This window comes from Dipodomys spectabilis, unplaced genomic scaffold (assembly GCF_019054845.1).
Source record: "Dipodomys spectabilis isolate Male_0828 unplaced genomic scaffold, ASM1905484v1 ptg000006l, whole genome shotgun sequence".
In the NCBI taxonomy this organism is placed as follows: domain Eukaryota; kingdom Metazoa; phylum Chordata; class Mammalia; order Rodentia; family Heteromyidae; genus Dipodomys; species Dipodomys spectabilis.
Window position 1 is genome coordinate 21,269,750 of NW_024870683.1, and position 129,593 is coordinate 21,399,342.

At 43.2% G+C, this 129,593-nt stretch overlaps 5 protein-coding genes, 1 non-coding gene and 1 pseudogene across 8 annotated transcripts in view; 3 read left to right on the forward strand and 4 right to left on the reverse strand.

The window, feature by feature from the left end:
• Snx30 (sorting nexin family member 30) overlaps positions 1–5,605 on the forward strand; it is a 108,985-nt gene extending 103,380 nt beyond the window's left edge. Inside the window, exon 9 of one of the 2 annotated variants that reach the window (XM_042696121.1) lies at positions 75–5,605. In XM_042696121.1, the coding sequence (XP_042552055.1) occupies positions 75–134 (60 nt within the window). In that variant the 3' untranslated portion in view covers positions 135–5,605. The remainder of the gene's footprint in view (positions 1–74) is intronic. The other variant, XM_042696130.1, reaches the window with a different exon arrangement.
• A 2,006-nt stretch (positions 5,606–7,611) lies between these two features.
• Slc46a2 (solute carrier family 46 member 2) lies at positions 7,612–15,964 on the reverse strand. The gene is made up of 4 exons (XM_042696563.1): positions 14,778–15,964; positions 13,134–13,217; positions 12,629–12,785; positions 7,612–8,205 (listed from the first exon to the last, which is right to left on the reverse strand). Exons 1-4 carry the CDS (start codon positions 15,907–15,909, stop codon positions 8,148–8,150), a joined length of 1,431 nt encoding a protein of 476 aa, XP_042552497.1. The 5' UTR covers positions 15,910–15,964; the 3' UTR covers positions 7,612–8,147.
• Positions 15,965–45,324: 29,360 nt separating this feature from the next.
• LOC122121415 (major urinary protein 20-like) lies at positions 45,325–68,139 on the reverse strand. The gene is given in 8 exon segments (XM_042695640.1): positions 45,325–45,528; positions 46,422–46,470; positions 46,610–46,761; positions 65,866–65,956; positions 66,591–66,663; positions 67,469–67,532; positions 67,534–67,604; positions 67,964–68,139. Coding segments are annotated over 7 exon segments (567 nt in total). The 5' UTR covers positions 68,057–68,139; the 3' UTR covers positions 45,325–45,528; positions 46,422–46,447.
• LOC122121427 (allergen Fel d 4-like) lies at positions 56,584–61,704 on the reverse strand. Its single transcript, XM_042695648.1, has 7 exons — positions 61,540–61,704; positions 61,045–61,181; positions 60,125–60,198; positions 58,336–58,437; positions 57,927–58,028; positions 57,716–57,760; positions 56,584–56,844 (listed from the first exon to the last, which is right to left on the reverse strand). Exons 1-6 carry the CDS (start codon positions 61,630–61,632, stop codon positions 57,738–57,740), a joined length of 531 nt encoding a protein of 176 aa, XP_042551582.1. The 5' UTR covers positions 61,633–61,704; the 3' UTR covers positions 56,584–56,844; positions 57,716–57,737.
• Positions 68,140–94,215: 26,076 nt separating the features above from the next.
• On the forward strand, positions 94,216–94,279 carry Trnaa-ugc. The gene has a single exon. It is a non-coding gene; the product is annotated as a tRNA-Ala (tRNA).
• A 4,276-nt stretch (positions 94,280–98,555) lies between these two features.
• Zfp37 (ZFP37 zinc finger protein) lies at positions 98,556–117,280 on the reverse strand. Of its 2 annotated transcripts, XM_042696163.1 has the most exons (5): positions 117,063–117,280; positions 112,053–112,158; positions 111,617–111,751; positions 104,839–106,419; positions 98,556–98,568 (listed from the first exon to the last, which is right to left on the reverse strand). In XM_042696163.1, the coding sequence occupies exons 1-4, from the start codon at positions 117,099–117,101 to the stop codon at positions 104,858–104,860; spliced, it is 1,842 nt and encodes a 613-aa protein (XP_042552097.1). In that variant the 5' UTR covers positions 117,102–117,280; the 3' UTR covers positions 98,556–98,568; positions 104,839–104,857. The 2 variants fall into 2 exon arrangements, with proteins under 2 accessions (XP_042552097.1, XP_042552095.1); XM_042696161.1 differs by lacking the exon at positions 98,556–98,568 and having other exon boundaries at positions 104,152–106,419; positions 117,063–117,279.
• Positions 108,827–110,996, forward strand: LOC122121992 (annotated as a pseudogene).
• Positions 117,281–129,593: the final 12,313 nt, after the last annotated feature.

A 129,593-nucleotide genomic window follows, 5' to 3' on the forward strand; every position in this document is an offset into this window, starting at 1 on the left:
CCTGGAGCAGGACACAGGCAGCTGGCCGTGAGATCTGGGGCTTGGTGCTGATCCTGTGACTGTTGTCGTTTCAGTGCCTCATGGCGTGGGAGTCAATTATTCCACTGCTACAGGAGAAACAAGAGGCCAAGTAGGCACCTCCTTGGGACAGAGACTCTGCTACCTACACAGGGCATGGCACCCGAATGTCCCTGCAGTGCTTGAGAGGTGGCGTTGGGAAAATGACACAGAAGCACCTCCAGTTTGTGTATTTTCTCCCTCCCCCTGCACCTGCAGTTGTTTTCCATTAGTATTTATTCCTTGGTGGAGCCTGCAAGGCCATAATCATCTCTCAGCAGAAGCATACCTCCGTGTTGTGAAGGAACCTTCTCAGTGAACACTAGGAAGACTTGAAACCGAGGGGCAGCAACAGCCCACAGCTGTGACATCTCATGCGCTTCCTCTTAGGGGACAGCAGAATTACCTGTTGTGGGAGAGAACTCAGGTCCCACTTTTCAAAAACACGAGGAGGCATGAAGTAAAGGGAGCTGTGGCTTACTGTAGAGACCTAATGGCTCTGACTTGACCCCTGTGGGCATTGACTTGTCTCAGCCTAGACAGAGGCGGGAGCACCTCCATGGGAAGTCCTTAATTTACAGTGGCCTGTAGCCTGAGTATGGCCTGCTTCCTCTTTGTGATGACTGACATGTATTTTCTTGTTTCTGGTTCACATGGGGCCACTTAAGCAGATGTCTGTGTGCATCCATGCTTGAGCGAGCAAGCCAGCGTCCTTGTCCTTAGATGATGCCTCAAGAAGCTGAGGGGAAAGCTCCCCAAATACAGTAGATCAGAAAGTTTTTGTGGAAAATGAAAAAAAAAAGGTGCATTTTCCTCTGTGAAGGTCTTGAGTGTATGTCTTCTGTTTGTTCATTGCCATCGGGCTTAGACCTAGTAGGAATAGCTGTTGTTTTGCAGTCAGGGTCACTCCTCTGTTGTTGAGAGTAGTGGGCCTAAGCCAAGTCCACCCTCAATGTCTGCTTTTGCAATTTGCCTTTACCTCACCAAGAACACCTAGTTTAATATTTCCTGCCACATCTACCAAATATTTGGGCAGCCTTTTGGTGAGAGGGCTGATATCGTATTGTTATGACACAGTTGAAATTTAAAGTGTGAATGTTCTACATAAAGTGCTTTAATTAACCCTTAACATTTCCTGGTCAGAAAGAAAAGTACCTACAGGGGCTGCAAAGATGATGTGTAGTCTTGCTTTGCTTGTAGTTGAAGTCTTAATTTATAGCCAAATTCCTGGGGACTGCCAGCTGTGTTTAAAGTCTTCATTTCAAACTGTTACCAGATTTTCTTTAACAATTCACCACAAAACCAAATCATAAAGGATCTACCTTTCTGCTCATTGTCTTTCTCCTGAAAAGAAACTCCATACATCACATGTTCATTCACCCCTTTAGAACTCCAAAAGCCTCAAATAACTGGTAGAGGTTTATTTTTATTTTGTTTAAATGAAGCAGTTGCTGCCTGTGTAAATGCCAATCAGTGTGCAGTATGTTGAAGTCACTCATCCCATTGTCACAGCAGAGTTGACCGTGTGTCAGCCAGAGCTGGGAAGAGTTCTGTTCTTTTTCTGTCATGTTTGACATTCACAGTTGAAATGGTCGTTTTTCTGATAGTCGGTACTTGCCTGTACTGCTTTCATCTGTGCCATTCTAAAATCCTATGATGTGAATTTTCAGTTTGGTACAAATAGAAATGAGTCACTGGAGCAGAGGGTAAGAACAACTCATGTGCCTACCCCATCTCCAGTGTCTCACCATTTCATTCTACCTCTAAGCCATTGTGTTGGTGTGGTATGGATGTGTGGGTCCAGCCTTGGCAGGCATCAGGATCTGAGCTGGTTGTTGACAGGCCTGGATTGACAGAGGTCACAGGAAACCAGGCTTGATCCAGCAGCAGCATATTTGGAATATCTTTGGATGTTTTGCCTTATGGAATGCACACTTGCAAAATGATGCTTGGAAAGAACTGTGGGAAGAGTTAGGAGGTGACTAGAACATAGCTGAAGGCCCGTCATTCCTGAGTACTGGCTAGTTAAGGAAGATGGCAGCCCTTCAAAGCAGCAGTGGGATGTTCACTGCAAGGGAAGGGTCGTGGGGTCCACAGTCATTTCCTCTCATCATGGGAGACATCACTGGCTCTGGAGAGACTGCCTATCTTTGAAGGCACATTGAGATTTTGTCTTGCTCTGTTTGTTTGCTTCCTATGAAATTCCTATGCTTCAAGACACAGGAATAGCTGGAGCAATAAAAACTTTCTGTCCTTCAGGCTTGTTGTCAATGGCAGAGCCAGGAAACTACATACATTACAGATTTCCATGGAGAAACAATCCTTCCCAAGAAGAGACATGTCCTCATCTTCAGGCTGGCAGCTGAGGAGATAAGGAGGCAGGCCCAGAAGGAAGGAGACTATAGGCAAAGAAGGAGGAGCTCCCTATCCCCCTTCCCATGGCTCTCTGTGCTCCTGAGGCCCTCACAGTCCCAAGCAAGGATTTGCTTGTTCGTTCTGGTCAAACGCAAAAGAGATTTCTTATGAGAAGCCTAACTTGAGATTTAGGTGCCAAAGACCTCCTGGGTGAGGCTCTTCTTACTCCTTCCTTCCCGAGCCATAGTCTCTGTCCTAGGTTATAGACTTCTCATATTTCTTTTTCATGAAACTTTAGGTTGAGGGCAGGTAGTCAAAGATAGATTGACTGTAGTAGTGAATGAAGATAAGTCTGTTTCCATGTCAAATCTCAACCCCATGGAGTATATTCTAGATGTTCATTTGCCAGTCCCGGGAAGGGATGAGCCATACTTGCTGCTCACTGCTTGTGTGGCTGCCTTTGGTGAGGGCTTGTCAGGAAGTCATCCTGCTTTAGAGATAGGCCTGATGACCATGTGGCAGAGGCAAATGAGGTTTCTCTGTTAGGACAGTAGCCCGAGGAACAGTTTGGTGTGACTTGATCCTGCCTGATGGTATTGAGAGTGCAGGCAGCTGACTGTTTTGATGAGGTTATTGGACTACCTCAGAGTCATTCTCTAAACTCCTTCCTAAGATGGAGAGGAGAGGACGAGCAAGGTCAGGAAGGTCAAAAGCTGTGTTGGCCTCATCTGTGTGGGTTTTGGGATGGACTGGAAGTGGGCTTTGCCCTGGCTAGATGGGGCTGCTAATCCCCCCTCCCCACCCCAGGGGGCAGTTCCTCCCAGAAGGTCATCAGGCTTCAGGGCAGAGCACATACTTTGAAACTCTACCTTCTCAAATGCCTACTTCCAGGGCCTGTGGAAACCAAGCTAATTATATGACTGGGTAACACTGCTTTGGCCATCCTCACTTACAATATTATGTTGGGAATTTGGGGTTGCCTTCTCACTTTCAAAAGGCCTCAAGATGGCAGTAGATTACACGTGCCCTCTCCTTGCTTGCGTTTTTCCTTTTAAGATGACATGTGTCACCTATGTATATATTTGAGGAAAATGTCCTCTTCTGGGCCAGGCTTCACCTGGAGCTGGGGGTGTTACAACAGTTCTCCTCTTTCTTGATTTTAACTTGGTAAAAAAAAAAATCCAGGAATTCAGTTTTTTACCAACCCAATCTGCAAGGTGGTCAGGTTTGATTTTAAAGATATCTATCTTTCCACCATTGCACATACCAGGGGCATCCAAACAGAGTAGGGTAGAGACTGTGTTACAAGTGGGCAGACTATTTTCTCTTGATCATATGTGTTTGAAGTATGTCCTGGGTATGACTGCCCAACCCTTTTTATGTGGTATTAGCCAGGTAGCTTTTACTTCTCTAGGTAGTCTATAAATGTTATGAAAAAAAACCTAACTTTTAACAAATACAATGTTTGTCTCATATACACATTCTATGTATTTAGCACTTGAAGATCAACAAATCCAAAATTTTAAAGAAACACCACCGACTGTTAAAAGCCTAACTCCTTTTTGAGAATTTGTCAATGCCTACTGATATGCCTTATTCTTCTACTAGTGTTTAAAATGCTCTGAGTAGAAAGAGTTTTAGAAATGTAAGCAGTCATTCAGCTTCAGTATTATAGATCTAGCATAGTCTTCAGCCCTTAAGGAAACAAGGGGTGCGGGGGTCATAATTAGGATAACCTTTTTGGAAGGTGAGAACTATTGCTATTGCCAAATGATATTTTTAATAGTGTAAGGAAACACAGAGACCACAGCACCTTTTATTGTTTTAAATGTAGAAAAATTCATTTAGTTCCTTTTGGCATCCTCCTGATTGTAGAGAATATGGTATCAGCGTTGATGAGTCATTTCCATTCAAAGAATTTATGGATAAAGACAGATCCGCTTTAAGAGACCCTGGTTCCTCAGAGTCGTATGTTGAAATGCCAGATTGAAATGCCAAAAACATAAAACCTATTTATTGACTTGCATAATTGAGTCCATTTTAGTGGAGCCTCTTTGTTGACGCTGTGCTGCAGTGTTGCCTATGTGCCTCTCCCACAAGTCCTGCCCTGGCACTCGGTGACTCTCTGCTCTCTCTAGGTCAGGTCAGAGCAGCTAATACCTGTCCCAACTCCTGTGGGACAGGCTTGTTCACAGCCTTTAGCCAGCCAACCTTTTATTGGATATGATTCTGAAAAGAGGAAGAGGGAAATGCTTTTTCCTTAGTGAGGCAATGAGGAGAGGAGAAGGTAGATCGCAAATCAGAATGTTTGGTTTACTAAAGCATATCCCTGTGGCAGCTGGGCCATCATTGGATAACAAACCAGCATTTCTTAACAGTCAGCACTGTCCACCTGGATGCCCCCTGAGGCTCAGTCAGGTCTGTCCCATAGTCCCCCATCCTCTGAATTTCTGTGTGCCTGCTCCCTACATCCCTGAGTCAGGAATGTGTGGAGAGATGACCTACAGCCCATGTACTCCCAGGAAACAAACTGCCAGCAAACTTTCTAACTTGTATTTTAACTGTACCAGAAGAGATATAAATGTTTGCTTAGGGTATGTCCACATTATGGACTGTGTTTCTTACTTTTACAAATCAATCCTTACATTTAAGATTTAAAAGAGAAAGGAAAGGCCTGAGGTATTGGTCAAGTCCTCTGTGTAACTGTTTCTCTCTATTTCTCTCTCTCCTTCCCTCCACCTCTTCCCCCTCCCTCTCTCCCTCCCCACCTCTCCACCCTGTCTTCCCTATCCTTCCATGCTGCCATTAACCAAAATAAAAGCTGTGAAAATAAAAGTTAAGAGAATGTGTGTTGATAAGAAACTGATTTCTTTACAGAGCGAAGTCTTTGTCTTATGAAGCTACCAGATGTTAAAAAGAATGTCACCTGTTTTCATTGTTTTGGAACCCCAGAGATTATAAGTGAGGAAAGAAATGTTGAATTTTTGATGCCGGCATGAGGTTTTTGTCCACTTCTGTTTTTCATCTATATGTATAAAAGTTCTGTTCATTGTTTACTATGGGATTAGTATTACATTTTGAGGTAAACAAAGAATTTGTATTGCTTGATAAACTATTAGCTTGTAAATTAAAAAATTTCTTTACCTCAATTAACTTTAATGGACCAATAAAAGTATAAAATATGCTTTCTTTATTTTGTGTCTTGTTGTATTTTCTCTAAACAAGTGATTTGCCTAAAAAAATCAGGATTTACAGAGAAATGGGAAGTTTGTGTATGTGTGTGTGTGTGTGTGTGTGTGTGTGTGTGTGTGTGTGTGTGTATTTGTGCATTTGCTAAGCAGGTATTCTACCACTTGAGTCATGCCTCTAGCCCTTTTTGCTTGGTTGTTTTATTGGAAGGATAGTTTTATTATCTTTGTGTACAGAGAACTCCACGTTGTACATTTAACCTGGTTTAGTAGTGTTAACTTTGCTTTTTCCAGCTTATCAAAGTGAGTTACAGATTTGTGGCCCAGGGCCACTGGCACCCATCTTCCTTTTTCACTTCCTTATAGACCCAACCTCAGTTTACCCTCTCCTACATATTACAAGTTGGCAGCAACTTGGAGAGATGGAGAAACTATCTTGTATAATAACCGTTGGATAGGCAGGCAGTCTAGGGCCTGCCCAGGTGTTTCATGAGAGATTTCCTTCCTATATCATCTTATAGCAAAGTATATATATACTGGATCAAGGCAAGCCATTTTCTGATTTTTTTTTTAACCTACTATGATGTTTTTAAAGAATTTGTAAGAAGGAATGTCCTTGGTTTTTTGAATGTTTGGATGTGTTTGGAAATGAGCTCTACAGTGGTGCTGGACTTGGCCTACTGATAGCAGACTTCATTAATCTAAAATTACAGTCATAGAAAACAAGGCAGGAAAGCAGGGTCAGAGAGGGTTGAGGATGAGGTCTTAGCATTTCCATTTATTAGGTCTGACCTTTCAGTATTTCCATTTTGGAAATGAATACAAGCCTTTCCCATGGGGCTATGGGTAGACAAGTGATCATTTATAGGCAGCTCCGAAGTATCCAATGGACACTCACTAGATGATAAAACTTATGGATTTGAAAAGGCTCTCTTATGCTGTCCATCTTTACCTCTCCAGTCTTAGTCTCCATCCCTTCCTCCTTGATGCCCATCTCTCCTCCTACCTCCTTTCTCTCCTCATGTGTCTTGGGGAAATTTTCTTCAAGCCTTGCAGCATGCAGTTCCTTCTGCCTGGGATGTTCTGGGCTTCAACTGCTAACATTTGTCACATCTGGGAAGCCCTCTCTGCCCTCTCATGACGGAGCTATATGCCCCTTTACTTCACATTTGCAAAGAAGACAGTAATTCCAAGCCAGGACACCTGTAATCCTAGCTATTCAGGAGGCAGATCTGAGGATCACAGTTCAAAACTGTTCAAACAGGAAAATTTGTGAGATTCTTTCCAATAAACTACCAAAAAGCTAGAATGGAGCTGGAATGGTAGAGTGCTGGTTCTTGGGCAAAAGAAGCTCAGGGAGCTGGGCGCTGGTGGCTCACGCCTGTAATCCTAGCTACTCAGGAGGCTGAGATCTGAGGATCATGGTTCAAAGCCAGCCCGGGCAGGAGAGACCGTGAGACTCCTATCTCCAATAAACCACCAGAAAACCGGAAGTGGCGCTGTAGCTCAAGTGGTAGAGCGCTCGCCTTGAGCTGAAGAGCTGACAGCGCCCAGGCCCAGAGTTCAAGCCCCACGACCGACAAAAAAAAAAAAAAAGAAGCTCAGGGACAGTACCCAAACCCTAAGTTTAAGCCCTAATACCAGCACAAAAAAAGCTAATGAGGATATAGGTGTAGCTCAAGTGGTAAAGCACTTGCCTAGCATGCTTAAGGTTCTATCTCCAGTATCAAGAAAAAGAAAACAAGGATGCTTGGTGCCTGTGGCTCATGCCTATAACCCTAGCTATTCAGAAGGCTGAGAGCTGAATCAAAGCCAATCCAGGCAGAAATGCCCCTAAGACACTTCAGTTAACCAGCAAAAGGCCAGAAGTAAAAGCATGGTAAAGTACCAGATTGAGTGGAAAAGCCCTGATGCCAAGGATGCTCCATTGCTCTTCTGAGTGCTTCGTTCATGAGGACTCAATGCTTATTTTTCAAGATTTTATTTTTTAACTTAACAGGTGTCATTTCTCTTGAGTGTTTACAGTTAAAGATTCAAGGAAAATCTAACTTATTTTTCAAAGTTTTATTTTTAATTTGAAAGTTGTAACTTACAGTTCATACAAAATGTCCCTTTCACATGGCCTTGGGCAGCTGAAAATGCAGGCCTTCTTTGAGTTCTGGAACTTCCAGTAAACACCATATGACTAAATCTGTGTTGAAGCCCTGGAGACAATTGCTGGAAGAAAGGGGCCTGACCACCTGCTACTGGAGCCTGAACCCCTCTTGGGTCTGGGATGCCCGTGTGTGTCGTCCACACCCACAGAACCTAACCTCTGCCTAGCTGGGCCATCTGAAAGCTGAGAAGGTTCTTCCATCACCCGGGAAATGCATTCCCCCATCTACCAGGGTCCCCTAGAGCCCCAGCCAGTCATGCAGAGGACAATTCTAGCTGGAGCAATGGTTTCTTGGGCAGTGAGTTATTTTGGTCCAATTCCCTAGTTCCTTTCTCAGTCATCAAAGGGCCCTAGCCATTGCTGGTGTTGTTAGCTCTTGCAGATCAGCACCTTCATTTCTCTGTCCTGTCTCCACATTGTGACCCTGAGACTTGTTTATAGGCCACGATGCTGTTAAAAAAAAAATTGTAATAGAGAATTACAAGAGAACCACTCAAATCAGGCAAAGAACATCCCTACCTATGTTGAGTTGTCACTGTAACATGTGGAGTTAGACATAATGCTATCTGCATTATGGTATCAGAAGGCTGTGCTGAGTGAGGCTGGCTCCAGGCAAAGTCTCTTACTTCAAGTTCTTTCCAGTCCTGTGATGATGAAATTCTCCCCATTTCCCACAACATTGTAGCCCTGTGCCTCAACATTTTCTTGGAAACTCTTTGCATCTCAATCACTTGATATTCAAGTGATAAACTCCCATGAATATCTTATGATCAAGATTAATCTTCACTAATCCCAAACTGAATTAACCATCCTATCTCATCTTCTGCCTTTCCAGAGCTCCTTTATCTCTCTCACAAACTTTGTTTAAAAATACTGGTAGAAGCTGGTGCTCATGGTTCACGCCTATAATCCTAGCTACTCAGGAGGCTGAGATATGAGGCTCGTGGTTCAAAGCCAGCCTGGGCAAGAAACTCCGGGAGACTCTTATATCCAATAAACCACTAGAAAATCAGAAGTGGCACTGTGGCTCAAGTGGTAGAGCACTCACCTTGAGCTGAAGAGCTGAGGGACAGCGCCCAAGTCCAGAGTTCAAGCCCCATGACCAACAACAACAACAAAAATACTGGTGGAGCTGGGTGCTGGTGGCTCACACCTGTAATCCTCGCTACTCAAGAGGCTGAGATCTGAGGATCACAGTTCAAAGCCAGCCCAGGCAGGAAAGCCCATGAGACACTCCAATAAACTGTTCATAAAAAGCAGGAAGTGGTGTTGTGGCTCAAGTGATAGAGCACTAGCCTTGAGCACCAAAGCTCAGGGACAGCCCCCAGGTCCCAAGTTCAAGTCCCAGGACTGGCAAAACAAAAAACTGGTTAGTAGCTCACGTCTATAATCTTACCTACTCAGGAGTCTGAGATCTGAGGATCAGGTTTGAAGCCAGCCCAGACAGAAAAGTTCACTGGAGACTCTTATCTCCAATTAACCAGCAAAAAGATGGAAATGAAGAATGGTTCAAGTAATAGAGTTCCATCCTTGAGCAAAAAGTCAAGTGAGAGTTCAGGACCCTGAGTTCAAGCTCCCCCACCCCGCCCCTGAGTACTGGTACATGTGTGAGTGTGTGTGTGTGTGTGTGTGCGCGCGTGTGCGCGCGCACACACACACACACACACACACACACACATACTGGTAGACAAAATGGAGGCATAGCAGTTAAGAACACTGGATTAAGGTCTTGGACTTGTGTAAGTTTTATGCCAAAAGTCTTCAGGTTGTGAATTAGAACATAGTTCTTGTTGATGGATGGAGAGTGTTTTAAGCTGCTTATGGATATAAGCTTAAATCCTAGTCTTCTAGGGAAAATATGTAGAAACTTCCAATACCAACTTCCCACCTGAGTCTGAGAATCCTACTGGGAGGGGCAGTTATTGTACTTCACAAAACAAAACTCATTGAATTACAAGGCTGGCAAGTAGAGAGACAAAACTTAGAGCTGGGCACTAGTGGTTCATGCCTGTAATCCTAGCTTCAGGAGACTGAGATCTGAGGATTGTGGTTCAAAGCCAGCCTGGGCAGGAAATTCTGTGAGATTCTTATCCCCAATAAACCACTCAGAAAACTGGAAGTGGTGTTATGGCTCAAGTGGTACAGCGCTATCCTTGAGCTGAAAAGCTGAAGGACAGCACCCAGGCCCAGAGTTTAAGCCCCACAATTGACAAATAAAAAAATTTTTAAAAAAGAGAAGAAAAGACTAGAGGCAACCAGCACAGGGATCATGAACTTGGCTTAGAGCCCTGGCTTTGTAGCTAATTCCTTTGGGACACTATTGATAGCTGTGTGTTGCTGGCTAGCTCCTAACTTCATTATCAGCCAGCAACAGGCAGTTGTGGTGTGTGAGTGTTCAGTAATGCTCACTAGTGGGTGTTATGTCCTTCTGACAGCATTCATTCATTAAGCAAATTTGTTCAGAGAACCTCCTGAGCACCAGACTCATTGCTGGACATAGGAGACACACAATAAGCCATAAGCCATGCTCATTGTTCTCAAGGAACCTACAGTCTAGAGGGCAAGTGTATTAAATAGATGGTTACTAAGTGATCAACTATCATTCCACATAGGCTTTGGGAAAAGTATACTAGAAAGATCTAACTTAGACTAATAGAGGTGTAGGAAAATTCTTTTTGAGAAAATGGCAAGTTTTGACTCTCTTCTTCCATCTTCAGTGTGTGTATGTGGGGGAGGGGTGGTAATAGTAATCTCAAATTTAGGGAGTTAAAATATATGAAGTTAAGTGCTTTCTGTTAATTGTTTTTGTGGTACTGTGGTTTGAATTTGGGCCCTTGCTCTTTTTCAACTTGCTTGCTTGGCTGGCACTCTACCATTTGAACCATGTCTCCAGTCCTGCTTTTTTCTGGGTCCTAGGGATTGAACTCAGGGCCTGGGTGGTATCACTGAGCCTGTCTGTGTTCAAGGCTAACACTCTTAACACTTGAGCCACATAGCCACTTCCAGTTTTTGAATAGTTAATTGGACGTAAGAGTCTCACAGTAACTTTTCTGCCCAGGCTGGCTTCAAACCCGATCCACAGATCTCAGCCTCCTGAGTAGCTAGGATTACAGGTCTGAGCCACCAATGCCCAGCTCAGCCCTGCTTTTTGATGGTTATTTTGGAGATGGAGTCTCATAAGCTTTCCTGCCTGGGCTGGCTTTGAACCTTGATTTTCTTAATCTCAGCTCCCGGAATAGCTACAGTCATGAGACAGCAGTAATTAGATGAGTATAAATTAACTAAATTTGTAGACCAGAGAGATTAGTTCATTCTCTTCTAGTGGCTCATTTACTGAGTGCAAGTGTACCTGAGGGGTAGAAACCACACTGTGGGGTCCTCAGCACCTCCCTATCTCATCTAAAGAGCAGGCAGAAGAAGGCAGGTTTTTACAGTAATGGGAAATCTGCTCACTTTGCTAGCAAGAAAGGCCAGATCCATGGCCCTTTCAGGTCACAGACTGGTTGGCAGCTCTAGCTCCAGGAGGACCTCTCCTGACATCAAGGAGTGGGATACAGGCTGTGACTAGTCCAGCCTCTTGCCTTCTGAGTCCTCCTCTACTCTGCTGTGCTTTCTTGGTTTTTCTGTCATGGAATGTAACCTTGCCTACTCTGGTTAGAAAGCTCTTCTGGTCTTTCCTGCTACTATCAATGATTGATGGTACAATTTGGCCTTTTCTCACTGGAAGAATATGTCAGGATATCATTTATTTTAGTGGCTTGTGGAGAGCAAAGGTAATAGCAATATTCCTCTTATGGCATAAGTTTTCAATCTTACATCTCTGAGAGGTGGGATCCTGTAATAATATTTTTTTCATCTTTCCTAGTCATTTCCTGAAAACTTTGTACATGAGTTTCTCTAGTGCTAAATGTCTATGACGGATAAACAGACTTATTTCAACTGTCTTATCCATCTGAGCATCCAATTAATTGCTTATTTAGTGTTTCCTCACTGGTTCTGTGGCATACGATCAGGAAGACCCAGCACAGATAGTTAAGACCCAGTGTATGTTAAGACCCAGAACTGCTTCTTGGGCCTTTAGGTCTTAATGAAGTGAAGCCATTCTCCTTAGCATACCTAAAGCAGGTGAAACTGTAGAAAAGAACCAATTATTGGACTTTCATGTTGCTTTCATAGGTCTGTTTTTGTCTTTATGACACATGTTAACTAGTAAGGTGTGTGTGTGTGTGTGCGCGTGCGCACACACACATGCATGTGCATGCCTGGTATTAGGGCTTGAAATCAGAGCCTGGGCATTGCCCCTGAGCTCTTTTGCTCAAGGCTAGTGCTACCACTTGAGCCACAGCTCCACTTCCAGCTAATTGGTGATAAGAGTCTTAAAGACTTTTCTGCCTGGGCTGGTTTTGAACTATGATCCTCCAATCTCAGCCTTTTGTGTCACTAGGATCACATTTGTGAGCCACCAGTGCCTAGTTCTGGTATTTGTTTTTAAGTTGAAGAGATAACTTCAACCAACTGCCAATGAACTAGAACTAGTCATTTTTTCAAATGGGGAAAACGAATCTATCACTGGCTTAGCCAAAGAGTTAAGACTTCTGAAAATTTGCATTGCATGCCAGTTGCAATTTTGCCCAACTCATTCAGCCAGGACTCATCTGAAAAGGCCTAAGGGCTGGATAGCCTGAAGACAGACCTGGCTGAGCCCTTACCTTAGAATATCAAACCTCATATGACCCCTAGCTTTTCCAAGTTCAGCCACTTGCTCTTTACATCTTATTTTTCTCAACAAAGAAATAAAGCAAAGAACCTCAGTGATTGATAGTTCCTCGCCCACTTTACCCTCCCTGACCCCACCTTCACAGTAGACACTTACCCAATCGGGATAATGGCCACAAAGGAGAGGAAGGAGGACAGAGCAAAGCAGGTGCCTACAAACTTGTCCATGGTGAGCTGATAGATCTTGTTATACACCGTGGATGTCACCACCCCGGTCAGAGCCAGGGACAGCTGCAGTATGACAAACACCTTTCCTGCAAGGGATAAGTAGTTACTAAGAAATGTGGTAGTGTCCTTTCTTTGTTCCCCACTGGGGAGCTCTCAGAGAACCTCCTCCCTTCTAGGGACTCCCTTTCAGGCCCCATGTCTGAATTCAACAGGAGTCCTGTCTCTATCTGCACATTCCTGAAGTCTTTTTCTTTGATTGTGGCTTTTCCAGTGATTGACTTCATAAGTTTTTCTCACCCACCCTCAGTCTGCATTCTTTCTGTCCTGGATGGATATGTTCCTCACGTATTTGAGGATGCTTTTGGAATTTTCTCAGATATCTTCTGCAAGTGGGTATCTCAAGCTGAGCTCAGGCAGAAGATCCAGTCACTCACCATAAGAGGAGCCTTTGATGAGTTTGGACATAGCTGATCGAATGGTCGTGATGGGAATGAGGGCGAACAGCATGGTAGCTCGAGCTGGAAAACATCACACAAGAATGCTCCTTACTGTAGCACAGCCTGAGCCAAGGACAAAATCACAATAAAGTAAATGCCTTGTCCCCAGCCCCTCTCCAGTTCCTATGGGACTTTCCCTGCTGGCAGATAAGCATTCTCCCCAGCTCAGCTCTGACTGCAAGCTCTGATAGAGTCGTAGTTGCTGAATGCTAATCTCAAGGTCACAAGGCCCTGCTTACACAGAGAAAGTGAAGGGAATCTTCATGGGCAGAGTTATGTGGTGTCTAGGGAAATGGAGCTAGCGCCAACAACATGACACAGGTGAGAAGCCCTAGGAGAGAATGCCTGCCCATACTGTCCATGAACTGCTCTTGGAGACAGTCTCAGGAGCTTGGGCAAGCTGCTTCCAGAAACATTCCCCTAGTATGGCTGCCACATACTCCTGAAACCTTATTGATGAATGTTCTTTGCACATGGTCTTAACCGGGAACTGACCAGAGATTGCCTTGCCTTGCCCTGCCTGCCTGCCTGCCTGCCTGCCTGCCCTCTCTCCTTCCCTCATTCCTTCTTTACTTCCTTCCTTCTTAGGCCAGCCTTAGAGATTCTCCTCTTTATGTCCCCCTATGTAACAGGATGACATTCTGTTTATTAATGGAAATGTGGTCTTGCAAACTTTTTGCCTCAATCCTCTCAATCTCTGCCTCAGTAATTGAGGTGATAGGCATGAGCGCCTGCACCGAGCCCTACCTCGCTGATCTCGCCGTTTTGTTACATGCTTTTCTGAGGTAGGTCCCCTAGACGAAGGTTCAGCCTTCTGGTAATCATCTAGCATTGTTCTTCCAAATATGTTAGCGATGTTGGCCACATGTGGCAAGTTAAATTAATTGAAATTAACTGAAATGTAATAAACTGTAAAATTCTGTTCTTTAGTTGCATTAACATTTCAAGTGCCCAACAGCCACACATGGCTAGTGGCTACTGTACAGGACAGACCAAGAGAGTAGTCATTCCCACAGTGGTAGTAAGTTGTGTGGTAGCACTAGTCTAGAACTCTCTTTCTTGTGATTTATCTGGCCTCTGGCCTCAGATGGAAACTTTATTTTCATTCCTAGTAGTGATTTATTCCCTTGGGTGGTGAAGAAGCCAGTTATTGAGAATTTTTATGTGTTGTTTAAAAGCCATGGCTTGTCTCTAAATGATTTTAATTAAGGGCCCTTCTAAACTGGATTACTTGGTTTCATAAAGTTAAAATTAGAAGAAACTCAGCTCTGTCTTCATACAAGGGCATCTTGAAGTCTCCCCTCCTGACTCTAGATATTGATCACACCTGCCTGATCACACACAGGTAGTGATCACACACTATTGATCACATCTGCTTGACCTTCTAGAGTTTCGGCATCATTCTGGTACCATTTCAATCTGCAATACAGAGCACCCACAGTACAATACAGATTAACTCAAGTGCACACAAGCCTGTCTCTAGTGCCTCCTAGAGAGCAAGTTGAAGCCCTGGTTCCAAGCTGGGACTCCTAAAGCCCCCTGACCCAGCATTCCCTGCCGCCCGAGGGGTGCCAGACTCACCAATGTAGTACATGTATGTCTCTTTCACAAAGGCCAAGAGGAGGGCTCCTGTCCCAAAGGAGACCATCCCAATTATGATCATTGTGGTGTCCCGGAAGTAGCGGGAGAAGACCAGAACGCCTAGGAAGCTGGTGATGAAGATGGTGTACCCAGAAGCCATCCCATAGCCCACCTGCTCTTGGTTCCAGCTAAGAGGTTCCCTCAGCACGAAAAGGGGCATCACGTCCACCGTGCCCACCACAGCCAAGTCATAGAGGATGGCACCCACAAAGAGCAGGGAAAGGATGTTTTTGGGGGGACGTGTTTTGCCAGGAGATGGGGGATGCCCCCCTGCATTCTTCTTGTCCAGCTGATCGGGATCTAGGGTGCGGTAGGTGCCTACCGTGCCAGACACGGTGTCCAAGGACGGGAGCTTCTTGCTGGGTTTGGCCATAGATTCAGGGACTTTCAGCACGAAGAGGCTGTAGAGAAGGGCGAAGGTGGCGCAGCCCACGCTGCAGGCCGTCAGCACCAGGCCCTGCCCGGAGTGCCCAGCCGTCTGATTGAAGAGATGCCCAGAGGCCATGCTCCCGCAGAACCCTGCCAAACCCAGGATCAGGTCGATGAGGATGAGGCGCACCGAGCGGCGGCCTTCGGAGGAGCCCAGGGAACCCAGCGCCATGACCCCGGACCAATAGGCCGAGAGGCCTCCGCACAGCCCGTTGAGCGCGGCCGCCCCGTACAGCACCTCTACCGGCCAGTCGAGCAGCACCTTGAGCAGCAGCCCGATGCGGGACAGCAGGAAGCCCAGCAGCGACGTGCAGATGGAGATCTTGCGGTGGTAGCGGTCGCTGAGCCAGCCCAGCCCGTAGGCGGACAGCAGGGGCGTCAGGCCCACCACCAGGTTGTAGATGATGTAGAAATTGGAGATGGCCCTCTGCTGCTGGTCCTCCAGAGCGCCCCGGGGCGACGGACTGGTGGAGCTGTGGTTGAAGGAGCCCCGCGCCCCGAAGGACGACTTCACCACCAGGAGAAGCCCCGCATCGTAGAGCGAGCCGGCCACCTGGGCGGAGGCCACCACGGGCTCGATCCAGGTCCTCACTTGGAAGCGAGGCAGCTGGCACCGCCACGGGCAGGTGATCTCGAGGCCCATGGGACCTGTCTGGTGAGGGACAGAAAGGCTGGATGACTGCAGGGACCGGGAGATGCGCCCAAACTTGACAGCTACAAAGAGCAAGGACTGAGCGGAGCTCCAGCCGCCCAGGACCTCCTGGCCCCGACCACGCCTCCCCCCAGCCGGCCGCGCCCCCTCCCCGACCGTCTCCACCCCGAGAGGGCGGGGCGGGGCTCGCGACCTCCCACCGGAGCCTGGAGACCCGCAGCGCCGCCGATCTCTGCTCCCTCCCTCGGGGAGCCCACCGGTTCCCCACTGCTGGGCCTGCCCGGGGGACTCCTGTCCGTCCATCCCTGCCACCTTCCCCTAAGGATTGTCACGGCAGAGGCTAACGTTCGCAGAGAAGGAGCCCTGAGATCTGCCCTTGGAGCCGTTCGAAGCAAGACAGATTTGGACAAGGGATGGAATGCTTGGGTAGATCTGGGGTGTGAAGCTCTGTTGAATTTAAAAGCCACAGAGATCCACGTGCTGTAAGGAACTAATACCTAAATTTAAACGAAAGAGGGGGGGGGGGCAATGGGGAGAAAGGAAGGGAGGAAAGGAGGGGGAAGGGCAAGAACGAAACTCAGCCATTGCTGCACCCAGTCCCTTCTCTTAGCCAAAGATCTCTCTCGAATAGCCCCAACTTCTTGCACTCGAGCCAAGGCCTATAGTGCTCCTACTCAAACTTCCAGTGCTTCATAGCCCTGGACTTTCTGGCAGGGCACTGAATCTCCTGGAGAGAGCAGAGTCAAGTCTCCCCCACCCCCCACCCCCAGTAAAGCCCCCAGGGACCCTTCCTGCCCCTTGGTGCTGCTGCTCAGTCTCACAGTCTCACATTCCTGAGCTGGGCTGTGGCCTCTGCTCCCTGTCCCCCACTTGCTTCCTCCTTTAAGTGCTCACTTCAACGGTAAGGAGCACAGTGGTATAGAGGCCAAGGAATAAAATTCAAAAGCACCCAGCCTCTAGCCTTCAACCCTAGCACAGCCATGGCAGCATAGACCAGCAGGAACCCAAAGTCACAACAGCGAGACTCAAGACTTTAAAAGCCAGATGGACAATGTAGGAGAGTCTGGGTTCCATGAGAGATTTACGTGTTCTTCTGGCAGTTTTCATCCCCCCCTCGACCTTTCTTCCTCATCCCCAGACCCAGACAACTCTGTCTTCTGCAACTAGAAAGGCATACCCAGACTCTCCCTGGAAGATAGATCTTGTGGGTTTCCTCCTGGTTTCACCAACCCATTCCTGGCTCTCCCACTCTATTCCTAACCTGTTTTTCTGGAGACTGCAGCAAGTAGCCCAACCAGCCTGTTCCCTGTGGGTGGCAGAGGCTCCCGTGGATGGGTGGGTGATAAGGGGAAGGTGGTATTCTTCAATTAGACATGGCTGGATAAGCCAGCAGAACTACACTGCTTTTGACCACTTGTTCAAGGAGTCGTCTATTCTCGGGACTGCATACAGTAGAGGGCAACCTTGTTCCTCTTTTTCGGAGCATTTATGGGGCCTTAGTTCTTCTCGTCCTCTGGTGAAATTTGAAGGGCTTCAAATGAGAGATTCATATGAGATCTAGGACAAGTCTGGTAGAAGCTGGGTGATCAGAATGCTGCCAGCCCTGGAACCCTCTAGCGTGGAAATAAACTTTACCTTAGAGTAGTTGATATCCCTCCCTGTTCTGGCTACCCTTGGTTGGATTACAGTCTCATCAGGCCCCTTCCCCCGCTGAGTTAGTGACTAGCCATCTTCTGTGGCCCAGACTATCAGCAAGTTGAGCCTTGACCCTATTATATCAAAATATATGTGGATTCTAGTCTCTGGCTCAAGGATAGCTTCCTTAAAGAGCAAAGGCTAAACTCTTCATGTCTTTATATTAATAAAAGCACAGTATTCTACTTTTTTTTTTTTTTTTTTGTCGGTTATGGGGCTTGAACTCTGGGCCTGGGCGCTGTCCCTCAGCTCTTCAGCTCAAGGCTAGCACTCTACCACTTGAGCTACAGTGCCACTTCCGGTTTTCTGGTGGTTTATTGGAGATAAGAGTTTCACAGACTTTCCTGCCTGGGCTGGCTTTGAACCATGATCCTTAGATCTCAGCCTCCTGAGTAGCTAGGATTATAGGCGTGAGCTACCAGTGCCCGGCCTATTCTATTTTTAAAAAGAAAAGTACCAGCTAACAGTTTCTGAACCTAAGCTGAACAGTTACTATGTACTATACACTTTATATGAATGCGTTAATTTTCCCTTGAAGTCTATGATCTAAATTATCATTGACTTTACCCCTCACGCATCATCCACCCATCCATCCATTATTCATCCATCATCCATCTATACTGTGACTGACAGGTTAAGTAATTTTCACAAGATCATACTGGTAGTAGATTGAGGGTTCCATGTTTAACTCCAGATAGTCTTTGAAAGCCTACAATTTGGGGGAAAATACAGGTAACAAAGAATTTTATTTAAAGATGTCTTCTGAACCAACAGAGGAATGTGAAGAGGTGCAGAAACAACATAGTGAGCATAGCAATGTAATTATACTGATCAACAGTACGTTGCGTAAAGAACAAGAGTAGTTGCAAGTTTATTTATTGAGCTTATATAGCCCATGTACTATACAATCAAGTCAGAAATGTTTTGTTGTCTTAAGAGCCTCCAAAGGAATGGTCATTTGGAAAATATTTGGTGCTGGGATTGAACCCAAGGCCTCGACCATGCTAAGCAGGCACTTTACCACTGAGCTCTATTCCTAGAGCTAAACAGGTTTGACCAATATTAGAAGGTGAAATCCTCAGGACAAAGTTTCAGCTGTGGAGGAGGCTCCAGCGAGAAGATGGAGCCTCTTTCCATGAGACAGGATAGTGCTTTGTCTCACACTCTGGAGAAGGAAGGAAGAGAGAGACAGAGAGACCAGAGGAAGAAAAGTGTGAGGAGGAATGGAGACACTGAGCAATCATTGGGAAGGGCCTGGAAAACAAATCCCCCTGGAGTCAAGATGGTCAGAAGGGACTTCAGAAGAATAGGAATGTCCAGTGAAGATTTTAACCAGCCTGCTGTCTCCCAGGCCTGGGACTCCTTCCTGTGACCTCCCTCCCCCACCTCAGTTCTTTAAAAAATAAAACTAAATAAAAAGAACACAAAGTCCCTGATATCATGCCATGCCTCCTTTCGCAAAAACTGACTTTGTCTACTCAGGCTCTGCTGTACCCAGAAAGACCTCATGAACAACCTGCTCAACACCGTGAAGGAAGAAGGTACGAATTGTTGCTGCTGGCAACTGTGCCCCATGTCTCCTCTGATGAACCTCTCTATTTCTACCTTCCAAATGGCTCCAACTTTCTTCCCCAAAGTCTCCCAAGTGGATCTAAGACTGTCCACTCACCGTATTGTGTATCAGTGATTCCTGTGTTGATGGAGAGACAGAAATGTGACTGAAATCTGGACCAATAACAATGAGGCCTAGGGCTTTCATAGTTGAGGGAAGAGACACGTTTCCTTTTCTGGTAGTCTTGGACTAGGTAGGATGAAACTCTGGAGCTTTGTCCCATTGGAGAAGAGCTTGTGGGAGATTGGAGCCAGGGTAGAAGGGAGAGCACAGTACTGGAGAATCTCAACCTGATACTATCTTAGGAGTCAGGGATTGAGCTTGACTGGCTATTTTATTTTATTTTATTTTTAATTTTTTTTTTGGGTCCGGTCGTGGGGCCTGAACTCTGGGCCTGGGCACTGTCCCTCAGCTCTTCAGCTCAAGGCTAGTGCTCTACCACTTGAGCCATAGCGCCACTTCCGGCTTTTTTCTTTTTGCTTATGTGGTGCTGGGGAATCGAACCCAGGGCCTCAGGCATGCAAGGCAAGCGCTCTACCACTGAGCCACCTTCCCAGCCCTTGACTGGCTATTTTAATAGCCACAGCTACAGCATTGCCTTTTCATAATGCCAGCTTGGTTTGGTAGAGATTTGATAGAGTTAAAGCCATGGTCTCTCATCTCTAGGGACCATGGCTTATTTTCAGCTACCAACTTCCTTAGATCTCTGAGTGGATCGATCATCCACTGCAACTACACCACCCCCAAAGTCATTAATTCAGATCTCCCACTCTTTAACTACAGTCTCTTCTTTGTGGCTTGTTCAACTCCTTCCACGTCAATGATTCTTTGATCTTATCAGGAACCATTGACCCCTAGATTAATACACGATTTTCTAAGCCAATCATAAGTCTTTATCTTACTGTCATTCATAGTATCTCATATTACCCTTTACATAAATGGCTCTCTCTCTCCCTCTCTTTTTCTCTCCCTCTCTCTCTTTCTTTCTCTCTCTCTCTCGTGAGTAAGTAAGCAAGCAGGCAAAGAGACAAAGAGACAAAAAGCAGACAAACAAGGAGAAAGCACACTCTAATAAAGTGGGGTAATTTTAAAGAGAGAGAAGCATAGAGATACTGTTTCTGTCTTTTCAATGAGTGTTATCCTTATAGGAACTCAATTTTCTGCCGGCATTCAAGCTGAAGACTGTGGGCAGAAGTCTTACAATAGGACAAATAGATACAAGCCCTTAAAACTTCCCAGCAATCCTATCATGTTTCTTTAGGCAGCATTTGTGTCTTCTTTCTTGAAAATTAATAGTTCACCTGGGGTGCCCAATGGATCTAATTCTAGCTACTCAGGAGGCTGAGATCTGAGGATCATGGGTGGTTCAAAGCCAGCCCAAGCAGGAATAGTCTGTGAAACTCTCATCTCCAATTAAGCACCAAGAAAGCTGAAAGTGAGTTGTGGCTCAGTTGGAAGAGTACTAGCCTTGAGCACAAAAGCTCAGAGACAGCATATAAGCCTGAGTTTAAGCCTCAGGATTGGCACACACACACACACAAAAAAAGGACGAAATTACTAGTTTAGAACCTGGCAATTCTTTTCAATCTTTCAAACTTTCCTATTCTTTTTTTCCCCTTTAGCATCCTTCAGGTATAAGGTAGCACTTACCTAAACATTCATTTATTCTATACCTTATAGCTTGTGCTTCATAGATATTATAATCCAAATGAAATTATTAATGCTTTTTTGAATAAGTAGAAGTAGAATCTGTTAATTTTGTCTAATATACAAGCCTATCCTTCTTTGGTGTTTTTCTTTTTTACCTACAGTAGGAATAATTCTAAATAATAGAAATGGAATAGGAGAAATTTTAGTTTACTTTTCAATCTATTTTATTGCAACAATGATACTCACAAGACACTATGTTGTAAATGAACTTTACAACTTCTGGAGGGGGGGAGGGGACAGATAGTAGGAGATAAACAAAGGAGAGGGTAATAATGTTCAACAAGAAATATACTCATGACCTTACTCATGTAACTCTAACCCCTCTGTGCAGCATCTTTACAATTAAATAAATAAATAAAAACTAATTAGGCTTAGCTATCTTATCAAAAATTCTACTAGATACTAGTGGCTCCTGCTTGTAATCCTAGTTATTCAGGAGGCTTAGATCTGAAGCCAGCCTATACTGAAAAGTCTGTAAGACTCTTCATTAAACTACCCAAAAGACAGCAGGCTCAAATAGTAAAACATCTTTTACTACTTGGCTCAAGTAGTAAAACATCAGCCTTGAATGAAAAAGCTTAGAGGCAGTGCCCCAGCCCTGAGTTCAAGCCCTAGTACCAACACACACACACACACACACACACACACACACACACACACACACACACACACACACACACAAAACTACTCTATAAAATCTTAATGAAGTTTGGTGTGTGGTATATGGTCATTTTTACTTTTTTTTCCTGTGGCGTGTTTGTCCAAATTTCATGGTTTATAAATAGTTCTTAGATTAACTGTTAAAATTATTTTTATGGCATCATCTAAAACTTACATTTTTATCCCTTCAGAAGTTTTTTTTTTATTTTGTTTTGTGTGTATGTGTGTGTGTGTGTGTGTGTGTGTGTGTGTGTGTGTGTGTGTGTGTGTGTGTGTGTGTTGGTTGTGGGGCCTGAACTCTGGGCCTGGCCGCTGTCCCTCAGCTCTTCAGCTTAAGGCTAGTGCTCTACCACTAGAGCCACAGTGCCACTTCCAGCCTTTTTTTGCTTATGTGGGGCTGAGGAAATAAACCCAGGGCCTCATGCATGCAAGGCATGCCTTCTACCACTGAGCCACCTTCCTAGATGCTTCAGAAATTTTGATCCCAGCTTCCCTCTTTAAAGACAGCACTATCTCATGATGTCAGATTTCCTTTTCTTTCTTAAAAGTAATTAGCCAATTAATTAAAAAAATGTTAATGTGTATGTATGTGTATAGGTCTTGGGGCTTGAACTCAGGGCCTGAGCACTGTCACTGAGCTTCTTTTGCTCAAAGCTAGGGCTGTACAACTTGAGCCACAGCTCTACTCCCCACTTTTTTTGTTTTGTCTTTTTTTTTTTTTTTTTTTTGCTGGTTAATTAGAGGTAAGAGTCTCACAGATTTTCCTGCCTAGGCTGGCTTTGAACCACGATCCTCAGATCTCTTGTGTAGTTAGGATTACAGATATGAGTCACTGATGACCAGTTAAACACACACACACACACACACACACACACACACACCACCACCACCACCACCACCACCACCACCACCACCACCACCACCACCACCACCACCAACAACAACAACAACAACAAAAGAAAAGAGATAAAAATTCTCATGGAGGGGCTGGGAAGGTGGCTCAGTGGTAGAGAGCTTGCTTTGCATACATGAGGCCCTGGGTTCCATTCTTCAGCACCACATAAGCAAAAAGAAAAAAGCCGCAAGTGGTGCTGTGGCTCAAGTGGTAGAGTGCTAGCCCTGAGCTGAAGAGATGAGGGACAGTGCCCAGGCCCAGAGTTCAGGTCCTACAACCGGACCCAAAAAACAAAACAAAACAAAAAAATTCTCATGGAGCCAGGTGCCAATGGTTACACCTATAATCCCAACTACTCAAGAGGCTGAGATCTGAGGATCACAGTTTGCAGCCAGCCTAGACAGGAAAATTTGTGAGACTGTTATCTCCAGTTAACCACCAGAAAATCAGAAGTGGTGCTGTGGCTCAAAATGGTAGAGTGCCAGCCTTGAGCAAAAGAGCTCAGGGACAGCACCCAGTCTGTGAGTTCAAGTCCTATAGCGCGCGCATGCACGCATACACACACACACACACACACACACACACACACACACACACAAAACCTTTCATGGACTCAGTCATTGATATTGTCCCGTTAGTACAATTACCAACACTGATTTAAGGATTTTTTTTTGTTTTTGCTACCTCAAAGGACTGTCCTAAAAAAGGAAGCTGTGCCATGCGCCAGTGGCTCACGCCTGTAATCCTAGCTACTCAAGAGGCTGAGATCTTTGGCTCAGGGTTCAAAGCCAGCCCAGGCAGGAAACTGTGAGACTGTTCTCTCCAATAAACCACTAGAAAACTGAAAGTGGTGCTGTGGCTCAAGCAGTAGAGCGCTCGCCTTGAGCTGAAGAGCATAGGGAAAGCACCCAGGCCCAGAGTTCAAGCCCCACAACCAACAACAACAAAAAAAAACAAAAAGGAAGTTGTACTTTGTATCTCATCAGCGTATTTGGAAACAAAAGATCTATTTTAGGGAGCTGCACATTTTCTTGATTCCTGAGTTACCCAGTGCATTTTGCGCATAAGAATTTTCAAAAAGGCCTGACACTAGTGGCTCATGACTATAATCCTAGCTACTAAGTCTGAGGCTAGCGATTCAAAGCCAGCCCACCAGTCTCTTATCTCCAGTTAACCACCCAAAAAAGTGTAAAGCAGAGGTGTGTGACTCAAATGGTAGAGTTAATTTAAGAAAAGCTAAGGGATAGAGCCCAGGTCCTGAGTTCAAGCAGTACTGGTACCAAGAAAAAAAAAGAAAATAATGTTCAAAGATTGTTTTTAGAGTATTGTGGATTCACAGAAACAGTGAAAGGAAGTACAGAGATTTCCCATACAGGCTTTTCCAATACAGAGCCTCCTTTATCATCAACACCCCGCCTAAGGTGCTATAGTTGTTAACAACTGATGAACTATTCACCCAGAGTTCATTGTTCATCGAGAGTTCACTCCCCTTGTACATTATACAGGTTTGGGGAAATTTATAACAACACGTATATCCTATTACAGTATTATAGTTTCACTGTTCTAAAAATCCTATGTTCTATTGTCAAAACCAGCACAGTTTTTGAGACAAAGCTTCAAGTACCCAGAAAGTTTATTTTTCTTCTTCTTTTTTAAACCAGGGTGGACATTTTCACTTTGAGACAGATGGTCATGTGAGGGTTTTTTTTTTTCTGTCCTAAACAAGGAAGATTTAGTTAGTATCTCATCAGCATATTTGGAAACAAAAGGTATGTCTTAGGGAACAGTGTTGAAAATCATATTATTATTATTATTGATGCTGGGGATAGAACCAGAACCTTATGCACGGTAGGCAAATGTTCTACCAACGAGGCTGCATGCCCCAATTCCTCATCATTGATTAATCCTAGAAATCCTAGAACATGAAATGTATTGCTGAGATCTCTTGACTTATCAACTCATATAGAAGGGCTATTGTTTTTAATGAATTACACAAAACATCTTCAGCATTCTGTGATATATATCTTTAACACATAAATCTCTCACACTGTTTTGGGCAGTGAAAATTTCCCATTTTCTCTTCTTGTATCTTGGATAATGTAGCTCACTGTAAAATTTTCCTGCTAATTTTAGTAGGTCCTGTGGATTTTCATTTCCTTTGCATCTTTCATTTTCTCTTTTAACTAATTAAACACTCAAAAGAGTATTCACAATATCTTCTAAATATTTACTTTGGGATGTGCCCACAGGGCGGGAGACTTGCCCTACATGGTAGAGAAGGCCTCAGGACCAAAGGGCTGCTAACGTGAACAAGAGTCAGAAGCCTTGGTGTTTCCTGGCATTCTCTATCTGCCAAAGACTCCAGTTTTCAGAGACTAATAAGAAACCTGAAGTTCCCTTAATTAGGGAGGAAGGCTCTGAGCTACACTCTTTACCCATGCCCGTCTGTCATAAAGTGTTAATGTCCATCTTGTTGGAAGATGGGGGAGGGGAGGAAAGAGTGAGAGAGAGAGGAAGGGAACAGAAGAAAAGAAGGAAGAAGAGATGGAGGGAGGGAATGAAAGGAAAGGAAGAAGAGGAGAGGAGAGGAGAAAAACCTGGCTCACAGGAGAGAAGAAAAACCTTGTGGCTCACACCTGCAATCCTAACTACTCAAGAGTCTGAGATCTAAGGATTGAGTTTCAATGCCAGTTTGGTCTGACAAATCTGTAAGATTCTTACAGTTGGGAGGTCACCCCAACTCAGCCTGTACTTTCATCATTCACATTTTACCTTGTGAAAGTAAAAGAAAAAAAGGTCTGGGATTGATGATTGGCATAGAACTGAAGAAGATAAATAAACTCAGGATTTTAACACTCTGATTTTGTGGAATGAAAAGGTTAGGGAAACTTATATCCTCAGAAAAAGACTGGCATTAGTCCAGAGGGGAAAGAGAAGCTAAAGGCATCACCCATATGTAGTTACTACCCAACTTGTAGAAGTGCAGTCTAGGAGAGAGTAAAAAAATCTGCTTCCCCTTTTGGAAATCAAGTCAATATTCTGGTTTATGGTGAGTCATCATCTGTGTGGCCTGGTGGTTATTCCACTTCCCTTTGGCCAAGAAGAGAGAGGCCCATCTTCTCTTCTGCTAGGCTGTTTTGGAACTGTTTTGTTCAGTGGATTTTACCTTTGATCTAATTCTATTCCCTTAGCATCTTCTAGAAGTGCGTGATGGCATCTCTTATTTGCAGTTACTTTACTGGAGTTCTTCCTGTTTATACCTCCTGATGGTCCTTCTGCATGCAGCCACAATTTGAGGGGAAGAGATAGTGTTATGTTAGGCAAAGAGGAAGACATGAGAGGGTGGGGAAGGGGGCCACCTTCTAGACTTCATTCTGACCCCAGATGACTCACAGCATTGGCTTGTAAGAAAGCGCCTTTTGGAGCCTACCACTATGTCAAGATTAAGCCAAGAAGAGCAAAGTGGATCAAATACACCAGCTCATGCCTTCCCCAGGCTGGGCAGCCTCTCCACAGTAGCCATACCATTTGGGAAGGACCCTTGGTTTTGTGTGCCATTCAGTAACCCCACCCTATCAGGCAAAACCTCAAACCTGACAGCTGCTATACACATTGGCCTTATCCACCCACCTGGCTTACCCTTGAAGTGCATGGCCCCTGTTTTAGCAGTTGGCTCTCATTCAACAGCCCACCTCGTGCCTGAGCATATACTTTTGTTTTCCTAATAAACTACTTGTTCCTGTCTTCCTACACTTCCTGTTTGTTTTTGTTTTTGCTGTACCTGAAGCAGCATCCTAATCTTAGGAATTTTACACAAGAACCAAGGAACATCTGGACCACTCCATCCACTGCTAACAGTAGTGCACATATCTGCACTGAGATACAAGCCATGTTTTCTCTTGAGTACATGCAGGATTATATATAATGACAATTTTTGGTTTACTTAACTTATGTCAACTATGAGTATAATAAGATGGTATCATATAATTATGGGCATAATATAATTTCAACTCCTGAGCTCAGACATTAAATGAAAAACATGAAAATAATACAGTTTATTGCACTGATAATGCATGTAAAATTGTATCTTTTGATTCACCACTTAAAAATTTGTGATTAGAAAACATATTCTGTTGGCAGTGGGGTGAGAATACTTACCATGGTTATGAGTTAATAGATGGCAAGATAAATGTATATAAAAAAGGAAGATATCTTCCATACTAATTTTTTTCTACTAATTTTTCTAATAATAACCACATGTAAGCTCCATTTCCATAGAAATAAATGAATATTATTTTAAAAATGAAGCTGAGCACTGGTGGCTTACTCCTATAATCCTGCCTACGCTGGCTGAGATCTGGAAGACTGAGGTTCAAAACCAGCCCAGGTAGAAATGTCTGTGATTTCCAATTAACCAGAAAAACACCAAACTGGAGGTGTGGCTCAACTAGTAGAGCACCAGTCATGAGCAAGAAGGCCAAGTATCAAGCGTGAGGAACTGAGTTCGGAACTCTAAATATGTTTGTCTGTTAAAATGCAAACCTACTCTAAAGAAAAAAAGAAAATAATCCAATAAGAAAATAGTACTACTGTAAATATTATGAGTAATTTCATTATCATGACTATAGTATTTGAAATTCTCATTGAATACAGAAAAACTATAAAGTATTTCCTAGCTTATAGAGTTGCTGGTTTTATTTGACAATGTTCTGACAACCGATGCAGTTTTTTTTTTGTTTTTTTTTTGGTCCGGTCGTGGGGCCTGAACTCTGGGCCTGGGCGCTGTCCCTCAGCTCTTCAGCTCAAGGCTAGCACTCTACCACTTGAGCCACAGCACCACTTCCGGCTTTTTTTTTCTTATATGGTGCTGAGGAATCGAACCCAGGGCCTCAGGCATGCAAGGCAAACACTCTACCACTGAGCCACCTTCCCAGTCCCGATGCAGTTTTTTTTTTAAAAAAACTTTATTTTAATCAGCCATGATTATCTTATTTATCTTATTTATTTATTTACCTGAAACCAAGAAAGCAAAAAAAAAAAAGAAAAAAGCCTGGGATGTGGGTGATACCTGTGATCATCCCAGCATTCCGGAGACTAAATAGGAGGAATTTGCTAAGGCAGTTGAATTCTGAGGTCAGTTACTTGTTGATAACTTGTCTCAAAGCAACAAAACAAAGGCCAAAACAAGGCAGGTGAGCGTTTGTGGTGCTGTGAGCCTGCATTTCCCGCTTCGTGGGCGGCACGGGTAAGAGGAGCATAGTTCAACACCAGTCTTGGGCAAAAAAAAGAAAAGTAACAAAAAGGCTGGAGCATGGCTCAAGTGGTCTAGTGCTCTAATTTCTGAATTCAACACCAGAACTGCCAAAACAGAACAACCCACAGCAAATATTGGCATATTATGGTTATGATTGTTATTATTAATTTCTTGGTGGGTACTGAGGCTTGAACTCAGGGCCTGGGTACTGTCCCTTAGGCTTTTTTTTTGCTCAAGGCAAGTGTTCTACCACTTGAGCCTGTACTCTACTTCTGGCTTTTTGCTAGTTAAGTGGAGATGAGAGTTTCAAGGACTTTCCTGCCTGGGCTAACTTTGAACCCAAATCTTCAGATCTAAGTAGCTATGATTACAGGTGTGAGTGACCAGCACCCTGACAGTTAAGTACTTTTTTGAGCTGGTCAGCAAGTATGTTTGGTTAAGTCCTCTAGCAACTTCTAATCCTTGGCAGTGATTTGGGGTGGGTAAGATGGGTGAGGCCCACCTGACAGATACATCTTGCATTCTTTCTGTCTTTATCTATTCAGAAAGGGTTTCCAGATTTTTACCCTTTCTAAGAAAGATGTATCTAGCCCCTCTGTATCTCATAATCTTATTAACTTAACTTTGGAAAGGTGGTTAGATGGGAGAGGACCTTATCACTTTACTTCCTGGTTTTAACTTCTGAATCCAGTCCTTTGCGTATTGTTGAAAAGAATACTGTACTATGTGATTTTTTTGTTTCTTTTGTATGTTCTTCCCCCTATAGTATGTCCCCTGTTGTCACTGTACTTGATTTTGGTACCGTGGTATTGCATATACATTTATTTGAATTAGGGGAGAGAAGGGGAACAGCAGAATGGTGAGAGAAAGGACAAGGGGGAACCAATGCAAAAGTGACATACACAAGACAATATGTTGGAAATGATCTGTACAACTTGGAAGGGGGGGTTTGAAGAGGAGGGAATTATGTAACTGTAACCCCTCTGTACATCACCTTGACAATAAAAAAAGAATACTATTTCCATGTCTCCTCATCTATGTTGCGTGAGGATGGCCATACTAAAAAATGTAAGAGACAGAAACCTAAATAAACCCTCTAGTTCTGGCTTTCAGTTGATTTTGCAGTGAGTGACACACCAATCCATTATTGGTTTCCTACTAGCCTTGCTCTAGATGATGCCCCTGACTGAAGCCACATAACAGATTAAATTTGTTCTTCTGTGGAAAATTGCATTTTACCACCTGTCCCTGACAATTACAATTCATTCTCTTCCCTGGCTCTCGGTGAAAGATGCTCTTTGTATGCTTTTTGTAGCTTAATGATTAACTGTAGGAGTAACTAAAAAGATTGGGGTCATCAGACTTCCTAATCAGCTTATACAGCGTCCACATCCTGTGACCTACTGCTAGCAGCAGCCCCGTGGGGCAAATAAAGTGGACCTTTCAACATTTGTAACTACTCTCCAATTTGTAACTGCCCTGGTGCCCACCTGTCTAATAGCCCACCCCCTCCCCCCCATCTAATAAGCCTTCCCCGGCTCCCTTTAAAGCTTTGTGCCTGCAGCCCCAGGCAAGATGGTTTTTGTTAGTCACCTCCATCTTCTGCTTGCTAAGCTTTCTAAATAGAACTGGTTCTTTGCTCCAATAACTTGTCCTCAAGATGAGCCTTTTCAAATTGTGAGCAATAATCTTAAGGTTTTACTTCCAGAAAGATAATAAAAATATATTCCCTTGTATCCTGCTGGTGTTGATCAGAAACTTAGGGCAGATAAATCTTGTATCTGGCAAGAGAAGAATTTAGGCAAGATATGAACCTAGTGAAGGTGATAGGAAAGTTTATTAGAAATGAACTATGACAGCAAAAGAGGACACATGTAAAGACAATATTTAGGCTGTCTTGTTCTGTCTTGCTGGCTACAGGGCTTGACTTTAGGTTACACAGGAAGAACTGGCGTCTTCAAAGATGCTTTCTGCTTGGTGGTTCTCCTAACACTTTAAAAAAATGGATTGGTCCGTTATGGGGTCAGGATTATTTGGAGCTTTTCATCAAGTGGGTTTCTTGTGGCATGACATATATTGAAGAAATAAGTGGGCTAACGTTGTGCCCCTATTGTTCTGTGCTTCTGACCCATATCCTGATGGCATCGATTTTGCAAGAGTGTGCAAAACAGGAAAAGATTGTGCAAAACAAGAGAAGAGGCGTTTGTTTACATTTAGCCCACCAAGTCCACACCCCACTTATCTTAGCCCCTGGTCTGTTTCTCAATATTGTCATGCATCTGGGTTCTTCCACCCAGTTCTCAATGCCTGGATTATTTAATATTAATCAAAGTGTCCTTTTTTATTTTTCTGTTTATTTATTTTTATTATAAAGGTGATGTACAGAGGGTTACAGTTACCTAAGCCAGGTCATGAGTACATTTCTTTTTGGACAATGTCACCCCTTCCCTCTCTCTCTCTCTATCTCCTAGTTTTTTCCTCCCATCCCCACCCACAAGTTGAATAGTTCATTTGCAACATAGTGTCTAGTGAGTACACTGCTGCATTTGTTCATCTACTGTCCCTCCATTTCTATGTTCAAAGTGTCCTTAACAAGGAATTGGCTGCCTAAGATGGAGTCTTCTTTCCCTTTTGGGTCCCTACTTCCTCTCTCACTGAGACGATGCAAAATGGCATAATCACTTTAGGAAGAATTCTGATAATTCCCACAAAGTATATTAAACGTAGTTCCCAGCAGTTCCCATTCTAGGCATATTATAACCCCCAACTGAAAATATGTTTGTACCCAAACTTGCATGTAAATGTTCCTAGCACCTTTATTCATAAAGATGAGAACAACCAAATATCTGCTAGTTGACCTGCAGACAAATGAAATGTGGTTATATCTACATAATTAAGTATTATTCCACCATGGAAAATGAAATATTAATGAAATATTAATACATATCACAACGTGGTTGAGCCTTAACAATGTCATCACTGAAGGAAGTCAGATGTAAAAGTGTCTATATTCTATTATTTTATTTCTATATACATATAGAATATCCCAAATAGGCAAATTCATGTAGATGGAAAGTGGATTTGTGGTTGTCAGTGAGTATGGAGAGGGGCAGTGGGAAGTGAGTATTAATGGGAGCGGGATTTCTTTTCTTTCTTTTTTTCTTCTTTGTTGGTCATTGGGCTTGAACTGGCGTCTGGGCATTATCCCTGAGCTCCTTTTGCTAGCCCTCTATCACTTTGAGCCACAGTGCCACTTCTGGGACCAGGATTTCTTTTCCTCTGTGTGTGTGTGTGTGTGTGTGTGTGTGTGTGTGTGTTCACAGGGTTTGAACTCAGAGCTTTGATTGTGTTAGGCAAGTGCCCTACTACTTGAGTCACGCTTTCTGCACTGAAGTTTCTTTTGGTGGTGATGTGATAGTTACACAACTTGGTGACTTCTATTGAAATCCACTGAAATTGTATACTGCCATGAGACCCTGAGTTCAAACCCCAGTACTACACAAAACAGAAATGACTTACAGACTATTCAATTTCATTGAGGTTTTCTTAAAAGTTTTGAATTGGTATAATGGTATATGTACCACATGATGTTTTGATAAATGCAAACATTGTAGGACACTAAACAAGCTAACAGACTCGTGTATTACTTCACCTACACATTTACCCCCTCACTTCTTTTTTTTTTTTAATGATACCAGGGTTTGAACTCAAAGTTTCATACTTGCTTGGCTCACACCCTACCACTTGAGCCATGCCTCCAGCCCATCATTTTGCTGGTTTTTTGGAGCTGGGGTCTAGCAGACTTTTATGCTAAGACTGGCCTTGAAATATGTCCTTGAAATCTCAGCCTCTTGAGTAATAGCTAGAATTATAGGCACACATTTCTCTTTTTTTCTTTGTGATTAACAATATTCTATTTTGCAATATATTACACATCACAAATAGATCTTTTACTAAGATTTTCAGTAATGTTTTTATTTATATATAATTATATAATTTTAGGATTCTATTTTTATTATTTAAGTGATAGAGTTGTAATCAAATATTTAAAACACTGAAAGGTCTTAAGTATTTTTATATACAATGATGTTATGGACATCTCATTAAAAATCTGTGATAGAGCCAGGTGTCCGTGGCTCATGCCTCTAATCAGAGCTACTCAAGAGGCTGAGAGCTGAGGATCATGGCAAAGCCTGCCCAGGCAGGAAAGCCCATGAGAGTCTCATCTTAAAGTAAGTATTAAAAAACTGGAAATGGAGCTGTAATCCAAGCGGTAGAGCACCAGTGCCTTGAGCATAAAAGCTCAGAGACAGTGCCCAGGCCCTGAGTTCAAGCTCTAGGAGCAGCACACATACAAAATCTATGACAGAAGAATCATTTAAATTTTTGCCTGCCATTAAAAAATTGGACACTGCTCTAAAAGTAGTCTGTGAATAACTACTTGGTTGGGTTTACCCATTTTTTTGTGATTGTTACACCAATAACAATCTTTCTCATGCAGAATTTCCCAACTCTGTCTACTGGCCTCCATTGACTCCCTGGCACTGAGGGATCTGACCTGGCTTGATGTAATAATCCAATAAAAATTTATGAGGAAGTAAATAAATGACGGAATTTCAAAGCCTGTCCACAGCAATATGGCACTTCCTAGTCAATTGTGATACTAATTGAGAAGTGAGCCAGATAATCTAAATTAATGGACACTAATAAGAAATTAATCTCAAGCTGGCCCTGATGGCTCATGCCTGTAATCCTAGCTACTCAGGAGGCTGAGATCTGAGGATCATAGTTTGATGTCAGCCCAGGCAGGTAAGTCTGTGAGACTCTTACCTCCAGTTAATCACCAGAAAACCAGCAGTGGCACTGTGGCTCAAAGTGGAAGAACACTAGCCTTGAGGAAAAGAGCTCAGGGATAATGTGCAGGCCCTGAGTTCAAGCTCCAGGATTAACCCAAATCAATCAGTCTATCAATCTCACCTCTTAAAATGGAAACAAAAACAACACAGTGGTTGTCAGGGGCTAGAGAAGGAAAATAAGTTACTAGTTGATGGGCAGAAGTTTTAGTTAAGCTTAAGACCTCTAGAGATCTGCCCGGCAACATGGTATCTGAAGTTGGCAGTAATGTTGTGTGGGTTATAGCTCATGTTAAGCCTTCTTACCTCAAGCAAAACAGCAGGAAGAGGGAGGAGGTGCCAATGAAGGAGAGAGTTAACATGAAGAGAAAGAAAAAGTACATCAATATTCTGAAATTGATCCTTTGTCTGTTTTGAAATTTTGCCTTTTTAATTTGTTGGGCCTTTCTAGTCATCTTCCAGTATTTCTTTTTCTTTTTTCTTTTTTTTTTGGGGGGGGGTCTGGTCGTGGGGCCTGAACTCTGGGCCTGGGCGCTGTCCCTCAGCTCTTCAGCTCAAGGCTAGCGCTCTACCACTTGAGCCACAGCACCACTTCTGGTTTTTTTCTTTTTGCTTATGTGGTGCTGAGGAATGGAACCCAGGGCCTCAGGCATGCAAGGCAAGCGCTCTACCACTGAGCCACCTTCCCAACCCCTTTTCCAGTATTTCTTTTTTTTTTTTTTTTGGGTCCGGTCGTGGGGCCTGAACTCTGGGCCTGGGCACTGTCCCTCAGCTCTTCAGCTCCAGGCTAGCACTCTACCACTTGAGCCACAGCACCACTTCTGGCTTTTTTCTTTTTGCTTATGTGGTACTGAGGAATCGAACCCAGGGCCTCAGGCATGCAAGGCAAGCGCTCTACCGCTGAGCCACCTTCCCAACCCCTTTTCCAGTATTTCTTAAAGATGCTGTTTGGGGTTTATATCTGACTTCTTTCAGTGTCAGTGGGGTTAGATTAGAATTAAATCAAATAGTTATAAATTTTCTAGTCTCCTACTCAGTTTCCTCCTCTTTTTCTTTTTAGGTAGTGCTGGGAATTGAACCCCCTGGCCTTGCACATGCTACATAAACAGTCCATCACTGAACAGTACCTCCAGATTCTTTTTTTGGTATGTGTGAATGTCCTGAGGCTTGAAATCAAGGCCTGTCCCTGAGATTTTTTGTTCTTCCCTACAAGGCTAGTGTTCTTGAGCCAACTCTCACTTCACTTCTGGCTTTTTTGGTAGATAAAGAGTCTCACAGACTTTCCTTCCATAGCTGGCTTTGAACTGTGATCCTCAGATCTCAGCCTCCTGAGTAGCTAGGATTATAGGCATGAGTTACTAGAGCCTAACAGAATTGATTTTTTTTTTTTTTTGGTCGGTCGTGAGGCTTGAACTCTGGGCCTGGGCGCTGTCCCTCAGCTCTTCAGCTCAAGACAAGCGCTCTACCACTTGAGCTACAGCGCCACTTCTGGTTTTCTGGTGGTTTATTGGAGATAGGAGTCTCACGGTCTCTCCTGCCCAGGCTGGCTTTGAACTGCGATCCTCAGATCTCAGCCTCCTGAGTAGCTAGGATTACAGGTGTGAGCCACCAGCGCCCGGCTCAGAATTGATTTTTTTAAGACAGGACCTCTCAATATGGCTTAGTCAGGTCTTGAATTCTCTATGTAGTCTAGCCTCAAACTCTCAATCCTCCAGTCTCTCAATTACTAGCATTGTAGGCACACACCACCAAGCATTTTATTTCTTTTGTTAACTTCCCTTTGAAAGTTTGTATGTACTGAAGTCTGAGTCCAGGTTTCAATGTGAGACAAGCACTCAAATCTAAGTTCTGATGACCGTGTGGCCTCAAGTTCTGTCATGCATATTTTTCTTGTCTGTAAAGTAAAAATAATACTAACATTTATATCAAGAGCTGTTGAGACCAAATGAGTATTGCATATCACATATTTAAAATAGCTTCTGTGAAAATTGGTTTCTATTAGTATAAGCCTGTTGATGTCCAATATTAGTTTATCATGTTTTACCTGTCAGGATGTACATAGAACTCTTTCTCATTGGGTTTTATATTGTAATTGTGGCCTTAAAATATCAGCACCATCTTTTGTATTCATCCTAATCTAAATGCTTTGACTCACTGAAGAATTTAATCCTTATTGGCCAGTTGTGATTGTTTTGGGAAGGGCAGTGAAGGGAATTAATATTCAGGCCACTTGAGACCTGCTAATTAAAGACTATGCTTTTCTTTAACAGGAAGAAGGGGAAGCGAGGGGTGTGGTGGGGTGGGGTGGAAAAGCTGGTGACTCCAAGTGCTTGCCTCAGCAGCTTAGAGGACTCTCTTGTTGACATGGAGCTGACTTGTTCTTTGTGGTCCCAGAAAGCAGAGCTGGGCCACTGAATGTTCATTTTGCTTTTTATAAGGAAGGACTATCTAATAGCCAGAGCTTTCCTAACCTGCCATCATCTTCCCTCTCCTGCTCCATGATAATAATATGCTGATTCCCTGTAAGCCCCCCTCCAATACATTAGCCACATTGCAGCCCAATTAACTCTCTGAAGGCATAGTTACTTCCCTGCTTATGTGCCTCCAATGACTTCCAATTGTCCTTAGAATAAAGATTGAAATCTGCATTATGGCCTATAAGACTTTTTTTTTAATTTTTATTTTTTTGTGAAAAGACTTTTCTTTAAAAAAAACTTTATTGAAACTGTATCCTGACAATTACAACTAACTTAAATAGTAAACTACTTTTCTCTATCAGGGAGGACCACTGACACCCAATCACAAAACTTCTGCCTTGTCACTGGCTCTGGTCTTAGCATCTATGTTACTGCATCAAGAAAGTTAACCACAGTCCTCTAGTCCAGCTCCTCTTCCATGACTGTGTGCCCTATAGAACTTTCTGCAATGATACTAATGTTTTATATTCACACAACCTGATTAGCATACCCACTAGCCACAGGTGGCTCTTGAATGTTTGAAACATTTCCAGTGCAACAGCTAAATTTTTAATGGCATTTGCCTGTGTCTATGTGCTTGAACTTAGGACCCAGGTGCTGTCCCTGAGCTTCTTTTTGCTCAAGGCTAGTGCTGTACCACTTTGAGCCACAGCTCTACTTCTGGTTCTTTGGTGATTAATTGGCAATAAGAGTCTCACGGGGATTTTTCTGCTCAGGCTGGTTTTGAATTACAATCCTCATATCTCAGACTCCTGAGTAGCTAGTATTATAACTATGAGCCACCAGCATGCGGCACAAAATAAATTTTTTCAATTAGAAGTGAAAGCTGCAGCCCCCTTGACTTCCCTAGATACCTGCCTGTTTGCATCTTTAAATTTACCATAGGAGATCCAGTAGCTTACTAAGTGACTACCTTGGTTATGACTCATATTTTGGGAATAGTAAAATATTCTAACATTCTTTTTCTTTTTTGGGGGGGGTCTGGTGGTGGGGCTTGAACTCTGGGCATGGGTGCTGTCCCTCAGCTCTTCAGCTCCAGGCTAGTGCTCTACCACTTGAGCCACAATGCCACTTCTGGCTTTTTCTTTTTGCTTATGTGGTGCTGAGGAATCAAACCCAGGGCCTCAGGCATGCAAGGCAAGCGCTCTACCACTGAGCCACCTTCCCAGCCCTCTTTTTCTTTTTACACTATAGAGGTTTCCCCTCACTCCCTGGCTTGCCAGGCAGGTGCTCTACCACTTGAACTTTGTTGCCAGTCCCTTGATAATTCCTTAGGAGTTGGTTTTCTTTTCATAATGTGTCTGTTGTTGGAAGGGGAGTTACTAAATCATTGACTGCTACTACTGTATAACATTCACCAACTTTTTGCAACATTCTTATGTAATTTAGGCAGTATGTTTGAGTTATATATAATTTTATAATTGTGTGTTACAGAAATAACATGGTTATTTTCCTTGAAAAACAACTTTCATTGATTTATGCAACAAAAATGTCTTTTACATCTACTGTTACCCTGTCTGTTTCAGGTGAGACTTTTTCTTATTTATTTATTTGGTTGTAGGGCTTGAACTCACGGCATGGACACTGTCCCTGAGCCTCTTTGTGCTCAAGGCTAGCAATCTACCACTTGAGCCATAGTGCCACTTTCAGTTTTTGAGTGGTTAATTGGAGATAAGAGTTTCATGGGGACTTTTCTGCCCAGGCTGGATTTGAACTGCAAGTCTCTAGATCTCAGCCTCCTGAGTAGCTAGGGTTGCAGGTATGAGACACCATCACCAGGCCTCAGGTAAGACTTTTTACCAGGTCTTACCAGGTCTTATCTCTCTGGCCTTATCTCACATGACACTTCTACTGGCAAAGGTGAAGTAATGATTCTCCAGAATTCATGTCCTTAAACTCTCCACAGGGCCTTAGAACATATGTTTATCTCTGCTTATGCCATCTGTTTCCACTGTACCTAGTAAGTGCCTTCTCTCTCTCTCTCTCTCTCTCTCTCTCTCTGATGTTAACTCAACCATTGGGTTTTTGAGAAGGTTTTCCTTGACCTTCCTGTCTCTATTGATTAGATGTTCTCCAAACAGCACATGCTGTAATTTCCACTGCTGTAATTTAATGGCATTTGTATGAATTGTTTTGCATAATGCCTGAAAGATTCATGAGCATGTCTCTCCTCTCTCTCTCTCTCTTTTTTTTTTTTTTTTTGCTAGTCCTGGGGCTTGAACTCAGGGCCTGGACCCTCCCCCCCCCCCCCAGCTTCTTTTGCTCAAGGCTAGCACTTTACCTCTTGAGCCACAGTGCCAATTCTGCCTTTTTCTGTTTATGTGCTACTGAGGAATTGAACCGAGGGCTTCATGGATGCTAGGCAAGCACTCTACCACTAAGCTACCTTCCCAGCCCTGCGTCTTTTTCTTCTGTTTCACCTGAGTCATGCTTCTGGAAGGAATGCATGAACAAATGACCAGCTTTTGTTGCATGGGAATCACCATCATTGTTTAGGCTGAGGCTATGCAATCTCCAGATCTGAATCTAGAATCCCAAGACCTTGAGAATAAAGGTTTACTTGGCTGAGAAGATGGCAGTGAAACTGATTCTGCCCTTGAACCGGCACCATTTGATGGAGTTGAAAAATACCCGAGCGCCATCTAGTGTGGGAAGGAAATGTTCCTTTTCACATTCATCCTTGTGCACTCATTCTCCATGACCCACTCTACACCACTCACTGGTGTCAGTGTGTCCTGAACAGTTGTGGAACATGGCAGCTCTGGTCCCCAGGGAGCTTGCAAGTTTTGGGTGAACACAGATGAACACAAGCTCACAGGGTAGCAAGTGTACTGAGGTGTCTTTTCAAGAACAGCATGGCTTAGTGTGGCTATTGGAGAGGATTTTAGGTTCAGAGAAAAAAGCCAGTGGAAAAGAACTGACTGGAGAACTAGAATGGAGAACAGATTACGATCCTGCTTATGAAGCATCTCGATCTGTTCGCCTGGGGATGGTCTCCATTTGAACTGGAAAAGGCTGCGGGGCAAGGTATGAGGTACTAGTCCCACCTATGGGAGGTGGACACTGTGGGAAAAAGTTCTGTCTTGTTTTCTGAATCATTTTGAGCTTTTCAACCTTTCCAAGAGACAAGGCAAGTTTTCGCAACTTTGTCATTTTCTAGCACAAAAGTAAAATCTTTTCTAATCACTATTTGAAATCAGAGATTCTCTTACCTAATTAATTCTTTTAGTTTACAAGTGCTGGAGATTGAACCCAAGGCCTCACACATGGTAGGCAAATGCTGTACCACTGGGCTTCACCTTCATCCCTGAAATCAGAGATTCTTGATTCTGTTTCTCTGTCATGTAGGAGACTAATAACACCCAGGCCTCAAATATTTGGGAGGCATTTAGTCTGCAAAGGAAATAATAACTGCTTATTATATCCCATTGTGGATAGTTCAATCGCCTACTTGTACACAATGCTCCTTTTCCAGTAACTCATCTCATTCCACCCTGTTTTGCTATTTTGGGTCTCAACCCTTCTTAGCTCAATTTTTCTTTAGAGATAGGGCCATAGGGCTCAGTCTCTCATTGTCACCCTGCTTCTGAGGACAGAGGCAATGGAGTACCTGTGACGAGAGAAGGGTCAGACTCTGGAGCTGTGGTTTAGGAGTTTGTTACTGACACTAATTTGGGCCAACAGTCTGGATATCAAACATGAAGGCTTGTCTCAGAAAAGGTAAGAGTAATCTTTCTGGAGAGAAAACTGGCCACTGTGATATGATAGCTATGGAAAAACTAGTGGTGTGTGTGTGCGCGCGTGTGTGTGTGTGTGTGTGTGAGAGAGAGAGAGAGAAATGTTGAGTCTAAGATTGGAAAGAGAGGCCAGGTAGTTTAAGATTCTTCCAGGCTAAGAAAGAGGACTCTAGAGTCCTATAGATTGGTAACTGAGATGAAGCTGGGGCTGCAAGTATGCCCATGGTCTATATCCACAGACCAGAATCTTCCTGATCACATTGTAGGGTGATCATTTCTGCCACCGCCTCTAGAAGATGAGTCAGAACTCAGACAGCACATGCTCTATGAACCAAATAAAGCTTTTCATCTACATTGTGTCCACAGCTTATTGAAGTACATTGTGGGGCACTTGCCATTAGCACCTTCTCCATAGGCCACTTACCCAGTGGTAAGTCTTAAAATCATCTAATTAGTGTTGATTACATTTATTAAAGACACTTACATTGGTTTAGCTTTTGGAATACTTGTACTTGAAGCCTTAGGAATAGATGTGATCACTTAGAAAAAGTACATGTAAAGAAGTGTACAATTGGTCAACTCAGAGGAAAATTAAGATTAAAGACATAGGACAAATATTTAAAGAAGAGGAAAGGTAGCTAGATGTTAGTGGCCCATGCCTGTAATCCTAGCTACTCTGGCAGATAAGATCTGATGATTATGGTTCAAATCCATCCTGGGTAGGAAAGTCTGTGAAACTCTTATCTCCAATGAAGTACCCAAAAGCCCAAAGAGGAGCTGTGGCTCAAGTGGGAGAATACTAGCCTTGGGCACAAAAGCTCAGGCAGGAACAGTGCTCAGGCCCTGAGGTCAAGCCCCAGGACAGACAGGAAGGAAGGAAGATGGATGGAGATGGATGGAAGGAAGGAAGGAAGGAAAGAAGGAAGGAAGGAAAGAAGGAAGGAAGGAAGGAAGGAAGGAAGGAGAGAGGGAAAAAGGAAGGAAGGAGGGAGGGAGGGAAGGAAAAAAAAGGAAAGAAGAGGCAAGATGGCAGGCTCATGTGATGATAATCCATGTATTGAGAAACAGATTTAATGTTAAATTTTGATGCACCACCACAGCAGCAACAGCACTAAAATGGAAAACAACTACCTTGAAGCATTTACTTCTGATTCAGAACAGAGCTTTATCTTGTGTTTGTCATAAATCTGCGTATTCATCTCTTCCAGATGAGCGTAATTGCAAAGTAGAGCTGCTTTGACATCTGATGACAGAATGACAGTATTCTCTCATCCTCCGTAGGCATGCCGAAGAGACACATAAAACGTATCCCTCTGCCAGATCTCATGCAAAATAATGAAGAAACACATGACCAAATGCTGGAAAGCAGATTTAAAAAAGTGACCACCTCAAGCAAGGCCCCTTGCTAGAACAATTTAGCAAAGCATTCTTTGTTTTAGTAAGCACCATTGATAGCCCCCCAGAGAGGATCCTAGGTATTGTAAGAAACCGAATCCTCCAAGATGGATATTATCCAGGTAGACATTTTTGCTTCCCTTCCCTGTAGCTCATTAACTCTGCAAATCTAGAAGGATCGCTTCCATCAAAGGATGTAGTCAGAATCTCATGGATCCTGGTGCTGGTGGCTCAGGTCTGTCATTTCAACTACTTAGGAGACTGAGATTCAGAGAATCACAGTTCTAAGCCAGTCTGTGCAGAAATGTCCACAAGACTCCATTTCTTGTCCATACCCCTCACCCTCATCCAGAGTTTCCTCTGGCAAGCTATCCTCTTGGATAGGACCCTGTTGATCGATTTTGGCTGACAGGCGTGAACCACCACTCTGGGCTTCTTTGGCGACTTCTGAGGCCAGAATTATCTCACAGAAGAAAGCTCTGTAACAGATCATGAATAAACTAAAATGCAACAGGAACATAAAGTTCTTTTTGAGTGCTTTTGGGCTTCTTTGTCATGTTAACACCCTGTCCTCTGCTGATTCTGCAGCAGCTGCCTCCTGCAAGTCCTCTGAAAACACAGGGGGAGCAAAGAAGTTGTTAATGAGGACAGGAGGTCCCTGAGCTCAAAGGTACAAAAGGAGACAGAAGACAAAACTTTCTTGGTATCTGCAAACCTGCCAAGGCAGCTTTGATGTCAAATCCATAGGCTTTACTCTGCTTTGGGGTCATAAATAAATGATCACATATGTAAGGAAGGCCTTATTTTATCCCTAGGTGGAAGTGTGGAGACTATGTGGGCTCCTGAAATTTCTTAAAGTGGTAAAACACTTTTTCTTTTTCATTTTTGACTATGTGAAGCTTTGCTCACTATGAATGGAAAGTTTTGTTGTTGCGGTTGTTTGTTTTTGGAGTTCTTTTGTGATCAGCTGCTCTCTTGGTGTCCACATTGGAGTAGCTCTAGCGGAATCTCGAGACAGTGACACCTGCCTTCCAGGCCAGCCTCAACCCCTTACTCTGTAAGGAGCTTCCAGCGATGATCATTATTCTCTCCCTTCAGATAGATATCTTGGTGTTGAAGTAGTTTGCTAGTTGAAATATAGACAGATATGACCAAACAAGTTGAAGTGGTTTGGGGTACACATTTGGATACACTCCCTCAAATGCAGAACATAGCTCATGAGTTCTCCAAAATGACAGCAGGAATCTCAGCTGAGATCAACAGGATCCTGAGCAAGAGGACAGCTTGCCACTGGAGGTTCTGCGCTATCCCACAGGAAGATGCTGATTTGGCGTGAGACTTATAGATAGGAAGAAACGGAAAAGTGATGGTTAGGAGAGGCTTAGTGGAAACCATATGAGAAAGGGTCAGCTTTAAATCCTCACGGACTCCAGGGAGCACAAAGCTATTCTGGGATAAATTCAACCAAATATCTTAGTTTATTCTCTTGCCTGGCACCCAACCCCAGAAAGCTCCTCCCAGAAATTAGAGAGAGAAACAATAGGAACAAGAGAAAAAGATACTTACTCAAAGCGTGCCGGTGGTCTTAGACGAAGGAGAAGGAAGATTTTTGCAACAAACATGGAAATATTTTAGTGGGCCTTCTAATTTTAAAATCAAGGCTATGTATGTGACTTAAAGTAACCCCTTGGCATATAAAGATGTGTTTTATTCAATGAGCACTATTAATGAGGACATGATGTACAGACAAGAGGAGGAGAGCTTTCTTTCTCCATCCCTTCCTCCTTGATTTTGATCTTATCTTCCTTGGCTGCAGCCATACCTGTCATGATATACTTTGAGGTCTTGGACCAACAGGCTCAGTGTGATCAGCCAGGAACAGCCCATATACCTCATCTTTCTTCTAGCTTGTAGATGTTTCCTGAGAGGTCACTTTACCTTGGGGGAATGTATACTTCAAGTGAGAGGCACATGTTTACTAATATTCATACTCCCATCATACAAGGCCATGCAAAATTTCCTCAGCATTTGATTGGACTTGACATCATCTATGTAATTCAAATGGTATATAATTTAGCTTCTCCAAGTCTGTCATTCCATGAATTCTGTTATCTATAGGAACTCCTTTTCCAATCAAATATTCAGAAAGAACAATTTCTTCATTTGTACTTTAGCAGGATAATTAGTGTGCAGTGACTGAGCAGTTCCATTGTCTGGGGGAAAGGGAAGATAACCTGACTATGTGTTTTGAGAAGAAAAATGGAATGGATCTCAGGGAGGGAAGGGAGCCTTTTTTTTTTTATTGTGAAAATACCGTCCAGAGGGGTTACATTTACATGGGCAAGATAATGAAGGGAGAGTTTTTTTTTTACTTGGGAAGTGAGGGACACTTGAACCAGATTGGACTCTGTGCTTTTGGGGGCATGCTAGCACATATATACACACACATGTATGTATATATATACTATATATAGTATGTATACTATATACTCTATACTATATATATATAGTAGTGAAATTTTCTCAATCTTTGCCAAATTATAGGGATAATGTAGTTATCTTACAAATAAAATATTAAGAGGAAGTAGACTCTTTAACTTTGGAAAGGTTGTTTGTTTGCAAGAAGCAATGAAAGAAACCACACAATTAATTCTCTACCTCTTCTGCCAAAAAATAAAGGGTCCTGCTGGTCATAGCAAACATTCACTGTAACCTTTGGTAGCAGGTCAGAAGTCAGCAGTAGCCTGAGAATAGTCTTCTCTCAAAGTTTCTTATACCCTTCATGATATTGGGGTGTGTGTGTGTGTGTGTGTGTGTGTGTGTGTGTGTGTGTGTATGTGTGTGTATGTGCGCACACGCACATGTGTAGCAGAGCTTGGGCTCAGGGCCTCACACTCACTTGGCTTGCTTGTCTACTGAAGCCATGTCTCCTATCTGGTTTTCCCTAGTTATTTTAGAGATAGAGTCTCAGACTTTTCTGCAAGACTGGCTTTTTCCTGAACCACAATCATAGAGGTCTCAGCCATGTGATTAGCTAGGATTATAGGCATAGCCACCTATACCCTGCTTGATTTTTTGTTGTTGTTGTTGGTCATGGCACTTGAACTTGCAGTCTGGGCTCTGTGTCTGAGCTGTTTTGCTCAAGGCTAGCTCTCTATCACATTCAGCCATAGCACCACTTCCGGTTTTCTGGTAGTTAATTGAACCCCAATCCTCAGATCTCCTGAATAGCTAGGATTACAAACATGAGCCACTGGTGCCCAGCTTGACTTTTTTTGTTGTTGTTGGTCATGGGGCTTGAACTCTGGGCTTGGACGCTGTCCCTCAGCTCTTCAGCTCAAGGTTAGTGCTCTACCACTTCAGCCACAACACCACTTCCAGTTTTCTGGTGGTTTATTGGAGAAAAGAGTCCCATGGACTTTCTGCCCAGGCTGGCTTTGAATCATGATCCTTAGATCTCACCCTCCTGCGTGGCTAGGATTACAGGTGTTAGCCACCAGCCCCTGGCCTGGCTTGATTTTTTTTAAACGATAGTCATTTTTTCCAAATGTCTTATAATATGCTTCATTTCAGTCACCTGGTTAATGTAGTAACCACCAGATGTCACTATTGTACAATATGTCTTTCCTTCAGGAACTTGTCCTACTATACTACTTCTGGAAATGTCCTACCAAAAGCTTCATTTCAGTCACTTGGTTAAGGTGGTAACCACCAGATGTCACCATTGTGTAGCATTTCTTTCCTTCTGCTCTTACCAAATGACCTATGAAATTGCTGACAAAAATATTCTTATCAAGAAGCATTCTTGTTTGGAGTTTAAAGCATTCCCTCCCACATTTCTATAACGTTAGGACTGTTTGTGTCATCCCGGTGTAGTGCTGGGCAGTAGATTTTTCAGTGGCTCCACATGTGAAGACCAGAAGATAGGCCCATCACAGACCCCTACCCTCCAGAGCGCTCTTCTATTATGATGAAGGAGGGCCACCTCAGTACTGGAGCATCGCCATAATGTAGGAAGGAAATGGAGTCCTTAGAGACGCTTGTGACTTGAGGAGGAGCACAGAAATAAGAGCAAATATAGTGAGGGCTGAGGGGCAGAGGATTTTCTTTTCCTCTGTAAATTTATAGTAAATAGACTCTTATTCTTAGAGATTAGTTCTTTCTGAGCACTCTAAAGTTGTTATTGGCTAGTCATCTGGTGGCTTCGGCTTGTAATCCATCAGGAGGCTAAGATCTGAAGATCTAAGTTCAAGGCAGAAAATTCCTTGAGACTCTTATCTCCACTTAGCCAGCAAAAAGCTGGGAGTGGAAGTGTGGTTCAGGTGGTAGAGCACCAGCCTTAAGTGAAACACTAAGCAAAAGCTTGAGGCCCTGAGTTCAATCCCAGTACCTTCTCTCTCCCTTCCTCCTTCCCTCCCTCCCTCTCTCTCTCTCCCTCCCTCCCTTCCTCCCTCCCTCCCTCCTCTCCTCTCACATACACTATGAAGTTGCCATGTGATCTCACTGGAATGAATCCCAGACAACATGGAACTTTGCATTATTTGGGGAAATCATCCATAGCAATGCTTTCCAACTTCACTTCCCAGGCTGCTTGTCAAGCAAAGTGAGTGAAACACAGACTCAAGACAACACTCTGATTAAAATATCAGTGATTCCTTTTAATACCATAATACTTCCATTATGCTAGCCAAAATTCAAGGCCTATGTCAAATTTTCCCACAGACCCTTCAGACTAGATTTTGAAGAGACTAAGAGACTAAGACTGAAGAAATCTGCAGTGAAATCTTCATGTTGGAGAGACTAAAGAGTTACATGAGGACATAGTGGGACACTGAGCTTTTGCCATCAGAGAACATCTCTCAGGACAGGAGAAAGAATATCCTAGTTTTATTTATACAAACTCACTGCCCCAGGCTCCATACTGGGCATAGAACAAGTCAGGAAAAAAACCGAGTCAAATCAAAGAACAAGTGGGATTTATGGATTTAGGATAGCACAGGATTACTGCAGGAGATTCTTGACACTGGAGGAGGATTATGGGTACAGAGACCTGGTGTTCCCCCTCATTCATTCACTCTCAGCTCCACATTCTTCCAGACACAAAGACAAGTCCTTGACTGCAGGCTGATCATTTATTGAACAGGTAGACGCAGAACTTATTCAGTAGAGTTGCCATGGACATGGCCAAGAGAAATGCAGAGAAAACCTTGATTCTGGATGGATTATGTCACTCTAGGTGATTAGGGAAGAAGATCTTGAAGATGCATGGATGAAATCTGTTTATTTCTTGGAACTCAGGTCACAGAGCTTTTCAGAAGATCCCTGGACATGAGAAAGGGATGAAGTTGGAACCTAAGTAATGAAGTGTTCACTCAGCTCTAAACAAGCAGAACATAGCAACTTACTAAGCAATCCTTGAACTGAATTGAGGACAAACAGAAATTCCATTACAGGAGGAGATGGTGAAGAAATAGAAATCCTTGGCATTGTAATTTTTGTTATTTACTGGGATAGGGGAACCCAGGGTACTGAGTAAATGACTTAATGCTATTGCTCATGTGGTCTTAAGCTTCCCCCAACTGATTCTATAAAAAATGGGAAGTAATGACTATTATTAATGACTAATGGCAAAATCCATTGTTAATTTTATTAAATGCTTACTTCATAGAAGTTGCTGAAACTTTCACATACATTATCTGAATAAAGTCTCACAGTAAGTCTGCAGTAGAGCTGGATGAAGTAACTCAGAATCTGTTCTCCATATTGGAGGACAGTCGGGTGGGGGCAGACATCCCCTGATGGGAAGTCGAGGGCATGCAGAGCTCCAAGGAAGACAGGGTAATCATAGTGGGGTTGGAAGAGGGCCGCCGCAGCGTGGAAGGTGGGTCACACATACAGATGTGAATGCACTCGAGGTTTAGATTCACTCCTACTATTCCTTTCCATTCCAGATTTTAAGTCTTAGTGATTCTTAGGACATTCTCAATCACTGACCTCTTTTAATCTGTGTGATATCCACACAGCAAAACTATAAGGTAAAGAGCACATTTTTCTTCATTTTTTTAAGTTACAGAAGTCATTGCTCTGAATCCAAAGTAAAGCTCTTCACAGAAGCCTCCTTATCAAATGATTTTTGTTGGAATCTTTGGCGACAACCCCATAATGCTTATGGAAGGCCCTGGTCCCGACCTACTCTAACTACAGTAATCACCAACCTGGAACCTTAGGCCTCTTCGTCATTTCAGACCTGAAGACAAGGATCTTCTGTGGCAGAAAAGGAACACGTTTAGATACCACCTCCTTTATATTTCTTTGAGAGAAACTAATGTCTCTCCAAAGGAGACAGATCATCTTCCCTAGAATTTTCCCTTCAAGGAGAGAAAAGTGAGGTAGCCAAACTTACCATCTTTTGTCAGGTCCACTATATTTTCCTCAGCAACTCCGTGTTTTTCACAAACTTCCGCAAATTTTTCCTTAATTTCTGCTCTCACATCTGGTTGTCGGCCTGGAAATAGAGTGACAGTAACCAGAATGTTGTTGGCATAGAGATGAATGAAGAAGCAGGGATCTGGGAACTCAGGCAGATTTTGACATCAGTAGGACATTTTTCTGACTTTAAGAGGGATTTTATAATCTTTTCATTACTGATCCTGGGGGAAGACCAAAGGTAAACAAATGTCATCAGTAGGGGAGAGATGGCCCAGAGATAATTGGGAAGACCATTTTATATCTAAGATTCCCTTTTCTTTCCCCTCCCTTCCCACTCCCAGATAAGTATCATGACAAGAAATACTGTACTGGGGGGCTGGGAAAGTGGCTCAGTGGTAGAGCGCTTGCCTTGCATGCCTGAGGCCCTGGGTTCGATTCCTCAGCACCACATAAGCAAAAAGAAAAAAGCCAGAAGTGGCACCGTGGCTCAAGTGGTAGAGCACTAGCCTTGAACTGAAGAGCTGAGGGACAGCATCCAGGCCCAGAGTTCAGGCCCACAACCAGACCCCCCCGCCAAAAAAAAAAAAAAGAAGGTGAGAGATCTGCTCTTCAGAAGCCCCTGGTCAGAATGAGTGATTCTTGAAAACAATCTATAAAGAGGAGAAACTCTTAAAAGTTATAGGAAAATATGAGACAATGGTTATGAAGAAAAGATGGAAAAGAAGGAATGGGAAAATAAGATTTCTTGCAATTAATCACTGACCATCTAATCTGTGATCCAGAACAGATGAGCAGAGCTTTATCTAAGGAGCACAAGGAGTGGATGGAAAATAAGCAAGATTTGGTAAACTCTGACTCTCTCCTCCTCTGGTTGACAGGGAAATAGAAGAGTTGTTTCTGGGAAGTAAAAGACTTTTGTGCATCTGGCAATGAAAAAGAGGAGACTTTTTGTTTTTCTGCTAGCCTATGAGCCAGGAAAGTGAACTCCTTCCTTTTGACTGGAAGGGTTGGCACTCTGACAAGTCTCAGTTGGTATAATAGTAGCAGATGAATTACATGAACACCTTGTCACCTTCCACTACTCTGCAGAGCAAGTCTTCTAATCTTTGCCATGGACCCAATTGAGTATGGGCCTGATTCTTGTCAATATTTATTCCAAGGCTAGATTATATATAATCATATGGTATACCATAAATGTGTAGATTTTGAAATTTACCACTTAAAAAGGTTTGAAGATTATAGAAAAAGTCATTCCAGATTTCCGAAAAAGGGATATAGAATTGACACCAGAATCCAAACTACTATATTGAAAGTCAAATTGCATCAGCTAATTTACATCTGAGGCCTTTAAACTTTGACAAAAAACAATCTGGTAATCTAACAAAATCTTGTTCAAAGTCAGGTTTGTAGAGGAAGCTCTAGACCTAGGATCTGGCCAGGTCTATGAAAATATATACAATGGAACATGCTTTATCTTAGCACAAATCTCGTCTACCCTGGGTCAGACATAAAAAGTAATATTTAAATGCTCAGAATACAGAATGTAAGAAATGGATGTGCTTGACAGATTTATTTCATTCAATCTTCATAATAGCTCTACATGGTATGTAATATTATCCTGTTTTTACAGTGGTATGGAGGAAGACTCAAAAAGGTTAAGTAATCATACCAAGGTCACACTGCCAATAAGTGAGAGAACTCAAACTTGGACCTAGACTATCAAATCCCAGAGCCCCTCCTCTTATTAGTCTACTCCAGAGGTCATGGCCGATGGAGGATGGTGCCATAGAAGGGCGAGCAGTGCTGTAGACTTTGGGAAGTGTCTACCTGGGAATTGCTACTAAAGACACTGTCTGAAGATTTCTTTAAAAAAAATGGGGCAATGCTGAACTAAGGACACAGGATAACCCATTGCAACAATAAGACTTACAAGACACTATGTTGGAAATGAACTTTACAATTTTGGGGTGGGGGGAGTGGGGAAGGAAGGTGGAGGAGGGAAGGGATGGTAGGAGAAAAACAAAGGAGGGGGTAACAATGCTTGACAGGAAACATACTCATTACCTTATTCATGCAACTATAATTCCTCTGCACAGCATCTTACAAAAAATAAAAATTTAAAAAATGGTGCACTATGGGTGTAGCTGTAAGAGTCTGATAATTAAAGAGTGACAAATCATCTCTTCTGACACATTGATATTTGATGGTTGATTTAGGAATCACTGCTTTTCTAATAAGGAATAAGAAAATCCTTCAAAATGCACAACATTTCTTTTCCATTCATGGCCTCAAAGCAAGTGTCTGTAAACCAACTCTACTAAGATTTGTGCACCCAGCTACACATATGCAGCATCTTATAAGTGATTAGAAGGGAGGGTGAGTAATAGTCCATACCAAGATGTTGAGAATCGACTGGCCAATATGTAAAGAGACTTATGGAGTACTTAACAACCCAGCTAAAAGTCCACTTTTAATCAGATAGCCTGACAAAAACTAACTGGCTTATTGGAAATAGACTAATTCACCTTGTCCCTAATCACACTCTTGAAATCAAATCATTCATTGAGAATGCAAGTGGAAATTTTCAAGTCTCATTACATTATGCCAATATTCAGTGTTCAGAAGAAAACAAGAAACAAGCTTGTTCGGTTCTCCTGCCAGGATGGAAATATTCCTGGTCCCTTATCTCCAAGAACCAGCTCAAAACCAGTTCTAAAACATCTGCTTCCATCAGTGGCAGAAGGAGGCTTGGAGCTACCAAACTCCACCTGGATCAGATGGGTCCTCTGAAAGCAGGGACTGAGGAGCACAAAGAGTTCAATGGGGAATAACTTGGGAAAGGTGTATGGAGGAAGCAGAGTTAGGAGGGGAAGCTAATAAGCTAATAAGATAAAAGTCTTAGCAGAAGACTGCTTAGGAAAAAGTCTTCCTCAGTCACAGAGTAAGTGGGGTGGCCTCCTGAAAGGAGTAGTAGCTCAGCTCACAAGTTGAAGCAAACGTGAACGAGTTAACAGTTGTGCCTTCCAGCCAGCTACTCCCACCAGGTACCGAGTCTCTTCTGGAAGGGTGAATCCAAGCAGTACATCTGTTTGTTTGGCATCCCATCCTACTCTCCAGAAAGTGTTTTAGTACTCTTCCCATATAGAGAGGGAGAGAAGTGGCAGAAGAACCTCTTTGCCGTCCTCATTAGTCTGAAATGTCTTCCACCATATGAGACACAATGGCCCTAGATGACTAATTGAGCCTGAGAACAGAAAGTGCTTGGGTTTTGAAAATCTATGGCCAGGAGGGATACTGAAAACAAAACAAAACTTGTGTCCCAAGGCACTTCGATTGTGAGACCATCTCAGACCCATTGTCTCCATGGTAATGGTACAGTAACAAAACAGGTTAATGGAAAGTCTACTTGCCTGAAGATCTGGCCTGCTCTCCCTCTTCCCTTTCTCTGTGCTTTGTCTTCCTATGCAATGTACATCTCTGCTGGCCTGCTCCCCTGTGGGCCCCCTTCCTTTGTGGATTACTTCAAAATTTGTCATTAGTCCAAGTTCGTGGGGCTTTGAAAAACTGAGTAGTTTTATGGGACATCTTTTTTTCTAGTGACAGCCATAAGGGCAATAATTTCACAATATTTGTGTTCATTCTGTTTTGTTCTTGAGTTATGAAGTTTTTCTTTCCTTTTTTTCCTTTTAAAACATAATTTGATTGTAATTACTAATATGTTCTACAGAGGAGTTACTATTTCGTAAGTCAAGTAATGCGTATATTTCTTCTGTATATTTCTTCTTTGGACAATGTCTTCGCTCTCCTCTAATCTCCTCCTCTCATCCCTGCCCACAAATTATATAGTTCATTTCCCACATAATGCATGCTGAATAGTTCCATTGCATTTGTTCAACCTTTCTTCTTCCCTTTCTTTCACTCTCCTGTTCCCCCTGAAAAGAAAAAAAATCCAAACAAAAAACAAACACCACCACCAATAATAATAATAACAAGGAGAAATCCATGTTTCTGTTTCCTGGAATTTGTTTTGACAAATAGTACTTTAAATGTGATGTTAAAGGTGTAACTCCAGTTCGACCTTTGGGTTCCTGTCTTAAGGTTTCCTCCATTAGTCTGTTTGTGTGTGAGCGCTTAGAGTCCCCTGTAGATTGTGTTCTCTTGATTTCGTAGTGCCCAAGTCGCAGGACCCCCACCAAGAAGAACACTGAGTGTCAGACATCCCGAAATGCAAAAGCACGGTTTTATTTAGACGGGCTGCAGCTTGGGCCTCTTCCTGCACTCCGACACAGTGGAGCCTAGGAGGAGAGCCCCCAGCTAAAGATTTGCAGGGCTTATAAAGGCAAACAACCAGGTGTTTGGATTACCACCACGTGTTGCTCTGCTAGCTGAGATAATTGGTGATCTAGGTTTGCTCACAGGATTTGCTTATCTTAGGTTTTAACCTTTCAATAGTTTAAACAAGCAACAAATAGTCACTGCCTCAAAAATGGCGTTAACCCTTCAATTGGACAGAAATCACATATCTACTGGGCAAAAATAATTTTCACATTCTCAAGTTTTAAAAAATTGATCTCTAATTTCACATCTCATGAATTTTGCAGTGAATAATAAGTTAAACATAGCCACACTTGCTAGGAAAGTGAGCTGAACCCCCTGACAGCTTATTAGATAGAATTCTAATCTTACATCAAAGGACACCAAGTCATCTCCTTTCTATTTCCGTAGTTTGCTACCAATTTTAAAAACACTAGATTCTTTAGAGACCCATACATTGGAAAAGTATTAGTGAAGAGATCATTGGCTTTGAATTAAAAAAACCTGGATACAACTGCTCACACCCTATAACAACATCTGAGAACCTAAGTTTCCACAAACACTTGTTGCAAAGATAATTTGGAAAGGTGGGCACTGGTGGCTCACACACATAATCCCAGCTATTCAGGAGTCTGAGATCTGAGGATCACCATTCATAGCCAGCCCAGGCAGAAAAGTCTGTGAGAATCTTTTATCTTTCATTGACCATCAAATAGCCATAAGAAGAGGTATGGCTCAAATGTTAGAGAGCTGTCCTTGTGCAAAAAAACACTAAGTGAGAATACTAGGCTCTGAGTTCAAATCCAGTACCTGCACAAGGAAGGAAGGAAGGAAGGGAGGGAGGGAGGGAGGGAGGGAGGGAAAGGAGGAAGGAAGGAACGAAGGGAGGGAGGGAGGGAGGGAGGGAAAGGAGGGAGGGAGGGAGGAGTTTGACATTACTGAAATGTAATATGTTCCCAGTAAATATTATTTACCCTCTCCTTGTCTTGTCTGTGACTTAGCAAATTCCTTCCTTTCTCTGGGCCTCAGTACAGTATGATAAAAATGAGAAGACTGGTTCTGAAATGGGACAGAGGGAACACCTTTTGGAGAACACTACTGACATCTGGCCTCCAGGATACTGAGACAATAAAGCACCTCTGAAGCGGAGGTGGTCCCCAAAGATGGAAGGATCTTGTTAGACTCGATCTCGAGACCCCGGTGCGACCCCCAGAGACCACGACCAGTGCAAACAGCAAAAGAGTCGTTTATTTGCAAGCTTGGAGTCACAATCGTCACTGACGCAGTGGGTCAGAGTTGTGAGCCCCGACCCCTTGTCCAGCAGGGTTTTTATTGAGTGTGTAGCAGGGGGAAGGATGTCTCAAGCTCATTAGTTAGGAGTATGATCATTTCCAGTAAGGGCAGGCACTTTCTAGTTTAGCGGTTACGGGATAGGTTAAATCATACATCATTGATTGGATAAGTGGGCCTAACCACAGGAATGCTGAATATGTCTTGTCCGACAGAGTTGGGGGGGAGAGACTGCCCAAATTCCTGGACTGGTCAGGGCAGCCTGATCCCTTTTCTTACTGTTATCTTGCCTTGGTGCAAGATCTAACACTTACTTTCTAGTAACATATGACAAATGTTTTAGTTTTGCCTGGAATTACTACTAAACTTATTTTTGGTCTCTCAACATGTCTACAACACCCACATTGAGAAAAGCTGCATGAAACCATGTGGGCATTGAACTATTTCCCCTTTCAACAACAAATGGATGCTTCTGGTGTTTTCTTCAAAGGATGGCAGATAGGCAGCAGTGCTACCAAGACCTGTTTTGGTTAATGAAAGTACATTTTGTTTCTAACCCTTTAATCATTCCCTAAACAATTCATTATATAACTGAAATGTTACTGTCATTTGTTGGCCTGTTCTTGCCTGAAGGCTAGCTCTTGCGTTTTGCTGCTGCTGGTCACATTGAGCAGATTTTTTTAATGAGATTGCTCCAAAACACCTTTATTAGGAATCAGCTGGTGATTCCAGAGTGCCCAGGCCCGGTATAAAGAACCACAAGGGTATTAAAGACCCCAAGTCATTTAGCAGGAAAAAGACAAACATTTTACTACCCACAGCAGCAATGGCAGTGGCCACAGCATTCCAAGAGAAAGCTTGAGTTCAACCAGCCTCATTCTGCCTCTGTTCACAACCACCAGTCATCTTTTCACTTGCTCTTGAAGCAATACATTTGCCCCAACAGCCAAGAGAAGTCTAACAGGAACCTTACAACAAGTCAAATAAATGCATTGCCACCAAGCAAATGTTATAGGATAGAATGCAAATAGAAGATCCCAACTAGGAAAATCTGTCAGCCCTCTGAGGACAGGAACAATGCCTGTTCACTGATGCATGCTCAGGATTTGGGGTGTTTATTTTTATTTTTGACTAGGCAAACAGCCAGGACTAAATAAATTTTAGTAGAATAAATAAAAGTGGGAGAGACTGAAAGGAGAAGGAAGATTATGAAACAATCAGGTGATAAGCAAAGGGCCTTCCAAGAAGAAGGAAGAGGAGATAATGCAGAAGCTAGCAGCAAGCATGTCTATAGAAAGTTCAAGGACCAAAAGGAAACCTGTGTTGCTGGAGCGTGGACAGCAGAGGGACTGGAAAGGGGCTTTGTTCATTAGCTAGGGTTGCCCTCACAAAAGCTCTGCTGTCAGCGGTTTAAATTTCACAGCACTGGAAGTCTGAGATCTTCTGAGATCTCTCTCCTTGGATTGTAGATGGACACCTTCTCCTGTGTGTTCACATGGCCTTCACACTGGGAGAACCTGATTCAGAAAACTCTCCAGCATCCCTACAACTGTGGATGTGTGGATCTGTTCAGCTTATGTGTGGGTGAGAGAGGGAGAATCCATCATTACATTTCCCATCAGTAGTTCAGAACACCAGTGGAGTTCATAGAAGGAGGCAAAGAGGAAGACTCATGTAGAATAGGCAGATGCAGGAATGGGCAGCGTTGCCACCTACTGGCCACCCGGAGTTGAACTGTATCAGGGTGAGTCTCCTATAACCTAGGCAAATGCTTTACTACTTGAGTCATGCCTCCAGCCCCTTTTCTGGTATTTATGTGTTTTGCTGGCCCATGAACTCAGGGTCTACATGCTGATTTGAAGCTTCTTTTGCTCAAGGATAGCACTCTACCACTTGAGCCACAGAGTCACTTCCTGCTTCTTCTGACTAGTTTATTGAAAATAAGTGTTTTGCGAAGTTTTCTGTCCCAGCTGGCTTCAAACTGTGATTCTCAGAAATCAGTCTCCTGAGTGGCTAGGATTATAGAACTGAGCCACCAGCACCCAGCTTTGTTATTTTTATTTTTTACTTCTTTTTAATTTTTATTATAAAGGTGATGGACAAAGAGTTTGCAGTTATATAAATCAGGTATTGAGTACATTTCTGTTTAAACTGTTCACCCCCTGTCTCTCAGTTTGTTCCTTTCTGACCCTTGTCACCCCAAGTTGTATAGCTCATTTTCACTATAGTATCGAGGGAGTATAACCGCTGAATTAGTTCCCTTTTGTCGGATCATTTCTGTTTCCTTTTTCCCTCTCCAAATTAGATAAACTTACCTATAAGATAAAGGTACAGAAATAATAAACAATGACAAGGAGGAAAAAGTGAAACAAAAAAGGACCTCAAACAGTACAATAAACAAAAACCTTTGTTTCCATTTCTTGGAGTTCATTTCAATAAGCATCATTTTATGTGATCATAAATTGAGCCTTTGTGATCCTCCTAAGAAAGTCCTCCTCTGGTCTCACTGTGTGAGTGTTCAGAGTCCTGTTTAATTTATCATGTCCATGTATAATTTTTGTCTCTTATTATAGATTGGGTTTATTTGTAGATTTATAATCACATTCTAGTAATCACAAAGAAGGGAAACCATGCAGCCTATGTTTCTTTGGCTTACTTCACTCAGTATAATTTTTCCCATGGCTTTCCATTTCCTTATGAATGGTATAATACCTTTCTTTCTGATTCATGAGTAGAATTCTTTTATGTATATATACTACATTTTCTTGATCCATTTGTGCACTGAGGGGCAGTTAGGTTGACTACATATCTTGGCTATGGTAAACAATGATGGTAAACAATGATCATGATTGTGGTGGTGGCTTTACTGTGGCCTGGTTTGTGGTCAAGTGGATATATGCCCAGGAGGGTGATTGCTGAGTCATAGGGAAGTGCTATGTTTACACTTTTGAGGAAACTCCATACACATTTTCAGAGTTGAAAGAGTTTACAGACCCACCAACAGTGAAATGGAGTTCCCTTTGGGCCACATCCCCGCTAGCATTTGTTATTGTTAGTTTTCCTGATGATGGCCATTCTCCCTGAAGTGAGGTGGAATCTCAATGCTGTTTTAATTTGCATTTCTTTCATGGCCAAGATCTTAAACACTTCTTCATGTGTCAATGGGCCATTCTTTTTTTCTTCCTCTGAGAAGTCTCTTTTTAAGTCTTTAGCCCATGTATTGATTGGGTTGTTGAGTTCTTGACAATTAACCTTTTGGGGGTTTAATTTTGTGAGCTCTAAGTCTATTTTGGATATGAGGTCCTTGTCTGATGCATCTCTAGTGAAGATTTTCTCCCATTCTGTAGGATTTCTATATATCTTGCTACATATCTTGTCCTTTGCTTTTCAGAAACTCTTCAGTTTGCTGGACTCTCCTGTATCCAGGCTTTCCTTCATTTGTTGTGATTCTGGATCTTTAGTGAGGAAGTTTGGTCCCATGCCTACAAGGTCTAGGGTTTCCTTTATCCCTTTCTGTAATATTTTCACAGAATTGTCCTTATGTTGAGGACCAGATCATATTCTTGACTCAGGAGTAATAAGCTGCCTGAACCTGATTTAGGCTGTTGAAATGGAGGAACACAAACTATACAGAGCTTCAAACTCCGAGATAATCTTCTTAATTAACCTTCATGCCTATACTGGTTAAGCCTTTCCTTCCTTCCTTCCTTCTTCCTTCCTTCCTTCCTTCCTTTCTGTCTTTCTTTCTCTTTTTTTTTTGTGTGAGATACGTCTTACACTTTGACAGCCTGGTGACAATCTCAATATATCTGTCTTTCAATGCCCCATTGAGAAAAAGATTCAAGGAGCATGGGTACTGGTGGCTTACACCTGTAATACTAGCTACTCAGGAGGTTGAGAGGACAGGTTCATGGTTCAAAACCAGCCCATGCAGGAAAATACATGAGACTTTTACCTTCAGTTAGCCAACAGAAAACCAGAAGTAGAGTTTTTGCTCAAAGTGATAGAGCTATTCTTGAACATAAAAGCTCAGGGAGAGTGCTCAGGCTCTGAGTTCAAGCCTCACAGCTAACTATCACACAGAAAAAATGATTCAAGGGTAGAGAGGGTATGGAGCAAGTCTAACATGCTTTATGTCCTATTGTGTCAGAAAAAATAGGCACATCAATGAGCAAGTGGGATTAACGGATACAGGATAATTGAGGATTACTGGATGAGAGTCTTGAAACTTGATGCAGATTCTAAGACACTGGAGGAGGATTATGGGTACAGAGACCTGGTGTCCGCCCTCATTCATTCACTCTCAGCTCCACATTCTTCCAGACACAAAGACAAGTCCTGTACTGCAGGCTGATCATTTATTGAACAGGTAGAGTCAGAACTTATTCTGGAAGACTTGTCGTGGACATGGCCAAGAGAAATGCAGGGAAAACCTTGATTTGTGATGGGTTAAGTTGTCCTAGGTGATCAGGGAGGAAGATCTTGAAGATCCAAAGATGATGTCTGTGTGTGTGATGGAACTCAGATCACAGAGCTTTTCAGAAGATGCCTTGAGATGACAAATGGATGAAGCTGGAACCCAAGCAATGCTGTGTTCACTCAGCACTAAAGAAGCAGAGGAGAACATGGAAACTGCCTAAGCATTCCTTGAAGTGAATGGTGGACAAACGGAAATTCTATTACAGCGGCCAATGGTGCAGTAATAGAACTCCCTGGAATTGTAACTTGTGTATTTACTGGGATAGGGGAACACAGGGCACTGAGTAAATGACTTATTTCTATTGCTTATGTGGTCTTAAGCTTCCCCCAACTGTTTCTATGAAAAATGCAAAGTAATGACTATTATTACTGACCAATGGCAAAATCCATTGTTAGTTATTAAATGCTTATTTCATAGAAGTTGCTGAAATTTTCACATAAGTTATGTGAATAAAGTCTGACACTAAGTCTGCAGTACAGCTGGATAAACTAACTCAGGATCTGTTCTCCATACTGCAGGACAATCAGTTAGGGGCAGACATCCTCTGATGAGAAGTCAAGGGAGGGCACGCAGAGCTCAAAGGAAGACATGGTAATCATAGTGGATCAGGAGATGCCTCCTCATCTTTTAGATGGGCCACAAACACTGATGTGAATGGATGAGAGTTTGATATCACTCCTAAAATTCCTTTTCCCATTCCAGATTTTAAATCTCAGTATTTCCTATCCATTTTCAATCACTGACCTCTTTTCATCTGTGTTATCCACACAGCAAAATTGTAAGGTAAAGAGCATTTTTTCTTCATTTTTTAGTTGCTGAAGTCATTTTCTCTCAAGCTCCTCGCAAAACTGGGTCCTGAATCCATGGTTCCCAAGTCCAGAGTAAATTCTCCATGCATACTCCCTTATTAAGTTATTTCATTGGGATCTTTGGCAACAACGCCATATTCTTATGGAAGGCCTGGTTGTAATCCACCCTCACCCACTAATTACCAACCTGGAGCTTACTCTTCATCACTTCAAGCCTGAAGGCAAGGATCTTCTGTGGCAGAAAAAGAACACATTTAGATGCCAGAGCCTTGATATTTCTTTGAGAGAAACTAGAAGACTCTCCAGCTTGCAACAAAGGAGATAGATCAGCTTCCCTTCAGTGTTCCCCTTTTGTGACGTAAAATTCAGAGAGAGAAAAGCTAGATAGCCACACTTACCAACTTTTGTCATGTCAATTATGTTTCCCTTAACAATTCCATGTCTGTCAGAAAACTCCATAAACTTTTTCTTAATTTGTTTTCTCACATCTGGTTGTCGGCCTGGAAAAAGAGTGTCAGTAACCTGAGTGTCTTGGGAATTGGTCCTGAAGATGAATTTAGAAGCAGGGATCTAGGAGGATGGCAACCACTGGGCACTCAGGCAGAATTTGACATTAGTAGGGTATCTTGCTGACAGGATGGGAGATTTTATAATTTTTTCATCACTGAGTCTGCGGAAGGACCAAATGTAAACATCTTTCCTTACGAGGGGGGGAACGATGGCCCAGAGATCATTGGGAAAACCATTTTATATAAAGGATTCTTTTCTTCCCATCCCGAGAAAAGTATCATCATACAAATCCATTACCATAGAGTAGAATGACTTGGAAATTGTTCTTATTCTTCATAAGAATGATAAGGTATTCATCATATTTTACGTCAGCTATACTAACCAGATTTTCTCCATCATCTGTGGAGAAAGCAGAACAAAGCCAGAAATTCCAAATTACATGTGAGTAATGGAAACTATTTACCTGTCCTCTTCCCATGCAAACCCAAAAGTCAATGCATATTCTGAAAGAAATGGGGTGAGAATATCTCATGCCTTCTATTTGCATATCCTTGGGCTTCATAGGAATTTCTAACTGCAGTGATCACTAGTGAGCAGAGTACTTGTCCCCAACAGCAACTTCTCCTCCATCACCCTCTTTGAGATCTGTCCATGTCCTTCAGCATTTCTGTGGGTGACATGCCTCTGTGTTCTCATCACAAACATGAGGCTCCATACTGCAGAACATGCTATGGCATTGGCCATTCAGAGTTATCAAACATTTCAATAAATGAGAAACTACCCTACCCGATTTGCTTTGCCTTTTTTTCATTCTGCCAGCTAATTTTTGTTGCAGGGAATACATTGAGCCAAGTCGCCCTCTTTTACTTGATGTGAGTATGTGCCAGGCATATTCCCTAACTTCAGAATGGATTAGAATAGGCTCCATGTATTAGGAAAATGAGTGATATTAATTGATTACGGGCCTAAACATAATGGAAATTTTTTGTTTTTTTTATAATTTAATTTTATTGTCAAGGTGATGTAAAATGGGGTTATAGTTACATACACAAGGTAATGAGCACATTTCTTGGTGAACATTGTTACCCCTTCCCTCATTTTTCTCCCACCCAACTTTAATTTGAACACCAAATAAATGGATATAATATCTTCATTATAATCTCATATACATCCTTACTTAATAGCTGTTTTTCTCCCCAAGTATTTGTCCTGATACAAAAAATCCATTTATAGCTGAGTATGGTGATATTTGACATAATCTTAGCAATAGGGAAATAATTGTAGGTATAGGAATAAGACTTAGAGGCCAATCTGAGTTACACAGCAAGACATTGTCTCAAACACCAAAACAAAATGTGTAATTATTCAACACTGAAAATATGTGCTCAACTACATACTTGTACTTAGCACTAGTTATGATTTGAGTAAATCATTTTCTCAAAAAAGTAGAATTATTTTTTGTTTTTTGTTTTTTTTTTGTCGGTTGTGGGGCTTGAACTCTGGGCCTGGGCGCTGTCCCTCAGCTCTTCAGCTCAAGGCGAGCGCTCTACCACTTGAGCTACAGCACCACTTCCGGTTTTCTGGTGGTTTATTGGAGATAGGAGTCTCACGGTCTCTCCTGCCCGGGCTGGCTTTGAACCGCAATCCTCAGATCTCAGCCTCCTGAGTAGCTAGGATTACAGGCGTGAGCCACCAGCGCCCAGCAAAAGTAGAATTATTTTTATAAATGATTTTGTAAAATGATTTTTGATTTTTATAACATGATTTTATAATTTCTTTATTTGTGAGCTAGTGTCCAAATTACTCTGATCAAAAAAGATAAATGGCAAGTGAAAATAGTTTTGTTTAATGGATATTTTCTGCCAAATTTGTAACTTTTTTTGTTCTTAATATATTTTTTTATTCTAAAGATCCTGTACAGAGGAGTTACAGTTATATGAGCAAGATACTGAGTCCTATTTCCTATTGAGCATTGTTACACCCTCCTTTATTTTTCCCCTACCATCCCTTTCCTCCCCAAGATAATGGAATTTAATAAATCCCTTGCAGCTAGAAATATAATTTAGAAAGATTTTTGTATACTTACAAGAAGCAGTATATATGCCATCCTGGTCTGTTTTATTACAAGCTGTACTCACTTCGAGACACTGTCCATTGTCACTGTAAAACAGAATGAGTTCATGCCTCACTTCAATCATAACTTGAGTTTCTGACTCCACTTTCATTATGAACACATTTCACAATCACCAAATGGGTTTATTGATACTACTTGTTTCTGTCTGTATCTCTGTTTCTGTCTCACTGTTGGTCTGTTTCTCTCCACCAGCCCTGCTCATGTTAGTCCTTTGTCTTGAATTCGTGGCCTGGGACTGTCCTTGAGCATTTGTACTCAAGGCTAAAGATTACTTGAACCTCAGCTTCAATTTCATACTTCACAGATGACTAAAACAACCTTTTCCTGCCGTTATTTCCAACTCTTACTATACCACGGCCACTCGTCTAGCTCATTAGCTGACTTTTCACCATTTGCTGGCTTTATAGATGTCACATGCCTTGCTCAAAAACTCATGGAGTAGAATCATTACTTTACCTTTTTCCTCCAGAAAATCAATGTGGAAAGGGATGCATCTTCTTGGTTAACTACTGATAAGAGATTCCCATTGCACATTCCTTGCTCTTAACTTATGCTATACTGTCACAGTAATGAGATTCAACTGTGTCTACCCTTTGCTTCTCCCACTCCTACTGAATCTATTCCTGTAACCAACTCTTGATTCCTGCAGAGCCCATCAGGTCCTGAGTCAATGTCAGATGAGGGACTCTGGTTGAGATACAGGCAAAGCATGGACAGCTACACCACTGCCTGTGGTGTGTCCACGCGTGTCCATGTGTTTGTATGTACATGGGTGTGCCTCTACTTGTGTGTGTGCTTTTGTGTATGTAGAAGTCCAAGACAAAAGCCAGGTCTTGTTCTCCCTTTCTCAAACAAAAAGAGGCCGCACTTACAGTCTATGGAATTTAAACAACAAGGAAGCGTTCTTTAAGACGTCAATATACTCCAGAAAAATTCTCAAGGTACCATTTTCTTCTATCCTCTCCTTTTGGCCGGTGGCTATGAGGATGGTAAACCACTCCCCTATAATCTGCAATAGGTAAGGAGGACGATTGAGGCAAGAGAAGCAATATCACGTGGGCATTTTTCTCTGTGGCTTTAGCCTGTGGGCCTGGCCTTACAATGTGATTTGCAGTTGGAATTAAGTCTCAGGTCCATTGACACAGCAAAGTAGGCCCTTTTCTGCTGCCCGTCCAGCAAGAGAGGCTGCCCCAAGCATGGTCACATTTCACTATGGTCCAACTGCTCTTAGTTGAAGGTCTGAAACCACTCCTTTTGTCAAATGTTAAAGCATTTCTGAGCCCTCAAAGGATTTACCTGGCTTCAGATTTCCCCAAGGCTTCTCCTTCCCCCAGTATAGTCAGATTTGAGGTTCTCCATGACTCTACCTTTGATGGTTCAAAGTTCTTCACAACTTCCATTTCTCCTTCACTGTAGGTACAGACCAGGGTCAGCCCCAGACATAGGAGCAACAGCTTCATCTTTGTAGTGGATTAAACTGTGTCTCCCACAAGCACCAGAGTCTTTCCCTGACCGTGGTTCTACTTCAAAGCTCCTTGGTCTTTATATACTTGAGTCCAGTTTTAAACTACAAGTTTCTACTTTCCCTCCTCCTCCCCCAAGAAATAATTACGCATTCACAGTCATTAAACCAAGTCATTAAACTTGCTGCCCTTTGAAACTTGGGCATTTGTCTCTTTTGCAGTGACCTTATAATTATCAAAACACATACTGAGTTTGGCAAATGGTGACAAGGCTGTGTACTACCTTATTCCCACCAACTGATTTTCTCCAAGAATGCTGGCATGCTATAATCTGGCCTATTTTCAAACTGAATCTGACTCTTCTTGGAATGTGAGGCTGATAGGAGGGTTGACTACTCTTGCTGTGTAGATTCTCTTGATCTCATTCCACCACCATTCCTAACTCTGCAGTTTCTCCTCCTGATTGATTCCCTGTGAGAAGATTAACCATCTTCTAAAGGTGTAGATCTATCCTGTTCACATGGATACCCACTATATGCCTGCTCAATAACTTCACCTTTGGAATTTTGTCTACTAATGCTATTTTTAAGTACTATGGAGTTTTCTAACAATAGGAATGAGATTTATTTAAAAAAATCTCTTTGTAGGTATGTCTATTATAATGAGGTAGTGACTCATTTTTATATACTTGGACACAGGTGTAGAGGGTAGAACACAAAACTAAAGTCTAGACTTGAAGCCTCTATTTTGTATGATCTCATCTATTAAGGCCTGATCTAACTGTACTCCACACTGGCTGTCTGACTTCATTTCAGATCTACAATCTTTTATGGTGATTGGCTTAAGCATTTCCAGAATAGCCTGTGAACATTAAGTGAACAACTCGAAGCATTAAAAACACCTGAGCACTGTGATATAATCTAACTAGGTAGCTAGACAGAGCCAATCCTGAACTAATAATCAGTCAACACAGAGAAGTCCTTTGCCTTATAATAGAATTTCCTTAACTAATATTTTGCTATTGCTAAGGGTCCCAGGAGTTTGTCCCTGCGTCCTAGATTGGGACAGGCACGGGCCTCAGAGGGATATGCTCCCACAGAGCGGTGCAAGAGATTGTCCTCACTTGTATCCTAGGCTGGCACCTTCTAAGTCCTGCGCTGGCACTTACTTTTCATAGACTGGGGGGCTGCAACTCCAGATTGGTGGGCTCTTTGCCCAGGATTGGCTGGCTCATGCATGTTGGGTGACAAGCACTTGTCCCAGGCTAACTCACACTGGGCAAACTATCCCAAGTTTGGCCATTGGGCTGTCAAGTTCTCCACAGACTGGTGAGCACTGATCCTGCTTGGGGTGAGGGAGGGGGGTTATGCCTATTGGGTGGGTGTGAGCTTCTGAAGGGTCAGGCTTGCTTGGAGAAATTTAGATCACATTCTTGATTCAGTTATATTTAACTGCCTGTACTTGATTTAGACTTTTGAATTGGAGGAGCAGCAAAATATACAAACTTCAAATCCCTAGCTAATCTTCTGAATTATCTCTTTTTTGTGTGTGGTCATGGGGCTTGAACTCTAGGCCTGGGCACTGTCCCTGAGCTCTTCAGCTCAAGACAAGTGCTCTACCACTTGAGCCACAGCACTACTTCTGGTTTTCTGTTGGTTTATTGGAGATAAGAGTCTCACAGACTTTCCTGCCTAGGCTGGCTTTGAACCATGATCCTCTGATCTTAGACTCTTAGTAGCTAGGATTACAGGCATGAGCTACCGGTGCCCAGCTGAATTATCTTTTATACCTATAATTACTGAGCCTTTCTTTCTTTCATTCTTGCTTTCTTAGCATGAACACGTCATATACTTTGTCATGCTGGCATCAACTTCCATTGTATCTGTCTGTCAGTGTCCAATTGAGAAAAAGATTCAAGAAAGCTGGGCACTTATGGCTCACGTGTGTAATCCTAACTACTCAGGAGACTAAGAGCAGAGGATCATAGTTCGAAGACAGCCCAGGCAGGAAAACCCATGAGACCCTTACCGCCAATTAGCCAAAGGAATACCAGATATGGAGCTGTGGCTCAATGTGGCAGAGCACTACTCTTGAGCATAAAAGCAAAGGGACAGTGCCCAGGCTCTGAGTTCAAGTCCCACAACTGACTCACATATGCCAAAAAAAAGTTTCAAGGGTAGAGATGTTAGGAACAAGTCTTACATACTTTCTGTCTTATTGGGTCACAAAAAGCGGACAAATATGAGGGCAAGTGGAATATATGGAAACAGGAGAGCAGAGGATTACTGGAGGAGATTCTTGAAACTTGATGTAGATTCTAAGACACTGGAGGAGGATTATGGATAACGAGGCCTGGTGTTTCCCCTCATTCATTCACTCTCAGCTCCACATTGTCCCAGACACAAAGACAAGTCACGTGACTGCTAATATTTATTGAACATGAAGAGGGAGAACTTATTCAAGTAGAGTTGTCCTGGATATGGCAAAGAGAAATTTAGAGAAAACCTTGATTCTTGATGGATTAAGTCATTCTAGGTGATTAGGGAAGATCTTGAAGATGCAGATGCAGAGATGAAATCTTTGTGTGTGTTGGAACTCAGGTCATATAACTTTTCAGAAGATCCCTGGAGATGAGAAGGGGTGAACCTGGAACCCAAGTAATGAAGTGTTCACTCAGCACTAAACAAGCAGAATATGGAAACTTACTAAGCATTCCATTAATTGAATTGAAGAAAACAGAAATTCTATTACAGTGGCAAATGGTGAAGAAATAGAATTCCCTGGCCCTCTAACTTGTATTATTTACCAGAATAGGGGATCACAGGGTACCAAGTAAATGAATTATTTCTATTGCTCATGTGGTCTTAAGCTTCCCCCAACTGATTCTATAAAAAATTGAAAGTAATGAAGGATCAGAGGCTTGTTTCTGCCATCTTTAGCATGAGAAGTTTTGAAGAACTTTCATATATTAATAACTAATGGCAAAATCCACTTAATTTTATTAAATGCTTATTTCATAAAAGCTGCTGAAACTTTTACAAACGTTACCTGAATAAAGTCTCACAGAAAGTCTGAAATAGAGCTGGATAAAGTAACTCAGAATCTGTTCTCCATATTGGAGGACAATTGGGTGGGGGCAGACCTTCCCTGATGAGAAGTCGAAGGCATGCAGAGTTCCAAGGAAGACAGGGTAATCATAGTGGGATCAGGAGATGGCCTCTATGTCTTGTAGATTGACCACAAACACTGATGTGAATGCACTAGAGTTTCATATTCACTCCTATTCCTTTTCCTTATAGATTTTAAATCTTAGTTATTCTTAGCAAATTATCAATCACTGGCCTCTTTTCATCTATGTTATATCCACACAGCAAAACTGTAAGGGAAATAGCACTTTTCTTCTCATTTTGTAGGTTCTGAAGTCATTTGGTCTCAAACTCCTGGCAAGACTGGGTCCTGAATCCAGGATACCCAAATCCAAATTAAACTCTCCACATAAGCCTCCTTAGCAAATTATTTTCATTGGAATCTTTGGCAACAACCCTATATGCTTGTGGAAGGCCCTGGTCCCAATCTACCCTCAGCCTAGGAATCACCAACCTGGAGGCTTAGGCTACTTTGTCACTTCGGACTTGCAGACAACGATCTGTTGAGGTAGAAAAGAACACATTTAGATACCCACTCTTTTGTATTTCTTTGAGAGAAACCAGATGACCCTCCAGCTTGCAACAAAGGAGACAGATCACCTTCCCTAGAATTTTCCCTTTTTGTGACATAAAATTCAGGGAAAAAAAAGCAAGGTAGATAGGCTTACCAACTTTCGTCAGGTCCAGTATGTTTCCTTCAACAATTCCATGTTTTTCACAAAAATTCATAAACTTTTCCTTAATTTCTGTTCCCACATCTGGTTGTCGGCCTGGAAACAGAAGTACAGTAACCAGCATGTCTTACATATTGGTCATGGAGATGGGTAAAGAAGCAAGGATCTAAGAGAGTGGCAACAGCTGGGTATTCAGGCAGAATTTTACATCATTAGAGTATCTTTCTAACATGCTAAGAGAGTTTATAATCTTCCCATCACAGAGGACCAAAGGTAAGCATCTGCCTTCAGTGGGGGAGAAATTACTGGAGATCATTGGGAAGACAATTTAATATCTAGGATTCCTTTATTTCCCCACTTTTCCATCCCCAGATAAGTATCATCATGCAAATACTTTACCATAGAGTTCAGCTAATTGGAAATTTTTCTCATTCTTGAGAAGAATTATAACATATTCATCATATTCCACATCAGCTATACTATACACATTGTGCCCATCATCTGTGGAGAAATCAGAATAGAGCTCAGAATTTCTTAATTACATGAGAATAATGGAAACTATTTCTCTGCCCAGCACACACCAAAGCAAATTCATATTCTGAAAGAAATATGATGAAAACATCTAATGCCTTCTGTTTGTATTTCCTTGGGCTTCATAAAACATTTCTACCTAAAGTGATCACTGGTGAGCAGAGTACTTGTCCCCAGCAGCAACTTCCCCTCCGTCACCCTCTTTGAGATCTATCCATGTCCCTCAGTATTTTGTAGGTGGCATGGTCTCTCTGGGGACAATGGCATTACATACACGAGGCTACAGCCATCAGGAGTGATCGAACAGATTTCAACAAATGAGAAATTATCCTACCCAACTTACCTCAACTTTTTTTTTCCTGCCAACTAATTTTTGTCGCAGGCAGTACTTTTGACCACATTGCCCTCTTTATCTGACGGGGTTACGTGTTAGGTATTGACTTTTGCTCACATGTTCCCTGAATTCAGAATGTGGCAAATAGAATGGGCTCCTCATATTAGGAAAATAAGTAATAATAATTGGTCAAGGTCCTAAAAAATAACGCACTTTAATAAATCCCATACTCTTAGATATACAATTTAGAAAGACTTTTTGTATACTTACACTGAACAGTATATACACCATCCTTCTCTTTCTTATCACAAGTTACAAAGAATTCAGTACACTGTTCATTTACACTGTAAAACAGAATGAGTTAATACATGATTGAAGCTGCCTTCCCAGCCTCTACTCTAACCATAATTTGAGTTTCTGATTCCACTTCTATTTTACATATACCAAATAGGTTTTATTTATACTACTTCTTCTGTCTGTCTGTCTGTCTGTCTGTCTGTCTCTCTTTCCCTGCCTCACTTATGCCAGTCCTTGATCTTGAACTTAAGGCCTAGGCACTGTCCTTAAGCATTTGTACTCAAAGCTAACTACTGCTTGAACCTCAGTTTCAATTTGATATTTTAAGAATGACTAAAACAAACTTTTCCTATTGCTTTGTCTCACTGCTACTATACCACAGCCACTTGTTTAGCGCATTAGCTGAGTGTTCACCATATGCTGGCCTCTTAAATTATACTTTATAAATGTCACCTTACTTGGTACTCCCACAAACTCATAAGGCAGAAAATCAATATGGAAAGGGATGCATCTCCTTGATCAACAACTAGTAAGACATGCTATATTGTCACACTAATATTGTTCAACTGTTTATATCTCTTCCTTCTCCCATTCCTAATAAATTTGTTCTTATAACCAACTCTTAATTCTTGCAAAGTCCCAGACCCATCAAGTCCTGGTTCAGTATCACATGACTTGGATACAGGTTCAGCATGTACCAGCACACCACCACCTCTGTCCATGTGTATCCAAGTATTTGTATGTACATGTGTGTGCCTCTACTTATTTCCATGTATAGTTGTGTATGTAGAGGTCAAAGACAAAATCCAGGTTTCTGTTTTCCCTTTCCCAAACAAAAAAGGCCATACTTACATGGTATGGAATTTAAAGAACAGGGAAGAGTTCTTCAAGAGATCAATATATTCCACAAAAACTCATGCTACCATTTTCTTCTATGTTTTCCTTTTGGTCAGAGCCTAGGAGAATGGTAAACCACTGCCCTGTAATCTGCAATTAAATAAGTAAGCTGATTGAGAAAAGAGAAGCATTAGCATATGGACACTTTTCTCCTTGGCTCTCATCAGTGGACCAGAACTTACAAGGTGATTTGCAGTTGGAATTAGCTTTTGGGTCCATTGGCACAGCACTTACACTCCTTTCTGCTGTCCCTCCATCAAGAGTGGCTGCCCCAAGCATTGTCACATTTCAGTATGGTCCAACTGCTCTTAGTTGAAGGTCTGAAACTACTCCTTTTGTCAAATGTTAAAGAATTTCTAAGCCCTCAAAGGATTTACCTGGCTTCAGATTTCCCCAAGACTTTCCCTTCCCCCAGCAAAATCAGAAGTTGAGGTACTCCATGACTCTACTTTTGATGGATCAAAGTTCTTTGCAACTTTCATTTCTCCTTCATTGTTGGCACAGACTAAGGTCAGTCCCAGATATAGGAGCAGCAGCTTCATCTTTGTAGTGGATTAAACTGTGTCCTCCACAAGCACCAGAGTCTTTCCCTGACAGTGGTTCTACTTCAAAGCTCCTTGGTCTTTATATATATATATCTTGAGTCCAGTTTTAAAGTACAATTTTCCACTTTCCCTCCTCCCCTTCCATGAAATAATTATTCCATTCACTAGCATGAAGCCAAGGATTGCTGCTGCCATTTGAAGCTTGGCAATTCATCTCTTTTAGATTTATTTAGTTAGTTACCTCACAGCTATCAAAACACATTCTCAGGTTGGGAAATGGGACTCAAGTAGTGGAATGCACAAAGCCCTGAGTTCAAACTCCACTAACGCCAATAACCACAAACAATACAAAAACAAAACTAAGAAAACACATTCCTAAGAAAAATAGTGAGTACACTAAAGAGTGACCACTTGGAAGCATTTAGCATTGGTCCTGGCTTGGAATTAGAAAGCCAAGGTAATAGGACTAAAGATTAACTGGGAAATGAAATGTGTAATAATTAAATGACTCAATTTTTAGAAATCTCGGGAACAAAGAATCTATTTCTATCAAAGAAGTGACTTGGCAACTAACACAAAGCATTAAAATAGGGCTGGAATATAATGTCTCTAAAATAGGTGTCTTCTATTTCATACTTCGTGTGTGAGTGTGTATGGAGTGTTTGTGGGAGGGGGTGCTTGTACATATGTTTGTGCCAGTCCTGGGGTTTAGGTCTGGACCTAGGAGCTATGCCTAAGTTTTATTTTGCTTAAAGCTGGCATTCTATTACTTAAGCTACAGCTTCACTTCTGGCTTTTTGGTGTTTATTTGGAGATAAGAGTCTCACAGCTTTTATTGCCCAGGATGGCTTTTACTCATGGTTCTCAGATCTCAGCCTCCTGAACTGGTAGGATTACAGGTATGAACCACCAATTCTTAACTCAGTATATTTTACTTTCCCTTTTCCACTAATCCTAACTACTGCAGTCTTTCTTCTCCCTACAAGAAAAGTACAAGTATTTAGTCTCTATGTGTAACTCTGCATTATGGGCCCATAACAAAAGAGAAGAACAAAATGTCAATCCCTCCTTAAAATACCTTCAATGAAGTTGGAGAAGTGGATGATCTATTCAGATACTTTCTATTCCAACTCTGCTGAATGGTACCAAACTATAGAACAGTCACTGAAGCAACAGCAGCGAAGTGCATCAGAGCATCACTAAGCAGCTGTGCTGACGTGGGTTTCATTTGCATCTCTCCTGCTTTGAAATCGAACAGATGTGAGCTTTTTCTGAGCCTTCATCTCTCCTCTCTGACCAACCCCACTTCTGCCTGGTAATTGATTGCTGCAGGGATTCAGTGAGAGGATGAGCACCAGACCTTCAGTGAGAGGTCTAGCATGCACAGAGCCAATGAGATCAGAGATGGTTCCCCAACAAGGTGAGACTTAGGGAAGGCCCTGAACATTAGGGAGGGTGTGCAAAGGGGAAACACCACTCTAGGTAGAGGAATGTTGTGAAGAGCATTCTGTGTTGTGTTATTAAAAGCTACAGGTTCACTCCTCCTGTTTTGTGCAATGGACTTGCCCAAACTAGAAAGAAGAGGCTGGGGGAAGGGGGCACAAAGTAGGAACTGTGACTTTCTGTCTGTGAAACTGTTTGTTTTGGCTTCTTTACATGATTACGTTTCTTTTAGGTAAGAAATATACTAAGCTATTTACCAAGTAGTATTCCATGTCAAAGACTACTGTGTATAACCAAACAAATTGCAGTAATAAGAAGCTGTTCTCCCCAATTTCAATTTCTTTCTGACAGCTAAATTTTGTGGCAGGAGGCACATATGACCAAGTTGCTCTCTTCATCTGGTACCATAGATACTAATCCATGTGTGCACCAGTGGCTCTTGCCAATAGTCCATGCTACTCAGTAGGCTGAGTGAGATGCCAGCCTGGCAAGCAAGCCAATTAACCAGCAAAAGGCCAGAAGTAAATGTGTGTGTGTGTGTGCATGCTCATGCACACACACACACACACACAATTCAGCCTAGTCACTTAGAGTAAATTACTGTTTCAGCCCAAAGATAGTTTGACTCAACTATTTCTACATTTTCTGTACAAAATAATCCATGATACTTTTATAGTATTGAGTCAAGTACCCCGTCATACAGGTAGTTTTCTTTGTTTCAAGCAAATAGGCAAAATTGTGCTTAGCTTCATTTTTAAAATTATATTTTTGAAATTTAAAAGTCACTCTACTCTTGTGTGATCATTCCCACTTGTGGTCAACCAATTTTAAGCAGTTCTATTTTGAAACATATGGAACTTCAGATATCCCAAGTGGCTGTGGGTTTCCCGAGTTGGAAATACTGGGTTTGACAAATGGTGAAATACTGTGTACTTTAATCCCACAAAATGATTTTCTCCAAGAATGCTGGCTGCCTGTAATCCACCATATTATCAAACTGAATCTGGCTCTTTTTGGAATGTGAGGCTGATAGGAGGGTTGGCTACTCTTGCTGTGCAGATTCTCTTGATGCCATTCACCCTCCATTCTTGACTCTGTTTGTAAAGGCCAGATTGTAAGTTTCTACTCCTGTTCTTATTCCCTGTGAGAAAGCTAACTTCCTTCTATAGGCACACATATATTCCTACTGCATACTTGATCAGTAGCTTCATCTTTGAAATTCTTGTACACTAATGCTATTTTTATTGTTAAGAAACTGTACAGACGGTTACATTTATATGAGTAAGGTAATGAGAACATTTCCTATCAAGAACTAATGCTATTTTTAAAGCATGAGTCTTGTAACAAAAAGAAGGAAATTTATAGAAAGTCCCTTTGTAAGTATGTCTATTATAACCAGGTAGTAACTCATTTTTATATTACTTGGCCACAGGAGAAGAGGGTAGAATACAAAACTAGACGTGAAGCCTGTATTTTGGATGATCTTATCTGTTAAGGCCTGGTCTAACTGTATTCCACTCTGGCTGTCTCACTCATTCCATTTCAAGTCTACCATCTTATATGGTGGTTGGCTTAAGCATTCCCAGAATAGCCTGTGAACAATAAGTGAACAAAATCAAACATCAGAAACACCTGAGCACTGTGATATAATCCAGCTAGCTAGCTAGCCAGAACCAAAGATGGACTAACAGTCAACACAGAGAGGTCCTTTGCTTTATAATAGAATTTCCTTAACTAACACTTTGCTTTTGCATTTAAATATATATATGTACATATGTATTTCTAATAGAAATTGTGGAATAATGATTTGAAAACTTGCGTAAGTTACAGAAAATAAAGAATATTATACTAATGAATTTTTATATTGGGGAAGGAGATGAGGTAGGATGATTCTCTCATCCTAAAATAAATAAATAAATAACATAAAAGGTGTTGGTATCTACCAGATGACATAAGCACATGGAAGTAAGATTCACTTTATAAAATTTCACTTGGGACTTGGGGGTTTAGTTCAGTGGAACAACACTTGCGTGGGGGCTGGTAATGTGGCTTTGTGGTAGTGTTCTTGGCTAGCATGCATGAGGCTCTGGGTTAAAGTTTTTCCCCCATCTATTGGAAATTCATTTATTTTATAATTGAAGATATACAGAACATAGCACTGGCACCTAGAATGCTTTTTATTATGTATATGTATAGATAGGTTTGTTTTATTTTCTTTTGTTTGAGACAAGACCTTACTTTGCAACCCAGGCTCACCTGAACACAGCATGGAGTCCAAGCTGGCCTCAAACTCACGATCTTTCTGCCTCCACTTTCTAAATTCTGAGATTGTAGGTGAACTCCCCTCTGTCTGACGAAAAGATATTTAAAAACTAATGACTCAACTTAATTCAATTACCATTATCAAATTCCTCCTTTCTTCAAGGCCTATAGCAGGCGCTCTGAAGACAAAAAGGTGAGAACTCCGCCCTTCAGAAGGCCCTGGCCAGAATAAGGGTTCCTAGAAAACAATCTATAAAGTGGAGAAACTCTTAGAAGTTATAGGAGACAATGGTTATGAAGAAGAAATGGGAGAAAAGGAAAGGGAAAATACGATTTTATGCAACCAATCACTGACCATCTAATTTGTGGTCCAGAACCAGAGGAGAAGAGCATTACCTCAGGAGCACAATGAAGGAATAGAAAATAAGCAAGAATTAGTGGGGATGAGATTTTTTTTTTGTTTGGGGGAAGTAAAAGATTTTTATGCATCTGGCGATTAAAAAGGGGTGACAGTGTCTTTTCCTGACAGCCTGTAAGATAGGAAAGTGAACTCCTTGTTTTCAGCTGGAAGGTTCACACTCTAATGAACAAGTCTCAGTTGGTAGAACAGTGTCAGATGGATTGAATGAACACCCTATCATCTGCCACCAGCCTGCAGAGCAAATCTTCTGATCTTGGTCTTGGATCCAACCGAGTATGAGCCTGATTCTTGTCAAGAGTCATTCTAACACCAGATTGCATATGCCTCATATTGTATACCATAAATGTTTGCATTAAAGTTTACCTTAAAAGATTTTGAAGATAATAGAAAAAGGTTTTTTAGGGGATAAATTCCAAGACATCCCAAAAAGGGATACAGAATTGACAGTAAAATCCAAACTGTTATATGGAAAGTCAAATTGCATCAGCTAGTCTGCATCTGAGACTAATAGATTTCAACTTCAAACAATCTGGTAATCAAACAAAGTCTTGTTCAAGGTTATGCTTGTAGAGGAAGTTCCAAGCATAGAAATTTGCAAGAGTTTACTTACAAAGAAAATGGATACAATGGGAACATTCTTTATCTTCGCACAAATCTCATCTGCCCTGAGCCAGACATATAAAAATAATATTTGGATGCTTGGAATGAAGACTGTAAGAAATGGATGAGCTTGTCAGATAATATTTCATTTAATCCACATAATAGGTCTACGTGGAATGTAGGGTTATCCTATTTTTACAGTGGTGTGGACAAAGTGTGGACAAAGACTCAAAAAGGTTAAGTAATCATACCAAAGACACACTGGAAGAACTCATATTTGGATCTAGACTATCAAATCCCACAACCCCACCTCCCAGAGGTCATGGCCGATGGAGGATCATGCCATAGAAGTAGCAAAGTGAGCAGTGCTGTAGACTTTGGGAGGTGTCGACCTGGGAACTGCTACTTGAAGATTTATTGAAAAATAAGGCACTATGGGTGTAGCCGTAAGAGTCTGATTAATTAAAGGGAGCACAAATCCTAATAGAGTTGGTGGCCAGACACTTGCTTTGAAGCCATGAATGGAAAAGAATTGCTGAGCATTTTGAAGCATTTCCTTATTCCTTATTAGAAAAGTAGTGATTCCTAAATCATCCATCAAATGTCTGTGTATCAGAAGAGATGATTTGTCACTCTTTGTGCAACATCTAATAAGAGATTCAAAGGAAGGGTGGGTAATAGTCCATACCACGTTGTTGAGAAATGACTGGTCCATCTGTAAAGAGATTTATGGAGTACTTACAACCCACTTTTTTAAAAATCCACTTTTAATCAGATAGCCTGACAAAAACTAACTGGCTTATTGGAAATAGACTTCATGACATTATCCCCAGTTACACTCTTGAATAATTAAACAAATCATTCATTGATTTGTTGTTGTTTTTTGCCAGTGGGAATTTTCAAGTCTCATTACATTATGCCAATATTCAGTGTTCAGAAGAAAACAAGAAACAAGCTTGTTCGGTTCTCCTGCCAGGATGGAAATATTCCTGGTCCCTTATCTCCAAGAACCAGCTCAAAACCAGTTCTAAAACATCTGCTCCCATCAGTGGCAGAAGGAGGCTTGGAGCTACCAAACTCCACCTGGATCAGATGGGTCCTCTGAAAAGCAGGTACTTAGGAGCACAGATTTCAATGGGGAATAACTTGGGAAAGGTGTATGGAGGAAGCAGAGTTAGGAAGGGAAGCTGCTAATTAGATAAAAGTCTTAGCAGACGACTGCTTAGGAAAAAGTCTTCCTCAGTCACAGAGTAAGTGGGGTGGCCTCCTGAAAGAAGTAGTAGCTCAGCTCACAAGTTGAAGCAAACGTGAACGAGTTAACAGTTGTGCCTTCCAGCCAGCTACTCTCATCACAACCAGGCACGGAGTCTCTTCTGGAAGGGTGAATCTAAGCAGTACATCTGTTTGTTTGGCATCCCATCCTACTCTCCAGAAAGTGTTTTAGTACTCTTCCCATATAGAGAGGGAGAGAAGTGGCAGAAGAACCTCTTTGCCGTCCTCATTAGTCTGAAATGTCTTCCACCATATGAGACACAATGGCCCTAGATGATTAATAGAGCCTGAGAACAGAAAGTGCTTGGGTTTTGAAAATCTATGGCCAGGAGGGATACTGAAAACAAAACAAAACTTGTGTCCCAAGGTACTTTGATTGTGAGACCATCTCAGACCCATTGTCTCCATGGTAATGGTACAGTAACAAAACAGGTTAATGGAAAGTCTACTTGCCTGAAGATCTGGCCTGCTCTTCCTCTTCCCTTTCTCTGTGCTTTGTCTTCCTATGCAATGTAAGTCTCTGCTGGCCTGCTCCCCTGCGGGCCCCCTTCCTTTGTGGATTACTTCAAAATTTGTCATTAGTCCAAGTTCATGGGGCTTTGAAAAATTGAGTACTTTTATGGGACATCTTTTTTTTTCTAGTGACAGCCATAAGGGCAATAATTTCACAATATTTGTGTTCATTCTGTTTTGTTTTTCAGTTATGAAGTTTTTCTTTTTTGAAATACAATTTTATTATTGCTATTAGGATAATGTACAGAGGGACTAGCATTTCATAAGGCAGGTAATGGGTATATTTCTTCTTTGGACAATGTCTGCACTTTCCCTTAGTTTCCCCCTCTCCTCTCTGCCCACAAATTGTACAGTTTGTTTTCCACATAATGCAGGCTGAATAGTTCCATTGCATTTGTTCACCTTCCCTCCCTCCCCTTTTGCTCTCTACTTTGCCTCCCCCAAAGAACAAACCCAAAGCAAAACCCAACACCAACACCAAAAACAACAACAGCAAAAACATGTTTCTATTTCCTGGAATTCGTTTTAATAAACAGTACTTTAAGTGTGAAGGTAAAGGTGTAACTCTAAGTACACCTTTGGGTTCCTCCCTTAAAGTTTCCTCCATTAGTCGGTTTGTGCTTGAGTGCCTAGAGTCCCCTATAGATGGTGTTCATCCCTTTGATTGGACAGATCACATATCCACTAGGCAAAAACAGTTTTTTTACTTTCTCAAGTTTTTTTTAAACTGATCTCTAATTTCACAGTTCCATGAATTTTGTAGTGAATAGTAAGTTAAACATAGCCACACTTGCTAGGAGAGTGAGATGAACCCCCTGACATCTTATTAGATAGAATTCTAATATTACGTCAAAAGGACACAAAGTTGTCTTACCATTTCTCAAATTTGCTGTAATTTTTAAGAACACCAGATTGGAAAAGTAATAGTGAAAAATCATTGGCTTTGAATTCAAGAAAACCTGGGTGTAACTTGTAAGCCCGATAACAACCTTTGTGAGCCTAACATTCCTGAAGCAGCTGTTGCAAAGATAATATGGAAAGGTTTAGCTGGGAACTGGTGACTCTCACATGTAATCCTAGATACTCAAGAGTCTGAGACATGAGGATCAAAGCCAGCCCAGGCAGAAAAGTCTGTGAGATTCTTATCTCCCATTGATCACCAAAAAGCCAGAAGAGGAGATGTGGCTGGAGTGGTAGACCGTTAGCCTTGTGCAAAAAAGCCAAGTGAGAATGTGAGGCTCTGAGTTGAAGCCCCAGGACCAGCACAAGAAAGGAACACAGAAACAAGGAAAGTTTTATACAATACTAACATGTAGTAAGTTCCCAGTAAATATTAGTTCCTTTACATTCTCTCTTATTTTGAGATTCAATCCTGTCTTGTCTGTGTCTTAGACGAGTTCCTTCCTTTCTCTGGGCCTCACTGCAATCATGATAAAAATGAGAAGACTGGTTCTGAAATGGGGCAGAGGGAACATCTTTTGTTTCTTTCAGTACCTGGAGAACACTACTGACATCTGGCCTCCAGGATCCTGAGACACTGAAGCTTGTGCAAAGCCCAGGCTTGTCCCTAAACGTGGACAGGTCTGTCCTCTAACATGTTTACAACACCCTCATCGAAAAACACTGCACAATCCCATGTGGACCTGGAACTATATCCCCTTTTAACTACAAATGAATGCTTCTGGTATTTTCTTCAAAGGATGGAAAATAGCTAACAGTGCTACTGAGACCTATTTTGGTTAATGAAAAATACATTTTGTTTCTAACACTTTAATAGTCCCCCCCAAAATTAATGACAACTGAAATGAAGTCCCGTTAGGTTGACTTATTCTTGCCTGAAGGCTAGCTCTTGTTTTGCTGCTGTCAGCTACCCTAAACAGGTCTTTTTAATCACAGATTGCTCCAGAGCACATTTATTGTAAATCAGCTAGTCATTCCTGAGTGCCAAGGCCTGGTACAAAGAACCACAGGGATGTTAAAGAACACAGTATCTTCAGCAGGACTAAGACAAACATTTTATCACCCAGAGCAACAATGGCAGTAGCCTCAACCTTCCAGGAGAAAGCGTGAGGTCAACTTGTCTCGTTCTGACTTGTGTTCTTTTCACTTGTTTTTGAAGTGATAAACTTGCCACCACAGCCATGAGAAGTCGAATAGGAAGCTTATAACAGTTCCTGAGTGGCTAGCATTACACACAGGAGCCACTGGCATCCAGCTTGATTTTTTTAAGAGTCAGTTATTCTTTTCAAATGACCTATGCCTCATTTCAGTTACTTGGTTAAGGTGGTAATCACCAGATGTCACCATTGTGCAACATGTCTTTCCTTCTGCTCTTACCAAATGACCTATGTAATTGCTGACAATTGTACTGCCAATAGGCAAGTATCATAGCACATAGTAATACAAGGAGGTTTAACTAAAGACCCCAATTAAGCAAAACTGTCAGCCTTTTGAGGGCAGAAACAATGCCTGTTCACTGCTGCATGCTCACAATTTGGGGTGTTTATTTTTGTTTTCGACTAGGCATATGATGGTCAAATTTATTTAGTAGAATAAATATAAGTGGATAGACTGAAAGGAGAAGGAAGATTATGAAACAATCAGGTGATAAGCAAAGGGCCTTCCAAGAAGAGGGAAGAGGAGATATGCAGAAGGTAGCAGCAAGCAGGCCTGTAGAAAGTTCAAGGACCAAAAGGAAACCTGTGTTGCTGGAGCGTGGACAGCAGAGGGACTGGAAAGGGGGCTTCGTTCATTAGCTAGGGTTGCCCTCACAAAAGCTCTGGTTGGTTGTGACAGCAGAGGTTTAAATTTCATAGCACTGGAAATCTGAGATCTCCTTGGATTGTAGATGGACACCTTCTCCTGTATGTTCACATGGTCTTCACACGGGGTGAACTTGATCCAGAAAAGTCTTCAAGATCCCTACAACTGTCGATGTGTGCATCTGTTCAGCTCATCTGTGGGTGAGAGAGGGAGAATCAATCACTACATTTCCCATCAGTAGTTCAGAACACCAGTGGAGTTCAGAGAAGCTGGCAAAGAGGAAGACTCGGCAGGGAGCATGGTTGCTACCTACTGGCTCCCAAAATTGAACTGTATCAGGGTATGGGGTAGGGAAATGGAAGTTTGAACCCAGAATCCCCTCTAAGATAAGCAAGTGCTCTACTATTTGAATCATGCCTCCAGCTCTTTTGTTTGTATTTTTTCCTGGTCTTGAACTCAGGACTTAGTTGTAGTCCCTGAGCTTCTTTTATTCAAGGCTCCCCTTCTACCACTTGAGCCACAGCAACACTCCCAGCTTTTTATCAGTAGTTTATTGGAGATAAGAGTCTCATAGTCTTTCTGATCATGTTGGCTTCAAACTATGATCCTCAGATCTCAGGCTCCTGAGTGGCTAGCATTACACACAGGAGCCACTGGCATCCAGCTTGATTTTTTTAAAAGACAGTTATTCTTTTCAAATGACCTATGCCTCCTTTCAGTTACTTGGTTAAGGTGGTAATCACCAGATGTCACCATTGTGCAACATGTCTTTCCTTCTGCTCTTACCAAATGACCTATGAAATTGCTGACAAAAATATTCTTGCCAAGAAGCATTCTTGTTTGGAGTTTAAAGCATTTCCTCCCACACTCCTATAACATTAGGACTGTTTGTATCATCCCAGTGTAGTGCTGGGCAGTAGATCTTTCAGTGGCTCCACATGTGAAGACCAGAAGATAGGCCCATGCAGACCCCTACCCTCCAGAGTGCTCTTCTATTATGATGAAGGAGGGCCATCTCAGTACTGGGAGCATCGCCATAATGTAGGAAGGAAATGGAGTCCTTAGAGACGCCTGTGACTTGAGGAAGAGCACAGAAATAAGAGAAAACATAGTGAGGAACAGGGGGCAGAAAATTTTTGTTTCCTTTGTAAATTAATAGTAAATAGACTGTATTTCATTCGTAGAGTTTAGTTCTTTCTGGGCACTCCAAAGTTGCTATGTGCTGGGTATCTGGTAGCTCATGCCTGAAATCCATCAGGAGGCCAAGATCTGAAGATCTAAGTTCAAGGCAGAAAATGCCTTGAGACTCTTATCTCCACTTAGCCAGCAAAAAGCTTGAAGTGGAAGTATGGTTCAAGTGGTAGAGCACCAGCCTTAAGTGAAACGCTAAGCCTGAGCTTGAGGCCCTGAGTTCAATCCCCAGTACCATTACACACACACACACACACACACACACACACACACACACACACACACACACACGAAGTTGTCATGTGATCTCACTGGAATGAATCCCAGACAACATGGAACTTTGCATTATTTGGGAAATTCATCCATAGCAATGCTTCCCAACTTCACTTCCCAGGCTGCTCGTCAAGCAAAGCGAGTGAAACACAGGCTCAAGTTGAGACTCTGATTAAAATATCAGTGATTCCTTTTAACACCCACTCCATTTTGCTAGCCAAAATTCAAAGCCTATGGCAAATTTTCCCACGGACCCTTCAGACCAGATTTTGAGGAGACTAGAAGATTAAGACTGAAGAAATTTGTAATGAAATCTTCATGTTGGAGAGACTGGAAAAGTCAGGTGAGAACATGGCGAGATACCAAGCTTTTGCCATTAGAGACATCCCTCAAGACAAGAGAAAGAATATCCTGCTTCTACTTCTACAAACTCACTGCCCCAAGCTCCACATTTGGCATTGAACGACTCAGAGCTAAGCATTAGGGAGGAAATGAAATTTCCTCCAGAAGAATGCATTCCCATCACAACTGCCCCTGCTAGAGAGCAAGCAGGTTCTGGGTTTTGGCTGAGCAGCCTGGAAACACTGAAACGTGGGAATGGAGCAGAGGGAGCTGGAGGGCAATGGACCCTTTATCTCATAATGAAATACTCATAGGACCAGACCTCAATTTTATGTCACTGAAAGCAAGTTCTCTCTGAGTATTCTTGAGGAAACCTGTTTTGATAGGTAGCACAAGGCAGGCATTTGCTAGTAACTGCTTTAAATGATTGAGGTTTCCTAACATTGAAGATCTTCAGGTGAGTCAGGATGACCCAACAGCACCTTAGTAAGGCTGCTGACAGTGTTTCCTGGGCCTTAGAGTTGAGGAAGGGACCCCACACAAACAGGAAACCTAGGCTGCTGCCAGGCAGGAAGTAAGCATCTTTTGTCTCTGAACCAGGGGCCTCATGTCTTCTGCCCAGCATCTATGAAACTACAGCAGGCTCACTAGTTAACTTTCAAGTAGGGTCAAATCTCAGCTTCTCTACAGTTCTTGAATGATGAGGTTTTTTCTTTCTTTCTTTCTTTCTTTCTTTCTTTCTTTCTTTCTTTCTTTCTTTCTTTCTTTCTTTCTTTCTTTCTTCTTTCCTTCCTTCCTTTCTCTCTCTCTTTCTTTCTTTCTTTTTTCTTCCTTCCTTCCTTTTTCTCTTTCTTTTTTCTTTCCTTCTTTCTTTCTTTCTTCTTTCCTTCCTTCCTTTCTCTCTCTCTTTCTTTCTTTTTTCTTCCTTCCTTCCTTCCTTCCTTTTTCTCTTTCTTTTTTCTTTCTTCTTTCTTTCCTTCCCTCCTTCCTCCCTCTTTCTCTCCCCCCCCTCTTTCTTTCTTGAGCTAGTGCTTAAACTCTGGGCCTGTGGGCTTTCCTTGAGCTCCTTGTGCTCAAAACTAGCACTCTACCACTTGAGCCACAATGCCACTGAGACCATCCATGGTACTCCTCTCATAGCTGGCATAGCCCATGTGTGCAGTCACACCTAGCCATTGCTTGAGATGGAGTCTCACAAACTCTCAACCCAGTCTGGCCTTGAGTTTGATTCCCTGACCTCTGACTCCCAAATACCTAGGGCTATAGACTTGGGCTAGCTTGCCTGGCTGTGCACCAGATTATTTAAAAAATTAAACACCAGACAATATGATTAGATCCTTTATATTTCTATAAGTATTATTTTTTTGGTAAGTTGTGGGGCTTGAACTCTGGGCATGAGTCCCTGAGCTCTTCAGCTCAAGATTAGTGTACTACCACTTTGAGCCACAGTGCCACTTCTGGTTTTATGGGGTTCATTGGAGATAGTCTCATGGATTTTCCTGCCTGGGGTGGCTATGAACCATGATCCTCAGATCTCAGCCTCCTAAGTAGCTTGGATTACAAGTGTTAGCAATCAGGGCTCTGCTTCATAAATATTCTTAAACTTTGTTTTGAGGCATTAATTAAATTACTTGGAAACAATTATTGTTTTTTATCTTAATTTAAATATTCACTAGATGGATAATAAGGAGTATTGAATGTGTGATCAATTATTTGTTTATTTGTTTAGTGCTGGTCCTGGGGCTTGAATTCAGGGCCTGGGTATTTATTTTCCTGAGCTTTTTTGCTCAAGGCTAGCACTCTATCACTTGAGCCATAGCTCCACTTGTGGATTTTGGGGGGTTCTTAATTGGAGATAAGAATCTCACAGCCTGGGCTGCTTGGGCTGTCTTGAACCACAATCCTCATATCTCAGTTTCCCGAGTAGCTAAGATCATAGGCATGAGCCATAGTCCTGGTCAATTTATTTTTTTTTTGTATTTTTTTAGGTTTTTATTTTAAGTTTATGTTTGGTCTGTGTTTTATGTATAATGGTCAATTTCTTATTATTGAAGCTACTTATTCTTCACAATGATTTGAGAAATTTGAAATCTTCCATATGCTTTCTTCAAATGGATATTTTAAAAATTCTCATTACACAGCCTTGATAGCTCTGTAATGTTGTAATTGTGTTTTAATTGCTCCTTTTTCTGACAAGAAGGAAAAGAGAAAAATGCTACTTGATGGGAATCTGCTTTGTTCTTAGAACTCCATGTTGTTCCCCTGGTCCACTGACCACCCGCCCCTGGGTACCCCTCCTGGTTCTCAGGAAAACTTTATCCCTGGCCTAATCTAAAAGCACAGGCAGGATGGGCCTTATCTGAAGCAGGACCACCAGCGTCAGGATGATATCCCTACCATAAACCCCTGAATGGGACAGGTTATACCATAAATCTCAAACAGGACAGTTTGGACAATAAATCCCCAATGGGACCAGGCAAAGAAATTCCAAAGAAGAGTTAGACCTCTTTCCTGATCTCCTCTTCCGGCCCAGTCTTTTTATTTATCCAAAGACCATATTTGAAAGACTTACCGCTCCCCTCTTGGCTCAATCTTTTTATGTATCTAAACATAGAATATGGAGGATTGACACCCCCTCCCCCCCCATTATCCCAGGTGCATACAGATTTCAGGCAAAACTCACAGATATGCTGGATGCAGGCAGGGCAATCTGACCTAAGCCTGGCTGGAAACATTCCATTGTGGGCCATGAGCCATGAGACCAGGAAAAGTTTAAGAGATTGAACAGAAGGCTGAGAACTGGACCCTGAGAAGGGCAAACCATCAAGGCCAGACAGATAGAGAGCTGTTAGAACAATAAAAAGCTTGAGACCTTGGATAACGGAGTCAGTTATCACTAAGGATACTTACCCTATTCTCTGCCCACACCTGCAGTCACTTCTGTACTGAACTCAACCTCTGTTTCCTTGTTCAAACCCCACAAAAGCGTAATTCCAACCCCACCTCCTTGCACAGTCCAATCGCTTGGGAAGGTTGCTGCTCCTCACTGTCTAATAAACAGTCCTTGCCAGTGGCAGATTGAGTCCAGCCTGTTTCCTTCCTTTCTCCTCCATTTTCATAGCACTACTTTCTATAAAATACTAGGAAAATGCCCAAATTAAGATACTAACAACGCCGACATGATGGTATACACCCTATAATCTAGCACTTGGGAGATAGGCGTGAAAATCAAGACTTTGAGGACAGTATAGGTTAAATGTGAGTTCCAGGCCTGCTTTGGCTAAGATCAGAATGTGAAATAGTAAGGGAGAGGAAGGACATTGAGGAAAAGAAAGGAGCAAGGGAGGGAGAGAGGGAGAGAAAGAGAGAGGGAGAATGTAAAATACAAGTACACAGAGGTTGTATTGGAGAGTGGCAAAAGTCTGTAGAGAAAAATGAATGGAGACTCCTAAAGAGACCTGTGACAAACAGCATAATGGAACCAAATGATTCTGGACTGAAAGCTCTAATCTATGAGCTAACAGAAACAGTTTCTCTTAATGACTCAATTTACCTCAACTTATAAAGTATTATAGATGGGGAGCTAACAGTCACCCTCATGTCCACTAGCAGAAACATCTCAAATTCTGTCTTCTTTTCCTAGTCCTTCTATCTGTACATTTCCTCTCTTAAAAACTAACAGAGTATCATGGTACCAGTGGTTGACTCCTACAATCCTAGATGCTTAGGAGGCTGAGATCTGAGGATTGCAGTTTGAAGCCAGTCTGGACAAGACAGTTCACGACACTCTTACTACCCACTAACCACTAAAAAGAGGGAAAAGAAACTGTGATTCAAGTGGTAGGATACTAGTCCTAAGCACAAAAAGCTCATGGACAGTGGCCTAGCTATGAGTTCAAGTTCCAGGACAAGAACACACATAAGAAATTAACAGTAATAAAGATGACTATTACATTGAATTCTCCATCTCATTTGCTTTACCCAATACTCAGGGGTTAACCTTGGAGAGCTAGTAGATACCCATTTAATCCACTTTAACAATTTAATGCCTTGCTATGGCAAGTGAGGACCACAGATCAGCAGTGCCGGTATCACCTTGGAGCTTGTTAGAAAGCAGACCTATTGAATCTGAGCCTGAGGGTTACAATGATCCCTGGAGATTCACATTCACATTGTGAGCAGCACTTCATACTTCACATATGGCTCCCCCAAATAATGTATTGCACTAATCTTTATGTCACATCCAATGTTTATATGTGGTATCATACTATGCATGTGACAGTAAGTTGTTCTGAATGCTAACAAGGCTAAGAGAGATCTAGTATATTCTGTGTGTGTGTGTGTGTGTGTGTGTGTGTGTGTGTGTGTGTACGTGTGTGTACGTGTGTTATGGGATACTGACCTGGGGCCTTGCACATGCTAAGCAAATGCTCTACTACTTTAAGGCATACCTGAAACCCTCTAGTAAACTCCCTTTTTTTTCTTTTCATTAAATTTTTTATTGTTATTATACAGGCCAATCTAGGAATTTAAGCCTGAGTTCCCAGGTTTAAATCTGTGTGGATAAGATTTGAGAAAGTGTTTATCTGTACATGGAGAAGTCATGAGGCAAATACACCAGAAATCTACTAAGTAAAGAATTGATATTGCCAAGAGAAATTCATCCCTGGCACATAGCAAAATCTATGACTCTAATTCTCCAAGTAATCTGTCTAAACCTCTGCATACAAGAAGTGTGGAGTAGTCAAGTTAATAATGAAGAAAGTAGAATCTTCTAAAAACAGGGGCCAAACGACAGTGGACAGACAACCCTGCTTCTGCCACAGTCTTTTTTCTTTAATTTTTATTGTTATCATAAAGGTGATGTGCAGAGGGGTTACAGTTACATAAATCAGATAAAGACTGCATTTCCTTTTGACAATGCTACCCTTTCCCTTGTTCTTTCCCAGTTCCCCATGGTTTTTTTAACTTGCCTTTTACAAGTCAGTTATGACTATGCAGATTATACCCTTGCCCCAGCAGATAGTGCATAGAAAGAACTGGATTTCTGAAGACTACAAGAAGAGAAATTAAGTCATCTGCTTTAAGTCATACTGACTTACAGTTGGGTATCTCTCTCTCTCCATCTCTCTCTCTCTCTTTAATGTATATTAATTATACAAGGGGGTTACATAGTAATTTGCGCACATAAATATAATATTCAAATTTACCCTCTCTCTTAGCCTCTACCCTCTCCTATTTTCTTTTCTTTTAGTAGGTTTCATATAGTACATACAATGAACTTCAAGTATTTCACAACCCTCTCCCTCTCACAGTCTCCTCTAACTGTTGCTGTTTAGAAATGTGTCAAATTATTACTATTTCTGTAGCTCTAGATTGTACATATTAGAGAAAGCATAATATTTATCTTTCTGATCTTGGCTTTGTAAGGTGACCATCTTTAGTTCTATCCATTTTTGTGCAAATGACAGATTTTCATTCTGTCTGGTTGAATAGTACTCCACTGTGGGTCCCTTTTTATAAAGTATAACTACACCAATTTAAAATTGATATATTTATTCTTCCCCTCTAAATCTGCTCTTTTAACAGACTGGATTAAATGGCAGGTCCAGCCTTCCACTTGCTCATGTTGAAAATCTTTAAAGGCATTCATTGTTCTGGCACTATTGGAACACAGCATCAAAACCAAATCTGTCCTTTGTAACTTAGGCTTGAACTTCCCATCCATGGAACAAGCTTGTGCTTCACCTTAAGTGACATTGATACTCTACCATTAACATCCACCAAAGGCCACCAAGAACATAAGCTGTAAGTCAAGGAAGTGAGTCTAATATTGCAGCTGGAAAGAATACTTATGAGGCCTGTCATGGAATCTCAGAAACAATGATAGCAAAGAACCTGCTATAAAATTTCAGGAAGTCCCCAGGAAATTCTAGGTGTCAGGGAGTGTCTTCAGAGAATAGAGGAAAGTGAATACTATAGAGACAGAAAGGTAAGTTGGTAATTGGTAAAATGGCTGTCATTCATTTTTGTAGAGAAGAGATACGTCTATAAAATGAGAATGATCTTGTTTTTATGATCTGAGAGTGACATTATGTACATTGATTCTTTTATGAGATAATGTCCAGGAAGACAATATAGCTGAAGGCAGCTTACAGAAATAATGTGAGAGTCAGGTTATCTCAAGATATCAGGTGCTGTTTGTCTTCCAACGAGGGGACAATGGTCCTTGTGCAGCCATAGACAGTCAGCTTCTCTCCGTGACCCTCACATAAGGAAGAGGAGCTGTCCTCAAGGGCATCCTCACCAGCTTCTGCTCCTCAGAAGTGTGCATCTTCAGCCTACACTCCTGCCTGGCCATTGTGACGTTTGTCCCAGCCCTGTATGGTTGACTGAGATCTGTCCCCAGAGACCAGAAGATACTGTCACTCTGCCCTGTTTACTCTCATTATTTCTATGTGGTGTTTCCTTTCTTCCTTATTTAGAACAAAATGTATAGACATTTCCTCTTTGCCTTTGAGGGTTTTTTTTTTGTTGTTTGTTTGTTTTTTGTTGATCATGGGCTTGAACTCTGGGCCTGGGCGCTGTCCCTGTGCTCTTCAGCTCAAAGCAAGCGCTCTACCATTTGAGCTATAGCACGACTTCCGGTTTTCTAGTGGTTTATTGCAGATAAGAGTCTCACAGACTTTCCTGCCTGGGCTGGCTTTGAACCGTGATTCTCAGATCTCAGCCTCCTGAGTAGCTAGGATTACAGGCGTGAGCCACCAGTGCCCGGCTTGCTTTTGAGTATTCTTATTAATTTGTGCCTTCACTGATATTTAGAGTTGAATATTTAGAATTGAAGAGAATGGGTTGGTTTCAAAAATAAGCTCATGCTGCCATGTTGGTCTGGAGATAGCCAAAAGACTTTCTCTAACTTTTTCTAGACTGAAGTTTCCTGATACGTGGCACTCCTCAGCCATTTCTCCATCAACAAATGAATTGTAATGGTCATTTGTTTTCTAAGCATTCTTAGCCATGCAGGGCTACATACATCTGGACATCATCTTTTCTGCCTCTTAAAGACCAACATTGGAAAATGAGAATTGTGGCATGGTGGTATATGCCTATAGTCCCAGCTGCTCAGGATCCTTAAGTAGGAAGATTGAACGCTGGAGTTGAGGCCAGCCAGGGAAGCATATTACCCCAGCCAAAAAGAAAAGCAAAACAAATCAGGAGTGGGACCTAGGATAACTATCTGGCTTTCTGGATAGCCTTTGCCATATTTTGGCAAGCTATACCATATTCTCGACTCAGGAGTAATAAGCTGCCCAAACCTGATTTAGGTTTCTAAAATGGGGAAACAACAAAATATACAGAGCTTCAAACTCCTAGATAATCTTCTGAGTTATCGTTGATGCCTATAATGATTGAGCCTTTCATTTTTGCTTTCTTTGCATGAGGCACGTCTTACACTTGGTCACACTGGCATCAACCTCAACAGTATCTGTCAGTGCCCCATTGAGAAAAAAGATTCAAGGAAGCTGGGCACTTGTGGCTCACATCCGTAATGCTAGCTATTCAGGAGGCTGGGAGCAGAGGATCATGGTTCAAAACCAACTGGGCAGGAAAGCCCATGAGACTCTTACCTCCAATGAGCCCACAGAAAACCAGAAATGCAGCTGTGGTTCAAAGTGGCATAGAATTAGCCATGAGTGTAAAAGCTCAGGGGCAGTGCTGAAGCTCTGAATTCAAGCCCCACCACCAACTCATACACACACAAGATTCAAGAGCAAAGAGGTTATGGAACAAGTCTTATAACCTTTTTGTCTTATTGGGTCATGGAAAATAGGCAAATCAAAGGGCAAGTGGGATTTATGGAAACAAGATAGCAGAGGATTACTGCAGGAGAATCTTGAAACGATGTAGATTCTAAAACACAGGAGGAGGCTTATGGGTACAGAGGCCCGGTGTTTCCCTTCATCCACTTACTCTCAGCTCCATAGTCTCCCAGACACAAAAACAAATCACATGACTGAAGGAGCACTTACTCAAGTAGAGTTGCCCTGCACATGGCAAAGAGAAATGTAGAGAAAACCTTGATTCTCCATTAATTAAGTCATCCTAGGTGATTACAGAAGATTTGAAGATGCAGGAGTGAAATCTCTGTGTGTGTGTGTGTGTGTGTGTGTGTGTGTGTGTGTGTGTATGTGTTGGAACTCAGATCACAGACCTTTTCAAAAGATCCCTGGAGATGAAAAAGGGGGGAACACAGAACCCAAGCAATGCTGTGTTCACTCAGCACTAAACAAAGCAAAACATAGAAACTTACCAAGTACTCTTTCAATTAAATTGAAGACAAGCAGAAATTCCACTACAGTGACAAACAGTGAAGTAACAGAATTCCCCGGCATTTTAACACAAGGTACGGAGTGATGTATTTTTTTTTTTTTTTTTGCTTATGTGGTGCTGAGGAATCGAACCCAGGGCCCCAAGCATGCAAGGCAAGCGCTCTACCACTGAGCCACCTTCCCAGCCGGAGTGATGTATTTTTATTGCTCATGTGGTCTTAAGCTTCCCCCAACTGATTCTATGAAAAATAGAAAGTAATGAAGAATCGGAGGCTTGTGTCTACCATCTTTCGCATAAGAAGTTTTGAAGAACTTTTCATGTATTAATATCAAATGGAAAAATCCACTGTTTATTTTATACTTATTTCATACAAGTTGCTGAAACTTTCACATATGTTATCTGAATAAAGTCTCATAATAAGTCTGAAGTGGAACTGGATGAAATAACTAAGAATCTGTTCTCCATATTGGGGGACAATTGGGTGGGGGCAGACATTTCCTGATGGTAAGTCAAGGGCAAGCAGAGTTCAAAGGAAGACATGGTAATCTTAATGGAATCAGGAGATGGCCTCCTCAGCTTTTGGAAGGACCACAAACACCAATCTGAATGCACTTGAGTGAATGCTCACTCCTACTATTCCTTTCCATTTCTGATTCTAAGTCTTAGTGATTCCTACCCCATTATCAATCACTGACCTCTTTTCATCTGTGTTATATCCACACAGCAAAACTTTACAGTAAAGAGCCATTTTTTCTTCATTTTTTAGTTGCTGAAGTCATTTGCTCCAAAGCTCCTGGCAGGACTGGATCCTGAATCCATGGTTCCAAAGTCCAGTGTAAACTCTCCACACAAACCTCCTTACCAAATTATTTTCATTGGAATCTTTGGCAACCACCCCATATGCTTATAAAAGGCCCATGTCCTACTCTCCTTCCAGTAATCACAACCTGGAGGCTTAGGCCATTTTGCCACTTCAGACCTGCAGACAACAACCTGTTGAGGTAGAGAAGGACACATTTAGATACCGGCTTCTATGTATTTCTTTGAGAGAAGCTAGATGACCCTCCAGCTTGTAACAAAGGAGACAGATTACCTCCCTAGAATTTTTCCTCTTTGTGGCATAAAATTCAGGAAGGAAAAAGTGAGGTAGGTAGCTTACCAACTTTCGTCAGGTCCACTATGTTTCCCCTCAACAATTCCAGCTTTCTCACAAACCTCCACAAACTTTTCCTTAATTTCTGCTCTCCCATCTGGTTGTCAGCCTGGAAAGAGAGTGACAATAACCAGAGTGTCTTGGGTGTTGGTCATAGAGATGAATGAAGAAGCAGGGATCCAGGAGGGTGGCAACAACTGGGCACACATGCTGAATTTGACTTCAGTAGGGTATCTTTCTGGTATGATGGAAGATTTGATAATTTTCCCAGCACTGAATCTGGAGGGAAGACCAGAGGTAAACATCAGTCTTCAATGGGGGAGAGATGACCAGAGATCATTGGAAAGATCATTTTATAGCTAAGATTATTTTCGTTCCTGCCCTTCCACTCCCAGGTAAGCATCATCATGCAAATACTCTACCATAGAGTGCAGCCAATTGGAAATTGTTCTTATTCTTGACAAGAAATCTATGATATTCATTATATTCCACATCAGCTACACTAAATACTTTGTGTCCACCATCTGCAGAGAAAGCAGAATAGGGCTCAGAATTTCTTAAATACACACGAGTAATGCAAAGTATTTACCAGCCACACACAAAAGCAAATGCATATTCTAAAAGAAATAGGGTGAAAATACCTAATGCCTTCTATTTGCCCTTTTTGTGTGTGTCAGTCATGGGGCTTGAACTCTGGGCCTAGGTGCTGTCCCTCAGCTCTTCAGCTCAAGGCTAGCACTCTACTATTTGAGCCACAGAGCCACTTCTGGCTTTTTCTGCTTATGTGGTGCTGAGGAATTGAACCCAGGGACTCATGCATGCAAGGCAAGCACTCTACCACTGAGCCACCTTCCCAGCCCTCTTCTCTTTGCATTTCCTTGAGCTTCATAAAGGTATTTCTAACTGAAGTGATCACTAGTGAGCATTTTTCACCAGCAGCAACTTCTCCTCCATCACCCTTTCTGAGACCTATGCATGTCTTTCAGTATTTCTATGGGTCACATGCCTCTGTGGTCTCTGTTAGGACACTGGTATCACCTACATGAGGCTACATACTGTGTAGCGTGCAATGAAATTGGCCATCGGAAGTGATAAAACATTTCAACAAATGAGAATCTATCCTGTCCAACTTACTTTGACATTTTTTTCCTGCCAACTAATTTTTGTTGCAGGAAGTACATTTGACCACATTTCCCTATTATCTGATGGGATTACGTGTTAGGTATTGGCTTTTGCTCACGTGTTCCCTAAATTCAGAATGTGGCAAATAGAATGGGCTCCTCATATTAGGAAAATAAGTAATAATAATTGGTCAAGGTCCTAAAAATAGGGCACTTTAACAAATCCCATGCACTTAGATATACAGTTTAGAAAGACTTTTTGTATCCTTACACTGAACATATATACACCATCCTTCTCTTTTTATCACAAGTTACAAAGAATTCAGTATACTGTCCAGTTACACTATAAAACAGAATGAGTTGATTCCTTGGATACATGATTGAAGCTGCTTTCCCAGCCTCTACTCAAATCCTATCTTCAGTTTCTGATTCCATTTCTATTTGAACACATTTTACAATTACCACACAGATTATATTTATACTACTTGTCTCTGTCTCTCTCTGTCTCTCTGTTCTCTTCTCCTCCCACCACTCTCTCTCCTGCTAGTCCTCAGTCACTCCTCAGTGCTCAGGGCACTGTCCCTCATCATTTTTACTCAATATTAGTTACCACTTGCACCTGAGCTTCAATTTGATACTTTAAGAATGACTAAAACAACCTTTTCCTGTCACTATTTCCCACTGTTACTATACTACAACCAATTCTCTAACTCATTAGCTAAGTGTTCATCATTTGCTGACTTTACAAATGTCACTGACTTTACAAATGACTTTTGGGAGTTGGTCCTCCCAAAAACTCATGAGGAAGACTCATTCTTATACCCTTTTGCCCCAGAAAATCAATATGGAAAGGTATGCATCTTGTTGGTCAACTACTAGTAAGAAATTCACATTCTATATTCCATGCTCTAATCTTATGCTATATTTGCACACTAATATGATTTAACTTAGTCTACTCCTAGTAAGTTTATTCCTGTAACCAACTCTCAATTCCTGAAAAACCCCAAATGCATCAAGTCCTTGGTTAATATCAGATGAGAGACTCTGGTTTGGATCCAGGCTCAGCATATACATACACCACTGCCTGTGTCCATGTATGTCCATGTGTTTGTATGTCCATATGTGCACCTAAACTTGTATCTGTATGTATTTGGGTATGCAGAGGTCCAAGCTAAAAACCAGGTTTCTATTTCCTTGTTCCCAAACAAAAATAGGCCACACTTAAATGGTATGGAATTTAAACAACAGGGAAGAGTTCTTCAAAACATCAATATATTCCACGAAACTCTCATGCCACCATTTTCTTCTATATTTTTCTTTTGGTCAGAGGTCAATAGAACGGTAACCCATGTCCCTGTAATCTTCAAAAAATAAGTAAGATGATTGAGAAAAGAGAAGCAATATCACATGTACACTTTCTCCTTGACTCTCACTGGTGGACCAGGACTCATAATGTGATTTGCAGTTGGAATTGTCTCGGGTCCATTGGCACAGCACCTGTGCCCTTTTCTATTGCCCTTCCAGCAAGAGAGGCTGCCCCAAGCATTGTCACATTTCAGTATGGTACAAATGCTCTTAGTTGGAGGTTTGAAACCACCCCTTTTTGTCAAATGTAAAGAATTTCTGAGCCCTCAAAGGACCTATCTGGCTTCAGATTTCCCCAAGGCTTTCCCTTCCCCAGCAAAGTCAGAAATTGAGGTACTCCATGACTCTACCTTTGATGGATCAAAGTTCTTCACAACTTCCATTTTTCCTTCACTGTAGATACAGACCAGGGTCAGCCCCAGACACAGGAGCAGCAGCTTCTTCTTTGTAGTGGATTCAGCAATGGTTCAATGCTGAAGTGCTTTGGACTTCATATACATCTTGAATCCAGTACTAAACTGCAAGTTTCCACCTTTCATTCTCCCCTTCCAAGAAATAATCCTTGATTCAGTGAAGCCAAAGATTGTTGCTGCCGTTGAAACTTGGCAATTTGTCTCTTTTAGATTTATTTAGTTACCTTACAGTTATCAGAACAAGTTCTCAGGCTGGGAAATGTAGCTCAAATAAAAAAGCACTAAGCCCTGAATTCAAACCCCAGTAATATCAAAAAAAAAAAAAGCAAAACCAGGAAAACACATTCTCAAGAAAAATAGTGAATAACGTAGAGTTGCCACTTGGACCCAGATTTGGATATAGAATTGACAGCAGAATCCAAACTGCTACATTGAAAGTCAAAATGTATCAGCTAGTTTACATCTGAGATCTTTTAGAGTTCAACCTGAAACAATCTGGTGATCAAACTAAGTCTTGTTCAAGGTCACTTGTAGAAGAAGCGCCAAGCCTAGGCCAAGCCTAGGATTTTTCGGGTTTACTTACAAAGAACATAGACACAATGAGAACATGCTTTATGGTATCACAAATCTCATCAGCCTTGGGCCAGACCTATAAAAATAATATTTAGATGTTCAGAATAAAGAACATAAGAAATGGTTGTGCTTTACAGATATTATTTCATTTAATCCGCATAATAGCTCTACATGGTATGTAATATTATCCTGTTTTTACAGTGGTATGGAGGAAGACTCGAAAAGGTTAAGTAATCACACCAAGGTCACACTGCCAATAAATGGGAGAACTCATATTTGGACCTAGACTATCAAATCGCAGAGCCCCTCCTCTTAGTCTACTCCAGAGGTCAAGGCAGAAGGAGGATGGTGCCGTAGAAGGAGCAGGGTGGGCAATGCTGTAGGGTGTGGGAGGTGTCTACCTGGGAATTGCTAGTAAAGACACTGTCCGAAGATTTCTCAAAACACAAGGCACTATGTGTTAGCATTCCCTCAGCCCCTCCCACTTCATTTTCCTGGGGCAGCTTGTAGCCCCCAGCTGCATCCGCAGAATGCCTTCCACCCAGACCTGAACTCCTTCCTGCCCTAGAACTCTCCTGGGATTGGTTGGCATTCGCACTCTCATCCCAGACCTAGCTGCTCATACAGAGTAACTCCCACCTCTAGCTCCAGTGTTACAAGGAGCCACCTGGATAGGGGCAGGCGCCATATTGCTCCCACTCCCATGAGGGAGATGACCATGTCACCAACTTTGATAAACCTCCTTCTCCTGTATGTGATAGCCTCTGAATGGTCTTCTAGGATGGCTGGGTTGGATTCTCGCATTATGGGTGTAGCTGTAAAGGTCTGATTAAGTGAAGAGTGAATAATTCCTCTCTTCTGACATTCAAATATTTGATGGAAAATTTCAGAATCATTGCTTTTCTAATAAGGAATGAGAAAATGTTTCCATAACAAAATTCACAACAATTCTGTATTCATGGCCTCAAAGCAAGTGTCTGGCCACCAACTCTATTAAGATTTGTGCACCCAATTTTACAAATGCAGCATCTTATGAGTGATTCAAAGGAAGGGTGGATAATAGTCTATATCAGGTTGTTGAGAAATGACTAGCCAACGTGGAGAAGAAATTTATGGAGTACTTACATGCCCAGCTAACAGTCCACTTTTAGCCAGATGACCTGATAAAACTCACTGGCTTATTGGAAATGGAATTAGTGACCTTGCACCCAATCATGCTCTAGAATAATTGGACAAATTATTAACTGAAAATACTGAAGGCCATGTTACATAACATGCTAACCTCAGCAAAAAGAAAAAACAAGTGACAGTGCCAGGTTCTCAGTTTAAGCCCTAGTTTGGAAAGAAGGAAGGAAGGAAGGAAGGAAGGAAAGAAGGGAGGGAGGGAGGGAGGGAAGGGAAGGAGAGAGGGCTTGGACAATACTAAAATGTAATAGATTCCTAATAAATATTATTTCCTTCACACTGTCCCTCTCTTCTTTTGAGGTTAGATCCTATCTTGACTGTGTCTTAGGCAAGTTCCTTCCTTTCTCTGGGACTCAGTGCAGTCATGAGAAAAATGAGAAGACTGGTTCTGAAATGGACAGAGAGAACACCACTGACATCTGGCTCTCCAGGATCCTGAGACAAGAAAGCCTGTGGAAAGCCAAGGACAGTCCCCAAAGATGAAAGGATCTGTGTCATCTAACACGTCTACAATACCCACATTGAGAAACACTGTATATTATGTGGGCCTTTGAAAATTTCCCCATTTGACAACAAATGGATGCTTCTAGTGTTTTCTTCAAAGAATGGCAGGTAGGCAACAGTGCTACTGAGACCCGTTTTAGTTAAGGGAAGTATGTTCTTTCTAACCCTTTAATAGTTCCCTAAACAATTAATTTAATGCCTGAAATGTCATCCCATTTTGTTGACCTGCTCCTGTCTAAAGGCTAACTCTTGCTTTTTGCTGCTACCTGCCACACTGAGCAGATATTTTTGTCGGTCATGGGGCTTGAACTCTGGGCCTGGGGGCTTTCCCTGTAGCTCTTCAGCTCAAGGCAAGCACTCTACCACTTGAGCCACAGCGCCACTTCCAGTTTTCTAGTGGTTTATTGGAGATAAGAGTCTGGGGCTGGGAAGGTGGCTCAGTGGTAGAGTGCTTGCCTTGCATGCATGAGGCCCTGGGTTCGATTCCCAGCACCACATAAGCAAAAAGAAAAAAGCCAGAAGTGGCGTGTGGCTCAAGTGGTAGAGTGCTAGTCTTGAGCTGAAGAGCTGAGGGACAGCGCCCAGGTCCAGAGTTCAAGCCCCATGACCGGACCAAAAAAAAAAAAAAAAGGAGTCTAAAGGACTTTCCTGCCCAGGCTGGCTTTGAACTGTAATCCTCAGATCTCAGCCCCCTGAGTAGCTAGGATTACAGGCATGAGCCACCAGCACCCGGTGGAGCAGATTCTTTTTTAATCACAGATTGCTCCAGAGCACCTTTCTTAGGAATGAGCTAGTCATTACTTAGTACCCAGGCCTGATTCAAAGAACCACAGTGTCATTAAAGGCCACAGTACATTCAGCAGAATAAGATATTCCATGCCCAAAACAGCAATGACAGTAAGCTACAGCATTCCAGGAGAATGTGTGAGGTCAACTAGCCTCGTCCTGAGTCTGCTCCAACCAACCTGTGTTCTCTTCACTTGTTTTGAAGTGATACACGTGATACAATTGCCACCACAGCCATGAGAAGTCTAATAGGAAACATAACACTTCAAATAAATGTACTGCCACCAGGCAAGTGTCATAGGACATAGTAATACAAGGAGGTTTAACTGAAGACACCAATTAGGAAAACCTGTCAGCCTGCTGAAGGCAGGGACAATGCCGGTTCACTGCTGCATGCTCACAATTTGGGGTGTTTATTTTTGTTTTTCGAGGCATATGGCTAGCACTGAATAAATATTAACAGAATAAAGAAAAGTGGAAGAGACTTTGTGAAAGTTAAAATGTGTTTGTGACTTAAACTAAGTAGCACTATCCCAAAATACTGTGAATTTTGTGAAATTTATGTAATCACTTCACCTCAATGAAGGAAAAAAAGTGGGAGAGACTGAAAGGAGAAGGAGGATTATGAAACAATCAGGTGATAAGCAAAGGGCCTTCCAAGAAGAGGGAAGAGGAGATATGCAGAAGGTAGCAGCAAGCAGGCTTATAGAAAGTTCAAGGACCAAAAGGAAACCTGTGTTGCTGGAGCGTGGACAGCAGAGGGACTGGAGAGGGGGCTTCGTTCATTAGCTAGGGTTGCCCTCACAAAAGCTCTGGTTGGTTGTGACAGCAGAGATTTAAATTTCACAGCCCTGGAAGTCTGAGATCTCCTTGGATTGTAGATGGACACCTTCTCCTGTGTGTTCACATGGCCTTCACACTGGGTGAACCTGATCCAGAAGTCTCCAAGATCCCTACAACTGTCGATGTGTGGATCTGCTCAGCTCATCTATGGGTGATAAAGGGAGAATCCATCACTACATTTCCCATCAGTAGTTCAGAACACCAGTGGAGTTCATAGAAGTTTGCAATGAGGAAGACTCATGTAGAATAGGCAGATTCAGGAATGGGCAGCGTTGCCACCTACTGGCCACCCGGAGTTGAACTGTATCAGGGTGTCAGGGCAGCAGAAGTTAGAACCCAGGATCTCCTAGACAAGCTAGACAAATGCTCTACTACTTGAATCATGCCTCTAACTCTTTTGTTTGTTTGTTTGTTTTGAGAGTCTAGGAACTCATGTCCAGGCTCTGATCCTGAGCTTCTTTTGCTCAGGCCAGTGCTCTATCACTTCAACCACAGAGTCAATTCCAGCTTTTTCTTTTCTTTCTTGTCAGTCATGGAGCTTGAACTCTAGGGCTGGGCACTGTCCCTCAGCAATTCAGATCAAGGCAAGTGCTCTACCACTTGAACCACAGTGCCACTTCCAGTTTTCTGGTTGTTTATTGGAGATAAGACTTTCCTGTCAGGGCTGGCTTTCAACTGTGATCCTCAGATCTCAGCCTCCTGAATATCTGGGATTATAGGCATGAGCTACCAATGACCTGCACTTCCATCTTTTTCCAACTATTTTATTGGAGATAAGTCTCACAGAGTTTTCTGCCCTTGATGGCTTAGAACTGAGATCCTCAGATCTCAGATCTCTGCTTCCAACTGTGATCTTCATATTCTCAGATCTCAGCCTCTTGAGTAGCTAGGATTACAAGCAGGAGCCACCAGCACTGGGCTTGATTGACAGATTGATTTTTAATTTTTATTGTAAAGGTTATTTACAAAGGGAACATCTGTTACATAAGTTAGGTATTGAGCACATTTCTGTTTGAACAGTGTCACCACCACCCCTAATTTTCTCCCAGTTTTTTCCCTCCTGACCACTCTCCCAAACAAGTTGTATACTTCATTTCCAACATAGCGTCTAGTGAGTATCACTGATTAATTAGTTAACCATTTATCCCAGCATTTCCGTGCATCCCTATCCCCTTCCCAAAGCAGATACTCTTAAATGCAAACCAAAAGGTACAGAAATAAAAAATGCTGACACACAAGAAAAAAAAGAACCACAAATAGTAAAATAAAATAAAAACCTGTTTCCATTTCTTGGAATTTATTTCGATAAACATTTTATATGATCATATACACATAGCTCTTGAGCCCGTGCAATCTTCTCCTAAGAATATCCTCCTTTAGTTTCACTGTGTGTGTGCTTATAGTTTTGTTTAATTTATCAAGTCCAAGTGTAACTTTTTGTCTTTTACTATTCATTGGGTTTACTTGTAGATTTTCTTTTTGTCGGCCGTGGGGCCTAAACACTGGTCCTGGGTGCTGTCCCTCAGCTCTTCCGCTCAAGGTTAGTGCTCTACCACTTGAACTACAGCACCACTTCTGGCTTTTTATGCTTATATGGTGCTGAGAAATCGAACACAGGGCCTCATGCATGCAAGGCAAGCAGTCTACCACTGAGCCACCTTCCCAATTCCTACTTCTAGATTTATAGGAAGGAAACCATGCAGCCTATGTTTCTTGGGCTCTGGCTTACTTCGCTTAATACAATTTTTTCACATTCTTTCCATTTGCTTATGAATGGGACAATGTAATTCTTTCTGATGGAAGCATAGAATTACATTCTGTATATATGCCACATTTTCTTGATCCATGTACCTACTGAGGGACATCTAGGTTGATTCCATATTGTGGCTAGAGTAAGCAAAGCTACAGTGAACATGGCTGTGCTGGTGGCTTTACTGTGGCCTGGTTTGTCATCAATTGGAGGGGGGTGCTGGGTCATAAGGAAGCTGTATGTATGGTCTTTTGAGGAAACTCCACACTGCTTTCCAGAGTGGTTGACAAGTTTATATTCCCACAAAATAGTAGTGTTCCCTTTTGGCCACATCCCTGATGGCATCTGTTATTGTTAGTTTTCTCGATAATGGCCATTCTAACTAGGGTGAATTGGAATTGCAGTGTTTCAATTTGTACTTCTTTTATGGGCAGAGATGTTGACCATCTCTTCATGTGTCTATAGTAAGTTCCATGTGTCTACATGAGCATTCTTACTTCTTCTTCTGAGAACTCTCAAACCTTTAAGTCTTCAGCCCATTTATTAATTTGGTTGTTGTTTCTTTCTTTTTTCTTTTTTTTGGGTCCGGTTGTGGGGCCTGAACTCTGAGCCTGGGCGCTGTCCCTCAGCTCTTCAGCTCAAGGCTAGCGCTCTACCACTTGAGCCACAGCGCCACTTCCAGCTTTTTTCTTTTTGTTTATGTGGTGCTGAGGAATCGAACCCAGGGCCTCGAGCATGCAAGGCAGACGCTCTACCACTGAGCCACCTTCCCAGTCCCTGGTTGTGGTTTCTTTAAGGAATTTTTTGGTGGTTAAGTTTTTGCACTCTAAGTATATTTTGGATATGAGGCCCTTGTCTGATGCATAACTAATAAAGATTTTCTTTTATTCTGTGAGCTTTCTATTTATCTTGTCAGCTATGTCCTTTGCCATGCAGAAATTCTTTATTTTGATATAATCCCATCTATCCAGTCTTTCTTTAATTTTTTGTGATTATGGATCTTTACTTAGGAGTTTCAACCCATGCCAAGGACCTCTATTGTTTCTCCCATCCTTTCCTGTAATACTTTCAGGGTATCTGATCTTACATTAAGGTTTATGATTGATTTGGGATTGATTCTGGTTTAGGGTGATTTATAAGGATCTAGCTTCAATTTTCTGCATGTGTATAGCCAATTCTGACTGCAATGTTTGTTGAAGAGGGTGTTTTAGGCTTCCTTATCAAATATCAGTGGCTATAGGTCTGCAGGTTCCTTTCTGGGTTTTCTATTCTATTCCACTGGTCCTCAGGCATATTCTTGTGCCAGTACCAAGCTGGTTTTATTACTATGGCTTTATAATAAGAGTTTGACATTTCTACAGCACTCTTCTTCTTCTTACTAAGGATTGGTTTTGCTATTCAAGGTCTTCTATTATTCCATATGAATTTTTGGATTGCTTCCTCTAGATCATTGAAGAATGTTGTTGTGATTTTGATGGGTATTGCATTGAATATGTAGACAGATTTGGGTAGTATTGCCATTTGTATAATGTTAATCCTTCCAATCCTGGAGCACGGAAGGTTTTTCCCTTTCTTTAAATCTGCTTTAATTACCTTTTTCAGGTTTTTAAAGTTTTTATTGTAGAGATCCTTCACATCTTTGGTAAAGTTAATTCCTAGGTGTTTTATTTTTTGAGCATATTACAAAAGGAGTTGCTTTCCTGATTTCAGTCTCATTGTACTCATCTTGTTTTTTGCTTTTTGTTTGGTCGCTCGTGGGGCTTGAACTCTGGGCTTGGGTGCTGTCCCTGCACTCTTCAGCTCAAGGCGAGCACTCTACTGCTTCAGCCACAGCACTTCCATTTTCTAGTGGCTTATTGGAGATAAAAGTCTCACAGACTCTCCTGCCCGGTCTGGCTTTGAACAGTGATCCTCAGATCTCAGCCTCCTGAGTAGCTAGGATTACAGGCATGAGCCACCGGTGCCCAGCTTATACTCATTGTTGACATACAGAGAAGCTACTGATTTTTATGGGCTATTTTATACTTTGCTATTTTGCCAATGTTTTAGTTCAGCTCAGGGAACTTGGTAGAATCTATAGGATTCTTTAAAGGATCATGTCATCTGCAATGAAGGTAGTTTTATTTCTTCTTCCACTACTTGGATCCCTTTTATATTTGTCTCTTGTCTTATTGCTCTTGCTAGGAATTCCAGTACTATATTGCAGAGGAGTAGAAAGAGTAGACATCCTTGTCTTGTTGCTGAGTTTAAAGGAAATGGTTTTACCTTTTCACCAGTAAACATGATGCTGGCTGCACATTTGCCATATGCAACTTTTGTTATATTGAGGAATGTTCCATGGATTCCTAGCTTCTCCAGAGCTTTTGTCATAAAAGGGTGTTGAGTTTTGTCTTCTGCATATATTGAGATGATCATGTAGTTGCTTTCCTTGATGTGTTGAATTACGCAATTTGACTTGCATATATTAACCCAGCCTTGCTACCCTGGGATGACCCATTTGATCATAGTGTATGATTTTTTTTGGCTAGTTGTTGAATTCACTTGGCCAGAATTTTATTGAGAAGTTTTGCATTGAGGTTTAATAAGAGATAGATCTATAATTCCCTTTCTTTGATGAGTCCTTATATAATTTTGGGTTCAAGGTTATTCTGGCTTCATAGAATGGGTTCCCTTTCTATTTCATTGAAGAGTTTGAGGAGTATTAGAGTAAGTTCTCTTTTGAAGGCATTATAGAAGATAGTTGTATTCTAATTTTAGTCCCCTGTGGTCTGAGAGAATGGAGGGCATAATTTCAATGTTTTTATATTTGATTTCAATGTTTTTATATTTGGACCAATTTGCTTTGTGACCTAACATGTAGTCTATTTTGGAGAATGTTCCATGTGCTTCTGAGAAAAACGTGTATTCTGTTGCTGATGGGTGAAATATTCTATAGATGTTTGTTAAGTCTAGTTGGTCTATGCAGTTGTTTAGATCTGACGTTTCTCTGTTGACTTTTTGCCGGGTTGATCTATCCAGTGGGGAAAGTGGTGTTAAAGTCATCAACAATCAATGTCTTTGGATTTATGTGTGATTTTAGAGAAAGTAGTGTTTCTTGGATAAATTTGAGTGTTCCAGTATTTGCTGAATATTTAGAATTGTTATATTCTCTTGTAGGAGAGATCTTTTTAATAGTATGTCGTATCCTTCTTTATCTCTTCTCACTAATTTTAATTTTAAGTCTATTTTATCTGATATGAAGATTGCTACTCCAGCCTGTTTGTGGGAGCCATTTGCTTGGTAGATTTTATTCCAGCCTTTCACTTTCAGAATATATTTGTTTTTGTGGGGAAGGTGCATCTCTTGAAGACAGCAGATAGATAGATGGATCCTACTTTTTGATCCAACTAGACATTCTGTCATTTAATTGGAGAATTAAGTCCATTGATATTGAGAATTAGGGTTGAAAGGTGTTTGGTAGTTCCTGCCATGTTATCCACCTTCTTAGGGGCCATATCTCCTAGGTTCTACCTATGTTTGTCTGATTCTTTGTGTGGGGGCTGTTTCTCTGCCTTCATCATGTTCTAGTTGGTTCTCCATGTGTAGGACATCTTTAAGTATCTTTTGTAGTGCTGGTTTTGTGGAGACAGCGCCGGAAGTGGCGCTGTGGCTCAAGTGGTAGAGCACTAGCCTTGAGCTGAAGAGCTGAGGGACAGCGCCCAGGCCCAGAGTTCAGGCCCCACGACCGGACCCCAAAAAAAAAAAAAAAATGCCAGAGGGAATTTTCAGGTAATGTTACATAATATACTAACCTTAGCAAAAAGCCGAATGAGAGTGCTAGGCTCTCAGTTCAAGTCCCATTTGGAAGAGAAGAAGGAAAGAAGGAAGGAAGGAAGGAAGGAAGGAAGGAAGGAAGGAAGGAAGGAAGGAAAGAAGGAAGGAAGGAAGAAAGGAAGGGTGGGTTTAGATGATACTAAAATGTAATAGCTTCCCAATAAATATGATTTCCTTCAACTGTCCCACTCTTCTTTTGAGGTTAGATCTTGTCTTGTCTGTGTCTTAGGTAAGTTCCTTCCTTTCTCTGGGCCTCAGTGTGGTCATGAGAAAATGAGAAGACTGGTTCTGAAATGGGGCGAAGGGAACATCTTTTGTTAATTTGAGAAACTGGAGAACACTACATATATCTGGCCTCCAGGATCCTGAGACAAGAAAGCTTGTGCAAAGCCAAGGCTGGTCGCCAAAGGTAGAAGGGTCTGTGTCATATAACATGTCTATAAAACCTGCATTGAGAAACACTGCATGATACCATGTGAGCCTTGAAAAATTTCTCCTTCTGACAACACATCAATGCTTCTTTCTTCAAAGTATGTCAGATAGGGGCTGGAAAGATGGCTCAGTGGTAGAGAGCATGCCTTGCATGCATGAGGCCCTGGGTTCGATTCCTCAGCACCACATAAGCAAAAAAATAAAAAGCCAGAAGTGGTGTTGTGGCTCAAGTGGTAGAGTGCTAGCCTTGAGCTGAAGAGCTGAGGGACAGCGCCCAGGCCCAGAGTTCAGGCACCATGACCAGGCCCCCCAAAGTATGTCAGATAGGCAGCAGTGCTTCTGAGACCTGTTTTGGTTAATGAAAGTACATTTTGTTTCTAACCCTTTAATTACATAATAATTCATTACATGCCTAAAATGTCATCCCCTTCTGTTGACCTGCTCCTGTCTGAAGGCTAGCTCTTGCTTTTTGCTGCTGCCTGCCACACTGATCAGATCCTTTTTAAATCACAGATTGCTCCAGAGCACCTTTCTTGGGAATCAGCTAGTCATTACTCAGTACCCAGGCCTGGTACAAAGAACCACAGGGTCATTAAAGGCTACAGTACATTCATCAAGAATAATACAAGCATTCTACTGCCCAGAGCAGTAAAGGAAGTAAGCCATAGCATTCCAGGAGAAAGTATGAGGTCAACTAGCCTTGTTCTGAGTCTACTCCAAACAACCTGTATTCTCTTCACTTGTTCTTTTTTTTCTGTCAGTCATGGGGCTTGAACTTTGGTCCTGGGCCCTGTCCCAGAGCTCTTCAGCTCAAGGCTAGAGCTCTATAACTTTTAGCCACAGCACCACTTCTGGTAGTCAGGTGATTAATTGGAATGAGAGTCTCAGATTTTTCTATCCAGGTGGCTTTGAACCATGATCCTCAGATCTCTGCCTCCTGAGTAGCTAGGATTACACGCATGAGCCACTGGCGCCCCACTCTCTACTTGCTCTTGAAGTGATGAACTTGACACAATAGTCACCAAAGTCTAATAGGAAGTTTAGAGCAGTTCAGATAAATGCATTGCCACTGGACAAGTGTCATAGGACACTTAACTGAAGGCCCCAATTAGGAAAATCTGTCAGCCTTCTGAGGGCAGGGACAATGCCTGTTCACAGATGCATGCTCAGGATTTGGGGTGTTTTGTGGGTTTTTTTGACCAGGTGTATGGCCATCACTGAGTAAATATTAGTAGAATGAATAAAAGTGGAAGAGACTGAAAGGAGAAGATTATGAAACAATCAGGTGATAAGCAAAGGGCCTTCCAAGAATAGGGAAGAGGAGATATGCAGAAGGTAGCAGCAAGCATGTCTATAGAAAGTTCAAGGACCAAAAGGAAACCTGTGTTGCTGGAGCGTGGACAGCAGAGGGACTGGAAAGGGGGCTTCGTTCATTAGCTAGGGTTGCCCTCACAAAAGTTCTGCTGTCAGCAGTTTAAATTTCACAGCACTGGAAGTCTGAGACCTTCTGAGATCGCTCTCCTTGGATTGTAGATGGACACCTTCTCCTGTGTGTTCACATGGCCTTCATACTGGGTGAACCAGATCCACAAAAGTCTCCAGCATCCCTACAACTGTCAATATGTGGATCTGTTCAGCTCATCTGTGGGTGACAGAAGCAGAATCCATCACTACATTTCCCATCAGTAGTTCAGGACACCAGTGAAGTTCATAGTGGTAAAGAGGACGACTCAGAAGGGAGCAGGGTTCCCACTTACTGCGCCCCCCCCAGAGTTGAACTGTATCAGTGTAGAAGGTGAGGGTGAGTGTTGAACAGAGTCTCCTACAAGCTATTTAAGTACTCTACTACGTGAATCATGGCCCAGCCCCCTTTTTTCCAGTCCTGAGGCTTGAACTCATAGCTTGGTGCTATCTCTGAGCTTCTTTTGGTCAAGGCTAGTGTTGTGCCACCTGAGCCACAACACCACTTTTGGCTTTTTCTGAGTAGTTTATTGGAAATAAAAGTTTCATGGATTTTCCTGCCCAGGATGGCTTCAAACTAGTAGTATCAGATGTCCCCCTCCTAAGTAGTCAGGATTGCAGGCATGAGATACCAGCACCCAGCCCTGTATTTTTTTGGAGGGGGGAGGTTGAGTGCCAGTGGCTCACACCTTAATCCTAGCCACTCAGGAGGCTGAGAAGCAAAGATCACGGTTCAAAGCCAGCCCAGGCAAGAAAGTCTGTGAGACTCTTATCTCCAAGTAACTACCAGAAATTCAGAAGTGGTGCTATGGCTCAAAATAGCAGAGTACTAGCCTTGAGCACAAAAGCTCAGGGACAGCAGCCAAGCCTCGACCAAAAAAACTGACCAAAACTGACCCCAAAAAAATGTAACTGTGAAAATAATACAAGTACATGATACAAACTTCAAGCAGTATACATAAAAGAAGGTCTTACTCCCAGCTCAGACTCCCCAATCCTGTATTCCTACACTTAATGGCAACTGTTAATAAGTTTCTTCTGGATTGTTTTAAAAACAAAATGAATTCACATACAAATATATAAACATATATGCATACCTACACACACAAGGAGAAACAGAGAGAAATATACACATACCTATTATTACACAACAATGATCATGGTTCCACAATCTACTTTTTAGTAACAGTGTATCTTGGATGTAATTTCCTGTGTATTTCTATGCTCAGCTGCATTTCTCCTATTATTTAAGTTAATGTTAATAATTTTGAGATAAGTGAAAAGCCTTTTATAAACCTTTTTATTTGTTTATAAACTTGGATACACATTAAGCGCTACTTGATAACATCTTTAATGGCGATGAGTTCGTGTGTTTGCATGGTAATTACTAGATAGGCAAATGCAATTCTAATATATGGTGTATAAATACACAGCATCCAAACAACTTAGGAACTGTTGGCACAGTTAACCTGTTCCTTCAATGCTCTGATTATTCAAATCATTCACAATTTGAACTTTATGTTTTTTAGGGCTTTTAAAATGTTTTAATCTTAACATCTAGCTCATGTACAACAGTTGAGAATCATAAAACTATTTTTTTGGTTGGAGTGTGATATCAAGCTAATCTCTCATTTCCATCCATTACTTCTATGTAAGATCTGTATTCGAATTCTCTCATGTAGAACAAGGCAATGTCTAAAGGTTTTCTAACATTTTTCAAGTTCAGACTATCTCTAAGGTTAAATAAAACCATCAGTTCAGCTATCAAATTTCTCATATGAAGGGCTAATCATCCAAGTACTTTATATACATGTATGAAAATAGAACACTGTAACTTACTGGAATTATTTTAAGAAGTGGGAGAGAAGAGGCACTACGAAGGAGATGAGTTTGATTGGGGTATACTATATGAATGTACAAGAATATCACAGTAAACCCCCACTTACAACTAAGATACGCTAATAAAAACGCAAAAATACTTTCCTGCATTAACTTGATTCATGAGGTTTCTCTTCTGAATGAGTTTTCATATGTTTTGTAAGGGATATATTTTGTTTAAAAGCTTTCCCACATTTACTACATTCATAGGGTTTCTCTCCAGTGTGGGATCTCTGATGTATAACAAGTTGTGACTTTGCATTGAAGGCTTTTCCACATTCATTACATTCAAAAGGTTTCTCCCCTGTATGAGTTCTCTGATGTACAATAAGGTGTGCCTTTTGGCTAAAAGCTTTGCCACAATCATTACATTCAAAGGGTTTCTCCCCAGTATGAACTCTCTGGTGTTGAGTAAGGCCTTCAATTTGTTTAAAGGCCTTTCCACACTGACTACATTCAAAGGGACTTTCACCTGTATGTGTTCTCATATGATACGTAAGAGATGAACTATGTCCAAAGGCTTTCCCACACTCATCACACTTATAAGGTTTCTCCTTTGTATGAGTTCGCTGATGTATAAGGAGGTGTGACTTCTTGCTGAATGTCTTCCCACATTCATTACATTCAAAGGGTTTCTCACCAGTATGAATTCGCATATGCTTAGTGAGGGATGAGCTGTACTTAAAGGCTTTGCCACATTCGTTACATTCATACGGTATTTCACCTGTATGAGTTCTCACATGCTCAGTAAGAGACGAATTATACCTAAAGGATTTCCCACATTCCTTGCACTCATAAGGCTTCTCGCCTGTATGAGATCTCACATGTTGAATAAGGTTTGAGCTATGTCTGAAGGTTTTCCCACATTCAGTACATTCATAGGGCTTTTCTCCAGTATGAATTCTTAAGTGGTCAGTGAGGGCATGTTTATGACCATGGGCTTTGCCACACTGAGTACATTCATACGGTTTTTCTCCCGTGTGAGTTCTCTGATGTACAATGAGGTGGGACTTTTGGCTAAAGGCTATCCCACATTCGTTACACTCATAAGGCTTCTCCCCAGTATGAATTCTCTGGTGGTCAATGAGTCCTTGTTTATGGCTAAGAACTTTCCCACATTGATTACATTCATAGGGTTTCACAGAAGCTTCCGTTTTGCCAGGCTTAGTAGATGAACTATGGCTGGATGATTTCTTACGTTTTTCTCCAGTTTTAATTTTGTCTTGCTTAGCAGGGGAGGGGCTAGGATGGCATAATTTGTCACTTTTCTTGCCAATTTGAGTTTTGTCACACTTACCAGACAAATTATGGTTGGATAATTTCTCACATTTCTTTCCGACTTCCTTTTTGTCTTTCTTTGTATCAGAGAAGCCATGCCTGAATGATTTCTCATGTTCTTTAGCTGTATCAGGTTTCTTTTTTGCATTTTTTTTCATCTCATCAGGTGAATCTAAATTCTGTTTCAAACTTTTTTCACGTGAATCAAATTTAAGAAGTCTTTTTTTTGATGGTGCATGTTTCATACTCACATTATTCTTTTCCCCCAATGAACCACTTTCTTCATTGCTTTTTTTCTTATTTGGAGTTTTCTTCTTGAATGTAACTTTCCCAATGAGCTCCTTTTGAGATTTCTGGGTATTCTCTGGCTGGTCATCATCTTGCTGGACTTCTTCTAAAATGAAATTCAATGAGATTCTTGTGAATTTCTAGACTCTCATTTAACATCTTTATAAGTTTCACAAGGAAATGTCTGGTTGTAGGGTTGAATCTTTATTCAACTCTCATATCTCAAAGTGAAATATATATCAATAGCAAATGTCTCTATCTTCCTGGACTTGAAGGGGAAATACTACAATAAAATAAAGAAAAGAAAACTTGATAATAGTGATGAGAAACAGCTTTGGATGCTTGAAAATATAACCCTGTAGGCTGGGACAGAGATACAAGTAGCAGCAAATAAGGAATAACAAGTTAAAAGAGATTAGGATTATAGTTAGTGCTTTTTATGGGAGGGATGGTATTGGGGTTTGAACTCAGGGCACTGCACATGACAAACAGGTGCTCTTATTGTTGAGCCATGTCTACAGTCCTGCAGTTATCCTGCAGTTATCAGAATAAATTCTGATTTTTTTAAAAAAGAAGGGAAGGTAAAAGGAACCTCTAAAGATAAGACTTGAAATTTCTGATGCCTTAAGACAAACTTTTCTATAAGAAGTTAAATAGGGGGCTGGGAAGGTAGCTCAGTGGTAGAGCGCTTGTCTTGCATGCCTGAGGCCCTGGGTTCGATTCCCCAGCACCACATAAGCAAAAAGGAAAAAAGCCGGAAGTGGCGCTGTGGCTCAAGTGGTAGAGCGCTAGCCTTGAGCTGAAGAGCTGAGGGACAGCGCCCAGGCCCAGAGTTCAGGCCCACGACCAGACCCAAAAAACAAGAAGTTAAATAGGAATATAGACGAAGGAATTGGAGATGTCCATTTAAAGTCATCAGAGTTGGATAACCAGCTGTAGTTGCATAATAAATTATCTATTTGATGGGAATATAATAGAAAACAGGAATGGATAGTGGAAGACACAACCTCAGGGGCACTTCAATAGAGTGAAAAGGAGTAGAAGTTGGTGAGTAAATAGTAATGAAGCATTTAGAGGCACAGGACAAACCACTGAAATGGTGTTATTTAGATGTTCAAGAGCCTCAGGCTAATCAAAACTAGTAAAGTATGTACTGGAAGGTAAGCAGTGGTGATGAAGACTTCTGTGGAATCTGGCTGTAAAAATGGAGGAGAAAATGGACATGATTATATGTCATAGACCACAGACCTGGAGCATTTCATAGTGAAAAGAGGGGAAATAAAGTCATTTGAAGGCAGAACCATTATGCCAAGACATTTGGAAGAAAGACCTAAGAATGTTTGAGTATATAAGGAAAGAATTTGACACCTTGGGAAATTAGAGTGCAGATGGAGTATGGTAGAATAATTGAGGATATAAGGAAAACAGGAGAATTTTTTAAGCATTACTTTAAGGAAGGTAAATATAAATGGGATTGAGAGAAGAGCTAAAAGGCATCTTCTGAAAGCTGAGCAAAAGAGTGAATGAATAAGGAAAGGGGGCTATATGAAGGGATCAGTTAACTTTCTGAGGGGCCAATATTAGAGGAATAGAGCCCTGGTTTTTATACTTTTACCTGCCACAATCTGAAAGCATTATAGACTATATTGTTGTTCTCTATGGAATGATTATAGCTCCTAGGCCCTTCAAAAGCACAGCCACTTGAACTGCAGCACACTTCCTGGCGAAAAGATGACCTATTTCCACCCTGTTGGACTAGAAGTAACCTAGTAATGCTCCAACCAGTAACATTTAAGCTGAAAAACCACTTCCAAACAATGTTTTTGAAAGTTATCATGTGTTTCTGCTTACCATTTTCCTCCTTTGCCACATGATCAGAATTTTCCAAAAAAAAAAAAACAATCTTTTACCCTAAGTTCCCAAATGAAAATTATGCAGAGTTGGGGTATAGACTAGGCAAAAACCTTTTCTTATAAGCCATTAAGGGTTTAGGATCATTCCTTAATGGAACAAAACACAGTTTAAGCTGATGGATACAAGTAGAATAACTAAAGTCTCATAAGAAACCTCACTAGAGAAACTTCTATATACAAAGATTCATAAAAGGAAGAGATATTAGACTCTCCAAGGATACAAAATCTTTTTTAATTTGAACTCTTCTTCTGTGGGAGATTCTAATTATAATTAATGTTATTTCCTGTTTTTTTTTTTAAGCTGTTAGGGCAGTGGGGCACATGTGTGCAGGGGCAGCTACAGGAGTTGGGAGGGTGGCACCTAGGCAAAGGCTGTCCTAGTGAACTTATCCATGATTATTAGACCTGGCCATTCGGGCCTCCTGACCTTACACACTGCCTTTCCAAAGTCCTCCACACACTTTCCCAATTATGCTAGTTAAAAACAAAAACAAAAACAAACTTCAATGTGATTTTCCTCCTTTATAAAGAAAGCTTCCTCATATCAGAGCTGTTTGACTCATTCAACTGGAGGATCAGAGCTCTACATAAGAATGCGAAATGCAAGTAGTCCAGCACTCTGAACAGATACTAAAAACAGCCTCAAAGAACCCAGTGCTTGTGAACAGTAGGAGAACCTAGATTCTGGGGGAAAATGCTTAATGAATGAAGCTTTCCAGCCAGCCACTGATCTCTTTAAACCTATTACCTGCAATCACAGTCACATTATATTATCTCTCACCCTGAGCTTCCTCATGCACTATTTATATACAGTCTATAGATCTCTAGAAAACACCAGAGTTATCAGGCAAAGAATATATTAAATGGCTGAAGGGCTACTGTGAGGCATTTTTCTTTTTTCTTTTTTTTGGGGGGTGGGTCCGGTCTTCTTTTTTCTTTTTTACTTTATTTTTATTTATTTATTTTGTTATTGCTGGTTGTGGGTCTTGAACTCAGGACCTGGGTACTTTCTCTGAGCTCTTCTGCTCAAGGCTAGCATTCTACCACTTAAGCCACTGCTCCACTTCCAGTTTTCTGGTGGTTAATTGGAAATAAGAGAGAGTCTCATGGACTTTTCTGCCCAGGCTGGCTTTGAACTGTGATCTTCAGATGTCAGCCTCCTTAGTAGCTAGGATTACAGAGGAGTGAGCCATCAGCACCTGGCTAACTTGTTTCTTTTTATTATTATCTTTAAGTAGTTACCCAAAGGAGTTGCCATTTAACAAAGCAGTTTATGAATACAATATATTTTGATCAATGTCACCCCTTTCAACATTCTCACCCATATCTCACCTACCCACCCCTTCCTTCACTCTTCTTAATTTTGAGGGATATATGTTGGATTCTTGGCTACATTTCCCTTTTCTTCTCTTCATTCATCTACCCCTTTCTCCTTGTCCTCACTCCACTCCATTTGAGTACCCACTTCCTGATATTTTAAAATTTTTGCTTACTTTCTAAGGAATTACCCTGTTTGGGATCTCCCTTGAATCTACCATATTTCAATTAATACATCTGTATACACTTGCATACCACCCAACATATTTACTTATAAGTTTACATGCTAAATCTAGTTTCTATATATAAGGGAAAACATGTATCCTTTGTCACTCTGGGCCTAACTTATATGAAGCATATTTCCATGGCCAGATAATGAAACTCCTAAAACCAGTATCTACAGTGTCTATTTCTGTCAGGAGATGTTCCTTTTATTTATTAATTAATTAATTAATTAATTTTTTTAGTCAGTTGTGGAGCTTTAACTCAGGGCCTGGGCATGCTTGTCCCTGAGCTTTTTCACTCAAAGTTAGCACTCCACCACTTTGAACCACAGCATCATTTCCAGTTTTCTGGGGATTCACTGGAGATAAGAGTCTCATGGCCTTGCCTGCTCAGACTGGCTTTGAACTGAGATCCTCAGATCTCACCCTCCTGAATAGCTAAGATCATGGGCGTGAGCCACCGGCACGCGCTTGTTTTCTAAATCTTTTTTTGAGGTGATCCTTTTGAGTTAGTGATCACACACAGAACTACAGATACATGCAGGGTATACCCTAAAGTTCTTCAAAAGGAAGAAATAGGAAAATGGTAACCTCTCTGTGCAACACCTTAATAATAAGTTGTTTGAAAAAAGAAGAAGTAATGTGAATGAAGATTCCTTCTGTGTTGTGGGGATAAGCATAATTGATCGTTACCCAGGAGACCCCAAGAACTTAGTCTTTGGATAGGCCTCTTTGATGGATGGCAGGGGGATATTCAGCTTTGCCAAGTATGGCAGGGATTTCTATAGCTCACACTATAAGGACAAAGTGAACAAGCCTGAAAGAGTATCTTCCAGTGACTATTCCATTTTTAATAATACTATGTTCCTGAGATCACTGGTGTTTCACTGCTGTGATTCTGTAAGACTTTAACCCATGAGACTGGACACAAACTTGTACTGAGACACAAGTGGCTTATATGCTTAATGCAAGTCTCCAACCACTTGGAAGAAGTTAACTGGCATACTGTACACCTTTGCCCTATCTACTTGCTCAAGTTGTAATGTGCTCTTGCCTTAAATATTGTAGAAAGATACAAAGAACTGATGAGGTGGATGGATGATAAACACACTGACATATCTAGAACAACTTCAAAGCCCAGCTATGAAAACACTGTAAATGTGCCGAAACCAGCAGAAGCCTTTAAGGAATGGAAAAAGTGAGTGATAAGATGCCTTACTGTTCTCTAAAACTAAGGAGTAATTAAATCAATCCTTGTACATTACTTTCATTTGAGTGGAGTATTTCATTGGAATAAACCATTTACCCATTGAAAAAAATGTGATGATAATATGGTCAAAATACTTCATATGAAACTATAGATCAATGAAATCTGTTGAAACCATTTTAAGAAAAGAGGATGAGGATGAATGATAGAGAGATGAGTCTGACAAGAGGACATTTTATTTGTATCTATCTATACATGGAAATATCACAATGAAATCCCCTTGTATAACTGATACATGCTAATAAAAAATCTTTAAAAGAAAATATGGAGCTGGGAAGGTGGCTAAGTGGTAGAGTGCTTGCCTTGCATGCATGAGGCCCTGGGTTTGATTCCTCAGCACCACATAAGCAGAAAAAAAAAAAAAAAGCCAGAAGTGGCACTGTGGCTCAAGTGGAATAGTGCTAGCCTTGAGCTAAAGAGCTGAGGGACAGCACTCAGGCCCAGTTCAAACTCCATGACCAGGCCCCTCCCCCTCCAAAAAAAAAAGAAAAGAAAATATGGTATGAAATCTTTAAGAAGAATTTAAGAATAAATTATTATTTGAAGAACTCCAATGTTACTACCAGGAAATTAGGAACTTACTTCCATTGGCCCTTATTTGCTTGGGTCTTGCCATCTTATTCAGATGACTTTGACTGGGTCTCTTCCTTTTCCCCAGCCATGGCTCTTCTCTTTTTTCCAACTCAGATACCATGTCTGGTTTGGGAGCTTGATACTCTGATCAGGAGAATGGTAGAAATTCAGTGTTAGAACAACCATCCCAGAAATCAATGTTTGCCCTTCAGGGCCTTTCAAGAGTAATAAACACATTAGTCTTCTGAAGTTTCACAATGTGAATGAGCCTATAACTCAACTGAGCAGACCCCTCATTTTTAGAGGGGATGTCAAATATCCTGCTTAGCACTCAGAATGGATTCAAATGCTTCGATCCACTAAAAATTAAGGCCGAACCTACCAAGATTTTAGTAAGATGGCATCACAGTCAACATATTTTGAATGACATGGAACTTGTCCTCACCCTTTGAGACTAGATTGCTGTAATTCTCCAGCACGGCATCCTTATACAGGTCCCTCTGTGCAGGATCCAGTCTTTCCCATTCCACATCTTTAAATGTTATTGATCCCTGTAACAACAAATTGCTTTTAGTCCAAGGTTCCTCCATTTGGTGAGTACTTTGGACAAGACAATACTCTGAGCCTACATTGACCACTCACTATGGACTAGGACTAGGTAAATTTTTGTTAATATTTTGTGGTTTTGCTGGTCTTGGGGCTTGAACTCAGGGCCTGTGCATTGTCCCTGAGCTTCTTTTGTTCGAGGTTAGCACTGTATCACTTGAGCCACAGAGCCAGAATCACTTCTGGCTTTTTCTAAATAGTTTATTGGAGATAAGAGTCTCATGGACTTTTCTGCCCCAGCTGGCTTCGAATTGCAGTCCTCAGATGTCAGCCTCCTGAGTAGCTAAGATTACAGAAATAAGGTACCAGCATCTGGCTATCTAGGTAAATTTAAGTAATTTGTGTAACTGTGAGAAAAAAACCCTTAAAATCAAAAAGTATGATAAAAATAAGTAAATAAATAGATAGATAAACAGGACTATGATAGGAAGGGACTGGAGGAGGGGAGAAATATTAAATTCACAGCTAAATTTACAGTTTTTATATGAGGCAGGTAAACAGAAGATGGTATGGCTTTTGGGGTATTTTGATACTGATAAGTACACATTGAAACATGTTGGTTTAACATTTAAAGATAATCCCTTGCTGGATGCTGGCGGTACACACATAATCCTAGCTACTTAGGCCGCTGAGATCTGAGGATTGTGGTTCAAAGCTACTCAGGCAGGAAAGTCCATAAGACTCACATCTCCAAATAATCACCACAGAACTGGAAGTGGGGCTGTGGCTCAAAATGGTAGAGCACCAGCCTTGAACAGAAAATCTCAGGGACAGCTCCCAGGCCCCGAGTTCAAGCCCCACAACAAACAAAAGAAAAAGATAACCCCTTATTCCACAGAACACTAATTCATGACCTGCATATGTTACTAGTCTCTAGCCCTACACACCTCCAGTCATGGATTCCTAATACCTGCCATCATTGCCAGCGACTGGCCTCCTGATCACTGGACCAGTATAGCTCTCCCTAATCACTGAGCCTCTAATTCCAAAATGACTGACTGCAGCAAACCAAATCACCTGTCCCCACAGATGAACACATATTCCTCCAGGTCCCTCCACCACTAAGACCACCGGACAACTGGAACTCTGTCACCTTTATGTCCCAATATACTTCATCCACCAAACCTAAACACTGACACAAAGAGAACTCTCCAACAGCATCCATATACAGAAACCTCGATCACTGTCAGTAAACCCTACTCTATCCTCAACTTGTTTAGCCAGTCCCATCACTTTCTTGCTTTAACTAATGTTGGCCTGTCATCTGAGGAACCTGCTTCCTTATACAGGTGTCAAGTGGAGAGTCCCCTCCCCCACCATGACATATGTACCTTAAGATCTGAAGATGAGCTAAATAATTACCTCAGCCATCTCTTAATGCATTTCCAAAATTCCAAACTTTTTTCTAGTATCAGGACTCAACCTACACACGTATTCATAGCTATGTTGGTTTTTTTTTTACAGTAAAATAAAACAAAGCAAATTAGTTAACGGTCATGAGATGGAAGTCCAGACAAAATCAGGCACAGGCATCCAGGCTAGGGGAGTCACACAGGATATGTTTAATTCCTCTAGAAGTAATGCATTCTTGTAACACATGTGAAATATTAAATGCTAGGAAAGCTCAAGCCCAGGGTGCTTAACTGGGGAACTAGTCATACAGAAACCTGGGCTTACATGTACAAGAATTCCAGACACCCAAAAGAAAAGCAAGTGTTCAACCTAACCTACATCCTTTCTATATTTTAGCCCTAGGGGCTGCTTTTAGAGTTCTGGGAATGGCTGAAACCTGATTTCCCAGGTGAACCTTCCAAGCAGGTAGTTTTAGGCCTACTGGATTAACTCAGTTTTGTAGTTTCCTTGCCTCAGTCATTGAAAAATAGCATTAACTTCCTCTTTGCCAGATCTGGCCATTTTTCATTCTGTACTATCCCTGTATCACCTCTGGATCAATGTAGAAGAGCCATTCAACAGCCAGTTATCCCTTTCCTGATGCCAACAACCTTTTCTTCCATCTACACTAAGTAACCTATTCATCACTGTTCCATGAGCCACTTTTTCACAACCTTTTACCCCAACATATGCTTATTCCATAAATATGTACGATACACATTCCATTCCATTCCAAACATTAAAGTTTTCATTTTCTTATCCCTCTTCTCCTCCTCTCTGCTCACCTATCAAAGCCTCAACCTTGGTTAAACCCAGCTTGCCTTTTAACATCTTTCTACAGACTGGAAACCAAACATGGCAAGAGAGAAATCAAATGACTATGCTGTCTGGATTCACTTCATATTTATAATACTGATCTCAAATGGGTATCCAAAATTGTCAGCAATCTTACTATTCACCTTCATTTTTTTCCAGGATAATTGCTTCCAACATTTTCCTCTTTCTGAAATCTCAAATATCCCTCCTTTCCTACTCTCAACTGACAAATCTGCCTCATACTTCAAAGAGAAAATCATAGAGAAAAATTACCTTCCCTGCTACCACCAATTTCACTAATTATTTTCCAGACCTTTATATAATATGCCTCCCTCTCTGCTGAAATGGAAGAAAATCTTTCTCTTACCTAAGGCTAGTTTCTCCATTTTGGGCTCTTGATCCCATCCCCAATTACTCTTCAAGAACTTTACCCCACAATTACCTGTTTCTCCTCTGTACTATTAATTTCTCCCTTTGTACTGGATCATTCCATCTGACATACAATATTGCCTTACTGTCATTCATCTGAAGAAAACCCTCTTTTGATTTCCTGTCTTTCCCATATCTATTCTGTGCTTTCTTTTTTTTCTTTTGGGTCCGGTCGTGGGGCTTGAACTCTGGGCCTGGGCGCTGCCCCTCAGCTCTTCAGCTCAAGGCTAGCACTCTACTACTTGAGCCACAGCGCCACTTCCGGCTTTTTTCTTTTTGCTTATGTGGTGCTGAGGAATCGAACCCAAGGCCTCAGGCATGCAAGGCAAGTGCTCTACCACTGAGCCACCTTCCCAGCCCCTCTTGGGCTTTCTTTATCTACAACATTTCTAGAAGCATTTTCTGGACGTGCTATTTCCACTTCATTATTTTCTCCTTCTTTCAACTCACTCCAACAGGATTTTACTCTTGTCACTCCAATAAAAGAGCTCTCAACTGTCAAAATAACCACTGAGCTTCATCTTGTCAAAATCAAATTCTCTACAATCATACTTTGGGACTCATAAAAGCACATGAGATAATTGATTGATCCTGAAACGTTTTCTTCCCTATGCTTCTCTGACACCACACTGGTAGTCCTCCACCCACCTCAGTGAGCACCCTTCATTCTCTTTCTGGTTTTTTTTTTTTTTCTCCCACCAGACTTCTGAATACAAAAATGACTCAAAACTCTACCCCTGGCTCTCTTTAATTCCCCTATATGCTGTTCTCTTCCTGGGTGGCCTCAGTCAGTCTTAGGACTTTCAATATCATCTTTACACTGCTGTCTTCAAATAGCATTCCCTTGTCCCAGACCTTGCCTAGGTTCCATATGCATAGTGGCCACTCAACATTTCTACTAGGATGTGTAATGGTCATCTTGATGTGGCAAAGATAGACTGTCTCATCCCCCTTCAATCCCTTTTCCATCTTCTAAATGTGATGTCCAGCCCGGCACCAGTGGCTCACGACTGTAATCCTAGCTACTCAGGAGGCTGAGATCTGAGGATCAAGGTTCAAAGCCAGACCGGGGAGGAAAGGCCATGAGATTCTTATCTCCAATAAATCACTAGAAAACCGGAAGTGGCGCTGTGGCTCAAGCGGTAGAGCGCTCGCCTTGACCTGAAGAGAGCAGGCACAGTGCGCAGGCCCGGAGTTCAATCCCCACAACAACAACAACAAAAAGTGACGTCCAATACTTGTACCATCCTTTCTCAGAAAGTGGACTCCTTGCCCACCCACTTCCTGAGGCCAGAAGTCTAGATGTTAATCCTGATCCTTCTTTTCCCTTATGTTCTGTTTCAGTCAGGACTCTTGGACGTCACGTAATCCACTGACCACCTTTCCTCCCCAGATTGCACACATATTCACCTTACCATGCTCACAAAGACCTCAACACTGACTCCTCACATCCTATCACTCCTCCCACCCCCCAACCCACAGGTTCCCCCACCGCCCCTCACTGTACACTAACCACTGACTCTCAGAGGCTGCTGATCATACATCCACAGACGTCACCCCCGCCGACCCCAGGGCTCCAAGCTCTGACGGTCACAGGTATTTTCAGGCTCTCAACTCTCCAAATCTCCACACTGCATGTCTTTTGACAGACCAGTCTCGAACCGCCAACACAGGTAGCCAACCTCACAGCCCTTCCCAATCTCTGGTACATCACAAAGCTTCCATTTCTGATCACCGCCCCTCACCCCTCCAGCTCTCCAAACCCTGAGCAGTCAGTAACTGCTACACACACACACACGCACACACACACACACGCGCGCGTGCACACACACGCACACACTCACACACGCGCACACACGCACGCACACACGCGCACACACCCCTGCACACGCACGCACGCGCGCACACACACGCGCACGCGCGCACACACAGACACGCACACGCGCACACGCACACACATACACACGCACGCGCGCGCACACACACGCACACGCACACACATGCGCGCACACACCCCTGCACACACACGCGCGCGCGCGCACACGCACACACACACGCGCGCACACACACACACACACACACACTGTCGCCACAGATCCCCCAAATGTTGATTTCCTAAAACCACAGCAATCACCAATGACTTCCCAAAGAACCCTCAGCATCTGGGCTTCCCAGGTTACGGTGACGCTCCCGCACCGCCAAGCCGCCCCACCTTCGCCTTCTCGCTGCCCCCGGGAGGGGACACAGCCATCTCGGGCGGATGCCCGGCCTCTTCGGCTGCACCCCGGCACTCTTCAGATGCCCCACCTCCGGCTTTGTTAGGATTTGACTACAGCCGGAGGCCGAGATGGCAGCCTCCAGGAGCGCGGCCTCTGCGGGGTCGCACAGACGCGATGGCGGCACCCACAGGCAGTCGTCCACGGGGGCGGCCATCTTGGAAGGCCTCCTCCGTACAACGGCGCGCGGGGGCCTCTGGGACGCTGGCAGCCGGAAGGGGGCGGCGCCGAGGCCCGCAGCCAGTCGCGTTCCTGGCGCGGGAAGCGCTCGGACGGCGCGAGGTGCGCGCTCCGCCCGGCGCTCGCTCCCGGGACAACCCGAGAGACGCCTTTTGGCCTCAGGAGTTCTGTCACCGAACGTGGAGGTGCTTTTTCCAAGAAAGTCGGTGCAGCCGGTTGCGGGGAGCGTCTCGAATCTCGACGCCAGGCCGGGAGCCCAGGGAGGTCGGCTTCTAAAGGGGACTGGGAGGGGAAAGGCGGGCAGTGGGTGGGAAGGAGCGCCGGCGCTCATCCGGGGCCCGCGGCCGGCCTTCGCGTGAACCGGAGGAGCCGCTTGGGAGGGCCCGCCGCCTCCCGCCGCCGGCCTCGCCTCGCCGAGGCGTGCAGTTGGGGATGCCCGCACGCCCTCGCTTCCCGGGCGGAACCTCGCCGGGGCCGAGAGGCCGAGAGCTTTGCTGGAGTCCTGCCTTTCCCTGGGCCGGACATCGTCCCCGCACTGCCCGCGGTGAGCGCAGGCGCGGTGCTTGGCCTCTCCCGCCTGTTCCCTGAGTGCGAGTCTCAGCCCCACTTCCTCCCATAGGAGGAAGGGGAGCGGGAATTCATTATACTTCTACCAAACTTGATATACCCCAAACAGGACGCTGAGATCTGAGGATCGAGGCTCAAAGCCAGCCGTGGCGGGAAAGTTCGTGAGACTCTGATCTCCTATGAACCACCTGAAAACCGCAAGTGGCGCTGTGGCTCAAGTGGTAGAGCGCCAGCCTTGAGCTGAAGAGCTCAGGGACAGCGCCCAGGCCCAGAGTTCAAGTCCCACCGCTCCCCCCCCCCCCACACACACATACACAAAGAAGGGAGATTGATTGAAATACATCGTCACAGTGAAGTCCACCTCCCCCTGATAGAACGGATGTATGCCAATAAAATGATTTTTTTTTGGAGGGGGGGAATCTGGTCGTGGGGCCTGAACTCTGGGCCTGGGCGCTGTCCCTCAGCTCTTCAGCTCAAGGCGAGCGCTCTACCACTTGAGCCACAGTGCCACTTCCGGCTTTTTTCTTTTTGCTTTTGTGGTGCTGAGGAATCGAACCCAGGGCCTCATGCATGCAAGGCAAGCACTGTACCACTGAGCCACATTCCCAGCCCCCAAAAATGATTTAATTTTTTTTAATGATTCCTTAAAAGAAAAAAAAGGCCCTCTTAGACTGCCTACCCTTAGAACAGATTCTAAAATTTAATTGTCTCCCTTCCCTAAATTCCTACATTATGTGAAACATAATTTCTCAAGTCTCATTGTCACTTAAAAGATCTCAGGTTCCTGGGAGGAGGCCCAGGGCATACGGCCAAGGAAAGAACACAATGAGTAAGGGTCAGTTCTACTCTCTATTGGGCAGGCAACTTTTGATGTTTTTCTTGGGGTAGATAAGCTTGAATATTTAACCACCACTCAAACTTACATCCCATGAAAGAGAACAGTGAAAGGGTGACACTGATCAAGATGCATTATATTCATAAACTGATATGTTGAATTGGAACTTCTTTGTACAATGGCTTAAAGGTAATTTTTTAAGCTTAAAAAAAACTATGTCTCATCAAAAGAATAGTTATTTCTGTCCTCTTATTTCCCTTCCCTCTTCTATTTCTTCATTTGTATTGAGTGTAGTTACACTCAAATTTCCAACCCCGTCCTGTAAGGGAAAAAGGTCTAACAGCCTCTGAGGGCCAATAACAAGGACTGGCCATTGTATGCAACCTGGTATTCATCTCCAGCATACCATGGACATGGACTTTGGCCTCTGAGTGAGGACAGAGAGTTACTGATGGGATAAATGCACTGCTCCTCTTTCAAAGAGTAGGGATGGACACTGAATTGTGTCCTGCAGAGACTGGGGAAAAAGGGGAAAGGGCTGTACCGCGTGACTACACAATTTCCCTTCCAGAGGACACCTCCAACCTTGTCAATGGGACTTCAGGTCAGGTTGCGGCTGCCTAGGCCTGATCAAACCAGGACAGGGTATCAGAAAGCTCAGATGACATACTGACTCCACCATCTAGAACTCCAAGAGAAGGAGCAGAGGCACAGAGTGAGAATATTCTATGGGAACAGGGTTTATGGAGCTCATCTGTTTTAATGCTTGGTTAGCCTTTCAGTTCTGTAGTACAGTGGAATAATTTTGATTCTGGAACAGTTGTGTGATAATTTTGGACCTCTTCATAAAGTTGGTCACTTGCCCCTATATACTGTCAGTTGTAAGGATGGAAACTGATGCCACGTGGTAAAGTGTGTAGACAGCTGCCATTTGACATCACCACAGAGCTGCTGGGACTGGGACTGGGAGAAACTCAGCCTATGGAAAGAAGTCTTCATACAATCACAGGGACAGACTCCAGGAAAGGACACTTCCTGGATGAATAAAATCCACTGTGCTTTACATTGCAACTTCACACTGGGACTTTTGAATTCATTATACTTCTACCAAACTTGATATACCCCAAACATTGTCTGTGAATAGACACGGAAGAGAAGTTCCATGAGGTCACACATGACCAACTTGTTCCTTGAATGACAAGGGCCAAGCTGGCTCTGAAGAAGGTGCTGTCCTCTGCCCTCTCCCCCTCCCCCCAATGTCATCACAGCCTCTGCCTGTGGAGGAACTCTGAGGGTTCAGTAGTGCCAACACAGGGCAGCACTGTTGACAGAGCAACCTGCCAAGTGAGCCAGCCACCACCCCATCATGTGTCTCCATCAGGCAGGTGTTTCCAGGGCTATGATGCTATGGGGTCTTTGGGCATCACCTCTGAGGGTTCCTGGCTTCCAGGGTTTGCATTGTGTCCCTGACATAGACCCAGCACTGTTGCTCTGGTGACAGTTCTCATGTCAATCAAGCACATGCATGAGTGACAGAAGCCTTTCAAGGACAAATATTAACTGCTTTTAAAACCTGAGCACTGATGGTTCAAGCCTGCAATCTTAGCTACTTAGAAGGCTAAGATCTGAGGATTTCTGTTCAAGGCAGCCTAGGGAAGAAAGCCTTGGAGACTCTTGTCTCCAATAAATCACTTAGAAAAAACTGGAAGTCACACTATGGCTAAAGGTAGAATGCTAGCCTTGAACAAAAGAAGCTGATGGTCACCTCAGGCCTTGTGTTCAAGCTGCAGGACTGGAACCAAAAGAACAACCACCTGCATTGAAACAATTTCCTTGCTGGGTGCCGGTGACTCATGCCTGAATTCCTAGCTACTCAGGAGGCTGAGATCTGAGGATTGTGGTTTGATGCCAGGACAGGAAGGTCTGTGAGATTTTTTTGTTTGGTCAATGATAATGCTTGAGCTCAGGTCCAGGACCCTGGCCTTGAGCTTTTGTGCACAAAGCTAGCACTTCTACATTGAGCCACAGGCCACATCTCTACTTCTGGTTTTCTGGTATTTACTTGGAGATAAGAGTCTTACGGACTTTCCTAGAATGCCTTGAAGAGAAATCCTTTGATCTCAGCCTCCTGAGTAGGTAGGATTACAGGCCTGATCTACTTAGAGACTCAGCCTTGAGACTCTTATCTCTAGTCAACCACCAGAAAACCAGAAGTGCTTCTCTAGCGATAGCCTTCAGCAAAAAAACTCAGGGACAAGGCCTTGGTGCTGAATTCAAGCCCCCTGACAGACAAAAACATGTTTTTCCTTTAAAAAACAAAACAAAAAACTAGATTTCCCTCAAAATGGATGGTTGGCATCTGGATTTGATGTTTTGAAGGAAGGTATCTGCATACAACTGCCTTGGGTAGAAAAATGACACCTCATCCCTGCCAGTGTGAAGTCAAAGACAGTGAACATCTTGGCAAACATCACATGTGTGGGAGATGGCATTCCCAGTGTAACAGGCACAGGTGGGAGAGGGAGCCATAAGGAGTGGCTGCCTTTGTATCTCCATCATGCCTGGGATGGGCTTGCTCACAAAGGGTGCTCCAGGACCACAGGCAGCAGTGCCGGGATAAGGGCTGCTCATACAAGTCCTCAGGTTCTGCAGGCCTCTGGAAGACACGCTGGTTTGGCTGGGCCTCAGTTTCCCGGGGACCCTGGGCATTGGAGACTGCAGGCCACAGTGGAGCACAGAGAGGGGCAGATACATCCATCCTCAGACTAAGATCTATGCTGGATCCTAATGATCTGATATTCTCATTTATTCATTGAAAATTAGTGCATGAGGACACTAATACACGAAAAAACACAAGTGTTAAGCCCGGATTTAGTGATGAGAAAGTATCCTAAAATAGTCTGGGTCAAACTGGATTCAGATACTAAATTCCTAACAGGACCTGCACATATTCATTGCAGGGCTAGAATATGATTCACATCCAAATTTTCTCATTTAAGTACAATATTGAACCGAAAAAGGGTTGTACTTGGTAACACAAAGATAATTTAAAACACTTTTGGAAAGTTTTTCAGGATAGACAAGAGCATTACATGTTTCACATTGCACACATGCATTAATTATACATAGAGCAATACAAATGGCAAACAAGGCCAGGAGGCACAGAGTCACATGTACACAGGGGCAGAGCCCAGGTGAAGGGGTCAGAGGACCCCTGTTTGCTGCAGGTTCAAGCTCAGGCACACACACTGAAGATCTGGACCCACTGGAGCCAGGAGACTACAAGCCAGGGACACTACTTGGAGTCTACTTCTTCCTGTCCTCCCTGCTTTGATACTTTTGAAATCAGAGCTTCCAGCCTACAGAGCTGGCACTTTACTAGTTGAACCATGCCCAAGCCCTGCTTTTTGCTGCTTATTCTAGAGATGAAGTCTGGAGCACATTTCTGCACTAACAGACCTTCAACTGTAATTCTCCACCTCTCAGCTTCCTGAGTAGATGGGACTACACACACAAGCCACCAGCTACCAGCTATCTGCTCCTGTCCTCCCTGCAATGGGCAAGAGGATGGTCCATTTCTCTCCTGGGCTCAAGCCTGACTCTGCCACTCAGCAGCCTACTGCCCTGCTGAGGTTCTGCTCCACGCTGAGCATCCTCCTTCCTCATGGCTCCAGGTTCCAGAGGGAGAACACAAGTACCAGGGCCCCACTGAGCCTGCACGTCAGCCACCCAGGCTCTGCGGGTCACCAGCGCTCATCCTTGCTCTGCGCGGCTGGCCTGTGGGCCACACTGCCCTGAGATTGTCTCAGGCCAAGGCAGAGCTCGCGTCCTAAGTGCTCACTGGATCTCCTGCTGGACCCCAGGCCCTGCCCGTTACATGCAGTGGAGCCTGGTCAGGCCCACCTTTGGGTCCTAAGGCCTCCTCTGGAAACCCGGAATCATCAGTAGAGGTGCTGTCCCCAAGAGAGGTGCTTGTGAGCATCAAATAGTATGAAGGACAGGACAAAGGAAGGTCCTAAGAGTGAAGGACAGGAGAGGCCCCAGCCTAAGGACCCCCAGAAAGGAGCACCGCTGGTGACTGCACATCTGCATCTCTGCGGAACTCGGTGGGGGAGGAGGCCCCCGGGTCCCGGGGGAAGCCCAGGACGTCCCCACCTTCTGCCCAGTGCTAGGTTACTGTGGTACAACAAAACATTCTTTGATATTCTGAAATAGTACTGGAAAAGTAGAAGAGCCCCTGGGACGTGGTTGGTCCTCTTGTGAGGTGAGTGGCGTTCTTCTAGTATTTGTGTCAGGATGACAGGGAAGCCATGCGAGGCTGGACTTAACAACACAACCAGAAGGTGAAGAGTGGAGGGACACGGCGATCACGGTGACCTGGTGGAGGAGGGGGAACTCAGCTGAGCTGAGTGGCCCCCGAGTGACCACACAGGGGCCACAGGAGAGCTGTGTCCCTTCCAGATGCTGGAGACCCATAGTGATTAACACATGGCAGGGCCTGGGGACTGGAAGTCCCATCACAAGTCCCCAGGTCCTAGCCCCCAAGGAAAGGGACAGATCTGCGAGGACGGGGTGAGGAGTGTGGCCGTGGGCTTGGCCGGACCATGATTCCAGTCCCTGGTTTGGAGGGGGTGACAGGCCTGGGATCTGCTCCCTGTCATGGTAGAAGTCCTCGGCGTCCAATTTGCCAGCCATGAGGAAAACCAACAAGAGTAGGGAAGAGAACCCAGGCCCAGCCAGGAAGCCGGCGACAGCCAGCTTCTCCCCTCTGCTCTGGCCAAAAGAAGCCATGATAGAACTCCAGTGAAGAGGAGGCTCACCACAGAGACTGAGTGGCACAAAGCAAGAACAAACGGGGACCCTGCTCAGGTCCTCAGTCCCTCTGCAGACTGGGAGACTCTGCTCTGCTGCTGCTCACACGCCCAGCATACGTGGGCCTGGGCCAGGCCGGAGAGCTGTCCTGAGAGCAGGACAGAGCACCTCAGAGCTCCTCTTCCCGCCACCCCCCACGCAGATCCAGGACAGCGGGACCTTCCACCAGAGAAAGAGGCCATGGCAGGAATCAGGATCGCAGCCTGCTGCCTCCACACAAAACCGGAGGCGGTTCCCCACTCCCAGGCCCCCCGAGACCTCCACACCCACGGGAACGCTGAGCTCCTGCAGCCCTGTGGGGAGGTGTCTGCCACACAGCCTCCTCCACAGGAGACGGCAGCCACGTTTACAGAGTTTACCCAAATTAAACTCGGCTGAGCTCTGGGCCAGGTGAAGGTCTGGCCTGCAGGGGCGAGGCCGCTGGCAGGCGAGTCCCAGTGTCCCAGGAAGGCGGACCTCACAGGGGCCTCTGGCCTCCCCTTCCCACCCACCCCACCCCACCTCCAGCATGCCCCACACCACAGTGCGTGCACCTCTGTCCCTGCCACACCACACCAGGCCCTGGGGCCTGCTCTGACCTCGTGGTATTCCTTCAAAATTCCTGTGTCAGAACGCCATTTCCACATGAGCTGCAGCGGGGTGTCTTGGGAAATGGTTTGTCAGGGCAGCCCTCATCAGGAGAAGAAACACTACCTGACATGACAGCAAGGAGCTGTGCTGGGCGCCCCTCACCCTTTCCGCCTTAGAACTGAGCAGGAGAGAGGAGGCCGGCATGCACAGGCCTCACCCGGGTCTCCACTGGGTCTCCGTGCGTCCTTCCACTTGGACCTTCCAAGCTCCAGAACTGTGAGCAATCAATGTCTGTGCTTCGTGTGCGCAGTCCACGCGCTCTGAGGGCACCAGCCCCGAGGCACGGACTAGAAGAACCTGTCCCAGAACACTCCACGCCCTCTCCTCATAAATAATTCCTCCTCATCACACCCATTCCCCATGGCACTGGGGTAAGCAAGACTAGGCCAGTGGATGGCTTCCTCCCTTCTGCTCAGAAACTAGAAGACCCTCAGGGTGGGCAAGACTGAGGAGGAGAAGGGTACCAGCCAGCTGCAGAGACCCCCAAGAGACTCAGTAAGAGCTTCAATAGGAGGCAGCAATGGGGACCGCTCTGTAGGGCAGGGCTGCCCACCCACCACACCAGGGGTGGGAGCAGAGGAGCTTGCCAGCCAATCCAACATGGCCTTGCGCTCAGCGGCTTGGTCAGGAACAAGGGACAGGAGAAGCCCAGGATGCAGGGGGCAGAGCCCGAGGCCTCCCCCACAGAGCCATTGCTATGGACAAGAGGGATATTGACACTCTGAAGAGCAAGGCGGGCCTGACCTTGCTACAGATCCTGCCACCTGTGGGGGAGGAGCCAGCCCAGGAACCGAGGACTCCCCCCCCATGTGGGATGGAGCCCTGAACCCCGATACTGTGGGTCCCACCATTCTCCCAGCTGTCAACAGAAAGATGAACTCACATTCTGCTGACTCAGGCAGCTTCTACCCATGGCCCCTCGCTTGTGTCACCAGCACCACGGACGCTCACGAGGGTCACAAATGCCAGGACAGCTAGGCCACCCACCATCACCAGCAACCTTGAGCCAGGCGCTGGGCCAGCTGCCAGGCCCTGCTCAGCGGGAAGGGTGTCCATGACCATACCCACAGTCAGCAGAAACCTCATGTAGAAAGCTGCTCCAGGCCGGAGCACAGCGAAGAGCGAGCTCTGGGGCTGCACAGCTGGCAGGCTCAGGGCTGAGAACCAGTGCCAGGGCCGTGGCTGCCCGTTGCCCAGCATGTGTGAGGGCACCCAGCAGCCACTGGCCTTGCTCCTGTGGACACAGGCCCTTCACCAGTCCCCAGGATTCCTCGCCCCCGGTGCCCAGGCAGAGGCCTGTGCCCACACCAGCCCCATCTCCAGCCGATCCCCACCAGCCCAGCTGCCAGGCGGCCCTTCAGGTCAGCAGCACAAGCTTCTCTGCTGCTCTGACCTTCAGAGCCATGACCAGCTGTGGCCAGCACACTCTGCAAGACCAGCATGAAGCATCTTAGCCGAGGCCGAGGCCTGCTCCAGCCGGTCCCTTGTGCCAGCCACTGCCATGCTGCATGCAGCCATCGGCTCAGGCATCCAGTTGCTAAAACATCTCCTTAAGCTTCATAGAGCAATGCCAGGAGGACTAGAGAATACTCAGGAACTTCCCACCCTGGGGCACACAGAACACTCTAACCAGAGGCACAGACCAAGCCTCTGCTCATCCAGGACACCGTGGCCTCTGACCCTGCTCTGTGGCAGCCTAGGGTGAGGAGACTCCCTCTGGCCTGATGGGCTTGGGGTAGTGAAGGGGGGAAATGCTGCGCATTCCACCCCAGGATGGAGAGGGCTGCAGCTCCCCACTTCCTGGACCTGCAGGGGAAGCCTAGCCAGAGGCCCTGCCTCCAGTGGAGGACAAAACACTTCCTTTGGGGAGGACATTGGCCAGCTAACTCCCAGGAGTCCTGGGCAGAACTGCTGGGTATTGATACAACCTGGAAGTCAGTCCCTCGGTTCCCCTGCCTGTTCCCTGGGTCCCCACAGAACAGCCGGGCTCTGTGACTTGTGCATGGATGGGACCAGCCGTGAAGGCTCAGCCCCTCTTCAAGCCCAGCTGGCTCGCTGGAGCAGACCTGGCGATCCACGGGGCCTGCAAGGTGCCCACACTTCCACGCTTCCCAACCCCAGACGGGGCTGGGTCACCTGCTGAGCTCCAGTGCCACCTCCCAGGCCTCCACGCGTGAACTCCACACACAGATGTTCGTCATACAGGTCACATGGCTGCAGGTGGGCCTCGTGGGTGGTCCTGTCACCCTGCACATGAGGGAGAAGACCAGCAAAGGCCACCCCCGGGCCCAGACAGTCACCTCAGCATGGCACTGACTGTGCTGACTGGCCCTTCCCACACCCCCCATGGAGGCCCAACTCTGAGCCAGCAGCTCAGATTCACACCTTTGTCACGCCTCACCCTGACCAGCCCAGCATCCTGACCACAGGGCTCGGCAGGAGTCCGGACATTCAGCTGCTCTGCCCACAAGGCGCAGTGGACAGGCACAAGGTGGTGGCCATGTGCATCCTTGGCTGAGCTGCGGGGTGTGGGCACCCGCTCCCTGCTAGGCCTGTGTCCTGTCTGTGGTAGACCCTAGCATGTGGCAGCAAGGCTCCGCTGCCTGAGCCTCTGGAGCAGCCGCTGGCAGCTCCTTTCTGGGCCATTCCGCACAGGCCATGAGGACGAGGCTTCCCGATGCAGCCGTGAAGCAGCCCTGTACCAGATTCTTCCCGTTCAGCAGCGCGCCTGAGCCCACAGGCTTCCCTCAGCTGCCGCCTCTTGGTGCAGCCCACGGCACCGTGGACTGCAGAGATTCTCCCGGATGACAGGCCTGTGCACCTTCTCTTCGGGCATCAACACCACCCAGCCGACGGGAGGGGTGCCAGCCCAGATTTCCTTCTGGGGCAGGAAATCCCCCTCCCTCCTCCTGCCCTTCTTCACAAGGGGCATAGGCTCCTGTCCTCCACCCACAGCTGGCCTTCGGCATGGACAAGACCCCCCCCCCGTCCCCCTCCCCCCCCCTGCGTCTTCTGTGGCTCAGCACAGCCACATGGGGCGGGGGCGGGGGTGGGGGTGGGGAGGGAAGGCAGGTCCCTTCCTGCACTCTGGGCTCTCAGACCACATGCAGAACTTCTCATGGAAGAACAGGGAGGCACTGCCCATCCAGCATCCGGCACTCTGCCAAGGAGTCTCAGCAGTTTCTCATCTCTGAATACAGACGTCCTCCAGTCCAGCCTGGTCCACAATGCAACATGACCTGGTGGAGAGAAGAGCCAGGATCAAATGCGGCAGCTAAAGGAGGCCCACCGGTCCCGCGGTGACCCTGATCAGCACACACTGAACACGGAGCCCCTGTGTCTCCACACCGACCACTGTGTCTAGGCTTGAGGTAGCGGGGACAGAGGGGCCCCCTCAGAAGCCTGGCCACTGCTGACTTCTCAGCTCCTCGTTCTCCCTACTACTCAGAAGAAGAAGCAAATTGTTCTATTCTCTGTTCCCACAGAGGAAGACAGACAAGGCAGACTGGACAGTGGATGAAAGGAAGGAGAGAAAGAAGAAAGAGAGAAAGAAAGAGAGGGAGGAAATATATCAATTATAGGTCTATTGGCTGACATACTGGATAGAGGGAGACTATGGAATGAACAGATGATAGATGTACATATTGATATCTATCAATAGAAGATGATAGGAGAAAAGGTAGGTATATAGGTAGGTAGATGGTAGATTCATGTCTAGAAAGATAGACAGGAAGGAAGGATTCAAATGGGACCCATGGCATGGGCTTTCTTTCAATCTGCTCCCATCATTATTTACATCAGTCCCCAGATTCCACAGTGGGTGCTCCTCACAAAGCACTTCAGTGCCCCGCTGGGCTTGTGCCCTGCAGGGGGGGAGCTCACTTTCCCCTGCATGCTCCCCTGGCACAGTCCTGGCACACGCCCCGGAGTTGTGGAAAGCGCTTCTTCCCCATGTTCTGCACACATCATGCTCACTCTCTGGGAAACATGAAATCCTAGGCCACCAAGAATCCTTGAAAACTCTAAAACACAGATGGAGACTGAGAGATGAAGACAGAGTAAGGTAGAGGAGCTGCATCTGATCAATGTTCATTGTACCATGATGTAAACACGACAATGAAACACCTTGGTGCAATCAATGTGTTAATAAAGATAAGTAAAACTGGAGATCCAAAGGACTCCTCGGTATTGCACAGTGAGAAACGTATCAAAATATGGGATGGCCCAAGAGGCTCATACCTGGAATCCTAGCTACTCCGTAGGCTGAGAGCTGAGAATGGAAGTTTCCAGCCAGCTTGGGCAGACAAATCCAGGAGACTCTTCTCCACATGTAGTCAGCAAAACACTAGAGCCAGATCTGTGGCCCAAGGGGTGGAGCACCACTTTTGAGCAAGAAAGCTGCCCCAAGAGTGGCAGGCCTGAGCTCTAGACACAGTACCCAGCAGTACACACGTGTGCACACATACAGTATGAAGAGTTTACCCTGTGATCCTCAGTCATTTCAGTTCTCTGAGGGTTTCAGGATGTGGTTGGTAAGTCAAGTTGGATACATTCCCCCACTCTCTGCAAAGCCTTTATGAAACTGAATGTCCCAGAACCCTCTTGTCAACACAGCCCCAGAGGGCTGGGACGGATCCCTGTGTCCCAGGCTCCCACCGGGCACTGCTGTGCCTCTACCTGGCGTCCTCTCCACGGACCGAGGAAAGTGGGGAGATTTTCTTTTCCGGTGCGCAGGCCATGGCGTCTGTAACCACGTGCCTACAAGGCCCTGAGCACCGTTGCTGCCCAGAAAAGGTGCTCCAGGAATGGCCTGCCGCCAAGCCCTATTTCAAAACGTGGGGCAAGCATGACCTTCAGTTCTGGGTGAGCGTGCAGACCGGCTGCGCGAATCACCGGGCTACTGCTCCAAAACTGGTGACGCGGAAGAGGAAGAATCCGAGGCCCAGGCCTTCCGCGTGGCATGAGCCTGGGACTGAAGTCAGATTCAGATACTCCCTCAGACTGACTGGCGATGTTGGAAATGCGAGTGTCGGGACTCTTTACTCACTGTTCGTGTGCGGCGCGCCGCCTGGGGTCCAGGACAGGCGGTAACCTCTGCTTGGCCCTGGATGTGGGGCGCCCCCCCAACCCGCAGGTGCCTGGCGAGGCTCCCGCAGGCCGCGGTCGTTCGGGGTGGGCGCGCGCCCTCTGCCAGCCGTTGTGCGCCGTTACAGGTCCGCGCCCTCTGGTGCTTGCTGGGTCCCAGGTGCCCTCCCCGTGGGCATTTCAAATTTGAGAAACAGTATTACAAAGTATGTAGGAAATATGCATCGGCTGGGTTTTCTTTCCGTTCAGCAAAGCTTTTGTCCACACAGACTAATACACGTGTCCATTTCCTCCTGTA

What these genes read in the sequence shown, in the direction of transcription:
- Slc46a2 (XM_042696563.1), bottom strand. Translation starts at nt 15,909, where the DNA reads ATGGGCCTCGAGATCACCTGCCCGTGGCGGTGCCAGCTGCCTCGCTTC. An exon ending in GACATACATGTACTACATTG is followed by an intron (nt 13,218 to 14,777) that starts GTGAGTCTGGCA and finishes GATGTTTTCCAG; the next exon opens with CTCGAGCTACCATGCTGTTC. An exon ending in CATCAAAGGCTCCTCTTATG is followed by an intron (nt 12,786 to 13,133) that starts GTGAGTGACTGG and finishes TATCCCTTGCAG; the next exon opens with GAAAGGTGTTTGTCATACTG.
- LOC122121427 (XM_042695648.1), bottom strand. Translation starts at nt 61,632, where the DNA reads ATGAAGCTGTTGCTCCTATGTCTGGGGCTGACCCTGGTCTGTACCTAC. An exon ending in AGAACTTTGAACCATCAAAG is followed by an intron (nt 61,182 to 61,539) that starts GTAGAGTCATGG and finishes TACCTATTGCAG; the next exon opens with ATTATAGGGGAGTGGTTTAC. An exon ending in TGGCATATATACTGCTTCTT is followed by an intron (nt 58,438 to 60,124) that starts GTAAGTATACAA and finishes CTTTCTCCACAG; the next exon opens with ATGATGGAGAAAATCTGGTT.
- Zfp37 (XM_042696163.1), bottom strand. Translation starts at nt 117,101, where the DNA reads ATGGCTGTGTCCCCTCCCGGGGGCAGCGAGAAGGCGAAG. An exon ending in CAGCAATCTAGTCTCAAAGG is followed by an intron (nt 111,752 to 112,052) that starts GTGAGGACAAGT and finishes TCTCCTGATCAG; the next exon opens with AGTATCAAGCTCCCAAACCA. An exon ending in GCAAATAAGGGCCAATGGAA is followed by an intron (nt 106,420 to 111,616) that starts GTAAGTTCCTAA and finishes ATTTCATTTTAG; the next exon opens with AAGAAGTCCAGCAAGATGAT.